Here is a 144,179-nt window from a genome sequence, read left to right on the forward strand (position 1 = left end):
TCTTCGCATATCTTTTATCTATTTTATTATCCAAGAACTCAACTACAAAAGCTTTCCTGCAAAAGCTTTCCTGCAACCCGCTTCACCAACTACAAAAAGTATTACTTACCTCAATCTGAAAATCCATCGTGGAAGCTAGCCAGGGGCTAATTCAGAAGCTAGCCTGAAAGCTTAACCAGAAGCTACTCCGATAGCTAGCCAGAAGCTAATCTGTAGCTGCCCCGAAATTAGCCGGTTTGCTGGCTAGCGTTGGTGTTTCAGCTGCCCACGTTTAGTGGTCATCAGCTATTCCTTTAGCTCGATAATCTACCGGCACTTTTGTGCAACGCGACTCGGACCGGAGCATTCCGGGACTCTTTTTTTATTTATTTTTTTATTTATTTTTATTTTATTTTTTTTATTTTTTTTTTCTCTCAGTTTCCCCGGATTCCAGCCGCAGGCTCTGGACACTTGTACCTTGATTTCGCAGCTAGCTAGCTGCAAACCGTGTGACTATTGGCTTACGTCGACCCCGGAGCAAACTCTAATCATTCTGGAGCTAGCCAGCTGAGGAGTTCCATCACCACCATCCGGACCCGTTTCTCCATCCTATGCTGCTACCGATAGCCATATACCCGGCCAGCTGTCTGGATCGCCACGACCCCAACCAACCTCTATTCACTGGACCCTTATTGATCACTCGATTAGCATGCCTCTCCTTAATGTAAATATGCCTTGTCCATTGCTGTTCTGGTTAGTGTTTATTGGCTTATTTCACTGTAGAGACTCTAGCCCTGCTCTCTATACCATATCCAACCTCTCAGTTCCACCACCCACATATGCGATGACATCACCTGGTTTCAATGATGTTTCTAGAGACAATATCTCTCTCATCATCACTCAATACCTAGGTTTACCTCCACTGTATTCACATCCTACCATACCTTTGTCTGTACATTATTCCTTTAAACTATTTTATCGCCCCCAGAAACCTCCTTTTACTCTCTGCTCTAGTAGCTCTAGGCGACCAATTCTCATAGCTTTTAGCCGTACCCTTATCCTACTCATCCTCTGTTCCTCTGGTGATGTAGAGGTGAATCCAGGCCCTGCAGTACCTGGCTCCACTCCTATTCCCCAGGCGCTCTCTTTTGATGACTTCTGTAACCGTAATAGCCTTGGCTTCATGCATGTTAACATTAGAAGCCTCCTCCCTAAGTTTGTTTTGTTCACTGCTTTAGCACACTCTGCCAACCCGGATGTTTTAGCCGTGTCTGAATCCTGGCTTAGAAAGACCACCAAAAATTCAGACATTTTCATCCCCAATTACAAGATTTTCAGACAAGATAGAACGGCCAAAGGGGGCGGTGTTGCAATCTACTGCAAAGACTGCCTGCAGAGTTCTGTTATACTATCCAGGTCTGTTCCCAAACAATTTGAACTTCTACTTTTAAAAATCCACCTCTCTAAAAACAAGTCTCTCACCGTTGCCGCCTGCTATAGACCACCCTCTGCCCCCAGCTGTGCTCTGGACACTATATGTGAACTGATTGCCCCCCATCTATCTTCAGAGCTCGTGCTGCTAGGCGACCTAAATTTGAACATGCTCAACACCCCAGCCACCCTACAATCTAAGCTTGATGCCCTCAATCTCACACAAATTATAAATGAACCTACCAGGTACCACCCCAATTCCGTAAACACGGGTACCCTCATAGATATCATCCTAACAAACTTGCCCTCCAAATACACCTCTGCTGTTTTCAACCAAGATCTCAGCGATCACTGCCTCATTGCCTGCATCCGTAATGGGTCAGCGGTCAAACGACCTCCACTCATCACTGTCAAACGCTCCCTGAAACACTTCAGCGAGCAGGCCTTTCTAATCGACCTGGCCGGGGTATCCTGGAAGGATATTGATCTCATCCCGTCAGTAGAGGATGCCTGGTCATTTTTTAAAAATGCCTTCCTCACCATCTTGAATAAGCATGCCCCATTCAAGAAATTTAGAACCAGGAACAGATATAGCCCTTGGTTCTCTCCTGACCTGACTGCCCTTAACCAACAGAAAAACATCCTATGGCGTTCTGCATTAGCATCGAACAGCCCCCGTGATATGCAACTTTTCAGGGAAGCCAGAAACCAATATACACAGGCAGTTAGAACAGCCAAGGCTAGCTATTTCAAGCAGAAATTTGCTTCCTGCAACACAAATTCAAAGAAGTTCTGGGACACCGTAAAGTCCATGGAGAATAAGAACACCTCCTCCCAGCTTCCAACCGCTCTGAAGATAGGAAACACTGTCACCACCGACAAATCCACTATAATTGAGAATTTCAATAAGCATTTTTCTACGGCTGGCCATGCTTTCCACCTGGCTACCCCCACCCCGGACAACAGCACTGCCCTCCCCTCTGCTACTCGCCCAAGCCTTCCCCATTTCTCTTTCTCCCAAATACAGTCAGCTGATGTTCTAAATGAGCTGCAAAATCTGGACCCTTACAAATCAGCCGGGCTAGATAATCTGGACCCTTTCTTTCTAAAACTATCTGCTGAAATTGTTGCCACCCCTATTACTAGCCTCTTCAACCTCTCTTTCGTGTCGTCTGAGATCCCCAAAGATTGGAAAGCAGCTGCGGTTATCCCCCTCTTCAAAGGGGGGGACACCCTTGACCCTAACTGCTACAGACCTATATCTATCCTACCCTGTCTTTCTAAGGTCTTCGAAAGCCAAGTCAACAAACAGATTACCGACCATTTCGAATCCCACCACACCTTCTCCGCAATGCAATCTGGTTTCAGAGCTGGTCATGGGTGCACCTCAGCCACGCTCAAGGTCATAAACGATATCGTAACCGCCATCGATAGGAAACAATACTGTGCAGCCGTATTCATTGACCTGGCCAAGGCCTTTGACTCTGTCAATCACCACATCCTCATTGGCAGACTCGACAGCCTTGGTTTCTCTAATGATTGCCTCGCCTGGTTCACCAACTACTTCTCTGATCGAGTTCAGTGTGTCAAATCGGAGGGTCTGTTGTCCGGGCCTCTGGCAGTCTCTATGGGGGTGCCACAGGGTTCAATTCTTGGACCGACTCTCTTCTCTGTTTACATCAATGATGTCGCTCTTGCTGCTGGTGATTCTCTGATCCACCTCTACGCAGACGACACTATTCTGTATACTTCTGGCCCTTCTTTTGACACTGTGTTAACAACCCTCCAGGCGAGCTTCAATGCCATACAACTCTCCTTCCGTGGCCTCCAACTGCTCTTAAATACAAGTAAAACCAAATGCATGCTCTTCAACCGATCGCTGCCTGCTCCTGCCCGCCTGTCCAACATCACTACTTTGGACGGCTCTGACTTAGAATATGTGGACACCTACAAATACCTAGGTGTCTGGTTAGACTGTAAACTCTCCTTCCAGACTCACATCAAACATCTCCAATCCAAAGTCAAATCTAGAATTGGCTTCCTATTCCGCAACAAAGCATCCTTTACTCATGCTGCCAAACATACCCTTGTAAAACTGACCATCCTACCAATCCTCGACTTCGGTGATGTCATTTACAAAATAGCCTCCAAAACCCTACTCAATAAATTGGATGCAGTCTATCACAGTGCCATCCGTTTTGTCACCAAAGCCCCATATACTACCCACCACTGCGACCTGTACACTCTCGTTGGCTGGCCCTCGCTTCATACTCGTCGCCAAACCCACTGGTTCCAGGTCATCTACAAGACCCTGCTAGGTAAAGTCCCCCCTTATCTCAGCTCGCTGGTCACCATAGCAGCACCTACCTGTAGCACGCGCTCCAGCAGGTATATCTCTCTAGTCACCCCCAAAACCAATTCTTCCTTTGGACGCCTCTCCTTCCAGTTCTCTGCTGCCAATGACTGGAACGAACTACAAAAATCTCTGAAACTGGAAACACCTATCTCCCTCACTAGCTTTAAGCACCAGCTGTCAGAGCAGCTCATAGATTACTGCACCTGTATATAACCCATCTACAATTTAGCCCAAACAACTACCTCTTTACCTACTGTATTTATTTATTAATTTATTTTGCTCCTTTGCACCCCATTATTTCTGTCTCTACTTTGCACTTTCTTCCACTGCAAACCAACCATTCCATTGTTTTTTTAGTTTTTATTTTACTTGCTGTGTTGTACTCACTTCGCCTCCATGGCCTTTTATATTTTTATTTATTTATACATATATTTGTTTGCCTTCACCTCCCTTATCTCACCTCACTTGCTCACATTGTATATAGACTTATTTTTTTTTCACTGTATTATTGACTATATGTTTGTTTTACTCCATGTGTAACTATGTGTTGTTGTATGTGTCGAACTGCTTTGCTTTATCTTGGCCAGGTCGCAATTGTAAATGAGAACGTGTTCTCAATTTGCCTACCTGGTTAAATAAAGGTTAAATAAAAATAAATAAAAAAATCTGCGTGAACATGCCTTAGGCATGCTGCAGAGAGACATGAGGACTGCAGATGTGGCCAGGGCAATAAATTGCAATGTCCGTACTATGAGACTCCTAAGACAGCGCCTAAGACAGGGAGACAGGACGGACAGCTGATCGTCCTCTTAGTGGCACCTGCACAGGATCGGTACATCTGAACATCACACCTGCGGGACAGGTACAGGATGGCAACCACAACTGCCCGAGTTACACCAGGAACGCACAATTCCTCCATCAGTGCTCAGACTGTCCGCAATAGGCTGAGAGAGGCTGGACTAAGGGCTTGTAGGCTTGTTGTAAGGCAGGTCCTCACCAGACATCACCGGCAACAACGTCGCCTATGGGCACAAACCCACCATCGCTGGACCATACAGGACTGGCAAAAAGTGCTCTTCACTGACGAGTTGCGGTTTTGTATCACCAGGGGTGATGGTCGGATTTGCGTTTATCGTCGAAGGAATGAGCGTTACACCGAGGCATGTACTCTGGAGCGGGATCGATTTGAAGGTGGAGGGTCCGTCATGGTCTGGGGCGGTGTGTCACAGCATCATCGGACTGAGCTTGTTGTCATTGCAGGCAATCTCAACGCTGTGCGTTACAGGGAAGACATTCTCTTCCCTGATGTGGTACCCTTCCTGCAGGCTCATCCTGACATGACCCTCCAGCATGACAAATGCAACCAGCCATACTGCTCGTTCTGTGCGTGATTTTCTGCAAGACAGGAATGTCAGTGTTCTGCCATGGCCAGCGAAGAGCCTGGATCTCAATCCCATTGAGCATGTCTGGGACCTGTTGGATCGAAGGGTGAGGGCTAGGGCCATTCTCCCCAGAAATGTCCGGGAAGGTGCAGGTGCCTTGGTGGAAGAGTGGGGTAACATCTCACAGCAAGAACTGGCAAATCTGGTGCAGTCCATGAGGAGAAGATGCACTGCAGTACTTAATGCAGCTGGTGGCCACACCAGATACTGACTGTTACTTTTGATTTTGACCCCCCCTTTGTTCAGGTACACATTATTCCATTTCTGTCTGTGGAACTTGTTCAGTTTATGTCTCAGTTATTGAATGTTATTATGTTCATACAAATATTTACACATGTTAAGTTTGCTGAAAATAAACGCAGTTGACAGTGACTGGATGTTTATTTTTTTGCTGAGTTTATATATATATCCGAACGAGCAATACCAAAGAGGTCGGGCCAGTAATTGAAAGGTCGCTGGTTCAAACCCTGATCTGACTAGGTAATACATCTGCCAATGTGCCCTTGAGCAAGACGTTCTGGATAAATTACTAAAATGTTAAATATATATATAATGGTGTGTATAGTCCAGTGCTGCCCAACCCTCTTCCTGGAGATCTACCATCCTGTATGTTTTCAGTCCAACCCTAAATTAAAACACCTGATTCTACTAATTAGCTGCTCAACAAGACCTTAACTAGCTGAATCAGATATGCTAAATTGGGGTTGGAGTGAAAACCTACAGGACAGTAGATACCAGGAAGAGGGTTGGGCAGCCCTGGTATAGACTATACCAGGGATGGGAAACTCCAGTCCTCGGGGCCTGATTGGTGTCACACCTTTTCCCTAGCCCCAGCTAACACACCTGACTCCAATAATCCCTGGTATTGATAGTATATGAATAAAAAAGGTGCGTAGGCTACAGCAGTAGTTATAGTGGTTACATTTCTCCAGCCCCTTCCCTCAGCGGTTTACCGAAACAATGGCAGGTACTTTTGTTATTGTTTCAACTACTGATTGTCCCATTACATTTCAATCACGTTATACTGCGGATCTTCCGCCATATAGATTGCATCGATATATTAATGCCTGCTGTTTCTTTTAAGACAATACTCGCTTTTTTGATAACCAATAAAAATAACCTCGCTCTCTCCTATTAGACCAGATTGTGGTAGGCTACATACGTTGATGTCTATGGGCTCTTTATCTTGCGATACAGTTTGACGTCACTAGACTGAATCCAAGCTAACTGCTTCATCTGGGGCCGGTAGCAAAAATGACACCAGCACAGAGAGGATAGCTGCGCGCACGTTATCAAATGGAAACTTGGAGGAGAAGAGAGGGGGAAAGGAAAGGAGGGGGAAGAGAGGGACCAGGGTGCGTCACTGGGCTCGCGCACGACCACCGGGTAGATTCTCTGGTAAATCCCCAGGGAGCTCGCACCTTCCATCACGCATCAGACCATCACAAGATTGGAAGATAAATGTTTTTAAGGTATGGCACATGTAAAAAGCGACGTTCACATGCGCGTTTCCATGATATCCTCCTGATACCCAGCCATTCATTTATTGATCCATATCTGAGGCCATACAAGCCACTGTATTAAGTCATGTTGTCCCTTTTTAATGATATGACGTGTAGGGATGTGACCTTGACAACGTTATCTTCCTGGTTCTTTAAAAAATGGCTGCCATAAAAAAAATGCCAGTGTTATGGACATGTGTGTAATTAATAATTATAATTTTTGTGAATTTGATATTGAAATTGTTTCTAGTAACTGAATATTTCAGGAATAGTTACGTGAGTTGTCAGGACTGTGTAATAATTATTTCACATTAAAGATGCACTATGCAGAAATCGCTCCGCCATTTTCTGGTTGCTAAAATTAGAAAAGTTTGCCTAGTTCCAGTTAATGTGACAAAACTATCAAGTATAGTTTAGAGAATCATTGTACCATCGAAACTGCTGTGAATTTCTTTTTCCATAACCAAAATTATTTTATTTTCAGCTGTTTGAAGCTGGTGTACAAAACCTGAAAGTAAAAGATGCAAAAACAAAATGTAAGAATGGGAAGCATAGAAATAACACACATAGAACATGGGGGGGTGCAACTCAACATTTCAAGGTCATTTTTCCCTCTATTCATATCTCTCTCCCCACTTCTTGTACCTCCCACCTCTCTCTATCCTCACCCTCTAGCCCTCCTCCATCTCTCTGGTGACGGTGATGGTAATTTCTCTCTCTGTCTCTCCCTTTTTAACCCCACCCTCTAGCTCTCCTCCATCTCTCTGGTGACTGTGATGGTAACCCCTCTATTTCTCTCCCTTTCTACCCCACCTCTCTCTCTCTCCCTCCCTTTCTACCCACCCCCTCCCTCTCTATCCCTCCATTTCTACCCCACCCCTCCCTCTTTACTGGTAGCTGAGCTGTTGCTCTGACGTCACACCACCACTCAGTGAATACAAAGGCACTTTACACATTTTCAGGTCTGACTCAAACTAACAACTATCTCTTTCATGTACAGTGCATTCAGAGTATTCAGCCTTATTCTAAAATGTATTTAATTTAAAGAATCCTCATCAATCTACACAAAATACCCCATAATGACAAAGTGAAAACTGGTTTTTAGGATTTTTTGCTAAATTATTAAAACAGAAATACCTTATTTACGTAGGTATTCAGACCCTTTGCTATGATACTTGAAATTGAGCTCAGGTGCATCCTGTTTCCATTGATCATCCTTGAGATTGGAGTCCACCTGTGGTCAATTAAATTGATTGAACATGATTTGGAAAGGCACACACCTGTCTATATAAGATCCCACAGTTGACAGTGCATGTCAGAGCAAAAACCAAGCCATGAGGTCAAAGGAATTGTCCGTAGAGCGCCGAGACAGGATTGTGTCGAAGCACAGATCTGGGGAAGGGTACTAAAAAATGTCTGCAGCATTGAAGGTCCAAGAACATAGTGGCCCTCCATCATTCTTAAATGGAAGAAGTTTGGAACCACCAAGACTCTTCCTAGAGCTGGCCGCCTGGTCAAACTGAGCAATCGTGTGAGAAGGGCCTTGGTCAGGGAGGTGACCAAGAACCTGATGGTCACTCTGACAGAGCTCCAGAGTTCCTCTGTGGATATGGGAACATCTTCCAGAAGGACAACCATCTCTGCAGCAGGTAGCACTCCACCAATCAGGCCTTTATGGTAGAGTGGTCTGATGGAAGCCACTCCTCAGTTAAAAGCACATGACAGCCCACTTGGAGTTTGCCAAAAGGCACCTAAAGGACTCTCAGACCATGAAAACAAATTTCTCTGGTCTGATGAAACCAAGATTGAACTCTTTGGCCTGAATGCCAATCGTCATGCCTGGAAGAAACCTGGCACCATCCCTACGGTGAAGCATCGTGGTGGCAGCATCATACTGTGGGGATGCTTTTCAGCGGCAGGGACTGGGAGACTAGTCAGGATCGAGGGAAAGATGAACGGCGCAAAGTACAGAGAGATCCTTGATGAAAACCTGCTCCAGAGCGCTCAGGACCTTAGACTGGGGCGAAGGTTCACCTTCCAACAGGACAACGACCCTAAGCACACATCCAAAACAAATCAGGAGTGGCTTCGGGACAAGTCTCTGAATGTCCTTGAGTGGCCCAGCCAGAGCCCGGACTTTAACCCGATCGAACATCTCTGGAGAGAACTGAAAAAAACAGTGCAGAGACGTTCCCTTCAAACCTGACAGAGCTTGAGGATCTGCAGAGAAGAATGGGAGAAGCTCCCCAAATACAGGTGAGCCAAGCTTGTAGCATCATACCCAATAAGACTCGAGGCTGTAATTGCTGCCAAAGGTGTTTCTACAAAGTACTGAGTAGAGGGTCTGAATACTACGTAAGTGATATTTCGGGGGGTTTTCATATAAATTTGCTAAAAAAATAAATAATCTGTTTTTGCTTTGTCTTTACAGGGTATTATGTGTAGATTAATGAGGATTTTTTTTTTTTACATTTAATCACTTTTAGAATAAGGCTGTAACGTAACAAAATGTGGAAAAAGTCAAAGGGTCTGAACACTCTCCGAAGGCACTGTAGTATCGCTAAAAAAAAAATCACTGGACCATGCGAAGTGGGTCATCTGTGTTTGCACAACCAGACAGAGGTTGGGCAGGGAAGTGGGTCAAGCGTGGGAGGGGCCAGGGTGGGGGCATCGAATGATCTGATTGGAGGAGAGGAAGATGTGGCCCTCTTGAATCTGGTGACATTAGCTGCCCCCCCCCCCTCCCCCTCTCTCTAAAAGTGACACACAGACACCACCAATATTAGAAAAGCACTCCAAAAAGGACTAAACACACTGTACAATATATATTTGTAATTTCAACTAAAGATTTTCTTCACTGCAGTAGCCAGTCAGCCTGTATCTTTAGTGAGGACTAAAATAGATATGAATGCCTGCAGGGCTGGAAGCAGGTAGACAGAGGATCACTGTGGAGTGGGAGAGCCCTTTCTCTCTCTGTGACGTGCAGGTCCTGACATCCACTGACGTAAAGCATGGTGGGTGGACAGGAGCTCCCAATATGGAATAACTGTCCACTCTGTCTGACTGGAAAAAAAATATGCACTTTACTCCATTAGCACATATAGTATAAACACACAGTACACACACACACACAGAGAAACTCTTCTAACCGTGTCTCCAGAGCACAAAGAGGTGGCCGGCCCAAATGTTTTCTCACACCTTCCTGACACTTTTCATCAGAAATTCTTCCCAAAGTGATCTAAAATCATCTTCTCCAATGCAAAAGACAACCATAAAGATTGTGCGGTAACACGCCAAACAGGCTCTTAATCAGAAGAGGTAAATGAGAGGCCTGGTAACGTCGTAAGTTAGTTAGTACACAGTACTAGGTTACACAGTACTATGGACCTTCTGGCCCTGATGGAGCCCTGCCTGCCTCTACGTCAGTGGAGGCTGGTGGCAGGTGCCATAGTAGGATGGGCTCATTGCACTGTCTGGAATGGAATAAATGGAACGGAGTCAAACATGTGGTTTCCATATGTTTTATGTGTTTGATACCGTTCCATTGATTCCATTCCAGCCATTACAATGAGCCCGTCCTTCTATAGCTCCTTCCACCAGCCTCCTCTGCTCTCCAGTGACAGCAGCCCACTTTACACCTGAGTGAAAGGAGACTTGCGTAACACTGGGGTATATATGCAAGGTCACAGATAGCAGAGGAACTAAGGTACACAGCATAGGCAGAGATCAAGCACCTATGATGTGTGTTAGACTTACACACAGGTTAGCATTGCTATGAGAGACCATATCTATAAGAGAATTCAATAATGTGAACATGAATCCATGAGTTGAATTTCAGTTCACTTCCTGAATTGATTGGGTTAAATGAGGTTGACAACAAGCGCTACAACCATGCAACAAAGCATTGGAGTCTAGGCAGTTGCCATTTATTCTAAGGCTTCACAATGTATTAAAGGGTTATTTTCTGTCTGAGAACAGAATGTGAACACAAAACACCTCTAGTGTTTATGGGAAAGGCCATCACTGCTACTTTAGATCTCATGGGCAGCATCTTATTATGAACTGAACTTTGATATTAACATTTGCATTAATTGCATGCCACTTTTAAACCCCGTAATAATCCTGTTTTGGGAAAGCAATTATTATGGTGATTGAATTATGATTGAGCATCAATGGAAGAGCTTGTCCTTCAATCAGAGGCATTGTGATGTAGAGAGATGATGCTACCCCTTAGAGAACAGAGTACAGTGTTTGTCTGAGCTGGCAGTACAACCAGTCTGACTCATGACAGATAGAACTAAACTCTCTCTAATCCACCACCTCTGCCTCTCACCCCTCATCAGCATCAAACTCTCCACGGAAGCAACTTTGTGTGTGTGTTTTGTGTGCCCCTACGTGCGCATTTGTGGGCCTGTGAGCCAGTTACTTTTGTTTCAACAGAGACAGAAAGTTCTCACTTTCTCTCTCTAACAAAGTTCTATCATGTTAACATAGATATCAGTGAACCATAATATTTCTGAACTAGGCAAACACATTGTGCAGTGCATCTTTTTACATTTGCACTTTCAATTAAATTTCATCTGAGCATCATGCTTCAACAAAGAGCATATTTTCGCCACCTCAGCTTCTATTGAACAGTGTGGGTCAGGGTCAAATCTTTCTCTAGATGCCCTCTGATGGTATGACCACATTTGGTCAAGGTCAATCTTCATGCGTCAGTGAGAATCCCTTTCAGAGGTTATTAACATGGCCACTTAGTGGTTTGTTCCGTTTTCCCCTGGTCACTCCACAGAGCAGACAGGTCACAGGCGGTGAGAGGGCCTTTGGGAAGACACACAGAATGGAGGTGGTGGGGAGGAGGTGTGTGTGCTAGTCGTGCTTTAGGTAACAGTATGCAGACTTGTAGTAGACATCCCTGCAGTAGCCAACCCACTCCCCACTGTAAGGTTCAGAGGTTAGCTATTAGCTATTTGTCTCTGCCCCAAGGGCCTGTGTTTGATACAAACATGCAAATGAGAGTAAACTAAAAACAGCTGTTTTCTCTTCTCGCTCTCTCTCTCTGTGGTAACTATCTCTTGCTCATCTTCGCTCGTTTAGCTTTTTCACTCACTCCCTCTCTCCCTCTGTCTTACAGAACCCTGTCAAACTCTGTACAGTTAGAGAAAACAGAGGTGAGGAGAAGGAAGACGAGGAGGAGGAGGAAGACGGGGAGGAGAAGGAGGACAGGAAGGAGGACAGGAAAGAGGGGGGAAGAAGAATGAGGAGGAGGAGGACAGGGAGGAGGAGAAGAATGAGGAGGTAGAAAAAGGAGAAGAATGAGGAGGTGGAGGGAGGAGAAGAATGCGAAAGGAGAAGGAGGTGGAGGGAGGATAAGGAGGAGGAAGTGAAGAAAGGAGGTGGAGAAGGGAGGGTGACGTTGCATGAGATGTGGCGTTTTGATTTATATGCTTTGACTGAGGGGGAATGACGCAAAAGGGGGGTGAAGAAAACCAAAGACATGCTCTCTTCCCCTGCTCTGCTTCCTGGTCTGTCCTTATAAAAATCCTGTGATTTCACACAACGCGCTCCATTGTGCCCTGTTCCTGCTGGCTAAAGAGCCATTTCCCGGTAGGGATTGGCCCCTGAAAATGGTGGACGTGATGTCTGAATGTTGAGCAAGGGAGGGAGGTGAGTGAAGGGAAAAGGTTACTCTGATGCTACCAGAGATTGACAGATAAGGACTGTAGCCTACAGTATGTATAAACTGGCCAGTGTCCATAGAGATAGACACACACAGGTGTGCACATGGCCGGGCGCACGCGCGCAAACAGACACACTTCTCACAAACAGAACAGAGGCATAAAAAAGAGGCAAACAGTCAGACCTCAACACACATACACACCCTCACACTCTAAATCAGAGTTTCCCAAACTCTGTCCTGGGGCCCTCCCTGGGTGCACGTTTTGGTTTTTGCCCTAGAACGACACAGCTGATTCAGATAACAAACTCATCATCAAGCGTTGATTATTTGAATCCGCTGTGTAGTGCTAGGTAACAAACTAAATGCGCACCCAGGGGGGTCCCGGGACCGAGTTTGGGAAACACTGGTCTACATCATGTATTACCCTGAGGCTGTTCCGTTTCCCTGAGGGTAGAATGGTGGGATGGAGGGGTGTTTGGGTGGCAGAAGGGGAGGTCCACTGACCCGTGACATTTTGTCCCATCATCATCTTGCCACTCTCCGTCTCCCTCTACACAAACACCCTGTCTCATCCTCTTATGCACAAACTGAATATTCTGATTCTATCAATGCCGTCTTTAAAGAACAGCATCACAAATATCAGAGTCTGTCCTCAGTGCATCATACATGACGTACGTCAGTTACAGCGTGTACATGACAATGACAGGCACAGTAACAGACGTTGGGGCATTGACATAACATTCAACGCATGGGTCCTGTGTTGTGACCCTGGTGGTAAGATCATGTGACTGTTCTGGCGTGAGCTAACGGCAGATCTGAGGCGGTGATCAGGTGTACCGGAGGGGTTGGCGCTCAGGGACAGGTAGCCTGCGTCTAACCGGGTGACATAACTGACGCCGAGGGCCCAGTTACGAGCACTCTTCGTCATCGCTTACGCCCCTTTGCCTGTGCTGAAACTGATAGCGCTCAATTAGTGCAACCAAGAGACACCACAGGGACATGTTATCCACACCACCTGTGTGTGTGTGTGCATCTCTCTCGCTCGCTCTGTTATACATTTACTGTTATGAATACAGTGTCTTGACTCTCTCCCTCAACACAGGTGTCAAATATATATATTTATCTCTCTCTAGTGTTTTGTCTTAATGCTGGGAGTTTGAATGAGTTATAGGCCCATGGTGTGAGCGTGAATGAGAGTCTGTATTTTAGGGTTATGTCTGTCTGTATAAAGAAGGTTGTGTACGTCCAGGCCTATGTGTATGTAGTGCATTTTTGTATAAGGCCCAGTGTGATTACGAGCTCTGCGAAAGATGGGGGAGATCAGGAAAGAGAGGAGGAAGAGGAGAAGGCACTCAAACAGAGAACAGGAAGATGTAGAGGAGTTGCTGACATGAATGATGTTGGTGGAGGAGAGGAAGTGGAGTTTTCCACAATAAGTCATTAAAGTAAAAGGGAGGGAAGAGGACAGATGTCCCAGCGACTCAAACTGAATTCTTCCCGCAGCTCGCTACACACCTCAGTCTGAGACTGTCATCGTTGAAGTCGTTTGTGGTGACATCAAAATTAGGGGTGTTTTCCAAAACAAAGTCATCAACAATTTACCCATGTGTGTTCTGGCTCTGGCCAAACCCATCAATTTATGGGACCAATCAGAATGGTTAGAATGTGTTTGCGTTCTAGAAAGCAACGGAGTTACTCAGATCCAGATTCATTGCGGAGACTAAACTAATGTCAGTGGACATGGTGTAGCATTTGGAGGGATTAGAGGAAATTAGTTTGGAGGGATTAGAGGAAAGGTTAGGGTTAGCGTCACACTTTACATTCAGTTGTACAGACACCAAGTGGTTAGTGGTGGGGAGCAAAACTTGTCTGCTACTTTCCATTCGTCACAACTCAGTCATTGTTTTATGTACATCCACATACTATGGCATGAATACTATCTTATTCACTGTAGTGTTTTTGCTGACTTTACTGTAGTCCGCAAAAACATTTACTAAGGTGTTGTGGACATGACTGTAGTATACTGTAGTATTTACAGTTTAGTATAAATACTGTAGTAACAAAATTGTAGTATATACTAGAGTAATTACTATAGTGTTTTTGCAGACTAGTAGTCTGACTGTAGTATTTACTGTATTGTTTTAGCAGACATTACTTTAGTATTTGTTTTATAATCTTTGACATAGAAGTCGAGGCTTTCGCCTTCAGGAAACCTACTGGACTAATACTAAAAGGGAAAATGTCAATAACCTGTAGTAGGTAGGTAGGTAAGTAGGACTGGGGTCTGAACAGATAGTTCAGAGCTTCTGCTCTTTTCTAGAACCTATTGGGAACATAATATTCACTGCATTCGGGAAGTATTCAGACCTCTTGACTTTTTCCACATTTTGTTACGTTACAGCCCTATTCTAAAATAGATTTTTTTCCTCATCAATCTACACACACTACTCCATAATGAAAAAGTTAAAAGGTTTTTAGAATTTTTGCATATGTATTATAAAAAATCCTTATTTACATAAGTATTCAGACCCTTTGCTATGAGACTCGAAATTGTGTTCAGGTGCATCCTGTTTCCATTGATCATCCTTGAGATGTTTCTACAACTTGGAGTCCACTTGTGGTAAATTCAATTGATTGGACATGATTTGGAAAGGCACACACCTGTCTACATAAAGGTCCCACAGTTGACAGTGCATTTCAAAGCAAAAACCAAGCCATGAGGTCGAAATAATTATCCGTAGAGCTCCGAGACAGGATTGTGTCGAGGCACAGATCTGGGGAAGGGTACCAAAACATTTCTGCAGTATTGAAGGTCCCCAAGAACACAGTGACCTCCATTTTTAAATTGAAGAAGTTTGGAATCCCCACCAAGACCACCGCCCGGCCAAACTGAGCAAATGGGGGAGAAGGGCCTTGGTCGGGGAGGTGACCAAGAACCTGATGGTCACTCTGACAGAGCTCCAGAGCGCCTCTGTGAAGATTGGGACACAACCTAACTACATGTCCTATGGACAACCTAACTACATGCCCTATGGACAACCTAACTACATGCCCTATGGACAACCTAACTACATGCCCTATGGACAACCTAACTACATGCCCTATGGACAACCTAACTACATGCCCTATGGACAACCTAACTACATGTCCTATGGACAACCTAACTACATGCCCTATGGACAACCTAACTACATGCCCCATGGACAACCTAACTACATGCCCTATGGACAACCTAACTACATGCCCTATGGACAACCTAACTACATGCCCTATGGACAACCTAACTACATGCCCTATGGACAACCTAACTACATGCCCTATGGACAACCTAACTACATGCCCTATGGACAACCTAACTACATGCCCTATGGACAACCTAACTACATGAAATAGGGGAAGCTTAGTGGGTCAGGGATCCAGACAATGTAATCTGTATACTGTATGTGGGGTCAGTAAGAGGACAAGCTTGAGTAAAGCAGCCTCTTAGCAGGAGGAGCAGAGCGTATCTGACTGACCGGAGAACATGCATACAGAGCAGATATGAGACGGATATTAAAGTGGCTTAAACACTGAATTACTCCAAGCCAATGTCACCCTCCCACTGAATCCTGGGTAAATAATCGATTACCCACAGGCCTGGAGAGGGGGAGAATGAAAGGAGGAGAGAAAAGGAGGGGAGAGGGATTAGCGATCATGTGGTTGTTCTGTCCTTTTGAGCAAAGATCAAATGAACATGCCCAAGACAAAACATTTATGGCCAAATAACATAAATGAAAATGTGCTTTTCTCTGTACACAAACCACTTAAAACTTCCTCTTGACGCATTGGATGTAATTAGTTGACCTGAACAAAACTCCCTGACCATCCATCCTCTTTAAGATTATTCTGTCAATAAGCAAAACAATTCACTTTTCAGGATATCGGGAGCTTAAAGTAATGCTTAAACAACAGATTTTAAAGAAAGTTGTCAGGGGCACAGTCAGTCGGTCACCCTTGAGTCTTCGTGCATGCTCCAGAGTAATTACAGGCAAAATAATGAGCTGAAAAAGAAGCCTACGTGAGATGTTTGTTTTTAATTCAGGGTTAGGGGTAAAGGTTAAACCAAGGGTTAGGGTTAAAATTGTTTTGTAGTTCCAAGTAGCATTCTAGACAGCAAGTCCACTGTAGCATGGAAAAATCGTAAGGGCCAGTCTTCAATGAGCACATCATGGAAGAGTGAACCCATGTGCTATTACTGCCCCCTTGTGTGGAAACTGCATACTGACTGTGCAACAGTCATTCACTGTAATTCTTTCACAAGCACGATGGGACGATTTAGACTTAGGAAATGAACGCCTTTCCTACGCACTCCTTTCCTACACACTTCTCAGTAGTTGGTATTCAGACTTACTTAATGCCGGTGCATAACAGGCGTTTGCAGGTGTGGTTCCCTTGCGCGCACTGAGTAAATGTAATTCAACAGCTGAAAACCCTCCCACTTGATGGCCAGCAGATTCCCTCACAAAGTTTTCATTTTGGGTTTTCAGTACATTTATCTAAAACCATCCCTTTAAATTAGGTGTACCTTTTAACTAGACACTTTGACAGACTCACTAGAATATATGGAGAAAATGGTTCAGAATATTAGGGATCAATGAAAGAAAGCCTTGTACAGCGCATTCGGAAAGTATTCAGACTTTTTTCACATTTTGTTACGTAACAGCCTTATTCTAAAATGTATTAAATAAATAAAAAATCCTCAGCCATCTACACACAATACCCATAAGGACAAAATTAAAACAGGTTTTTAGAAAATGTTGCATATTTTTTACAGAAATACCTTATTTACATAACTATTCAGACCCTTTGCTATGAGACTCGAAATTGAGCTCCGGTGCATCCTGTTTCCATTGATCATCCTTGAGATTGGAGTCCACCTGTGGTCAATTAAATTGATTGAACATGATTTGGAAAGGCACACACCTGTCTATATAAGATCCCACAGTTGACAGTGCATGTCAGAGCAAAAATAAAGCCATGAGAACTGAAAATGGCGCAGGAAGAAATGGCAGCGGTTTTACGGGCGCCCAACCAATTGTGCCGCCTGACTAACCGGTGTCTGTATGTAGCCTCGCTACATTTATAGGTCAAAGGAATTGAGGTCAAAGGAATTGTACGTAGAGCTCTGAGACAGGATTGTGTTGAGGCAGAGATCTTGGGAAGGGCACCAAAACATTTCTGTAGCATTGAAGGTCCCCAAGAACACAGTGGCCTCCATTATTCTTAAATGGAAGAAGTTTGGAACCCCCACCAAACCACTGCCCTGCCTAACTGAGCAAATGGGGGAGAAGGGCCTTGGTTGGGGAGGTGACCAACTACCTGATGGTCACTCTGACAGAGCTCCAGAGTTCCTCTGTGGAGATGGGAGAACCTTCCAGAAGGACAACCATCTCTGCAGCACTCCACCAATCAGGCCTTTATGGTAGAGTGACCAGACAGAAGTCACTCCTCAGTAAAAGGCACATGACAACTCGCTTGGAGTTTGCCAAAAGGCTCCTCAACAGCTTCTACCCTCAAGCCATTAGACTGCTGAACAATTCATAAAAATCACCACTGGACAATTTACATTAACACCCCCCACCCCCACCCCTTGTACACTGCTGCTACTCACTGTTTGTTTGTTACCTATGCGTAGTCACTTTGCCCCACCTACATGTACTGTACAGATTAACTAGCCTGTACCCCTGCACACTGACTCGGTACCGGCGCCCCCTGTATATAGCCTGGTTATTGTTATTCTTATTGTGTTACTTTTTATTTGAATCTACTTGGTAAATATTTTCTTCTTCTTGAACTGCACTGTTGGTTAAGGGCTTGTAAGTAAGCATTTCACGGTAAAGTCTACACTTGTTGAATTCGGTGCATGTGGCAAATAAAGTTTGATTTGATTTTGACATCTCTGGAGAGACCTGCAAATAGCTGTGCAGCAACACTCCCCATGTAGAAACACCTCCACTACACCTTCATTTCTTTGATCTCCACCCCAAAAGAATAGCGGGTGAATAGAATACCATTCTCATGCTTAAAGTTCAAGGTCAGAATACACATAGATAGAAAAGTAAATTAAAAAGGCAATTACGTTCCTTTTACGCTCACTTAACTCGGGTCGGAATTCCCACTATGACCATAATATATACATACACACCTCCTACGCACATGCAAAACTGTTATAAACAGGAAAACATGTCCACACATATGCACAATAGCTCTCTCGCTAACTCACTGCACCACCCTGGGCTCACTGCCATCCAGGAAGACTCTCATTGCTCTAGATGACCAGGTGCTTTCACTCTCTCCGAGGCTAACATGAGCAAAACTCTCAAAAGAGTGAATACTCACAAGCCGCCGGCCCAGATGGCATCCCTGGCTGCGTCCTCAGAGTGTGTGCTGACTAGCTGGTGGGCTTCTTCTCAGACATCTTCAAACTGTCCCTGTCCTAGGCTTCAAGGAGACCACCATCATCCCAGTGCCACCCTCTGCAACTGGATCCTGGACTTCCTGATGGGCAGACCACATTCTGTGAGAATTGGTAACAACACCTCATCCACACTGACTCTTAACATAGGCCCCCCCCCCCAGGGGTGTGTCATCAGCCCTCTGCTGTACTCCCTGTTCACCCACGACTGCGTAGCTTTGCAGGACCCCAACTCCGTCATCAAATTTGCTGACGACACCACGGTTGTAGGCCTGATAACTAACAACGATGAGTCAGCCTATAGGAAGGAGGTAAGTGAACTGGCATTATGGTGCCAGGAGAACAGCCTCTCAACAAAACAAAGGAGTTGACTTCAGAAAGCAGAGCAGGGAACATACACCGATCTACATCAACAGAACTGCAGTAGAGTTTTATGTTCCTCAGCGTCCACATCATGAGGACTTGACATGGACCAAAAACACCATTACTCTTGTCAATAGGGCGCAACAGCATCTCTACTTCCTATGGCCTCTGAAGAAATTCGGCATGCCACCCCTGGTCCTATCCAAATACTACCGCTGCACCATTGAGAGCGTCCTGACCAGTTGCATCACTGCCTGATACGGGAATTGCTCCATCCACAACCGCAAGGCCCTCCTCTAGTGGGTGGGAAAGATGCCCCAGTACATCACTGGGACCGTGGTCCCACCCATCCAGGACATCTATACTTGAAGCAGTGCCTGAGGAAGGCCTGCAGCATAATCAAGGACCCCACACACCCCAGACACAAGTTGTTCACTCCCTTACGGTCAGGCAGACTGTATTGGATGATGAGGTCTGATACCAACAAGCTCAGAGACAGTTTCTATCTACAAGCCATCAGACTGCTGAACACTTGAACTGGACTGACCCTCAAACCTTAGCACACACATACACCTCTGCTGGTACCAGACTCTTATGATTGCTAAATACTGTGCAATTTAAACAATTCCCCTTTACCCAAAACGTGTAAACATTGGACAATAAATTGTGCCTTCCTGTATTTTACTTATGCTAAAATGTTTATTCTATTCTACTGAGCCATTTACTTTTTGTTCGTATTCTTATCTTTTATTATTTCTTGTTACGTTGTCGAGAAGGAACCTGCAAGTAAGCGTTCCGTCGGACGGTGTATACCATGTGTATCCCGTACAGTGGCGTACAAATCTTGGTGGGGCAAGCCACTACACAACACTAACCAATACATTAATTGCACTATAACGGTGACAAACGGTGCTCAAAAACTGTTAGGACCTACATAAAGCTGTCCCAACAGCAGAGCCTTGGTTTCAGCACCATGGAGTGAATCTTTACCACCACTACACCTGGCTATTAGCAAAGCCTTTTCTGGCAGCGAAACAATTCATTCAGCCTCATTTACTGCCTTTTTACAAAACATAGCTGATATGGCTGACTTGTTTAAACAAATGTGGGTTCTACTGACAATTGAGATGTACAAACAATGGCATAAGGGAATGATGAGCGGATAAGAGGCAATCACTAATTTCGATGAAGATATGAATGAGCTAAGGCGGACATAGTCAAAACTATTTGTTCAGCACTTTTTAAATATACAGAGACAGAATATGGGCCGTTCTTACAGTATTCTCCCTGTACACCAAGTCAGAACCGTAGGATAAATAAAGGGGGCATATAAGCAGACAATGAAAGCTCTTACAATATTCAATGACATTTCTCTAGGCTACATGGGCACCACCAAGTCAGGAGAGTAGGCTAAGCTATGAAGAGGAAAGGGACCAAATTATTAGGGTGAGGAACATGGGCTACTTACAGCTTACTACACAACATACACTTAAAATGACTTTCTTAGCTACAGTATACATACTGTATCTCCCTGGCATAATACATCATTTATGCAGCATCATACAATATATTTTTGGACTCACCTTGTGCTGTGCTCACTTGAACAGGAAGGTGGCGCGGCAGTCCTTGTGGGGAAATTTTGTCATGAAACTGTCATCAAAGTCTGGCATTCTCTGGATTTATGGTGCTTTCAAGACAACTGGGAACTTGGGAAAAAAACAAGGTAGAAACATGACGTCAGTGATATTCAGGTCGGAGCTCTAGAAAGAGGCCCGAGTTCCTAACTTGGAATTCCGAGTTGGATGAACCCCCCCCCAGAGTTCCCAGTTGTCTTGAACTCACTGAAGTCTGAGATTTCCCAGTTTCCAGTTATTTTGAACGTGGCCAATGTATTCAACCTTTTCTGGCCCGTGGTGTTGCATGTGAATGTTTATCCTTTTAAACTTGGAAAAGAGAGCCTTAAACCCAGACTTGGACCACACACCCTTTCCAACGAATAGCAGGGGAAGCAAAATAGTGATTGCTTTGCAACGCTTGCAGTTAGCCACTGATTCTTTCCAAACCACTCATTGTTGAATTTGCAATTTACAACTTGTTGGGTAATGTTTATGTCCAATGGCCGATGAGCACCGATAAGTTTATCTATAATTTTTCATATGACAAGGATTGAAAAGGATTTTCCAGTAGATTGACGACGTGATTCATGAAGATGACTGCTTGTCTTGCTTGCTAGCTAAGATTTTGAAATTATGAGTCCAATCAAGGCTACGGTAGATATAACATGATTTGACGTCATTTTATCTGTGGCCAATAGCCTTGAGCCTTCTTGGATGTGCACTTCTAATGTAAATCTATGGCAGCACCCAAGGGGCTTGAACTTTCTAGCTCTCCCTCTAGATTTTGTGGTAACGTAGTGTCCCCATGAGTAAAAGAAAAGTGAGCCAATCACAGCGCAATTACCAACCCCTACGCTCTGTATTTTCCTCTGGCTGCCCCTCCAACACAGAAGGCACTGAGCTAGGCTGAAACACCTGCATTCTGGAGCTGCCTTACTCAAGAAAAAAAAGACCATGCTTGTAAGCAGCTTTATTAACTCAAAACATTTTGCCTGAATGACTGGTCACCACTGATCCCGTACATACAGTATGACTAATAAAACTTGAAACTTGCTCAAGAGAAAGGGCCTTTAATGGAAGCCAGTAATAATAGTTATCACAAAATAACCTGAAATCGACAAATCAAGAGATGAAATGAACAGCTGAACCCAGAGTGGAAATAATGACAGGGAATATTGTTCAAATATCACTTTCATAACCATAATTCTCCACCTCACGCAAATATGACACAAGTCATATTTACACCTCCATCCCTGCTAGTAGATGTAAGTTAATGAATAGATCATAACAGCTCTGGGTCCATTGTCATGCATAACACAGTCATGATTAAAACAGGAAGTCAAAAAGAACAGAAAAGTAGCAAAAAAAAGGTCAAACAACCCAACTTAGACAACCTGACACAGACAGGCCTATATAAAAGACCTGCACTGTTAGGCTACTTTAAATACTTTCAACCAGAGAACTATTCAAAGTCTTGTCAATACAAGAAACAAAATGACCCAACACAAGTCATACTGTTTGGGTTACAGTTTGGTTGTGCCAAACTCACCTATCCTTGGCCTGACCTACCCTGTGTGCTTGTTTACCCTTCAAGGCCAAACCCGTCAAACAAAAGAAGGTACCCTTCATTGACACCCTCTCTCTTTGAATGTTGTCAATGTGACACCTCTATTTTTTTTCCCATACTGAATAGGTATTCAATTCAGATCGATGAACCCAAATGACAATTTTAGGCACATACTATGTCTTTAGCTATCACTAGATGGCAATGTAACTCAGTTGGTATCAAAGAAAAACTATGATGTGCTTTTAAGTCTAAAAAGGGGAACAGCAAATTTCAGAAATGTTTTGTTGCTCCCCACTAAAATGGAAGTCACATTCACATATCAGTTACATAGGAATCTCAATGCAATACAAAATGGTAGGTAGATGACCATTTAGCTGAACGATTCAAATTTACTGAGTCGTTAGTCTAGCGAGCATATTCTAATGTTTTAGCATCCTCTGCAATAAAATCAAGTCAGGAACACTATTCTTTTTAAAGAGAAAAGTAAAAGTACTTTCAATAATGAAGAGGCAAGACAGATGGAAATGTATAGTTGCACACTTTGCAAAATGTAATTTATATACCTTTAAAGTTTAGTGGAAAACTACATATCTGAAACCAGCTAAATTACTTAAAATCGCAGCATAGGCTACAGTAAATTAGGATTCTAATCACAAAAACAACAAAACAGCTGTAGCCAAGAAGGTTGGAAAATAATAATTATTTTAAGACTAAACCACAACCTCCTAAAAGTCTACATCTTCTTCTTCATTGTCAATGTTTGGGGGGTGGGTCACTTCCCCCTACGCACAGGAAACAGAAAGTGGTTACAGCTCATCAGTCAGCGAGCACTCCGATGTCATGGAGCACTCCGACATCGTGCGCTCCCGTGCGCTTCCCCGCCTCTCATGCGTGGTGATGTAGTTGAGTAGGTCAATGGACGTCACCACCCCAAACACCATCTGTCTCAGACAGGAGGAGCCGTCCGCCATGACTACACAGAGAGAGAGAGACGGAGGAAGGGTGAGAGAGAGACACAGCGAGACAGAGGGGTAATAGTACTATTGAGATAAGACTTTAGGTGCAAGAGAACATGTGACAAATAGGAGAAGAGTTGTAGAACCACTGAAATTTGTCCTGCATTCAAGATACTACATAAATGATGTCAAAATACTTATCCAATTAAACATATTCTCCCTTTTTCATATGGGAATGTTTGCCACAAAGGAAGTTGAAACTTCCCAAGGTCTTTATCCAAGAATGAAGCAATGCATTATACAATAGCTGGCAATTATACTGAATCAAACCATATCGGTTTACAAGAAGTTATGCAACTAGCTTCCTGTGTTTGAGAGACAGGGTTAGGTCGTAATGAAAGTCAGGTTCCGAAGAGAAAGAGACCCCTGCTGTTAGATAAGGGACACTGAACATAGGATGAACATAGTAAACTATGATAGGGAGCATAGGGGTGCCTAGTCATAGCTGAGGGACAGAGTTTTTCCTGCTCAGGGCACATTGTCAGGAAAAACCACTTGCCCTTGGGATGTCTCAATAAATGATAGTTGATGAAAATAATGTAAAAAATTAATTTGTCCTCTGGTTAAGTTGTGATGGTGGGCTGACAAAAAGCATTATGGCATATTAAGCTAAATGCCCTCGTCTATCCTTACACAACAGTCTGGGTATTGCCCTATTCTACTGGTGGCCAGGCACTGCCAGGCACCAAAACACCACCGATGGACTTTGTCACCCAACACACACCTTGTTTGCCTACTGGACCACAAAACTGATGATTAGACAGCGTCATTACACCTTGTGTTCCCTAGGCTGTGAGAAAGCCAAATATGCTATGTAACGACTTGTGATTTTATTTTTTCAGGCTTATCTGATCAAACTGATGAACAGCCCCTAAAGTTAAGCTGATGCGAAACAGCAAGCTAGTCAGAGGGAAAACAACCGCCACATTGCCTCTGGCCGGGTGGGTGCTTGCTATGGCAGCGGACAGGTGACACGGTTACCTGGACAGGAACCAGGAATGACCCCTGACCCTGTAGGAGGGCCAGTTCAGGGTCAACCGAAGACAGCAGGTGTTGCTAGGAATGTTCTTCTCTACTGTCTGACAAAGGTAACTATCAGTGGTGGAAAAGAGACAGAAGGAGCAATACAAGATAGCGGGGAAATGGTGAGATAAGTAAGTGTGAGAGCGTAACAGGAAGCGAGAAAGACGGGAAGATTAAGGTTGATGGAAGAGAGGAAGGAGGGGTAAACTTACATTGGATCTGCTCATGCACCACCAAGGCAAAGTGATCTGTCTCCAGGATACGGGACAGCTTTCCCAGGTTATCGGTCAGTCGCACCTGAGGGGGGAGAGTGGGACAAATGAGAATTACAAAACTACAACAGGCGGACCACAGTCCGGATCCAGAACAGGGGGGGTTCCTCTGTCATTCACTGACAGACCTTAGAGCTACGTAAAACCGTCAGAAATGTCCAGTTGATCAACAATCCCATGTTACCTAGGTAGGTAAGTTAGGATAACCAGCAATCTAAATCTTGTAGTTATCATGGCCAGATTACATTCCCAGGGGCCTTGACCCCAAGGGGGGCACCCATGATTTTGTTGAGTCAGTCAGGTATCATATGAGCATGCCATAAGACATAGGAAAATGTGTAGAATTGCAGTATCCATCCGGACCTTTGCCACCTAGGAAATGTGTGTGACTGGACCTTCTCAAATAGTAGTACCCCTGCTCTCCTCAATGATAGCCTTCTGTTTGAGAACTTTATTTAAGAGCTTACAGTTGAGTTGAAGTGTTCTTGTGAGAGTGTGGCATGTTGTTGAGCATGTAGGTAAGGGAACTGACCTGTTTGAATTGTTTGTAGAGCACCTTGGAGACAGGGTCAGACACCTTGACCTTCCCAGCCAGCACAGAAGACAACATGTTGCCCAGGGTAACCATCCCTAGGATCATGCTACACAGACGAGAGAGAGAATATGGTAATTAGCATTATGACACCTGAATACAAGCAGAACTGCTTGTGAATGAAACTATCATGAACATATACACGCCGATTAATAAATGTCTGTATTGACGTCTTGTCAAGGGGACTAATGTTTTGTTAACAGTCACACTATAGGGTACATTGACACTGCCTGAATGACAAACAGGTGACCATGGTAACCAGGTAAAAGCGTACCCGGACTCGTCAACGACGGGTGCCTGGTCAAAAGCCTTCTCTTTGAGGATCTTGATGGTCTTCTTGATGTTGACGGAGGGCAGCACGGTGATGGGGGCACACAGGTTCAGACTCTGCAGAGTCAGGTTCCACCACCAGGATTTGGACACCATCAGGTCATTTGGGGTTAGGAAGCCCTTATCACACATCCAGTTGTCACTGAGGAACTTAGACCTGGGGGGGGGGTTACAACAGTCACACTCAAGGCTCACAACACTGGTACTACATACCCTGTTAAAAACACTTGGCATATTAATGCTCCTTCTCCACACATTTAACCCCCCATCCCCCTTTCCCGTTCAATCTCCCTCATCCCCCTCTTCTCTCCCTTACATGTAGTTGCGGATGGAGTCAGGCAGGATGACGACACAGCGTTGGCCCTCCTTCAGCTCTGTACTCATCTTCACTGCTGCAGCCATGGCCGTGCCTGAACTACCTCCTAGAAAGAGAGACAGTTAGACAGAGCAAGAGAACAAGAGAGAGACCCTTGCTCTTTGGGAGCACCAATCATTGTGTGTAATGTCAACCTACCGCAAAGAAGCCCCTCCTCCCTGATCAGCATGCGTGACATGGCAAAGGACTCCTCATCATTGGACTTATACCACGTGTCAATTACCTGAAACAGAGAGAAACATTTATATGCATTCTACTATAGCACCCATATACAATATTATCTTAGGAGTCATTTTCCTTCCACTTGTGTGTTGTGACTGTTACTGTATGCAGAGTAGAAAACACCACTCAATTCAGGAGATCACTGCCACACACTCACAGATCTGTCCAGCACGGTGGGGATGAAGTCATATCCGATGCCCTCCACCTCGTATTGGGTCTTGTCTGTTATGTTCAGCTCCTCTGGCTCAGCCAGGATAGAACCCTCAGGGTCCACGCCCACGATCTACACAACACAGAACACTTAACTAAACCATTACATCAATAAGCCAAAGTAACATGGTAATAAATACACCACACACAAAGGCAACTTAAGATCTGTATTAATCTTTATCATTGAGACACATTATATGGCTTTATTCATCAACGGCAGATGCAATATTACTTTATGACTCGGCCCAACAGGCCGTATAACTGTGGGCCTTGGGTTGAACTCTTGTTGTAACCTTTTAGCTAAATGACTTTGGAATTGGCTCTACAAGACTGAATGGAATTCAATTGACAAAGTACAGAGCGATAACATGCTAATCAGATAGATTGCCTTCTTATAGATCTGGGACGTTGTGTTAAGTGACTCGGTGCCTACCTTGATGTTGGGGCATCTCTCCTTCAGCTTGCGGGCGATGCCAGTGATGGTGCCACCTGTGCCAGCTCCTGCCACCAACATGTCCACCTTACCTACAAGGACATTGTGGCGCAGAGAGGTCTATTAGAAGAGGAGGAAGAAATGGGTATTCTTCACTCAATTTCTCCATCGCATTCACACGTACCATCGCACTGCTCCAGGATCTCCTCGGCAGTAGTGTCGTAGTGGGCCAGGGGGTTGCTAGCGTTACGGTACTGGTCAAGGATGTGAGAGTTGGGAATCTCGTTCTTCAGACGCCAGGCTACGCCCACGTGGGACTCTGGCGAATCAAAACGGGCGGCGGTGGGGGTACGCACGATCTCCGCCCCCAAGGCTCTCAGCACGTCCACCTGGGAACACAAGATTAGATTACAATTAGTTACATTCCAACGCCTACGCATGGATGCACTGATACACAAACACCAGCCTCACCTTCTCCATGCTCATCTTCTCAGGCATGACGATGATGCAGCGATAGCCTTTAACTGCAGAGGCCAGGGCCAGACCAATACCTGCACACACAGAGAGAGTGAGGCGTCAATACAACTGTGAATAACAGGTCATGTCAGCAGAACAAACCATACTGCAGAACACAGGGCTACAGTGACAAGATCCTAATGTCAAAGGTAAACTGGGAGGTCTCAGTGACTACTTGACATTACCAGGCAAAACTAAATGTTAAACTCTCTCTCTCACACACACACACACACACAGACACATTAACAACAACAAAAAAACATAACTCCTTTGACTTGGGTGTGTAATCTTTCTACTGTGAGTGACGTGTGTGTTGATACATGTAGTGGTGGAATATGTCCATAAGCGGCAGGAGTGTTTTCAGGCAGGTAGTTTGATCTCCCCCCCCCCCTCTCTCCATTGTCCAAAAATAAGCCTGTTTATAGCGCTCAGGGAATCCTAGAGACATGTACCGGTGTTGCCGGAGGTGGGCTCGATGATGGTGTCTCCAGGTTTGAGGATGCCAGCTCTCTCTGCATCCTCCACCATCCTCAGACTGATACGGTCCTTCACACTGCCCCCTGCATTGAAGAACTCACACTTGGCCACTACACAGAGAGAAAGAGAGAGGGTGCAAGGAAATGTTGAATCATCAATATGTACTGCAGCTGCTTATATTATGATGTTATTGTGTACTTTAGATATACCACAGAGAATATTTAAACAAAATCCCCATGTGTACAACTGTAAAGCCCCTTAGCAACGCCAGGAAGTACAGTAGAAGTTGCCACAGACAAGGAGGATCATGGGAAGAGACAGAGCTGGCATGAGCCGATTTGGAAAAATTCAGGTGGGGAGGTCATCCAAAGGTCCAGCGTTTCTCTCTCACACAATCACTCACACACAATCTCTCTCTCACACAATCTCTCTCTCACACAATCTCTCTCTCTCACACAATCTCTCTCTCTCACACAATCACACACACAATCTCTCTCACACACACACAATCTCTCTCACACACACACACAATCTCTCTCTCACACACACACAATCTCTCTCACACACACACAATCTCTCTCACACACACACAATCTCTCTCACACACACACAATCTCTCTCACACACACACAATCTCTCTCACTCACACACAATCTCTCTCACTCACACAATCTCTCTCACTCACACACAATCTCTCTCACACACACACACACAATCTCTCACACACAATCTCTCTCACACAATCTCTCTCACACACACACAATCTCTCTCACACACAATCTCTCTCACACACACACAATCTCTCTCACACACACACAATCTCTCTCACACACACACAATCTCTCTCACACACACACAATCTCTCTCACACACACAATCTCTCTCACACACACAATCTCTCACACGTACAATAGCCGATTGGCACAGATTCAAACGGCCCCAAATCCACTGTGGACTAGTCAGCCAAAGAGTAAATCCGAATCATGTGAAAATCCATGCAAGTGCCATGGAAACAGAACTTTTTGTCTCACTAAGCCATGGGAATCAACCAGAGATTGACTTTAAACAATTAAGCCCGTAAAAAATATATAAAATAACTCACTGGCGAGATATTTAGACTGAGGACCGTGACATGGTTCACATGCAGTGAACTCAAATAACACATGTGGATGGTGGTCCAAAACTGACCCACTATTAACCGTCTGGTATTACTGTACTTCACCAGTCATTGGCCAACTGTACCAATCAGAGAAATGTACTGCCTGTTCAATCGCTAGCGCCGGGCAGAATACCCAGTCGTGGTCTTTAAAATTACCTGATGCTATAACAACAATAATCAACGCCATACAACACTCCTTCCGTGGCCTCCAACTGCTTTTAAATGCTAGTAAAACTAAGTGCATGCTCCTCAACCGATTGCTGCCCGCACCCTCCCACCCAACTAGCATCACTACTCTGGACGGTTCTGACCTAGAATATGTGGACAACTATAAATACCTAGGTGTCTGGTTAGACTGTAAACTCTCCTTCTAGACTTACATTAAGCATCTCCACTCCAAAATTACATCTAGAATGGGCTTCCTATTTCGCAACAAAGCTTCCTTCACTCATGCCGCAAAACATATCCTCGTAAAACTGACTATCCTACCGATCCTTGACTTCGGCGATGTCATTTATAAAATAGCCCCAAACACTCTACTCCGCAAACTGGATGTAGTCTATCACAGTGTCATCCGTTTTATCACCAAAGCCTCATATACTACCCACCACTGCGACCTGTATGCTCTCGTTGGCTGGCCCGCACTACATATTCGTCACCAAACCCACTGGCTACAGGTCATCTATAAGTCCTTGCAAGGTAAAGCTCCGCCTTATCTCAGCTCACTGGTCACCATAGCAACACCCACCCGTAGCACGCGCTCCAGCAGGTATATTTCACTGGTCATCCCTAAAGCCAACTCTTCCTTTGGCTGCCTTTCCTTCCAGTTCTCTGCTGCCAATGACTGGAACAAATTGCAAAAATATCTGAAGCTGGAGTCTTATATCTCCCTCACTAACTTTAAGCATCAGCTGTCAGAGCAGCTTACCGATCACTGTACACAGCCAATCTGTAAATAGCACACCCAACTACCTCATCCCCATATTGTTATTTATCCTCTTGCTCTTTTGCACCCCAGTATCTCTACTTGCACATCATCATCATCATCTGCACATCTATCACACCAGTATTAATGCTAAATTGTAATTATTTTCACGTCTAGGGCCTATTTATTGCCTACCTTACTACTCTTTTACTTTTGCACACACTGTACATAGATTTTTCTATTTTTCTTTTCTTTTGTGTTATTGACTGTACGTTTGTTTATGTGCAACTCTGTTGTTTTTGTCGCACTGCTTTGCTTTATCTTGGCCAGGTCGCAGTTGTAAATGAGAACTTGTTCTCAACTGGCCTACCTGGTTAAATAAAAGGTGAAATAAATAAAAATAGATGACAAGAACATTTCCCCCAGAATCCACATCCGGACTTCCCAAAACATCCCAAAGCTGGTGACTGACAATTCAGCCTAGTGACACCTGATACAAGACCTTGTCCCTCTCCGGCCCCCCTCCCTCCCCACCTTGTAGCCCTCAGAAAGGTTACTTATTCCCTCAGAACAGAGGGACTTTCAGGTGGCCAAACCCGTTCCACCCAGAGTGATACCTGAGACAAGACCCCTACAATCATACAGTGGAGCCTAGCAGACTAATGAGGGGAAAGAAGGCTGTGAAACCTTAAATGTTGACTTTACAATAATAACAGTATTCATAGCAAGCTGGGCCTGTAGGAAACCAGTCCTACTGACTAACTGTACTACAGGAGGAGTCTAATAGAGACTAACTGTACTACAGGAGGAGTCTACTACAGACACTAACTGTACTACAGGAGGAGTCTACTACAGACACTAACTGTACTACAGGAGGAGTCTAATACAGACACTAACTGTACTACAGGAGGAGTCTAATACAGACACTAACTGTACTACAGGAGGAGTCTAATACAGACACTAACTGTACTACAGGAGGAGTCTAACTGTACTACAGGAGGAGTCTAATACAGAGACTAACTGTACTACAGGAGGAGTCTAATACAGAGACTAACTGTACTACAGGAGGAGTCTAATACAGAGACTAACTGTACTACAGGAGGAGTCTAATACAGAGACTAACTGTACTACAGGAGGAGTCTAATACAGAGACTAACTGTACTACAGGAGGAGTCTAATACAGAGACTAACTGTACTACAGGAGGAGTCTAATACAGACACTAACTGTACTACAGGAGGAGTCTAAAGAACTTCTCCCTCACTCTTCTATGGTCTATTTCATTCTCCCTCACTTCCAATTTAACCCTGCAATTTAACCCTGTCATCGCCACCTATCTGTTTCTTTCTCCTCCTCTTAATGTTTCCTTCCACCATCTCCCTTCTCCCTCATGTCCTCTACCACTGGATTTATGGATTTATGCTTTAAAAACAGAAATAGCTGTAGGGAAGACAGCTAATCACCAGTTTTGGGAGTAGTGAACTACATGTAGTTCAACTAGAAATTAAACTACATTTTGCAGTAGCTTGGTGGTAGTTCAACTAATCATTTAATTACATTTTGCGGTAGTTCAACTCATTTAAAAATCTAGATAGCGTAGAGTCTTTGTAGCAGTGTAGCCAACTTCTGGAACTACACAAAATATGGGTGAAGTAGGCAAGAATTTCCTTTCTTTTTCAGCATCAGTCCTGCCTAACTCTCGGTTGAAACATTGTTTTTGTGTTTAATAGGATACATTACATATTCTGTTAACAGCTGACCACAGAGTGATTTGTATTCTATGACATTTTAGATTTTATGATTTTTCACAAAGTAGTTTCGATGTAGTGAACTACTTTTTCAAAGTAACTTTCTTAAGGGTAGCTTTAGCGTAGCTTAACTTGTTCCAGTATGAAGTCATTGGTAAACTATATTTTCAGAGTAGCTTCCCCGACACCGCTGACTGCCCAACAACGTGTAAATCAAACACACACGTGCACACAGGTTTTGTTTTTGAGGAACAGAAAATGTGAGTTAAAAAGGACACAGACTGATAAGTTACTATATTTACATAGTGTTAACACAAACAAGGATATTCAAATACAGACTGCCTTTCTCTGGTTGTCTTTAGGCTCAGTGGGTGTCATGCCCTGTGACTGTGTGTCATATCATGACTGTATGTGCAAGTGTAAATACTCACAGAGTTCACACTTGAGGCCGAAGGCTTTGGGTATCTTGTTCATGCGGACCAAAGGTGTGTCTCCAATCCTCCTGAGGATGTTGGGTAGAATTCTGGGGGCTTCGGTCCTGAGAGGTGAGGATGGGATGGAGACTCAGTTAAGGAGAGCAATCTATTTAAACAATGATCATTCACAAATTAGAGAAAAAAAAGCTAACTCCTTTATATGGGTAAGTTCGCACCAAAGTATTGAAAGTTGTTTCATATGGAAGATGGAAACAGTATGATACTATCTTTGGGACATCGAGAGTTTATTTCGTAACACGGTAGCCTCTGGATTCGGTCTGGCAGTGAGACATAAACAAAGCCTTTGCCAAGCCGCACAGAGTTATTGATGCCATATAGAACTTATATAACAACTTAAATTGATCGAATGGAGAGATTACTGTGAAAACAGCAAGACTGTTCCAGATAAATGCCAGGCACTCAGCATGCACGTACCACACACCCTTATCCCCTAGGCCAAAATGGCAGTGTTCCTTTCAGTGTTCCTCAAAACAATCTGAAATTGCCAAGTTATGGTGAAACACCAAATCCCTTGCCCAACCCTTCCCGCTCACATGGGGTTCCTACAAAGGTTTCAGGTCAGAAAGACCAGCCCCACAGGTTTTGGTCCTCTTCGTGGTTCTGGCTGTCAGGTGTGTCATTATGCAGGAAAATGGAGCCTGGCTAAATGTCAAACCAACATCCTGCTTTTAGGTTGCTGCTCAACAAAAACAAATATATTGGTTCTTTGCTCTCCTTGCTAGTGAAGCAAGCAGGTGACTATATCTTAGCAACGCAAGGGGAATTAGTGGACTATGTAAACTAGAGGTGTTTGAAGAGGAGGGAGGATAAGCAGAGTGTGTAGAAATGCTGCGGTTCTATTTCCATCATGTTCCTGGGGTGGAGAAATGAATGACCACTGACCACAAATATCCATCAGCTCTCTCTACACTAAAAAGGCCGGGAAACATGCAAATCCTGTTTGTGATAAGTGTGTGTGCGACTCACTTTGCAGAGTGGTAGTGAGGGGACTCGGCAGAGGACACACCCAATTTCCAGGTGCATCTACTGGGCAGATCAGGACGGATCCACTGCCTCTCCTCAGTGCCCGTGGCTGTGTTCTCCAGGTCGTTCTCCCCCTCCTCCCCATTCACTTGGGCCGATCCATTCATGGAGAACTTGGGGTCGTTCAACATTGATTCTCCATTGACCTTGGACCCCCCATTCAAAATGGCGGCCTCTCCGTTGGCCTTGGTAGCGTTGTTGTGAAGCATAGCTGCGTGGGGGCAGACGGAGGACACAGGGCGCACAGAGTCTGTGCTGGAGGGAACCGAAGGCATGACTCACCTGAGAGAGAGGGTGAGATCGAGAATGAGTGAGTCCGACAAACAAACAGTAACTGACAGATACAAATTCCTCTAGTAAAATGTACCAGCGTAGGCTAGGGGATCCTTCTCAACTAATAACAGAACACATTCACATGCATATGGAGGTTACATTCAGTTGACTTATACATTATTACATTACGGTCAAACCAGGACACGTTCAGGTGAATACTGCCAGGGAGAACAGAATGCTCCCCCCACAGGCCTATACACTGCAACACAGATTCTCACACAGGTATCCTATATAGGTTACACAGTGTAGACACTAGAGTGTAAAGCACTCACCGCAAGATAAACGTCACATCAGTCTATGCAGTGTGATGTGTCTCCTTTTTAAAAAAAGGGACGTTCTAAGATGGCTAGGCCACCATTAGCCTGGCACACACACACGATTACTCTATTGGATAACTCTTCCTTTCTGTACCGTATGACCAGATAAGCAAAGTACTCTTTGAAATAGCAGTGTTCTCAGAGGTTGCAACCGGTGGCAACAATCGTGTAGGAAGGAGAAAGCCTAACAGGTCCAATTGAAAGCCTGTTCAGTTAGTTCTCTTTAGGCTACGTTGACTACGTTGACCCAACAAAGGTCCAATGGGGGAAACAGTGATGTTCTGTCCAGGGTTCATTTGTGAATTCTGTTCGTGCTCAGCTGGATTGACGGCCAGTATTCAAGCGCATTAAAACACATTTCAATCCTTCACTCAACTGTATCGTTGTAAGGCGCTTGCATTTTTTTACATTTCAAAACCCTTCACATCACCAAAATGGTTCAGGAAAGTAAGAAGTTCTTACTTGATTTATGAGTTCCCAACACACTTAACATTCTTTGCAAACACTCAAATCAGCTTACTGTAGCAACATAAGAAAAAAAACGCCAGAAATGGTCCACAGCTGACCCTAGCTCTGGGTGATGATGCAAGAGGAGCAAGGTCACTGTTACAGTGCAGATCATCCGGTCCTTCAGCTTGGGCCTACTATCTACTACCACCCAGCAGGCAAGAAAATGTTTGAGTCAGCATGGTTTCCTTGTTATTTCAGCATAACCTTTTAACATTGCATCAACGTGGCTATTAGACTGAATGTATATCCGAAACTACTAGAGAAGGATGATACCAGTATCACAATATCTTTTCCATGGCAAAAATGAAAACACAAAGCAGACCAATCTATGTGGTCCTTTAATATCCTGCTGTATGTAAACACCTCAATCAAATGTCAATTAGAACTGGACTATGGTCTGAGAGCTTTTCCTGTGAGGACAACAGTGGCACTAAAGGGGTTTGGTTTAAAAAGAAGAAGTAGCCTGCCAAAGCTGCTGAACGGTTGGGTTGTTAGCAAACAGAACACAGCTGCTTCTCCTCTACCTGGCTGAGCATAACCACTACTCTATGCCACATATTCCTTGCGAGCTCCTCACCAAGGCCACCAAAATATGGCGGTTACATGACATAGCCTAGTCAACCCTGGTGTGAGCCTACTATTTACACGTCCAGAAATGTCATCAGTAACGTAACTTTTGGATTACCCAAACTCCGTAACATAATTACGATTAATTTCTGTTACTTTTGTTCTACTTTCCCCTTAAGGAAGCTTTACAAGACAAAAAATATCCATCAAACGCATTTGGTGTTGTCAAAGAGGCCTCGGACTTGTGGCCAAACTGGGTCTGGCGGAAAAAAACTTAAACTTACGCCTATTTTCAATGCTGAATTGAATGCCATTGAGAAAACAGAAAGGTGTCATGATATATTTTTTCACAAACATTCATGATGAATGTAAAAGTAACTGATAAGCCTACATGTAATCAGTTACTCCCCAACCCTGGCTAACACACAGACTTCTGTATCCATTAACTCTAAAACCAGCTGTTAAGAGTGTTTAGGGAAAGGAACACAAAACACACGTGGCCGGCACACACGATTGGCTGGTTAGCCTACATGATGACGATGTAGACCAGCCCACAAAGACAACAACAGCAGAAGACGCAACAGTGTTAACCTCTTCCAAGACTGAGTACTTTAGAATGAGGCAGTAGTGAACATTCAGATAAAAACTAAACTTTGGTTACTTCAGTTACAGCCACTGATCATGGAGAAAACACAGCAACGCCACACAATCTCCTACTACAGATACTATTAATAGGTGCGCTCTTTTGACCACATCTATAACGCTGAGGTGTTTGACCCTGCAACACGACACCAGCAGCAGCTGTGGGGGGGGGGGGGGGGGGGGAGAGTAGGTTGGGCATCTGTGTGCTGTAACAGATACTGTCCATTCCAACGTGTGTGAGGTCATTTGAAAATGTTATGGAGTTTAGAGGGAATGCATGAGACTTAAACATTTGACGGATTTGCCTAAACAGCCAACCATTGTGTGCTGATGGAAGGGGTAGGCAAATGACCCATGTGTGCAAAAGGGTGCTCACTGATTAGACCTTTACATTTTTGGAAGAATGTTGAGCCTACTCAAGAGATTCTGTTATTTTTACCTTGTCCACATTCCACACTGCTCTGCAAAAAGTAAACATTGTGGTAAAACGTGATGTCAGACATGCCCCCAACGGGAGGGAGGGACACTGCCTGTTCACCTCGCTATCATCCAGAAGGCGAGGTCAGTACAGGTGCATCAAAGCAGGGACCAAGAGACTAAAAAACAGCTTCTAACTCAAGGCCATCAGACTGTTAAACAGCCATCACTAACATTGAGTGGCTGCTGCCAACATACTGACTCAACTCCAGCCACTTTAATATTGGAAAAATTGATGTAATAAATCTATCACTAGCCACTTTATATAATGTTTACATTACATTACTCATTTCATATGTATATACTGTACTCCATTACATCTACTGCATCTTGCCTATGCCGTTCTATACCATCACTCATTCATATATTTTTTTATGTACATATTCTTATTCATTCCTTTACACTTGTGTGTATAAGGTAATTGTTGTGAAATTGTTAGGTTACTCGTTGGATATTACTGCATTGTCGGAACTAGAAGCACAAGCATTTCGCTACACTCGCATTAACATCTGCTAACCATGTGTATGTGACAAATAAAATTTGATTTGATTTACACGCCTTCCAACCAAAACTTTGAAAGAGACGACCACCTCCAACGCCCAGCCTTTCATACCCAAAAGGCACTCCTTCAACCCGTTCTTCACAGGAAGGCGCCAAGATATCCATCCCACACTTCTATTGTGACTAAAAATCCTTTTGAGAGATTCAAAACGTTAACGATGTGTTGGGTTAGTAACACAGTGCCAAAGTAATGCATGACATTTGCCCACCAGCATCTTGGCTCCCAAAGCAAAGTAATAACACTGAACCAATGTTTTTTCCCCATCTTCAAATAAACAAAGTCAAATCAAACTAGGGAGAGGGTAAAACGCCTACTGTAGAAAGAGGAACACAAGGATGATGGGAGTGCAACGGGAATAGCTATGGACCTGTGCGTAATTGTTTAACACCTGAACTGGGCTAATCCATGTAACCCAGTGGTATATGAATATAAACCACTGCACATATTCAGCCATTATGCACAGCATTATTAGGTCTAATCTAAGTGGCCAGCTATGCTAAATTTCTCTGACCTGTACCACTTTAGAAGAGCCTATAGGTAAACTGATTAGGGCTTTATGAATGTTCAAGTAAGCCTATGTAGACCGACATCTTACACACTTGTCCAAGGATTATGTTAGTCTGTCAGCAGAAGAGAATCAGGCTTTTACCAAATGTTACATTTAGTCCATAGAAGGGACATTTATAGGAGAGGCAGCTATAACACTGAGGTGGACGGAGAAACACTGTCATTAAGGGGTACTGTGTGTAAAAGAAATATTTGATCCATTTTGAATTCAGGCTGCAACAACAAAATGTGGAATAAGTTAAGAGGTATGAATACTTTGAAGGCACTGTGTTATATATACATACACAAAAAGTTTTTTTATATATATTTTTTTAAACCTACACATTCAAAGGTTTTTTGTATTTTGGTGGCAGCATCATACGGTGGGGATGTTTTTTAGCGGCAGGGACTGGGAGACTAGTCAGGATCGAGGGAAAGACGAACAGATCAAAGTACAGAGAGGTCATTAATGAAGTCCTGAGTGCTCTGGAGCAGGTTCCCACACTGGGGTGAAGGTTCACCTTCCAACAGGACAACGACCCTAAGCACACAGCCAAGACAACGCAGGAGTCTTGGCTGTCTCTGAATGTCCTTGAGTAGCCCAGCCAGAGCCCGGACTTGAACCCGATCTAACATCTCTGGATGACCTGAAAATAGCTGTGCAGCAACGTTCCCCATCCAACCTGACAGAGCTTGAGAGGATCTGCTGGGAGGAATGAGAGAAACTCCCCAAATACTGGTGTGCCAAGCTTGTAGCATCATACCCAAGTAGACTCAAGGCTGTAATCTCTGCCAAATGTGTTTCAACAAAGTAAATGTGACATGTTTTTTATTTTTAATACATTTGCTAAAATTTCAAAACCTGTTATGCCATTGAGATGAAAATGCAAGTCTATGCATTTTGCCATGGTTATTGCGTTGATCCTCTGCTCAAACATGAACAAAATCCATGTGCACTGAATGCCCGTCTTTTGGAATTCAACTCTCAGACTGTCTAGCTTTCATTTAATTGTTAGTTCTCAAAGATAGTATTTAAAAAATATATAAGTCCAATATCTTTTTCTGCATGTTTTCTATCTGGTTTTGACCATTTAAGTTGAAACAGTCCCCCCCCCATCCCAAAATATATAGAAAAAGCCTTGAAATTCAAGATTGGGGTTAGTAGATATATACGGCTTCATTGCCATGGTCAGATGAACAGGAACTGCTAGCATGCTAACTGTTCCTGTAGACTTCCAGTCATTGCACTTACGTGAAACTACCTCTAACTTTCATCATACTGGATGAAGAGACATGAAATGGTATCCAATATTGTATTCTGAGGCAGCTAGCAATACTCATTAAATATTAATTTTCACATTAATTGAAAAAATATATATATAATTATGCATTTCTAGTGTACTACAAAAAAAAGATACAAAAACCAGACCCCCTTCAGTACCCCAGCTCCGGACCCCAGTTTGAAAACCCCAGAGCTTGATAAACTTAGCTAGCTAGTATCATCAGCCAGATTAGCGTCTGAATTTGAATTAAAATGCAGATGGTTGGTGACAATGGTAGGAACATATATTCAGCATCATATTCAAGCAAGCATTGTAATATGACTATAATCCAAAATACATTTAGAATGGCATGTATATTTAGACTGCAGAGTAAAGTGCAGTACAGTACTTTTCTTTACTGTATTGTACTGTGTTCTACTCATCGTACAGTACTCTACTCAGTACTGTGCTGTGCTGTACTGTCCAAAACTTGTGAAACATAGGTTCAGATTTGGTTCATTACGGTCCATCTGTTGGAGTTAACATCAACATCGACTGACCAAATTTCAAACACTATTCAACATCCATGGATGTCTGGTGTCGGTCAGTGAGGATGCTAGTTACAGTAAATGGAAAGAGGGGGCTCATGGGTAGATGTCAGTAAGAGCTGAGAGAGGTGATGTTAACTGGAGAGTGAGCGAGAGGTTGTCTAGACACAGACTGTTTTAAAACTCTTGGTTTGACCACCAGACAGAAAGACAAAGAATTGTCTAAGAATTGTCTAACCCTAACAAAATTGATATCAGTAAAATCACTATAACTAATTGGTAGCCCTACCATTAATTGTTACTTCTCTGAACTTTCATTATCCTGCCACCTCATGAGAGAAATTAGAAAATAAAGTTAATAGTAAAGGAATTACAAGGTAATATTTCTTAAACTTACAAAAGGTAAACAATTGATGCAAAACTAAATTTAAAAAAAGTTCATATTAGTTGGCAGGGGTCTTCAGAACAGCATTGTGTTTTGATGCATTTCTGATACCTCTTAAGATTCTGGTAGATGTTTTCTAAAACCTGTTTATCCAGAAATCAAAGCCTTTACTTATGCCACATTTTGAAGAAGTACTTTTTTTATGTTTCTATTTCTTAATTCTCCCAAAATATAGACTTAGCATTCATTTCACACCCAATTTGATATGCTCTTAAGAAATGTATGTTGGTGCTCATGGGTCCTTTTACATGGAAATGCCCTGAATGTAACTCAGTGCAAGATGCTGGATGTAAAACTGAGCCGATATAAATGAGCTGGATGCTATACTGGATGTAACATCCAGCTCAGTGTTACAGCCCCTACTGCAAAGAGGCTAAACCAGGACACACTGGTCTTACATCAGTCTACAGCAGTGGGAATTAAGCCACGTCATTTCCCCTCCCCCATCCAATATTAAACTCGCAAACTTAAAATGTTTTTCAATTACAGGCTACACTACCTAGTATTGATTGAATACTATACATATGTATGGTTCTAGTTATTGATTATATGGAGTCAATCTAGTCAAGTGTCAGTCATATATTCAGCATTAGTGGATAGAGTAGACTACACAGACAAGCCTGTGCTGCCAAATAAATAAACACACTTTAGGTAACAAGTTAATCACATTTTTTTGCTGCTATTATGATCTTTCAAAACGATTTTCCCATTCGGGGCTAGTTTTTTTCTTGAACGTACTGAAATCGGAGATCCCAATGCGGCATACTTGTCCGTGCAACACTCCGTGACGTAATTGGTATTTCATCATGCTTGTTCATGTCACTCACTAGCTTTACATGCTCTAGTCTCTTTACGCTAGTCGACACCACACATTCAACGACTACTAGTTTTAAAAATAACATAGTAATACATTTAAAAAAGCAGGAATGAGAGAACGCTAGAAGCGCCGCACGAGTGATGGAGGCTCTGGATCAGGACATGAAAACTAGGAATGATGACTAGGAATGATATCTATACTAATCTAGTTATTTTGAAGTAGTTAACATTGTTCACTTACCTTTGAGTTAATTAAGGTAGTGGTGATGGACCCGTGCGTGATCCAATTTCAAAGATGATCTTTCGTAGATTGCGACTATACTAGTTTCCCCAGCAGCTCACATGCTTTAAAGCACGACAACACAGCCCAATCTGATTCGAGTATCCTTGTTTGGTGTGTACGTTGATTGGCGACAGTGGGGGTGTTACTCTGTCTTGCTCCTCCAATCAGAGCTTACACATTTGTCGGGCCTTCGTTTCGAATGTCCTGCACATATGGAGACAAAAGGCCCAGAAAGTAGCCAGTCCCTTGTAGACATGCTTCCACAAGATAAACAATAATGATTTTGGTATTTAAACGTTTGGATATTTCCCCTGAGAAAAGTTTTGCTCAACCTTGAAAATGAGCACAACACGGTGTGCAAACAGAACTGTATAAAAGGTGTGCAGAACGATTGCTAATGAACAGGCCGATTTAAGTGAAAAAGCACAAAAAAAAACTTGAAACGTTATTTTTTTTTTAAAGCAGACTAGCACACCCTGTTCCAGTTCACCTTTCCAGTCTAGTAGTCTGGGAGGCCAATTTGAGGTATTTTTTACAGTGACTAACAACCACTCAATACCAGATGTAGCTGTTCCAACTTCTCAAACAGCTCTAACATTAAACCTGTGCTTATAAGATCCCTTCATCACATCCAGATTTCTCTATTCTTCCCACCTGTGCTCTGTTCTTTCAAAAGTGTTTGAAATGGCGCTATGGCGCTATGTAACACCATCTACTCATCAAGCTTTGATTATTTTAATGAGCTGTGTAGTGTTGAGGTTTGACACATCTGCATCTGGTGTAAAGAACGACTAGACCAGGGTTTGCCAAACCTTTTCCTGGAGAGCTATCCTCCTGTAGGTCCACTCCCCAGTTGTAACTTACTGTACCTGATTCAGCTCATCAGCTAAATATTAGAATCAGGGTTGGAGTGAAAACCTACAGGATGGTAGCTCTCCAGGAACAGGGTTGGAGTGAAAACCTACAGGATGGTAGCTCTCCAGGAACAGGGTTGGAGTGAAAACCTACAGGATGGTAGCTCTCCAGGAACAGGGTTGGAGTGAAAACCTACAGGATGATAGCTCTCCAGGAACAGGGTTGGAGTGAAAACCTACAGGATGGTAGCTCTCCAGGAACAGGGTTGGAGTGAAAACCTACAGGAGGGTAGCTCTCTAAGAACAGGGTTGGAGTGAAAACCTACAGGATGGTAGCTCTCCAGGAACAGGGTTGGAGTGAAAACCTACAGGAGGGTAGCTCTCCAGGAACAGGGTTGGAGTGAAACCCTACAGGAGGGTAGCTCTCCGGGAACAGGGTTGGAGTGAAAACCTACAGGAGGGTAGCTCTCCAGGAACAGGGTTGGAGTGAAAACCTACAGGAGGGTAGCTCTCCAGGAACAGGGTTGGAGTGAAAACCTACAGGAGGGTAGCTCTCCAGGAACAGGGTTGACATGAAAACCTACAGGAGGGTAGCTCTCCAGGAACAGGGTTGGAGTGAAAACCTACAGGAGGGTAGCTCTCCAGGAACAGGGTTGGAATGAAAACCTACAGGAGGGTAGCTCTCCAGGAACAGGGTTAGAGTGAAACCCTACAGGAGGGTAGCTCTCCGGGAACAGGGTTGGAGTGAAAACCTACAGGAGGGTAGCTCTCCAGGAACAGGGTTGGAGTGAAAACCTACAGGAGGGTAGCTCTCCAGGAACAGGGTTGGAGTGAAAACCTACAGGAGGGTAGCTCTCCAGGAACAGGGTTGGAGTGAAAACCTACAGGAGGGTAGCTTTCCGGGAACAGGGTTGGAGTGAAAACCTACAGGAGGGTAGCTCTCCAGGAACAGGGTTGGAAAGCCATATAATAGAACGTTTCTCAACAAGTTAATACATCAGTTCTTCAGCACAAAAAGACAAAAAACAAGTATCAGCCTAATAATGCACTTCTTTGCTCTTCCCTAAACTTGCAGGCCTATGTAGACATTCATGTCTGAACGCACAGATCAGATGGGTGAATAAAATTGTGGATATACATAGCCTATGCAGCGAAATGGAATAGACCATCTTGAAACACAATTGTGAAAACCAACCTTATAATCGTACCCTCTGAAGCTATTGCAATCTAAGTCAACAGGATTCTTTGGGAGTGTCAACTTTATTGGCAAAAGGAGTGATAATGAGTAAACTTGCAAACATGACCATTATGTAGGCCACAGGTGTCAACTCATTCCACGGAGGATCTTTGTCTCTGCGGGTTTTCACTCCCTTGTACTTGATTAAGGTCACTAATTAGTAAGGAATTCCCCACACCTGGTTGTCTAGGGCTTGACTGAAAGGAAAAACCAAAAACCTGCAGACACTAGGCCCTCCATGGAATGAGTTGGACACCCCTGATGTAGGCCTACCTGTTACCAAACTTGTCAAAACCACCATGTACAGTATCTGCTATTATATGGTTCTTTTTACAGAGGTGAAGAGACAGTGATAAATTGATGGGATGGTGTCATAAGTGCAGTCCTTTGTAAAGCCGAAAGCATGTAGTCCAACACACAGAATTTGCATCCACATCGTCACTTTCCATATGAAATACTGCATCTGGGACAGGTGATGCCATGCTATTATCATCTTTGGCACTGTGCTGGTGTCAATTCCGAATGGAAACAACTCATGTGCGAAGCTTTTTCACTCACTGAAAACAGTGGTTGTGAATGCAATCAATAACATGTACTTGCAGCCATAATCCAAACAGGCAAGTGTAGGCATGGGAAACTATAAATACTTTATATGGACCCATTCCAAATAGTCAGAACCACAGCTAATTGGTTTAAGAGATAATCCTTCAAATAAATCTATGCTAACTGTCTTTTTGAGCCAAGTGAACACAGCATGTCCTGAGTGAGAAATCAGCTGAGGTGTCAAGTTACTGGGAATCAGACAGGGAGCAGTCTACGGGAAATATTTCCCTTCCCTAAACCCAGCCTGAAGCAAAAGTAACAGTTACTAATTGCGAGACACTATAAAAATAAAAAAATTCTCCAGAGTAACCATTTAGAATAAATGGATACAGTTGGAAGAAATGTGTAGAAAACCGTGCTCTACACCAACACTGTTTACAAGGAGCACATTGGTACTAAGTTGCAAAAAAATGTAAGAGCACAAAGAAATTAAGGAACACAAAGAAAAATATAAAACATATTGATAAGAATTGCCTGCAATTAGATAAAATACAGGGTGAAGGAGCACCAGAAAATTGTATTTAAAAGATTGAAATGTAGCCACTTGTGAAGCTCATCTCCTGAAGAAGCCCTCCCTTTTCTATTCCATTAAATGTTATCTGGATTCATTTCTTCCTAGTGATACTGGTGCTCCCAAATAAAAATTCCAGGCAGCACAGTCAAATATTTGTATGCATATACAACCAAAATGGTAGCGCCCTGTAAATCATGTTTACATTTTTTTTTTATTGAGAAGGCAAGCTTTACATTTCTTGAATAAAAATTATAAAAAAGAATAACAAGTCCAACATTTTCCAAATTGTTGTATTCATTGGGACAATATAAAAGGGCCAACGGGGAATTGAAAGGCCGCAATGGAGGGAAAGATATAGGGATTTGAGGATGAATGGAGAGTGATAATGGAGATGGAAGGTGAGATGGACGTGAAGTGGTGGCTTGGTTTAGAACCTTACAGAGCGTTCTCTGGAACGCCTTCTCGCGGTCGCGTCCGCCTCCCCTGCCTCTATCCCTCGAGCGAGAACGGCGTTCCCTGGAACGGGTGCGAGAACGATGCCCCCCTCTGAGGAGGAAGAGAGAAAAAGTAGCTAGTTAAACTCAAAACTAGAACTTTCCCACTTAAAAAACCTTAGCGTGTCAGAAATGTGTATTTCGGAGAGCACTTGAACGCAGCATTAGTTCTGTGATTAGCGTTGAACGTCAGAGAGCCGGAGCATACCCCTTCTTCCTGCGGCGTCCGTACAGCTCCCTCAGCTCCCTGGAGATGGGTTTCAGGTACCATACATGCAGTTACAGAAGCGTCCTCGAGTGCACTCCCTGTAGAGAAAGTGGGAACTGCAGTTAGGTGATGAACTTTGTCATATGAAGAAATCTAATCTGAGCAACGGAGATAAAGGCGTGTGGATTTTGGTAGCAGTTAGCCTTGCTCTAGCATTTATTTAATTGAAATAACCTCAATGAATTACAAAGCATTTGTAATCACCACTAACGCCATCTTGAGCTGAAAATGGTGTGTGTGGTCCTGCGGTGGAGTACTGACCCCATCTCGTACTGGCGGCAGCAGGCTTCTCTGAAGTCGGTAACGGGAGAGAGCTCGGAGTGGATTGGTTGACCGTTGAACCAGCGGTTATTCAGATCCATCACTGCCTTCTCCGCGTTTTCCTCACGACGGAACTACACACAGAAACCATCACAGAGTTGGTGTGTGTGTGCGCGAAATGACGTTCTTAAGAGGCAGAGACAACGACAGAGTGTGATTAAATGGAAGGAGGAGAATGTGTGTTCAACAAACATGCACAAAACCCACCATCACAGACACAATTACATGGTCAGTGACACACCTTCACGTATACGTTTCCAACCAGATGGTCTCCCAAGTTGTCGCACATTCATCTCCTCCACCTCTCCATACTTCTCCATCTCTGTGAAGACCTCCTACAACAAGAGAAACAAAGGGAGAGGTGAATTGGCAGACAGAAAAGGGGAAAACACTAAGTCTCAAGTTTGCTTGAATTCAAAGCGCATTTCCCAAAAATTGTCAAAAAAAAAATATGTTTCAATATTTCTAGTCAGTTTCACTTGGTGTCAGTATTTTGTCATCGACTCTCACATGGGCTGTGTGGTGGGGGAAGAGATGCAAGGTAACCAAGAGTTGCATCATCCACTCCTTTCAAGTGGATTTATAGTGTGATAATACCAGTAGCTGACGTGTCACTGACTCACCTAGTGCCCCTGCATCTCCGCATCACTGACAGCACCTAGTGGTCACAGGAGAAACACTCAGGGACAAGTCAGTGATATCACCGTGGTTTCATTAACTAACATGCACAAGAGAAACATTGCTAAAAACATACGAGTCTGGACTGATTGGACAGGATTTTAATCTAAATATTACTGAATTACAAATGACTTGAATTGCCTAATAGCAGTACACATTAAATGGGTATTTCAGGAAATATCTTGTCCGGAGCCAAAGGGTCAGTGCCAAGAATCAGTTCATCGTGCCCCTGCACAACATGGATAGTAAGACTGGACATTTTCCCTTATGGAGGAGTCTTAAGAGACTAATTTAAAGTTAAAGCAAAATTCCATGCTAAGTAATAATAGCAAGGTTCTGGCACTGTCACAGACAGAATATAGCTGTCAATGAATACTAAGGAATGGGACTCACTGGGGACTCAACACTCTAGGGAAAATGTCAGTCATACTCATCTCCCCAAAATCACATTCCATGTATCACATTTTGTACAATAAAAACAAGACATTTCCATAAATGAGTTTGACCTGAGACTATGGGGCAGGGTTAACTTATTGAATAGGATTAGTGAAGTGTAAATGAGTGAGTACTTGAAACAATCATGAATAAACTATTTCCTAGAAAAAAGGTCTTAATTCAAAATCTAATAAAAATATATACTACTGTATGCATCAACCTTTATTTGGTTATTTCTGTAAGTGACTACATGGTACCTACCAGAAGAGAAGCCTACATGGATTGTTTTACTTAACACTAGTACCCGTTTTATTTCATGTCTAGTACAGCACCTTAAAGGGTCCAAACCTTATATCACTGATGATGATAAAAAAAATAAAAAAGGATCAATCTTAGAATGCGAAATCAAGAGGAAACATAGCAGCTGGTCCCTGTTAACGGGTCGGAAACTTACAGCGCAAACCATCGGCAGACTGGGCAGTGTTTTGAGGGTTACGGTAAATGTTCAAGAGGGCAATGGTCTGAAAATACAAAATGTACATTTTTGAGAGGCAGATTTCTTAACTGTTACTTAAAATAGGTGCATTTACTCCCATCCCCCACCCCCAAAACAGTGTAATTGTACCCAACCAGCCCCAGACCAGGGTAGGAAGGGATGACTGAAAGACGTTAAGATGATCCATGGGACTGGTCCACGCCGAAACAGAGGGAGCTGGAAGAAGCGACAATCTCAGAATGACAATATTTGACTACCGCAAATTATATATATTTTTTACAATATATTATACACACAGCATTCGGAAAGTATTCAGACCCCTTGACCTTGTCCATATTTTTTTTATTTTTTTTAACATTACAGCCATATTCTAAAATTGATCAAATGGTTTCCACACGACAAATCATGTCCAATCAATTGAATTGGTTGAACTCCAACCAAGTTGTAGAAACATCTCAAGGATGATCATTGGAAACAGGGTGCACCTTAGCTCAATTTCGAGTCTCATAGAAAAGCGTCTGAATACCTAGAAATGTACTTACATGTTTTATTATTTTTAATAATAATTAAAAAAAATTAAAAAAATGTTTTCTCTTTGCCATTATAGGGTATTGTGTGTAGATTGATGAGGAATAAATTACATACATTTTAGAATAACACCAAGGTAGCAAAATATGGATAAAAGGGGTCTGAATACTTCAAATGCACTACAAAACCGTTCAAAAGTTTGGGGTCATTTAGAAATAGCCTTGTTTTTGAAAAGAGAAGCACATTTTTAGTACATTAAAATTACAAAATGATCAGAAATACAGTGTAGACATTGTTAATGTTGCAAATTAATATTGTAGCTGGAAACAGCAATTTTTTTATGGAATATCTACTTAGGCGTACAGAGGCCCATTAACAGCAACCATCACTAGTGTTCCAATGGGTTGTGTTAGCTAATCCAAATGTATCATTTTAAAAGGCTAATTGACCATTAGAAAACCCTTTTTAATGAAGCTGCCAGTTGAGGAGTTCAAGACTTGAGACTTGAGGACTTCTCTTTCTCAAACTAGACACTAATGTACTTGTCCTCTTGCTCAATTGTGCACCGGAACCTCCCACTCCTTTCTATTCTGGTTAGAGACAGTTTGCACTGTTCTGTGAAGGGAGTAGTACGAGATCTTCAGTTTCTTGGCAATTTCTCACATGGAATAGCTTTCATTTCTCAGAACAAGAATAGACTGACCAGTTTCAGAAGTAAGTTCTTTGTTCCTGGCCATTTTGAGCCTGTAATCAAACCCACAAATGCTGATTCTCCAGATACTCACCTAGTCTAAAGAAGGCCAGTTTTATTGCTTCTTTAATCAGAACAACAGTTTTCAGCTGTGCTAACAATTGCAAAAGGGTTTTCTAATGGTCAATTAGTCTTCTAAAAAAAATCTACTTGGATTAGCTAACACAACGTACCATTGGAACACAGGAGTGATGGTTGATGAATATTAAATAAAATAACTAGATGCTCCATAAAATGTTTAAAAACAAATCTGTTTCTAGCTACAATAGTCATTTACAACATTAACAAATGTATACAATGCATTTCTAATAAATTTTATGTGATTTTATTGGACCAAAAATGTGCTTTTCTTTCAAAAACAAGGACATTTCTAAGTGACCCCAAACTTTTGAACGGTAGTGTAAATCTACACACAGTGCATTTTGGAAAGTATTTAGACCCCTTGACTTTTTCCACATTTTGTTACAGCCTTATTCTAAAATAGATTAAATAAAACATGTTCTTTGTTAACCTACACACAATGCCCAAAAAACAGGATTTTAGAAGTGTTTACACATAAGTAAGTATTCAGACCCTCTGCTATGACAACCGAAATGGAGCTCAGGTGCATCCTGTTTCCATTGATCATCCTTGAGATGTTTCTACAACTTGATTGGAATCCACATGTGGTAAATTCAATTGATTGGACATGATTTGGAAAGGCACACACACACACCTAAGATATGGTCCCACAGTAGATGGTGCATGTCAGAGCAAAAACCAAGCCATGAGGTTGAAGGAATTGTCCATAGAGCTATGAGACAGGACTGTGTCGAGGCACAGATCTGGGGAAGGGGCTAGCAAAACATTCCTGCAGCATTGAAAGTCCCCAATAACACAGTGGCCTCCATTCTTAAATGGAAGAAGTTCGGAACCACAAAGACTTCCTTAAAGCTGGTCACCTGGCCAAACTGAGTAATCGGGGGAGAAGTGCCTTGGTCAGGGAGGTGACCAAGAACCCGATGATCCCTCTGACAGAGCTCCTCTGTGGAGATGGGAGAACCTTCCAGTAGGACAACGATCTCTGCAGCACTCTACCAATCAGGCCTTTATGGTACAGTGGCCAGACAGCAGCCCCTCAGTAAAAAGGCACATGACAGCCCACTTGGAGTTTGACAAAAGGCACCTGAAGGACTCAGACCATGAGAAACAAGATTACTTTCCCCCCACCTGGGGGCGGCCCGTCGGGAAGTTTAGGATACAGTTGCAGAGGGAGGTGTTTAGTCCCAGGGTCCTTAGCTTATTGATGAGCTTTGAGGGCACTATGGTGTTGAATGCTGCACTCTAGTCAATGAATATCATTCTCACATAGGTGTTCCTTTTGTCCAAGTGGGAAAGGGCAGTTTGGAGTGCAATAGATTTCATCATCTGTGGATCTGTTGGGGAGGTATGCAAATTGGAGTGGGTCTAGGGTTTCTGGAATAATGGTGTTATGTGACCCATGACCAGCCTTTCAAAGCACTTCATGGCTACAGACGTGAGTGCTACGGATCTGTAGTCATTTAGGCAGGTTACCTTAGTGTTCTTGGGCACAGGAACTATGGTGGTCTGCTTGAAACATGTTGGTATTACAGACTCAGTCAGGGACAGGTTGAAAATGTCAGTGAAGACACTTGCCAGTTGGTCAGCGCATGCTCAGAGTACACGTCCTGGTAATCCGTCTGGCCCTGCGGGCCTTGTGAATGCTTACCTGTTTAAAGGTCTTACTCGCATCGGCTACGGAGAGCGTGATCACACTGTCGCCTGGAACAGCTGATGGTCTCATGCATGTTTCAGTGTTGCTTGCCTCAAAATGAGCATAGAAGTCATTTAACTCGTCTGATAGGCTTGCGTCACTGGGCAGCTCGCAGCTGTGCTTCCCTTTGTAGTCTGTCATAGTTTGCAAGCCCTGCCACATCCAACGAGCGTCGGAGCCGGTGTAGTACCATTCAATCTTACTCCTGTATTGACGCTTTGCCTGTTTGATGGTTCGTCTGAGGGCATAGTGGGATTTCTTATAAGCTTCCGGGTTAGAGTCCCGCTCCTTGAAAGCGGCAACTCTACCCTTTAGCTCAGTGCGGATGTTGCCTATAATCCATGGCTTCTAGTTGGGGTATGTACGGTCACTGTGAGGAAGACGTCATCGATGCAATTATTGATGAAGCCAGTGACTGATGTGGTGTACTCCTCCATGCCATCGGAAGAATCGCGGAACATATTGCAGTCTGTGCTAGCCAAAACAGTCCTGTAGCTTAGCATCTGCTTCATCTGACCACTTTTTTATTGACCGAGTCACTGATGCTTCCTGCTTTAGTTTTTGCTTGTAAGCAGGAATCAGGAGGATAGAATTATGGTTATATTTGCAAAATGGAGGGCGAGGAAGAGCTTTGTACGCGTCTGTGTGTGGATTAAAGGTGGTCTAGAGTTTTTTTCCCTCTGGTTGCACATTTAACATGCTGATAAAAATGAGGAAAAACAGATTTAAGCTTCCCTGCATTAAAGTCCCCGGCCACTAGGAGCGCCGCCTCTGGATGAGCGTTTTCCTGTTTGCTTATGGCTGTAATACAGCTCATTGAGTGCGGTCTTAGTGTCAGCATCGGTTTGTGGTGGTAAATAGACAGCTACGAAGAATATAGATTAAAACTCTATTTTTGGTAAATAGTGTGGTCTATAGCACCCACAGCATGATGCTGCCACCACCATGGCTCACCGTAAGGATGGTGCCAGGATTCCTCAAGACGTGACGCTTGGCATTCAGGCCAAAGAGCTCAATCTTGGTTTCATCAGATCAGAGAATCTTGTTCCTCATGGTCTGAGAGTCTTTAGGTGCCTTTTGGAAAACTCCAAGCGGGCTGTCATGTGCCTTTTACTGAGGAATGGCTTCAGTCTGGCCACTCTACGATAAAGGCTTGATTGGTGGAGTGCCACAGAGATAGATGTCCTTCTGGAAGGTTCTCCCATCTCCACAGAAGAACTCTGTCAGAGTGACCATCTGGTTCTTGGTCACCTCCCTGACCACGACCCTTCTCCCCCGATTGCTAAGGCGGACAGCTCTAGGAAGAGTCTTGGTGGTTCCAAACTTCTTCCATTTAAGAATGATGAGGCCACTGTGTTCTTGGGGACCTTCAATGCTGCAGACATTTGTTGGTACCCTTCCCCAGTTCTGTGCCTCAACATAATTCTGTCTCTGAGCTCTACGTACAATTCCTTCGACCCCATGGCTTGGTTTTTGCTCTGATATATACTGTCAACTTATATAGACAGGTGTGTGCCTTTCCAAATCATGTCCAATTACATTTACATTACATTTAAGTCATTTAGCAGACGCTCTTATCCAGAGCGACTTACAAATTGGTGCATTCACCTTATGATATCCAGTGGAACAACCACTTTACAATAGTGCATCTAACTCTTTTAAGGGGGGGGTTAGAAGGATTACTTTATCCTATCCTAGGTATCCAATCAATTGAATTTAGCACAGGTGGACTCCCATAAAGTTGTAGAAACATCTCAAGGAGGATCAATGGAAACAGGATGCACCTGAGCTCAATTTCGATCTGAATACTAACGTAAATAACGATTTCAGTTTTTTTTTCTAAAAACTTGTTTATGCTTTGTCATTATGGGATATTGTGTGTAGATTGCAGAATATATATATTTTTATTTAATCAATTTTAGAATAAGGCTGTAATGTGTGGAAAAAGTCAAGGGGTCTGAATACTTTCTAAAGGCATTGTATGTATTTATTATGAACAGGCACTGCAGCATAATGATACTATTAATATAATACTAGAAAATACTTGTAAATTAATTACACATCTTTCTGTAATAAGAATGAACTACACGTTTATTTATTGTGTTTTTGTTCTACCTTGTTATTTTTAGTACTACATTGATATTGATTACGGCATTGTTGGGTTTAGAGCTTGCAAGAAAGGCATTTCACCCTACTTGTGAACGTGACATTAACATTTGTTTGTTTACCTACCCTTAAAGATCGGGTTAATTTTTATAGCTTTGAGTATAAAATAATTCAGGACATCAGACGGACCAAATAAATACATAGTAAAACTTAGAACGTAATAGGATCGCTGTGGGACGGACATTGTGAAATAAGGAGTACTGATGGCTCAATTATTACACCACATAAGTTCATGCATACAGTGAGTGTTCTTATCTACAACAACCGTCTGGTAAAAGTGGGTTACAAGTCACATCAAATTGATGAAATGCACCGAATACAACAGGTGTAGACCTTAACGTGAAATGCTTACTTACGAGCCCTTAACCAACAATGCAGTTCAATAAATAGTTAAGAAAACATTTACTAAATAACCTAAAGTAAAAAATAAAATAAAAAGTAACAAAATAAAATAACGAGGATATATACAGGGGGTACCAGTACCGATTCAATGTGTGGGGGGTACAGGTTAGTCGAGGTAATGTGTATATGTAGGTAGGGGTAAAGTGACTATGCATAGATCATAAACAGAGTAGCAGCAGTGTAAAACCAAAGAGGGGAGGAGGGTCAATGTAAATAGTCCAGGTGGCTATTTGAATAATTGTTCAGCAGTCGTATGGCTTGGAGGTAGAAGCTGATAATTATAGTAAATAATTATGCGTGCTATCAAACATCACATAACACACACACAGAATGATATACACACAAATATCATGATGATTTCTTTGATACTAGAGTTAACTCGTATATGTCTAAAAAGCAAGCTAGTCCCCGCCCCCCTGTCTTGTTGTCCAAAAACTTGCATGAAATCGATTTGAGTGGAAAGGCTAGCTTGCTATTCTACATCGACTCATATATCAACTCCACAATCTTGGAGTGTACATTTTAAGAGGTATGTGTACGACCATAAACTACTTTTGATTTATATATGAAATCCATTACATTGTCTATCTGAACGGAATTGTATATTCTTTCACTAGCTATGCCTAATCGGTCTTCCCGCTTTTTGTATCAAACTGTTAGCTAGCTGAACGCTGGCTTCAAAGCTAGCTAGCTTGTTGATCCGCTATACCACATGCATTAGCCTAAAAACAATAATTACACTAACATCAAGTCTAAATAATGTACTGGATGGAGTGGTTTTCAAATTACTTCCCAACTACAAAATAGCTTTCCAAATGACTTGTCTACGATTTTCCTTCAAACGTGTCCATACAAAATCCAACTTTCGACACGTTAGCTAACTAAGCAGTGGTAGCTGCTAGCTAATATTGCTAACGCCAACGACAGCTTGTTCATTGTATTCCAGTTGTTCGCCCTGGTGATACGTTATACTTTTAGCCATATATAAATACGTTTTCCCAATGTTATAAATATCACGTTATTTTTCATTTAATCGAGCAAATTACTCCGGCATTTCCCCCTGACCGCTCTCGGAAGTCTGTAGACAACACTAAACTTAGCCAGGATTTCCGGCTCCTTTGCGATTGCCCCTCTGCTGTTTTGTTTCCGTTTCTTCCATTTCCGTTTTAAAGTTTTCCAGATTCTAAGTTTCAGAGTATATTTAAATCGACATTTAAATCAGTTATTCATTGAATTGTGTTTCTTACAGTCAGTATAAATTGTGTATTTCATGAGACCGACCCCCGTTTTGCGCGTGCCTCGCCCCTCACATAACATCGCAAAAAAAATATGCTGGATAGCTAGCATTGTATTGCTACAGTATTGTACAGCTATGCTACACGTATAATTAACATTATTACCGATATATCTTAGAAGTGTTTGCTTTCAGAGGAGTTAAAATTGATCAAATTTATGTAATGATTTATCAACTAATGGCCTACAGTAAGGCCTATGCTTTGGAGAGGCCTCGCCCTCGCGTTAGTACTTTAGCTCGCACATAACTCTCTGCCGCCCAATGAGAAACCGAGGCTCCCTCAACTGGGTGATTCTCATGAATCCAGTTTTAAAATGTTTAGGAAATTGAGTTACAAAACCATAATTCATCTTCAAAAATGAAGTTTCATTCTGAGGACTAGATGTTTAGATTTTGGAAAGTGTTTTATATTAAATAAATGTTACATTTGACCTGAATTTTGTAAAATTTCACCCCAAATTCTCATTGCTGAAATGCGTCTGGATTAAATTCTTTAGAAAAACCTAATTTATTTGAATAAACCCCAAAATATATTGCAGTAGTTTGTACATAAATCATAAAAATGTTACACTAGTTGAAGTTTACATGAAACTATAATATGTATTACATGCAAACAGTATTTGTGGACATGTCTCATTACATAACACTTTTTAAAGTAAAGCTTTATTCACCCATGATGCATCATCTAGAGGAGTAGTCCTTAGATGAGCACAAGTTTTAAGTGAATATATATGCCTTCAGAATGAGGTTATTATTCTCACCCCACTTGGCCTACTCATTACCGAAACAGCTAAAGAGCTAAAATGTCCAGTGTTATGCTTTACTCAGGCCTCATTAGGTGAGCAATGTTGAAAAATATTTGAATATTGATTTGTTTTTGTTAATTTTTTGGACTTCGACAAATGTTAGGGTAATGATCATTTTGCAATAATTTTTTTGTGTGAAATGCATAATATCTGACCAAAAATGTAATAATTCTGAAATAGATAAATACGGATCCTAATCTCAGTGTTTCAAGAGGAAATCTAGTGAAAAATGACACCTGAGATTTTTTTCCTTATACAGTTTCGAGACTATGACCCAACTTCATTCACATCAAGACCCACTAGCTAGATATTAACCTTTTAGATTTTATTTTAAACAACATTTTACTTGATATAATGCCACTGTTCAAAGAATGCGTTCATGATAATTTACTAAAGTCTCAATGATGGTGCCAATTTTGCTACTAGTCCTCAAAGTTATTTTTATTGTATATTTGATGGTATTGGATTTGAACCATTTGTAGCGATCTGAAAACATTTGATGTCACCCTAATGTTGATTGAAACCCCCCTGTCTGTCTGTATTTTCCTCAGAATAGGTTGAATCTTGGGGTACAGCAATGTCTAAAAGTGAGACAGAAGAGATGATAGAGATTGAGATCGACGGACAGGAGAAACAGGAGTGCCTGGAGGAGGGGTGAGTGATATATATTTTACAATGTGAACAGGCACCCATAAGCACATCAATTCAAATCCAGCTCCCTCCCTACTTCTGATGATTTAACATGACTATTTGTGTGTTTTTGTTTGTGTGGTCGTGCCATTTTCAGGGTTGAGGAGCAGACCATTACATCAGCCGATCTGATCCAACAGGACATCGACATCAATGAGCCAATCGGTAACCTGAAGAAGCTCCTGGAGCCCCGTATCCAGATGTCATTGGATGGATATGAAATCTGTCTACAGGACATCCAGGTACTGATGGAGGCCTGCATTTTAGGGGTTCAAATACCTGATCAAACCTGAAGCTGATGGAGGCCTGTATTTATGGAGTTGAAATACCTGATCAGACCTGATACTGATGGAGGCCTGTATTTATGGGGTTAAAATACCTCCTCTCTCTCTCTCGCCTGTCCTACGCTCCCTTTCTCACCTGTCCTCCGCTCTGTCCCTCGCCTGTCCTCCCCTGTTGCCCTCTCCTTTCTCTTTATTTCTGTCTCTCCAGCTGCATCCAGACCACAGCCTCTTTGATCAAGGAGTGAAGACAGACGGCACAGTGCAACTCAGTCTACAGATCATCACCAAGCCAGGTACACAAACAACAGTCTCAGCACCAAAATCAAAACCCAGGCACCCAATCTATAGATGCACACAAATGTGGCACCATACAAATGAGGCTGTTGATACTAACCACACTCTAACCTCCCATCAAATCCCTCCATCCAGGCGAGGAGAAGCTGAACATCCTGGAGATCGTGAAGCCGGTGGAGACGGTGGAGGTGGTGATCGACCCGGATGCAGCAGGGGAGGAGGGCACCCTGATGGAGGAGGGCCAGCTGATTGCTGTGGAGCACTCCTCCCTGTCAGATGACACCTCAGAGCAGGTGACACGCTGGGCCGCCGCCCTGGAGGGCTACCGCAAGGAACAGGTCCGTCTGGGGATACCCTACGGTGAGGAGGACACCAACACACACTTGCACTGAAACTCAAAAACAAGCAGGACACAGACAAATACAGATACACACACATACACATACACTGAAACACAAAACCACAATTACTCAGGCAGGTACACACCGTTGTACAAAGTGAGACCAGTTTGCTGCGATTGCCAAAGCTGTAGTCAGCATTTTCAGTCTTGGAATGTGTCTGTCTCCTCTCAGACCCAGAACAGTGGACGGCAGACCAGGTGATCCACTGGGCCGTGTGGGTGATGAAGGAGTTCAGCATTGACGAGATGGAGGTGGGAGGGATTCACATCCCGGGTCGTGACCTCTGCTCCTTCACCCAGGAAGAGTTCCTGCAGAGGGTCCCTAGTGGAGAGATCCTCTGGAGCCACTTGGAGCTGCTCCGCAAGTGTGAGTTTGTGTTGTAGCTTCTGTATGTTGAGTCACTGTGTTAGGGTTAACTTCTTATGGCTGCAATCCCGTTAACAGGATGAATTGACAACAGCCAGTGAAAGTGCAGGGCGCCAAATTCAAACAACAGAAATCTCTTAATTAAAATTCCTCAAACATACATGTATTTTATACCATTTTAAAGGTAATCTTGTTAATCCCACCAAAGTGTCCGATTTCAAATAGGCTTTTCAGCGAAAGCACCACAAACGATTATGTTAGGTCACCACCAACTCACATAAAAATTCAGCCATTTTTCCAGCCAAAGAGAGGAGTCACAAAAAGCACAAATAGAGATACAATTAATCACTAACCTTTGATGATCTTCATCAGATGACACTCATAGGACTTCATGTTACACAATACATATATGTCTTGTTCGATTAAGTTCATATTTATATCCAAAAACCTCAGTTTACATTGGCGCCATGTTCAGAAATGCCTCCAAAATATCAGGAGAAATTGCAGAGAGCCACGTCAAATAACAGAAATACTCATCATAAACTTTGATGAAAGATACATGTTTTACATAGAATTAAAGATACACTTGTTCTTAATGCAACCGCTGTGTCAGATTTAAAAAAGCTTTACGGCAAAACACAATATTCAATCATCTGAAAATAGCGTTCAGCCACAAAAGCAAGCCATACAGTTTCCTGCCAAATTGTGCAGTCAACAAAACTCATAAAAAGCATTATAAATCTTCCCTTACCTTTGCTGATCTTCGTCGGAATGCACTCCCAGGACTCCCACAAGAAATGTTTGTTTGGTTTGGTAATGTCCATCATTTATGTCCAAATAGCTATTTTCGTTAGCGTGTTTGGTAAACAAATCCAACGTCAGGAAGCTCGTTCACTAAATAATAAAAAATTGGATGTAATAAATGTATCACTAGTCACTTTAAACAATGTCACTTTATATAATGTTTACATACCCTACATTACTAATCTCATATGTATATACTGTACTCCATTACATCTACTGCATCTTGCCTATGCTGAACGGCCATCACTCATTCATATATTTATATGTACATATTCTTATTCAATCCTTTACACTTGTGTGTATAAGGTAGTTGTGAAATTGTTAGATTATTTGTTAGATATTACTGCATGGTCGGAACTAGAAGCACAAGCATTTCACTACATTCGCATTAACATCTGCTAACCATGTGTATGTGACCAATAAAATGTGATTTGATTTGAAGGGGATGGGAGTTGTTCTGAGCCTGGACAAGCATGTTTATTGAAGTTGGTTTTAGCTCACATACAGTATCTGTCCATGTTCTTTACAGATGTGTTGGCCAGTCAGGACCAGTCTGGCCAGGAGGCCACAGTCACCATTGACCAACGTAAGTTTATTTCCTGTCTCTCTCACTCATTGTCACCCTGCATTCATCTACCACACTATATTGTTCTCTGTGGGTGTTGTTGCCTATAGGCACAGATCTAGGATCAGCTTACTCACCCAAATCCTTACTTGTGGCAACATGGATAGAAACATCAAACTGACCATAGATCAGGTGGTAACTTCATCCTGTATATTTCTGTTTGAACCTTCTGACTCCACCCCCAGAAGTCCAGATCATCCCAGCTGCTGTGCAGACCACACCCACCACCATCAAGGTACTGAAGCAGAACCGCGGCCCCAGAACACCCCGCATCTCAGGAGGAGAGGAGCGCAGCTCACCTGGCAACCGCACAGGTAGCCATTTGTGTGTCTTGGGTGTTGTGTATGTACAGTTGAAGTCAGAAGTTTACATACACCTTAGCCAAATACATTTAAACTCAGTTTGCACAGTTCCTGACATTTATCCTATAAAAAATTCCCTGTCTTAGGTCAGTTAGGATCTCCACTTTATTTTAAGAATGTGAAATGTCAGAATAATAGAGAGAATTATTTATTTCAGCTTTTATTTCTTTCATCACATTCCCAGTGGGTCAGAAGTTTACATACACTCAATTAGTATTTGGTAGCATTGCCTTTAAATTGTTTAACTTGGGGCACACGTTTTCAGGTAGCCTTCCATAAGCTTCCCACAATAAGTTGGGTGAATTTTGGCCCATTCCTCCTGACAGAGCTGGTGTAACTGAGTCAGATTTGTAGGACTCCTTGCTCACACAGGCTTTTTCAGTTCTGCCCACAAATTCGCTATGGAATTGAGGTCAGGGCTTTGTGATGGCCACTCCAATACCTTGACTTTGTTATCCTTAAGCCATTTTGCCACAAATTTGGAAGTATATTTGGGGTCATTGTCCATTTGGAAGATCCATTTGCGACCAAGCTTTAACTTCCTGACTGATTCAATATTTGATTCAATATATCCACATAATTTTCCTCCCTCATGATGCCATCTATTTTGTGAAGTGCACCAGTCCCTCCTGCAGCAAAGCACCCCCACAACAAGATGCTGCCACCCCCGTTCTTCACGGTTGGGATGGTGTTCTTTGGCTTGCAAGACTCCCCCTTTTTCCTCCAAATATAATGACGGTCATTATGGCCAAACAGTTCTATTTTTTTTCATCAGACCAGAGATACATTTCTCCAAAAGGTATGATCTTTGTCCCCATGTGCAGTTGCAAACCGTAGTCTAGCTTTTTATGGAGGTTTTGGAGCAGTGGCTTCTTCCTTGTTGAGCGGCCTTTCAGGTTATGTCAATATAGGACTTGTTTTACTGTGGATATAGATACTTTTGTACCTGTCTCCTCCAGCATCTTCACAAGGTCCTTTTGCTGTTGTTTTGGGACTGATTTGCACTTTTCGCACCAAAGTACGTTCATCTCTAGGAGATAGAATGCGTCTCCTTCCTGAGCGGTATGACGGCTGTGTGGTCCCATGGTGTTTGTACAGATGAACGTGGTACCTTCGGGTGTTTGGAAATTGCTCCCAAGGATGAACTAGATTTGTGGAGCTATACATTATTTTTTCTTCTGAGGTCTTGGCTGATTTCTTTTGATTTTCCCACGATGTCAAGCAAACAGGCACTGATCTTGAAGGTAGGCCTTGAAATACACCCACAGGTACACCTCCAATTGACTCAAATTATGTCAATTAGCCTATCAGAAGCTTCTAAAGCCATGACATCATTTTCTGGAATTTTCCAAGCTGTTTAAAGGCACAGTCAACTTAGTGTGTTAACTTCTGACCCACTGGAATTGGGATACAGTGAATTATAAGTGAAATAATCTTTATGTAAACATGACTTGTCATGCACAAAGTATATGTCCTAACAGACTTGCCAAAACCATAGTTTGTTAACAAATTTGTGGAGTGGTTTTAATGACTCCAACCTAAATGTATGTAAACTTCCGACTTCAACTGTATGTGTACCTCAAGAGCTTGGTATGCTTTTTTATGGATGCCTTAAGTGTGCATGTATCTGATGTGAACACACACACGTCCTCTCACCTGTCCCTTTAGGTAACAACGGTCAGATCCAGCTGTGGCAGTTCCTGTTGGAGCTGTTGACGGATAAGGATGCTAGAGACTGTATCTCCTGGGTGGGAGAGGAGGGAGAGTTCAAACTCAACCAGCCTGAACTGGTGGCCCAAAAATGGGGCCAACGCAAGAACAAGCCCACCATGAACTATGAGAAACTCAGCCGAGCGCTCAGGTATGTCAATCTGCCAGTTTCTCTCCCCTTTCCTCTAACATTTTCGTTGTACAATTTCAGGCACTCTTATGACTTGTTCCCTTACCTTGAACTTTCTAGTCGTGTCATTTTAATTTCGGACAATTTTCTCAGGTATTACTACGACGGGGACATGATCAGCAAGGTGCAGGGCAAGCGCTTCGTCTACAAGTTTGTGTGCGACCTGAGGACTTTGATTGGCTACAGCGCTGCCGAGCTCAACAACCTGGTGATGGAGTGTGAGCAGAAGAAGCTGGCCCGCATTCAGCTGCACGGGATTGGCCAGCCCATCACCACAGTGACACTGGCCACCTCAGCACAGGACAGCTGAGGGGGGAGGGGCATGGGGCTCCCTGACTGCCCCAGGTAGAAGTTGCCCATTGGCACAAATCTAGGATCAGATTACTGTGACCAGCCCTAAGCTTTACCATTAATAGGTGGAAATGATGAACAGACTTTAGATCCATGTCTATGGGCAACTTCGTCCTTCTCCTTTTGGTTTGATTGGGGAGGTTGTTTTCTTATTTTAACCAGGAAAGAGATGCTTGTTGGAGGGAGAGAGTGTGTGTGTGTGTGTGTGTGAGAGAGTGTGAGATGGGGAGTGTGTGTGTGTGTGTGTGTGTGATGGGGAGTGTGTATGCTGGAAAATCAAATGAGCTTTGCATTTTTTGTTCCTTTATCTGTAGCTTAGTATAGTTTCCATTGTATATACCGGTACTCCATGTTTTTGATAGCCACAAGGGCAGTGTATTTTCATATTTTCCATTTATAAAAGGATCAGTTTTGTATTTTATTTTAAGCTTTTTTCCCCCTAATGAGTTGGACCTTTATTGTCCACCAGGGGAAATAAAGTGGCAGATGTTTTCCTAAGGACTGAGTCTGTCCTTGATCCAACAGCTCCAATGCAGAGCCACAAAATTGCATGTTGTGTATTCTACTATCCTCATTCAACCGAGACCCCGATGTAGTTCCTAAAAAACTGTTGGTGGGGGGGAACCCTACACGTAGTCTGTCTATAGGCAGAACTGCTCCAGTGTAATACGTATGCACACACACACACCACTCAGGTGGGTTCTAAATGTTTTTCCTATATGACCAGTACTCAATCACTCAGGATTCAAGCTCTGTCATGAACACACACAGATTCAACACCAGATATTTGTATGTACATTCAACATTTTATTGATGGGATAGTGTAGAAAGCTTTTTCTCAGTCTAAGCAAATGATTTGTATAGGTACACAGAAAAAGTCACAGAATGAAACCACTAACCCCTGGAGATACCCTGTACAAGTATCCTTGACAACACCAAAACATTTACCTGATTTAAGAGCTTCAGTTTGTGTGTAGGGAGGGAGTGTAGTAGTGTGTAGATCTGTGTCATAATTGCACAATATGAATGTCACATTCATGTCTATTGGAGGCTCCATTTTGGGTATGGGGAATGTCTCGTCTACTACGGCCTCAATACTGATCCCAGATCTGGGGTGAGTTCAGTTAGGTGAAACATTCAGAATGTTGCAGATGGAAATGTAACAAAACTACCTGACAGAATGACATCTGTTCCACATAACACATTTATATCTGAAAATTCGGTGCAGTTGTGCCTTTCTGAACAGGGTCCCTGTATTTAGCCTCACGCACATTGGCCTGAGATCAATATAACTAGTCTGAGATCAGTATTTCTTTAGCCTCTGCTTTTAAAGCCAGGATGTCTGAGACATGAGAGATTTGATGAAACAAGCAAGAGGGGGATATCCACCACAGAACACAAACTGTTTTTCTTGGTTGTTTGATACATGTACATCAATAAGGGATCATAGCTTTCACCTGGTCAGTCTATGTCATGGAAAAATAGGTTATGTTCTGTGTGAGACATTGTGGAGGGAATATGTGTTTGATGATCAGAAAGACGATAGATTAGAATGTACAAATCTGACACACCCAATCCCCCCCCTCTCTCTCTCTCTCAATTCAACATAATTCTCTCACACACCAAGCCAACAGCATGGACAGAGAGGGACAGAGGAGCAGGGCTGGTTGAGGTCTTTGGGATAGACAGAGGAAAGGAGAGATCGAAAGAGAGCCTGAGAAAGAAAAAACAACAATGATTTCTGTTTCCATTAATGATGTTCACAGACTATATAGGAATGATAGGGTGGAATGCTGAGATTTCTGGAATGATAAAATGATGAATGGAGCTGAAACAATTCCTAGTCGTGGAATATTTAAGGGACATAATACCAACAAACAGAGCAGTAACACCAGTAACAACCAGACTAAATGAAACAGAGTGCATAGAATGCAAACAGTAACACAACCGACTTCCTTTCAGATACTATTACACGTCATTATATTAGCTACATGTAGATAGAGATAATTGGGTCCATGTAGGTAACACAGAGCGAGGAAGGGGCTGGAAACAAAGGAGAGCACAGGCTCTGTTTAAAGATTGTCGCAGTGACAACAAAGCGGACCAGATTCTAAATACTTATTTTTTTTCCTCTCTTCTTCATATCACAAGATCACAAAGAAGACACAGAAAATGTACAATCCTGCTAAAAGTCTATATGAGAGGCCCAGTCCTGCGACAGGAGCCAGCTTCTCTACGTATATCTGGCATCAATATCACCATGCACTACATATAGTTACAGCTAGTTTTTTCTGCCTTATTTCAATACATTACGCACAAAATAAAAACATTCAATATTTCTTTGCCTTTTACATATTTCTGATGTATTAGTTATATATTTTTGTTTTTTTATACATTTTTCTGGAAAAAAACCCTGAAACGCTTGTGGTATAATCCTGCAGAGAGGAGCTCAGGGCAGACTGAGCCCCTCCTCCCTTCGCTAGTGTTAAGAGCTGTTATGTCATCACCAAACACAGCACAGCTGTCATCTGAGAGAGGGGGGGAGGGGAGAAGAGTGCGTGGGAGAGATGGAGGGGGAGGGGAGAGTGCGTCAGAGTGAGTGAGGAAGAGGCAGGAAGATTGCAGGGATATTTGGGGCCTCTGTTTCACCCTCTTAGACCTGCGAGTGCTATCCTGAGGGGGAGGGCTCACCCACAGATAGACGGACAGATGAATCAATCAATGAGCTTCTCTGTTCTGTACAAACACTATGGGATATTATAAAAAAATATGCAGGTGAATGAGGATATCCTTGTCTGACCAATAGCAGCTATGAATGTTGATGTGCTGCACTTTACGAGGAAAAGATGAAGGGTGAGTGTGGCTTGGTTGTATTTCAGCTCCTTGGCACTACCCCTGGAGAGCTGTAAGTAATATGACTACAAATATTTCTAACCCAATTCATTCTAGATTTTTCTGGCGCTTCAGTCATACTGGTTTCACCTACTCAGTCCATTCAGATCCATTGACAGCAATAGAGTACGAGTTAGAAGGGTTTATGGACCAAAATGGAACGGGCCCTAGGTGTGAGGGGTTTATGGACCAAAATGGAACAGGCCCTTGGTGTGAGGGGTTTATGTACCAAAATGGAACAGGCCCTAGGTGTGAGGGGTTTATGGACCAAAATGGAACAGGCCCTAGGTGTGAGGGGTTTATGGACCAAAATGGAACGAGCTCTAGGTGTGAGGGGTTAAAGGAAGTTCAGGGTCAGGGAGGGGTCAAAGGGTAGCTCCTTAGTTCTGCATCTGTTCGAAGAACTTGTAGGTGGGGTTCTCATAGCCATTCTGCTGCATCTTGGACAGGTGACGCTCCTCTGGGGTCACTGCAGCATCCACCTAGAACACACACACACACACCAGGTTAACACACAGGTACAGAACACCAACGTGCAGACACACAGAAAACACTCTCTCACCTCGATGATTCCGTGGTGGATGGAGGTATACTGCTTCTTCCTCAGCATAATCAGAGAGATGACGATGACTGTCGCTATGACAACCCCGCCCACCATCAGGCCGATGATGGCACCCTTGTTGGAGCCCACATCCTCAGCAAAGAACACCTGGTAATAATCAACACAACACCTGTCAATCAACCTGGAGGTGTTGAGTGTTTCTGCAGTTCTATATATTGTGAAGGCAACATTATTTACCAGTATCCAATGCAAATGTTCCCATCATAAACATGTGAACTTGGGCTACTGAGCCAGTTTGTGATACACATGTATGAATATGTACCAGTGTATACTGTATGTAATTTACTGTATGTTCCCGTACCAGTTTTTGATGATGCACTTCATAGCTGGCGCTTTGCCGCTCCTCCTTCTCCACCCGCACCTCAGGGAACTCCTCAGGCCTCAGAGCAGACACTGGACACACAGTGAGACAGCATCAGACATACACACATCATCAAAGAGACATACACAAGCATAACCCAAACCACAAACATGCCATTACAGTATAAACACAATCATAGACACACTTACCAGGCCGAGTGGGCAGACCTCTATCTGGAACTGGACGAGCGTCAACAGGCTCAACTGTTTTAACAGAGGAAGCAGTCACTGACTAAAAGCTTTAGACCAATTGAATGGATGTGTATTGCTGTGGTTTCGTTAGGCTGAGAGTGTGTGTTGTGTTACCGTGGTTGTCAGTGTTGGGCTGATTGAAGCTCTCTGGGTGGATGAAGCCCAGTCCATCCAGGCCCATCCCAGGGTCCAGAGGGGCAGAGCTGTAAGCCTGGTCGGGCATCAGGGCATCGTTTCCATAGCTCACCCTGCCATCAGTCTACAAACACAGGATACACATTACTGACTTTCTATCTGTGTGCGGGTTTGTGAGATAGGAGAGATTGTACTATTTTTATGAGCAAGAGTGTGCGTGCCTGTGTAAAACTCACCCTCCCATCGCTCTGCAGAGATGAGACTTGCTGAGACAGCTCTGACTGAACCCTCTGCATCAGGACAGCTACACACACACACACACACACAGAGAGGCAGAAAGGAAAAAGCATAATCTGTACAATATCTCAGTAATAACACAACCCAGTACTACACAGTGAATAATATATATATGGGAAGGAGTAGGGCGACACTCACAAACTTGGTCTTGGATTTCATTGGCCACGCTGGGCACCTTGTAGAGCAGCCCCAGGGATTGGTTCATCCTCTCGTCAATCACACGCAGGTGGGTCATCACCTAGAGGTCAGAAGGGCAAAGTTCAGAGGTCAAAGAAGTAACACAGGACACAGAGTGGCTGTAGGGGCTTGTGGGTAGTGTAGGGTGGTTGAACGGTGAGCTTAGGGGTTTGTGCGTAGTGTATTATAGTGGTTGTGGGTTGTTGGGGTACCTGGGGTCGGATCTGAGCAGCCTTTTTGGGGTCCACCATGCGGACGTGTTCGTAGTGTTTCAGCGTGTGTTGTCTGTCCTTCTGTTCTGCACGGACATACTTCTTCAACAGGCCAAGCACCTGACGAGGCTGAGAGACAGGGGGAAGAGGGACAGAGAGAGACAGGGGGAAGTGGGACAGAGTGAGGGAAAGGGACACAGAGATAGATGCAAAAATAGAGAAATAAGAGATATGATGTGGACAACGTGTGTGTGTGTGTACTAGTGAGAATGTGTTTAAGTATAGTGATAATGCACGTATACCTGTAAGTGTGTATCCACAGAGGGTGTACAGCAGGGGTGCCCAACCAGTCAGGAGATTATTATACATCTACTAAAAGTCAGCCACACAAATCAATGCTAATAATCTCTTTCTGTTTTAACATTGACAGTCCTCCATTCACAGCAATGTCTGAAAAGTCACGTGATTTACATAAAATATGACCAGTCCCTGCCCACTTGCCGCCTGCCAACTAGGCATACGTCATCTGACCGCGCTACTCCAAGTCGAGGTCACGGTGATGCCAGGCAGGTAGGTAGCAAGCTAACTTTGTAGCCAGATTCATTCTTGTTCTGTGGTCGACAGCAGCAATAATGAGTGAAGGGAAGGATACAAAAAAAACTGAAAACGTATCATTTCCACAAGGAATGAGAAGAGGATATTTTTTTTGTCATTTCAAACTCAAAATGCGTGTGCCTCATCTGCCATAATAGCATCGCTATCCCAAAGAAAGGTAACATAGAACGGCGTTTTAAAACCACACACAAAACCCAGGAAAGAGATTTTCCAGCAAAGACTGACTTACAAAGAAGAAATGTACAAGAACAAAAGCAGCAACTGGCAGCGCAGCAGTCAACTTCTACAAGGTCTGTGACCAAAGGGAGGCGGCAACCTCTTATCGTGTGAGTCGTGTTCTTGCTAAGCATAAAAAGTTGTTCAAAGATGGGGAGATGATCAAGGAAGCATTTATTGAAGCTGCAGACTCGCTGTTTGGGGATTTTAAGAATAAGGCTGAAATGATGGCTGCCATCAATTACATCAATTACATTCAGACAAGAAGATGTGAGGGAATAGCAGAGAACCTCGAGGATCAACTGAAGAAGGATACTGACAACTGCGAGTGTTATTCCCTCCAGTTTGACGAGTCCACAGATATGGTAGATGTGGCACAGTTATGCATTTCATCAGAATAGTAAACTCAGCAAAAAAATAAACGTCCTCTCACTGTCAGCTGCGTTTATTTTCAGCAAACTTAACATGTGTAAATGTTTGTATGAACATAACAAGATTCAACAACTGAGACATAAACTGAACAAGTTCCACAGACATGTGACTAACAGAAATGGAATAATGTGTCCCTGAACAAAGGGGGGGGGGGTCAAAATCAGAAGTAACAGTCAGTATCTGGTGTGGCCACCAGCTGCATTAAGTACTGCAGTGCATCTCCTCCTCATGGACTGCACCAGATTTGCCAGTTCTTGCTGTGAGATGTTACCCCACTCTTCCACCAAGGCACCTGCAAGTTCCCAGACATTTCTGGGGGGAATGGCCCTAGCCCTCACCCTCTGATCCAACAGGTCCCAGACGTGCTCAATGGGATTGAGATCCGGGCTCTTCGCTGGCCATGGCACAACACTGACATTCCTGTCTTGCAGGAAATCACACACAGAACGAGCAGTATGGCTGGTGGCATTGTCATGCTGGAGGGTCATGTCAGGGTGAGCCTGCAGGAAGGGTACCACATGAGGGAGGAGGATGTCTCTCATCAGTCCGATGATGCTGTGACACACCGCCCCAGACCATGACGGACCCTCCACCTCTAAATCGATCCCGCTCCAGAGTACAGGCCTCGGTGTAACGCTCATTCCTTCAACGATAAACGTGAATCTGACCATCACCCCTGGTGAGACAAAACCGCAACTCGTCAGTGAAGAGCACTTTTTGCCAGTCCTGTCTGGTCCAACGACGGTGGGATTGTGCCCATAGGCGACGTTGTTGCCAGTGATGTCTGGTGAGAACCTGCCTTACAACAGGCCTACAAGCCACCAGTCCAGCCTCTCTCAGCTTATTGCGGACAGTCTGAGCACTGATGGAGGGAGTTATGCGTTCCTGGTGTAACTCTGGCAGTTGTTGTTGTCATCCTGTACCTGTCCCGCAGGTGTGATGTTCGGATGTACCGATCCTGTTCAGGTGTTGTTACACGTGGTCTGCCACTGCGAGGACGATCAGCTGTCCATCCGGTCTCCCTGTAGCGCTGTCTTAGGCGTCTCAGTACGGACATTGCAATTTATTCCACAGGATTTTAACGAATTATCTTTGAAAGACAGGGTCCTGAAAAAGGGACGTTTCTTTTTTTGCTGAGTTTGTGACAACATGAGTACAAATGAGGAACTACTCACCATTTTGCCACTGGAAGGACATACAAGGGAGTTAGCAAACTTCATAAAAGCTTGAAAGATGTCTAACAAATTCCATCTGCCCTTTTGTAAGCTTGTCTCCATTACTACGGATGGGGCACCCGCTATGGTAGGCCACATTAGTGGGTTTGTTGCATTGTGCAAACGAGATGACTCTTTCCCGGACTTTCTTAGTTATCACTGCATAATTCATCAGCAAGCTTTGTGCGGGAAGATGTTAAACATGAAAGAGGTGATAGATGTTGCCATGAAGATTGTGTGTTCTATTCGAGCAAGAAGTCTACAGCGGAGGCTATTTCACGCTCACTTAGAAGAGACTGAAGAGGAGCACACAGACCTGCTGCTGCACACGGATGTGCGGTGGCTGAGCCAATGTACATTTTTAGGGAGATTCAGTGAGTTGTTGCCTGAAATCAAGGAGTTTCTCAAGGTCAAACATGCAGAATATGCACAGCTAGAGGACACACAGTGGCTCCTGGATTGAGCTTTTCTCACTGACCTAACTTACATGATTAATGAATTGAATGTAGCGCTGCAAAAAAAGGCAAATATGTAATTGACATGATCAGCTCTGTGAACACTTAAATGCAAACTACAACTGCTCACAAGAAAGCTGCAACGTAAAAAGCTGCATTCAGAACTTGAACGTCAGGGCAAGGATACAGCACAGCTTGACAGTGCACGTTACGTGGTGCAAGTCCAGAGCATCTCATCTGAGTTTGACAGTCATTTCACTGACTGCATCACTTGAGCCTATTGCCACTTATGTGCTTTCCGTTTGGCACAGACTTAAATGTGTCATTGCCTCCAAAATGGGATCACTTTTTCAGTTGGACACAATTATATGAGAAACTGAAATTCTCACCGTTCAAAATGACATTCAGCTGACATCCAGGGCAACCACTGAGATGAAGGAAGAGTTCTGGGAGCTGCTAGAGGAGAGGTATCCAAACATAAGAAGATGTGCTCTCAACTTATCAGCCCTTTGTGGATCAGCCTACCTCTGTGAGTCTGTATTTTCTCACATGAAGATAATAAAGTCCTAGTACAGATCTACTATGACGGATGACAACCATGTGGCCTGCATGAGACTGGCAACAAGCTGCTTACAGCCCTAACTATGAAAAACTACTGGCCTCCACCCAATGCCAAAAGTCACACGAAGGTAGGAAATGAAATTGGTTGCACTTGTGTGGAAAACGTGTTATTGGTCCACATTATATTTGGGTATCAAATAGGATTCATAGCAGCAGGTCCATACTCAGTGGTGTGCTGCATTTCATACATTTTGTTGGTTGGTTTAGAGACTGGTAGATCTCATCAGGCTGGCAAATGAAAAAGTAGATCACACGTCAAAGAAGGTAGGGCACACCTGGTGTACAGTGTGTACTGAGTGTAATATGTGCATTATGCATGGTGAGAGGGTGTATCTATCACAGCAGGTTGGTGGCACCTTAATTGGGGAGGACAGGCTCGCGGTAATGACTGGAGCAGAACGAATGGAATGGTATCAAATACATCAAATTGATACCATTCCATTTGCTCCATTCCAGCCATTATTATGAGCTGTCCTCCCCTCAGCAGCCTCCACTGGTGTACAGTGCATTGGGAAAGTATTCAGACCCATTGACTTTTTCCACATTTTATTACGTTACAGCCTTATTCTAAAATTGATTAAATATTTGTTTTCTTCTCATCAATCTACACGTAATACCCCATAATGACAAAGCGAAAAGTTTTTTTTTTTTTAATTAAAAATAAAAAACTTAAATACTTTATTTACATAAGTATTCAGACCCTTTAATATGAGACTTGAAATTGAGCTCAGGTGCATCCTGTTTCCATTGATCATTCTTGAGATGTTTCTACAACTTCATTGGAGTCCACCTGGGGTAAATTCAATTGATTGGACATGATTTGGAAAGGCACACACCTGTCTATATAAGTTGACAGGGCATGTTAGAGCAAAAACTAAGCCATGAGGTCGAAGGAATTGTCCGTAGAGCTCCGGGACAGGATTGTGAAGAGGCACAGATGGGGAAGGGTACCAAAAACTTGAAGGTCTCCAATAACACAGTGGCCTTCATCCTTCTTAAATGGAAGAAGAGTGGAACCACCAAGACTCTTCCTAGAGCTGGCTGGCCGCCCGGCCAGACTGAGCAATCAGGGGAGAAGGGCCTTGGTCAGAGAGGTGACCAAGAACTCAATGGTCACTCTGACAGAGCTCCAGAGTTCCTCTGTGGAGATGGGAGAACCTTCCAGAAGGACAAACATCTCTGCAGCCCTCCACAAATCAGGCCTTTATGGTAGTGGCCTGACGGAAGCCACTCCTCAGTAAAAGGCACATGACAGCCCGCTTGGAGTTTTCCGAAAGGCACCTAGGACTCTCAGACCATGAGAAACAAGATTCTCTGGTCTGATGAAACCAAGATAGAACTCATTGGCCTGAATACTGTGGTGGTTATTTTTCAAACAAGTCAGAGTTATACTTAATCTAAATCTTTATTCACTTAATAATAAGGAAAGCAGGTCACACCACACACAAGTGAATGATGTGAGTGCTCTGCAATAACGAGGCTGGTCCACCCAACACTCTTGACTGTTGGGTTGAGAGTCCTGACACAAAGAATACAAATATATTTTATAGCAAAGATACACCCCCTTAGTCTACATGACAAACAACAGATATGAGAAAGGAGTATCCCCCAGCCAGATAGCATTTCCCGTGAAGACTGTTCCTATTGTACAGAAACCAGAGTTTGGCCCGAGACAAGGTTCCTCTCATCATTATCCATACCTGAGCCATCTCTCCCTGGTACCTTACAGAACACAAACACCAACTCATTCTATGGAATGCATGCTGTAGGTTTTTATCACCAAACCATTCAGAAATCAATTGTCAGCGTTGAGCCTCAAAGGCTCCTCTCAGTTCACACAGACAAGCAAGTACTAATGGAACCCTATTCTATTGCATAAATGGTAGTATTATAACATCATCTTGTAATTTCTCCACCATAATGCCAAGCGCCACGTCTGGAGGAAACCTGGCACCATCCCTACGGTGAAGCATGGTGGTGGCAGCATCATGCTGTTTTTTTTTTCTTCAGCGGGAGGGACTGGGAGACTAGTCAGGATCGAGGGAAAGATGAACGACACAAAGTACTGAGAGATCCTTGATGAAAACCTGCTCCAGAGCAGCCAAGACCTCAGACTGGGGCGAAGGTTCACCTTCCAACAGGACAACGACCCTAACCACACAGCCAAGACAACGGAAGAGTGGCTTCGGGACAAGTCTCTGAATGTCCTTGAGTGGCCCAGGCAGAGCACAGACTTGAACCTGATCAAACATCTCTGGAGAGACTTGAAAATAGCTGTGCAGTGACGCTTCCCATCCAAGAGAATCTGCAGAGAAGAATGGGAGAAAAACTCCCCAAATACAGGTGTGCCAAGCTTGTAGCGTCATACCCAAGAAGACCCGAGGCTGTAATCGCTGCCAAAAGTGCTTCAACAAAGTACTGAGCAAAGGGTCTGAATAATTATGTAAATTTCTTTTTTTTCATTTTCTTAAAAAAAAAAAAATACATTTGCAAAAATGTCTAAAAACCAGTTTTTGCTTTGTCCTTATGTGGTATTGTGTGTAGATTGATGTGGGGGGGGGGGGGGGGGGGAACAATTCAATCCATTTTAGAATAAGGCTATAATGTAACAAAATGTGGAAAAAGTCAAGGGGTCTGAACACGCCGAATGCACTGTATATATGTACCCTGGGTGGGTTGGCCGGCAGGGAGCCGAGGTAGTTCTCCAGGGCCATGTGGCGGCGGCTGTTGAGCAGGGCCTCCACCCGGGCCATGTGGGTCTCCACCAGCTGCTGCCTCTCTCCTGCTGCCTCCTGCTCCAGGGCCTCCACCTTCTCCTGGAAGTGCTGCACACAAAAAAATTAACACACACTAGAATGCACGCACGCACACACATGCACACACGCACACACACACACACGCACGCACACACACAAGGTAGTGTACCTGGATGACTGCCTTCTTGTCAGCGCGAGGGAGACTCTTGGCTTGTCTCTCTGCTTCCTCCCACTCTCTCATCACCTGGCGAGACACATCAGAGGATTGTGGGTAGTGTAGTGAACTCCCTTATTGTCCTTAGTTCACCTCAGAGAAGTGACCCCTCTCCCCCATACGTTCTCCCTCTCACAAACACACAGGCTATCTTTCTCTCTCTCTCACAAACACACAGGCTATCTTTCTCTCTCACTCACAAACACACAGGCTATCTTTCTCTCTCTCGCACAAACACACAGGCTATCTTTCTCTCTCACAAACACACAGGTTATCTTTCTCTTTCACTCAAACACACAGGCTATCTTTCTCTCTCACTCACAAACACACAGGCTATCTTTCTCTTTCTCTCACAAACACACAGGCTATCTTTCTCTCTCTCTCACAAACACACAGGCTATCTTTCTCTCTCTCTCACAAACACACAGGCTATCTTTCTCTCCCTCTCAAACACACCTGGGACATCCTGTCGCGGTGCTTGGCCTCCAGACTCTCCTTGGCCTGCTGGAAGTTGGCGTGTTCGCTGTCGTCTCCAGGAGACTCCAGGTAACGGTCCACCGCGTCAGGGGGGGAGGGGGCCGTGGTAGGCACTGGGAGAGGAGGAAGAAAAAGCGATAGAGGGGAGAGGAGAAAGGGGATTTCCACAAAAGGGTCCAAAGACAGAAGGTAACTGTTACATACTGATCACTCAAAAGTTAAACAGCGGCATATCCTCCTCCCACATTTAAGACTTTCAGGGTCTGAACACAAAGACAGACAGGTAGACCGGGCAGTCAGGTAGAGAGACAGGTCAAACACACAGACAGATAGGTAGACCGGGCAGTCAGGTAGAGAGACAGGTCAAACACACAGACAGATAGGTAGACCTGGCAGTCAGGTAGAGAGACAGGTCAAACACACAGGCAGACAGGTAGACCTGGCAGTCAGGTAGAGAGACAGGTCAAACACACAGACAGATAGGTAGACCTGGCAGTCAGGTAGAGAGACAGGTCAAACACACAGACAGACAGGTAGACCTGGCAGTCAGGTAGAGAGACAGGTCAAACACACAGACAGATAGGTAGACCTGGCAGTCAGGTAGAGAGACAGGTCAAACACACAGGCAGACAGGTAGACCGGGCAGTCAGGTAGAGAGACAGGTCAAACACACAGACAGACAGGTAGACCTGGCAGTCAGGTAGAGAGACAGGTCAAACACACAGGCAGACAGGTAGACCTGGCAGTCAGGTAGAGAGACAGGTCAAACACACAGGCAGACAGGTAGACCTGGCAGTCAGGTAGAGAGACAGGTCAAACACACAGACAGATAGGTAGACCGGGCAGTCAGGTAGAGAGACAGGTCAAACACACAGACAGATAGGTAGACCGGGCAGTCAGGTAGAGAGACAGGTCAAACACACAGACAGATAGGTAGACCGGGCAGTCAGGTAGAGAGACAGGTCAAACACAGACAGATAGGTAGACCGGGCAGTCAGGTAGAGAGACAGGTCAAACACAGACAGATAGGTAGACCGGTCAAACACACAGACAGACAGGTAGACCTGGCAGTCAGGTAGAGAGACAGGTCAACCACACAAAGACAGGTACACCTGGCAGACAGGTGGCGAGACAGGTCAACCACATAAACAGACAGAGACAGGTCAACCACACAGACAGACAGGTCAACCACACAGACAGGTAGAGAGACAGACAGGTAGAGAGACAGGTCAACCACACAGAGAGACAGGTCAAACACACAAAGACAGGTAGACCTGGCAGACAGGTGGAGACAGGTGAACCACACAGACAGGTAGAGAGACCGGTCAACCACACAGACAGACAGATCAGACAGACAGACAGACAGAGAGACAGAGGTCGGCCACACAGACAGACAAGTCAACCACACACACAGACAGACAGAGAGACAGGTCAACCACACAGAAAGACAGACAGGTCAACCACACAGACAGAGGTAGGTAGAGAGACAGGTCAGCCACACAGAGACAGGTAGGTAGAGACACAGGTCAACCGCAGACAGACAGGTAGAGAGACAAGTCAACCACACAGACAGACAGGTAGAGAGACAGGTAAACCACACAGACAGACAGGTAGAGAGACAGGTCAAACACACAAAGACAGGTAGACCTGGCAGACAGGTGGAGAGACAGGTCAACTGCACAAAGACAGGTAGGTAGAGAGACAGGTCAGCCACACAGACAGGTAGGTAGAGAGACAGGTCAACAACACAGACAGACAAACAGGTAGAGAGACCGGTCAACCACACAGACAGACAGGTAGGTAGAGACAGGTCAGCCACAGACAGGTAGGTAGAGAGACAGGTCAACAACACAGACAGAAAGACAGGTTAACCACACAGACAGGTCAAACACACACAGACAGACAGACAGAGATAGACAGACAGGTCAATGACACAGACAGACAGGTCAGCCACACAAAGACAGGTAGACCTGGCAGACAGGTGGAGAGACAGGTGAACCACACAGACAGACAGGTAGAGAGACAGGTCAACAACACAGACAGACAAACAGGTAGAGAGACAGGTCAACCACACAGACAGACAGACAGGTGATATACCGGTCTGCCTTGAATTTTTTTGTGTGTCTGTGTGTGTGTATGCATGCGCGAGATACGGGAGACTGGAGATCAGATAAGTGAATTCTGCCCAGTCAGGATCAGGGTAGGCGCTGCATCATTCTCTCCCGCTGAGGAGCGTTGTGCTTAACTGCGCGGAAAGTGCCGGAAAAGAGTGGAACAGCCAGGCTGGGGCTGGGAAACAGACAGAGACTCAACCAACTGACATATGCATGAACACACACACACACACACACACACACACACACACACACACACACACATACATACACACAGTGATTTAAAGAGACACTGCTGCTGTTAGGTTAAACCGGTTAGAACATCAACTCATTAACCCACTGCCAGGTCAGGTCACCAGAAATCACCAGACAAACATTGTCTCACACACACAATGTTTTTGAGTTGGTTAGTGAGTGATAGAGTGAGTGAGAGAATCGTTGCAAAAGCAGAAGAGGGAGTGAGTGAGTTGGCTATTTTCCACCCGTGACATTCTCTGCTAATGTCGGCGCAGATACTTCCTAATATCTCGTCCGTTTTTTTAATTTTTTTATCAGAATGACCTAATTGAAAGGTCAACCTCTGTCTGTACCAAGCCATCTGTTCACCCACTAGAGCAGACTATTGATAGGAATACTCTGCACTTCCCCAAAACCTGAGATGGATCCAGGCCCTCAAGGTTTGTTGCAGTAAAACAGTCTTAGCTATCCAGAGTAATGGTTCATCTGTAATAACTACTATTGGAGGGAAATGAAAGATCAATAAATGTCTTAAAAGGCTGTGCTTTTTATTGACCTTCCACTTCCCTCTAAGAGTGGCAGAATATATTTTTTATGAAATTCAATGAAAACTTAAAGTATCCATCATTGACGAATATGATGCAAAATTTACACTGAACAAAAATATCAAAACAACATGTAAAGGTTGGTCACATGTTTCATGAAGTGAAATAAAAGATCCCAGAAGTGTTCCATAGGCACAAAAAGCTTATTTCTCTCACATTTTGTGCACAAATGTGTTTTACATCCCTCTTAGTGAGCATTTCTCCTTTGCCAAGATAATCCATCCACCTGACAGGTGTGGCATATCAAGAAGCGGATTAAACGGCATGATCATTACACAGGTGCACCTTGTGCTGGGGACAAATACCACTCAAATGTGAAGTTTTGTCACAACACAATGCCACAGATGTGTCAAGTTTTGAGGGAGCGGCCATTGAAGAGGAATGGGACAACATTCTGATCAACTCTATGCAAATAATATGTGTCGCTCTGCATGAGGCAAATGATGGTCACACCAGATACTGACTGCTTTTCTGATTCACGCATCAACATTTAGGTTTTTTTAAGTATCTGTGACCAATAAAATGGATATCTGTATTCCCAGTCATGTGAAATCCATAGATTAGGGCATAATGAATTTATTTAAATTGACTGAATTCCTTATATGAACTGTAACTCAGTAAAATCTTTGAAATTGTTGCATGTTGCTTTTATATTTTTGTTCAGTCTAGAACTGAAAAATCTTCCCTTTCAGAGTAGGTAGTACATCACTTGTGCTCCAAGTGTCTAAGAGCCATCAGACAGACGGTGTTAAACAGACAGACAGCTCAGAGAGGCAGACAGCAGGGGGGATAGTCCCCAAGTCAAGGGGTCTAGAGGTCCATATCGGGGGTCCAGTCCAGGGACTTACACACACTGTTGCTGCAGACAGACAGGCAGTACTCCTCTGAGTCAAAGTTATTCCGGTTGCCCCCACACCCTCCAAAGAGGAAGGGGGCACAGGTGCCCTTCTCTGGCACGAAGTACCAACGCTCCAGAATGGCATGGCACGGGCCCGACTCAGCACGCGCCCAACACACCTCTGAGAAAGACACACACTCTTAAAACACACACTCACACAGAGCAATCACACACACTGCTTGGGTGTGTTTACACAATATGTTCAAACATACACACATCTTCTCCATCTTTGAAACCTCCCCACAAATCCTTGGGGAAAAACAAACAAACAAGTAATCATCTCTTTCAATCCATGGCTTGTTCTTACCTCTGACGACTTCCTCAACCGACTCAGTGGTGGTCGTGGTGGTGGTTGTCATGGCGATGTTGGAGGTGCCTTCACCACTGTCCCGTTCATCGGTCACGTCATCCTCATCGTCGTCTTCATCATCATCATCATTATCATCCTCAAGACCATCTCCGTCCTCATCTCTGTCAAAGGCATCCTCTTCGTCATCCTCCTCAGTGGTGACAGCCCCCTGATCCGCCTGGCGAGGCATGCTGTAGGGAGAGAGGGTGGAACGTGAGTCTATCAGTGTGTGTAGTCTGGTTGTGCAGGTTATCTGTCAAAAGGATTTAACCACTGGTTTAGGAACTTGAGTAAGTATTTAAGATGATGTGTGTGTGCTGAAATGTATGGATGTTTGTGTCTGCCTGTATGCACCTGTGCTTGCACCTTTATGTGTGTATGCATTGTGTTTGTGCGTACCTGTTATCGGTATATTCAGTCTCGGCTCCACCCCACCACACATCAGACTCAGTCAGCTCCACACTGTCTGACTCGCGCTGTGTCTCCGCTGGGCAACACACAAACTCCACCCCTCGGAAACGGTCGATGCCGCATGGCAACAGCATCCCGTAGTCATGGAGATTCATGGTTCGGTCTCCGCAGGACTGATAATAATAGTAATTAGGAAAAAAGTGATGGGCAAATGAGATGTTAAGACACAGATCTTTACATATCACTAGTGTCAAGACAGTTTCCTGGTCAGGTACATGCTCAGGATAAAACTAAGCAAAAGACAAAAGGTGATACAAATAAACAATATGAAGCAAATCAATCATTGGTAGAATTCTAGCTTATAGAATCAGTCAAAAATAATAGGAGTACGTATGAGGTGAAGAGCAGAGAGCAGTCATGCCTGCATGGGAGGATGGACCGAGATAAAGGGCTGAGTCATCACAGCCCAGCACACACTCCCCCAGAAAATGAGAGAGAGAGAGAACACTCGATAGATCGAGAGAGCGAGAGAGGAGAGAATACTGATAGTGTGAATCATCCAGAGGTATGGGGGTCAATGGGAGTCAGAGGGGCAGGGGCCCTCAGGGAATCCCTGCTGACTTCACAGGATTCCCCAAACACACCCCTTATTACCAGTGCAAGTGAAGAAATGATGCACTAGGAAAAAAGAGAAGAAAGGAGAAGGGGGGGGTGAAATGAGGAGAACTATAGAACGAAGAAACAAGAAAAGGAAAGAACATTGAGAGACCAAGACAAAACGGATTAAAAGATGAATGTGCGTGAGTGATTCCCGTAGCTGCGAGCCAAAGCCAAGCTTAGTCACAAAAGAGATTATTTTGTTGATTATCGAAAGGATCTTTGGTTTGTAAGTGAAGTGCTCTGAACCAAACTAGGATTTTGTTTCCCTTTCTTGAACTGTCCGAGTGCCATTCTGTGAACATTAAATATTAAACATTAAATATAATATTTTTTTTTAGAGGAGAGAACACGAGACGGATCGATAGAGGAGAGAACACGAGACGGATCGATAGAGGAGAGAACACGAGACGGATCGATAGAGGAGAGAACACGAGACGGATCGATAGAGGAGAGAACACGAGACGGATCGATAGAGGAGAGAACACGAGACGGATCGATAGAGGAGAGAACACGAGACGGATCGATAGAGGGGAGAACACGAGACGGATCGATAGAGGGGAGAACACGAGACGGATCGATAGAGGGGAGAACACGAGACGGATCGATAGAGGGGAGAACACGAGACGGATCGATAGAGAGAACACGAGACGGATCGATAGAGGAGAGAACACGAGACGGATCGATAGAGGAGAGAACACGAGACGGATCGATAGAGGGGAGAACACGAGATGGATCGGTAGATGGGTAGATGGATAGATGAGAGAATACTAGATAGAGGAGAGAATACAAGATGGACAGAAGAGGTCTGGCCACCCATCATAGCCTGGTTCCTCTCTAGGTTTATTCCTAGGTTCCGGCCTTTCTAGTGAGTTATTCCTAACATGCTTCTACATCTGCATTGTTGCTGTTTGGGGTTTCAGGCTGGGTTTCTGTACAGCATGTTGTGACATCAGCTGATGTAAGAAGGGCTCTATAAATACATTTGATTGATTGATAGATAGAGGTGAGACAACATCAACAATATAAAAAGCAAGAGCAGGAAAAGAACAGTGCACTAGAGGAGAGGATCAGACTGCTGGAGGAGATGGTGAGAGGGATGGCGTGTGACAGAACAACCCATTAGAGAGGTGGCCACCCCTGCAGAGAAGCCAGCAGACCAGCCCACCTCAGCACCCGACAAAAGTCTCGACACCACAGCAGAACAGTCCACACCAGACCCTGACCATAGTGTTGACATCACAGCAGACAACTGAAGAACCCCAAGCCCAGGGGATCTCACCCCCTCTGAGCACCCCCCCTGTTAGCCACCCTGATAGCCCTCCTGACAACCCCCCCCCCCCACACCCACTGAGGAAATACACAAGACACAGATTGTACTCCTTATGGACTCAAATGGGAAACATATATTATATATATTTTTTTTTTCTTTTCTTCTCCCAAACACAGTGTCCAAACATCCAGCGCGCCCTAGACCTTCTGTCTGAGGACCAACTAGGTTCACCTAGCCACATAATATTACACACAGGCACAAACAACCTGAGAACACAGCAGGAAGTGGTGGCCACAGCACTGAAGGGAGTGATTGAAAAAGCTTCTACTTTCCCCCAATGCACAAGTGGTTATCTCAACCCTGCTAGATGATCGTGGACTTCAGGAAACAGCAGAGGGAGCAGCCCCCTATCCACATCGACGAGACAGTAGTGGAGAAGGTGGGAAGTTAAGTTCCTCGGCGTACACATCACGAACAAACTGAAATGGTCCACCCACACAGACAGCGTGGTGAATAAGGCGCAGCAGCGCCTCTTCAACCTCAGGAGGCTGAAGAAATTTGGCTTGTCACCAAAAACACTCAAACTTTTACAGATGCACAATCGAGAGCATCCTATCGGGCTGTATCACCGCCTGGTACGGCAACTGCTCCGCCCACAACCGTAAGGCTCTCCAGAGGGTAGTGAGGTCTGCACAACGCATCACCGGGGGCAAACTACCTGCCCTCCAGGACACCTACACCACCCGATGTCACAGGAAGGCCAAAAAGATCATCAAGGACAACAACCACCCGAGCCACTGCCTGTTCACCCCGCTATCATCCAGAAGGCGAGGTCAGTACAGGTGCATCAAAGCAGGGACCAAGAGACTAAAAAACAGCTTCTATCTCAAGGCCATCAGACTGTTAAACAGCCATCACTAACATTGAGTGGCTGCTGCCAACATACTAACTCAGCTCCAGCCACTTTAATAATGGAAAAATTGATGTAATAAATCTATCACTAGCCACTTTATATAATGTTTACATTACATTACTCATCTCACATGTATATACTGTACTTTATATAATCTACTGCATCTTGCCTATGCCGTTCAGCCATCGCTCATCCATATATTTATATGTACATATTCTTATTCATTCCTTTACACTTGTGTGTATAAGGTAGTTGTTGTGAAACTGTTAGGTTAAGATTACTTGTTAGACTGCATGGTCGGAACTAGAAGCACAAGCATTTCGCTACACTCGCATTAACATCTGCTAACCATGTGTATGTGACAAATAAAATTTGATTTGATTTTCTACCACGAAAGACTTCCACCCTGCTACCATACAGCGGGTAAACGCAAGTATTTCCTGTGACTGTGCCTCAAAACCAAATGTTTTCCTGGCCCACCACTCCACCCTGGACTTGAACAGCCTCTATGACCAGGTCCACCTATACAAGGCAGCAGTGCCCACCTTCGCCCGGACTCTAAAGGACATCGCTCTCAAACGCAGCCCCAACACTTCACACAGGAGCAACAAATCAATAGACACCCCGCCCAGACCAGCGAGACACGATCCCAGACCTGCGGGACCGCCCCTGGACCTACACATAGAGGACCCATGCCGAGAAGACCTACATCCAGACCACAACAACACCAGCCACATACACACCCCCACCCCAACCAATCAACACCCCCCCAAGTCAACCATGCCCACACCCCATTTAGGCCCCCTCAGATCAGACCTATGCCCCTCCTTCCCACCCCATCCCCGCAAAGAGGGCCTCAACGTGGAAGTCACACATACGCCCAAACAGACCCAACCCTGAATATTACACTAGCCCTAGCCAATGGCATGTACCAGATGCTCAGCAGGCTCTGCTCACACTTACTGGCCTGAGGCCAAACCACACGACCAACAACATTGGACACTTTATGGAACACAAAGCCTTCACCATCTCATCCTGGAATATCCAAGGCCTGAGGTCATCTGCCTTTGGCCTAAAGAGCAGAAACCTGGACTTCATCAAAGAAATCGGAAATACAGACATTGTCATCCTACAAGAAACCTGGTATAGAGGAAACGGACCCACTGGTTTCCCTCTTGGTTACAGAGAGCTGGTAGTCCCATCCACTAAACTACCAGGTGTGAAACAGGGAAGGGACTCAGGGGGTATGCTAATTTGATATAGAGCAGACCTAACTCACTCCATTAAATTAATCAAAACAGGAACATTTCACATTTGGCTAGAAATTCAAAAGGAAATGATCTCAACAGAGAAAAATGTCCTCCTGTGTGCTACCTATATCCCCCCACTAGAATCCCCATACTTTAATGAAGACAGCTTCTCCATCCTGGAGGGGGAAATCAATCATTTCCAGGGAGAGAATGTACTAGTCTGTGGCGACCTAAATGCCAGAACCGGACAAGAACCTGACACCCTCAGCACACAAGGGGACAAACACCTGCCTGAGGTGTCAACATTCCCTCCCCCATATAACCCCCTAGGCACAACTATGACATCATAACCAACAAAAACAAGTCACAACTCCTGCAGCTCTGTCGCGTGCTGGGTATGTACAAAGTTAATGGTAGGCTTCGAGGGCACTCCTATGGTAGGTACACCTATAGCTCATCTCTTGGCAGTAGTACTGTAGACTACTTTATCACTGACCTCAACCCAGAGTCTCTCAGAGCGTTCACAGTCAGCTCACTTACCTCCCTATCAGACCACAGCTAAATCACAGTCTACTTGAACAGAGCAATACTCAATCATGAGGCATCAAAGCCTAAGGAAGTGAGTAATATTAAGAAATGCTATAGATGGAAGGAATGCAGTTTGGAAATCTCCCAAAAAAACTATTAGGCAACAAATTCAATCCCTTTTAGACAACTTCCTGGATAAAACATTCCACTGTAATAGTGAAGGCATAACCTTGGCAGTAGAAACTCTTAACAGTATATTTGATAGGCTTCCCTATTAAATCCAAAAATGTCAAATAGAAAACCGAAAAAAATCAACCACAATGACAAATGGTTTGATGAAGAATGCAAAAATCTAAGAAGGAAATTGAGAAACCTGTCCAACCAAAAACATAGAGACCCGGAAAACCTGAATCTACGCCTTCACTGTGGTGAATCACTAAACAATACAGAAATACACTATGGAAAAAGAGGGAACAGCACGTCAGAGATCAGCTCAATGTAATTGAAGAATCCATAGGCTCTAACCACTTCTGTGAAAATTGGAAAACACTAAACAAACAACACAAATAATTATCAATCCAAAATGGAGATGTATGGGTAAACCACTTCTCCAATCTTTTTGGCTCTATAACAAAGAACAAACAGCAAAAACATATTCTTGGTCAAATTCAAATATTAGAATCAACTATTAAAGACTACCAGAACCCACTGGATTCTCCAATTACATTGAATGAACTACAGGACAAAATACAAACCCTCCAACCCAAAAAGGCCTGTGGTGTTGATGGTGTCCTCAATGAAATGATCAAATATAGACAACAAATTCCAATTGGCTATACTAAAACTCTTTAACATCATCCTTCGCTCTGGCATCTTCCCCAATATTTGGAACCAAGGACTGATCACCCCAATCCACAAAAGTGGAGACAAATTTGACCCCAAAAACTACCGTGGGATATGCGTCAACAGTAACCTTTGGAAAATCCTCTGCATTATCATTAACAGCAGACTAGTTCATTTCCTCAGGGTAAACAATGTACTGAGCAAATGTCAAATTGGCTTCTTACCAAATTATCGCATGACAGACCACGTATTCACCCTGCACACCCTAATTGACAAACAAACAAACCAAAACAAAGGCAAAGTCTTTTCATGCTTTGTTGATTTCAAAAATGCCTTCGACTCAATTTGGCATGAGGGTCTGCTATACAAATTGATGGAAAGTGGTGTTGGGGGAAAAACATACGACATTATAAAATCTATGTACACACACAACAAGTGTGCGGTTAAAATAGGCAAAAAGCACACACATTTCATCCCACAGGGCTGTGGGGGGGAGACAGGGATGCAGCTTAAGCCCCACCCTCTTCAACATATATATCAACGAATTGGCGAGGGCACTAGAACAGTCTGCAGCACCCGGCCTCACCCTACTAGAATCTGAAGTCAAATGTCTACTGTTTGCTGATAATCTGGTGCTTCTGTCACCAACCAATGAGGGCCTACAGCACCACCTAGATATTCTGCACAGATTCTGCCAGACCAGGGCCCTGACAGTAAATCTCAGTAAAACCAAAATAATGGTGTTCAAAAAAGGTCCAGTCACCAGGACCACAAATACAAATTTCATCTAGACACCGTTGCCCCAGAGCACACAAAAAACTATACATACCCGTTATGGGAATTTTATGAATAATGACTAAAGGATTTATACATTTAATGTAGAATTATAACTAACAGAATTATATCCTGTCTGATGAAGAATGTTTGTCCATAAGAAAGAGGGACTGTTAGCAGGCAAGGAACTGTGGCAGACAACTTGTGACCACTGTGGAACTGATAACTGTGGTCCCGTGTGGCTCAGTTGGTAGAGCATGGCGCTTGCAACGCCAGGGTTGTGGGTTCATTCCCCACGGGGGGACCAGGATGAATATGTATGAACTTTCCAATTTGTAAGTCGCTCTGGATAAGAGCGTCTGCTAAATGACTTAAATGTAAATGTAAATAACAGGGATGGAAGTCTCCCCACCCAGGGAGGGGAGAAACCTTGGGCTTGTAGTAGATTGTATAACAGGTGGCGGACAATGTATGAGAAGAAGACTTGTGAACTATGTTGCCATTGTATCTGAGAGAAGGAGGGACATTTATGACGAAATGTGAGGTATATAGACCAATGTACAGGAAATGATAGGCAGAACGTTCCGTAACTAAACATTTGACTATTGTAGACTGGGCCTCTGTCTGTTTTTATTTCTATCAGTATCCTACAAATCCTGATATAGCAGACTGAGTAATTTAATTGAATTGGTTAAAGAACATGAGAACTGAATTCTCTTAACAATACCTTGGCCTAAACATCAGCGCCACAGGTAACTTCCACAAAGCTGTGAACGATCTGAGAGACAAGGCAAGAAGGGCATTCTATGCCATCAAAAGAAACATAAAATTCGACATACCAATTAGGATCTGGCTAAAAATACTTGAATAAGTTATAGAACGCATTGCCCTTTATGGTTGTGAGGTCTGGGGTCCGCTCACCAAGAATTCATAAAATGGGACAAACACCAAATTGAGACTCTGCATGCAGAATTCTGCAAAAATATCCTCCGTGTACAACGTAGAACACCAAATAATGCATGAAGAGCAGAATTAGGCCGATACCCACTAATTATCCAAATCCAGAAAAGCGCCGTTAAATTCTACAACCACCTAAAAAGGAAGCGATTCCCAAACCTTCCATAACAAAGTCATCACCTACAGAGAGATGAACCTGGAGAAGAGTTGGACTTGGGGCTCTGTTCACAAACACACACACCACAGAGCCCCAGGTCAGAAACACAATTAGACCCAACCAAATCATGAGAAAACAAAAGGATAATTCCTTGACACATTGGAAAGAATTTAAAAAACAGAGCAAACTAGAATGCTATTTGGCCCTAAACAGAGAGTACACAGTGGCAGAATACCTGACCACTGTGACTGACCCAAACTCAAAGAAAGCTTTGACTATGTACAGACTCTGTGAGCATAGCCTTGCTATTGAGAAAGGCCGCCGTAGGCAGACCTGGCTCTCAAGAGAAGACAGGCTATGTGCACACTGCCCACAAAATGAGGTGGAAACTGAGCTGCACTTCATTACCTCCTGCCAAATGTATGACCATATTAGAGACACATATTTCCCTCAGATTACACAGATCCACCAAGAATTCGAAAACAAACCCGATTTTGATAAACTCCCATATCTACTGGGTGAAATATCACAGTGTGCAATCACAGCAGCAATATTTGTGACCTGTAGACACAAGAAAAGGTCAACCAGTGAAGAACAAACACCATTTTAAATACAACCCATATTTATGCTTATATATTTTCCCTTTTGTACTTCGTTACAACACTGTATATATACATAATATGACATTTGTAATGTCTTTATTCTTTTGGAACTTCTGTGAGTGTAATTTTTATTGTTTATTTCACTTCTGTATATTATCTACTTCACTTGCTTTGGCAATGTTAACATATGTTTCCCATGACAATTAAGCCCCTTGACCTGAATAGAGGAGAGAACACTAGCTAGATAGACAGAGAGAGAACACTAGCTAGATAGACAGAGAGAGAACACTAGCTAGATAGACAGAGAGAGAACACTAGCTAGATAGAGAGAGAGAGAACACTAGCTAGATAGAGAGAGAGAGAACACTAGCTAGATAGAGAGAGAGAGAACACTAGCTAGATAGAGAGAGAGAGAACACTAGCTAGATAGAGAGAGAGAGAACACTAGCTAGATAGAGAGAGAGAGAACACTAGCTAGATAGAGGAGAGAGAGAACACTAGCTAGATAGAGGAGAGAGAGAACACTAGCTAGATAGAGGAGAGAGAGAACACTAGCTAGATAGAGGAGAGAGAGAACACTAGCTAGATAGAGGAGAGAGAGAACACTAGCTAGATAGAGGAGAGAGAGAACACTAGCTAGATAGAGGAGAGAGAGAACACTAGCTAGATAGAGGAGAGAGAGAACACTAGCTAGATAGAGGAGAGAGAGAACACTAGCTAGATAGAGGAGAGAGAGAACACTAGCTAGATAGAGGAGAGAGAGAACACTAGCTAGATAGAGGAGAGAGAACACTAGCTAGATAGAGGAGAGAGAACACTAGCTAGATACAGAGAGAGAACACTAGCTAGATACAGAAAGAGAACACTAGCTAGATACAGAGAGAGAACACTAGCTAGATAGAGGAGAGAGAACACTAGCTAGATAGAGGAGAGAGAACACTAGCTAGATAGAGGAGAGAGAGAACACTAGCTAGATAGAGGAGAGAGAACACTAGATAGATAGAGGAGAGAGAACACTAGATAGATAGACAGAGAGAGAACACTAGCTAGATAGAGGAGAGAGAACACTAGATAGATAGAGGAGAGAGAACACTAGATAGATAGAGGAGAGAGAACACTAGATAGATAGACAGAGAGAGAACACTAGCTAGATAGAGGAGAGAGAACACTAGATAGATAGAGGAGAGAGAACACTAGCTAGATAGAGGAGAGAGAACACTAGATAGATAGAGAGAGAGAGAACACTAGCTAGATAGAGGAGAGAGAACACTAGATAGATAGAGGAGAGAGAACACTAGATAGATAGAGGAGAGAGAACACTAGCTAGATAGAGGAGAGAGAACACTAGATAGATAGACAGAGAGAGAACACTAGATAGATAGAGGAGAGAGAACACTAGCTAGATAGAGGAGAGAGAACACTAGATAGATAGAGGAGAGAGAACACTAGCTAGATAGAGGAGAGAGAACACTAGATAGATAGACAGAGAGAGAACACTAGATAGATAGAGGAGAGAGAACACTAGATAGATAGAGGAGAGAGAACACTAGCTAGATAGAGGAGAGAGAACACTAGATAGATAGACAGAGAGAGAACACTAGATAGATAGAGGAGAGAGAACACTAGATAGAGAGGTGAGAATACTAGCTAGATAGAGGAGAGAGAACACTAGATAGATAGACAGAGAGAGAACACTAGATAGATAGAGGAGAGAGAACACTAGATAGAGGGGTGAGAATACTAGCTAGATAGAGGAGAGAGAACACTAGATAGATAGAGAATACTAGATAGAGGTGTGAATACTGGCAGAATACCTGACCACTGTGACTGACCCAAAATTAAGGAAAGCTTTGACTATGTACAGACTCAGTGAACATAGCCTTACTATTGAAAGGCTGCCATAGGCAGACCTGCCTCTCAAGTGACAGGCTATGTGCACACTGCCCACAAAAGTAGGTGGAAACTGAGCTGCACTTCCTAACCTCCTGCCAAATGTATGACCATAGAGACATATTTCCCTCAGATTACACAGATCCTCAAAGTATTTGAAAACAAATCCAATTTTGATGAATTCCTATATCTGTTGGGTGTAATACTAGTGGGCCATCACAGCAGCAAGATTTGTGACCTGTTGCCACAAGAAAAAGGGCAACTAGTGAAGAACAAACACCATTGTAAATACAACCCATATTTATGTTAATTTATTTTCCCTTTTGTACTTTCACATCATTACAACACCGTATATATACACATAATGACATTTGTAATGTCCTTATTCTTTTGTGTGTAATGTTAAGAGAGAATATAACATTTGACTGAACCAAAATATAAATACAACATGTAAAGTGTTGGTCCCATGTTTCATGACCTGAAATAAAAGATCCCAGAAATGTTCCATACACAAAACATTCTGCACAAATGTGTTTACATCCCTGTTAGTGAGCATTTCTACTTTGACAAGATAATCCATCCACCTGACAGGTGTGGCTTATCAATAAGCTGATTAAATAGCCTGATCATTTCACAGGTGCACCTTGCGCTGGGGACAATAAAAGGCAACGACAATGTGCAGTTTTGTCACACAACACAATGCCACAGATGTCTCAAGTTTTGAGGGAGCGTGCAATTGGCATGCTGACTGCAGGAATGTCCAACAGAGCTGTTGTCAGAGAACGTGTAACCACGCCAGCCCAGGACCTCCACATCCAGTTTCTTCACCTGCAGGACCGTCTGAGGAGGGGGTGGTGCTGACGAGTAATTCTGGCTGTAATAAAGCCCTTTTGTGGGGAAAAACTCATTCTGATTGGCTGGGCCTGGCTCCCAAGTGGGTGGGCCTATGCCATCCCAGGCCCCCCCAGGCCCAATAATGTGAAATCCATACATTTGGGTCTAATGGATTAATTTCAATTGACTGACTTCCTTCGATGAACTCAAACTCAGTAAAACCTTAGAAATTGTTCATATTTTTTTTCAGTAGACAGATAGAGAGGAGAGAGAGTACTAGATAGATAGAGGAGAGACCAGAGAGCAGAGACCTGAACAGAACTGTGTGATAAGCCATGAAAGTGTCCTGACCTCTTTAGCCACGGTGTGCCAGTGCAGGTGGCTCTCACACATGTCCATTCTCTCCTGGTGCAGGAACTTGCACTTATCAGGAACCAGCAGGGCATCACTCACAAACTCCCCAACTGCAAAACACAGATTAATGATTCTCACACACACAAGGAAATTGTGCAATATGTATAATGTATGTGGTTACATGAGAAGCGTACAATGTGTATGACAGAGGTAACGTGCAATGTAAAGTGCATTCGGAAAGTATTCAGACCCCTAGACTTTTCCACATTTTGTTACTTTACAGCCTTATTCTAAAATTGATTAAATAGTTTTCCCCCCTCATCAATCTACACAAAATACACCATAATGACAAAGCAAAAACAGATTTTTAGATTTTTTTTGTGCAAATATGATTTTTTTTTACTGAAATGTCACATTTACATAAGTATTCAGACCCTTTACTCAGCACGTTGTTGAAGCACCGTCGGCAGCGATTACGGCCTTGAGTCTTCTTGGGTATGACGCTACAAGCATGGCACACCTACAGAACCAGTCAAAAGTTTGGACACCTACTCATTCAAGGGTTTTTCTTTGTTTTTTTACTATTTCCTACATTGTAGAATAATAGTGAAAACATAAAAACTATGAAATCATCATAACCAAAGAAGTGTTAAATATATCAAAATCTATTTAATGATGACAGCTTTGCACACTTGGCATTCTCTCAACCAGCTTCATGAGGTAGTCACCTGGAATGCATTTCAAATCAACAGGAGTGCCTTGTTAAAAGTTAATTTGTGAAATTTCTTTCCTTCTTAATGCTTTTGAGCCAATCAGTTGGTTGTGTTGTGACATGGTAGGGTGGGTATACAGAAGATAGCCCTATTTGGTAAAAGACCAAGTCCATATTATGGCAAGAACAGCTCAAATAAGCAAAGAGAAACGACCGTCCATCATTACTTTAAGACATGAAGGTCAGTCAATGTGGAAAATGTCAAGAACTTTGAAAGTTTCTTCAAGTACAGTCGCAAAAACCATCAAGCGCTATGATGAAACTGGCTCTCATGAGGACCGCCACAGGAAAGGAAGACCCAGAGTTACTTCTGCTGCAGAGGATAAGTTCATTAGAGTTACCAGGCTCAGAAATTGCATCCCAAATAAATGCTTCATAGAGTTCAAGTAACAGACACATCTCAACATCAACTGTTCAGAGGAGACTGCGTGCATCAGGCCTTCATGGTCGAATTGATGGAAAGAAACCACTACTAAAGGACACCAATAAGAAGAAGTGACTTGATTGGGCCAAGAAACACGAGCCATGGACATTAGATTTTTGGTTCCAACCGCAGTGTCTTTGTGAGACGCAAAGGTGAACAGATGATCTCCGCATGTGTGGTTCCTACCGTGAAGCATGGAGGAGGAAGTGTGATGGTGCTTTGCTGGTGACACGGTCTGTGATTTATTTAGAATTCAAGGCACACTTAACCAGCATGGCTACCACAGCATTCTGCAGCAATGGTACCCTTCCCCAGATCTGTGCCTTGACACAATCCTGTCTCAGAGCTCTACGGACAATTTCTTTGGCTTGGTTTTTGCTCTGACATGCACTGTCAACTGTCGGACCTAATATAAACAGGTGTGTGCATTTCCTAATCATGTCCAATCAATTGAATTTACCACAGGTGGACTCCAATCAAGTTGTAGAAACATCTCAAGGATGATCAATGGAAACAGGATGCACATTAGCTTTATTTGGAGTCTCATAGCAAACGGTCTGAATACTTATGTAAATAAGGTACCTGTTTTTTTAATACATTTGCAAAAAAATTCAAACAACCTGTTTTCGCTTTGTCATTGTGGGGTATTATGTGTCGATTCATGAGGATTTGAATTTATTTAATCCATTTTAGACTAAGGCTGTAACGTAACAAAATGTGGAAAAAGTCAAGGGGTCTGAATACTTTCCGAAGACACTGTATGTATTATGTTGTGTGTAATGAACAGTAATTACTATTTTGTATACAGCGTTACTGTTGGTCTAAGCCAGTTTTCCCCTCAAGGACATTAAACTTTATGCTATCCTATACACACATACAACTTACCCAGGCAGCGGTAGGGCACCACGATGTGTGTGTGACTGCTACACTCCTTGCGTCCCTTCTTGCGTCCCTTCTTGCACCAGCTCTGAATGCTGACTGGCTGGTTGGCCTCCACCACGTTAGTGATCTGGAGCTCAGGGTACACCTGGGGGAAGGAGCAGGCTTTAATGAATGTACTTCTCACAGTTGTTTTCTATGGGTTTAATATTCCAGACATTTACCTCAGACCTCCCCCTTTCCTATCGCTTCCCTTGTTCCTTTTTCTCTCCCTAATCTCATTCTGTTCCCACCCCTCCATCATCCCACTCCTTTCCCCCCTCTCTCCTACCACTCGCTTTTTTCTCTCTCCCAACTCTCCCTCCCTCCCACCTATCCCTCCCCCTCCTCAACGCCCCTCCCTCCCTCGCCTCCCACCTCTCCCTCTGTCTCTCACCTACCCCTCTCCCACATCTCCATCCCTCCCACCTCTCCAACCTCTCCTGCCCTCCCATCTACCCCTTTCCTTCCTTCCCTCCCCATCTCCTTCCTCTCCTTCCCTCCCACCTCTCCCTCTAACCGACCTCTCCCTCCGCCCACCTACCCCTCCCTCCCATGTCCCTCCACCTCTTTGCCTCCCTTCCAACCCTCCCTCTCACCCAACCCTCCCTCTCTCACCTAATCCACCCTTTCCCACCTAATCCACCCTCATCTGATGCCTCTTCCACCTATCCCTCCCTCTCATCCCCCCCTCTCCTCCTACCTCCTGGCAGTACTGCAGGATGCCCTCCTTGGTTCCGATGCAGCTCTTGGTGCCGAAGGGATCCGACTCCCACTTGCCACTCTGAACATTGACATGCATGTTGAATTTCCCACAGAACATGGCTACCTGGGGCTCTGCCAGCAGACCCACCGAGTCATCAGAAGGCACCTGCAGTGAAGGAGGAGTGCAGAGGGAGTCAAATTACTGTAAATAAATGTTTTAAAACGTTATTTGCAGTTGAAGTGCACTCAAAATCTAAACCAGCGGTCAAAATACACATCTACTCCCCCGCTCGCCTTCACTCTTTCCAACAAAGTTGAACGCAAAACATTCTGGGGTCATTGTTTTTCCCCACTCTTTTTGTTCCGTGATACAATGGGAGGAAGTTTCATTGTAGCTGGCCGTCTGGCGCACGTCGGAAAAGAAGGATGCCGCAAACTAACAAAACAGAAGCCTGCTGCCATTCTGCTGGTAAATGGCCTGTGAAAAGGAAAACACAACGATCCATTCCCTAGATTGATGATACTCATTAAAAAAACTAGACCCTAGTTATTTCTGCAGCCTGTAGTGTAGCAGTTAATGATAAATTACCACACAAACTTGGACGTATGTGCTATATCTTTTCTCCCCATATTCATCGTTTCCATTTTGTATGCAATACATGTGTTATAGATGGACACATACAGTGCCTTCAGGAAAGTTCAGACCCCTTGACTTTTTCCACATTTTGTTAGGTTACAACCTTTTTCTAATATTGATTAAACATTTTTTTTTTTTTTTTTAAGTTAACAGATATTAAATTTACATAACTATTCCGACCCTTTACTCAGTACTTGGTTGAAGCACCTTTGGCAACAATTACAGATTGAGTCTTCTTGGGTATGACGCTACAAGCTTAGTACACCTGTATTTGGGGATTCTCCCATTCTTCTCTGCAGATCCTCTTTAAGACCGGGCTCTGCATGGGCCACTCAAGGACATTCAGAGGCTTGTCCTGAAGCCACTTCTGTGCTGTCTTGGCTGTGTGCTTAGGATCATTGTCCTGTTGGAAGGTGAACCTTCGCCCCCAGTCGGAGGTCCTGAGAGCTCTGGAGCAGGTTTTCCATCAAGGATCTCTGTACTTTTCTCCGTTCATCTTTGCCTTGATCTTGACTAGTCTCCCAGTCCCTGATGCTGCCACCACCATGCCTCACCGTAAGGATGGTGCCAGGATTCCTCAAGACGTGACGCTTGGCATTCAGGCCAAAGAGCTCAATCTTGGTTTCATCAGACCAGAGACTCTTGTTTATCATGGTCTGAGAGTCTTTAGGTGCCTTTTGGAAAACTCCAAGCGGGCTGTCATGTGCCTTTTACTGAGGAATGGCTTCAGTCTGGCCACTCTACGATAAAGGCTTGATTGGTGGAGTGCCACAGAGATTGATGTCCTTCTCGAAGGTTCTCCCATCTCCACAGAGGAACTCTGGAGCTCTGTCAGAGTGACCATCTGGTTCTTGGTCACCTCCCTGACCAAGGCCCTTCTCCCCCGATTGCTAAGGCGGACAGCTCTAGGAAGAGTCTTGGTGGTTCCAAACTTCTTCCATTTAAGAATGATGAGGCCACTGTGTTCTTGGGGACCTTCAATGCTGCAGAAATGTTGGTACCCTTCCCCAGATCTGTGCCTCGACACAATCCTGTCTCTGAGCTCTACGGACAATTCCTTCGACCTAATGGCTTGGTTTTTGCTCTGACATGCACTGTCAATTGTGGGACCTTATATAGACAGGTGTGTGCCTTTCCAAATCATGTCCAATCAATTGAATTTACCACATGTGGATTCCAATCAAGTTGTAGAAACATCTCAAGGATGATCAATGGATACAGGATGCACCTGAGCTCAATTTCAAGTCTCATAGCAAACGGTCTGAATACTTATGTCAATAAGGTATATGTTTTTATTTAGAATAAATTAGCAAATATTTCTAAAAACCTGTTTTCGCTTAGTCATTATGGGGTATTGTGTGTAGATTGCAGTTTTATTTATTTAATCCATTTTAGAATAAGGCTGTAACGTAACATGTGGAAAAAGTGTGGGAAAAGTCAAGGGATCTGAATACTTTCCGAAGGCACTGTATGTTGCCCTTTAATTTCTTATAGCAGCAGTGAAGAAACAAGCATTTTTCAATAGATGCTATAAATGTGTCTGACCCAACACCCTGTGGAATTCAGGGAGTCTGGTTTGCGCTCACAAGGTGCTTGTTTTGTTATAGCCTACCTTAGGGCTGACCCCATTTAGTCAACTGGTCGATTGTTTGGTCAACCAAGATTTTTTCAGTCGAGTAGTGGCAAATATATATTTTAATTATGGAACACAAGACACCTGTCTGATTCACACCTGTCTGAGTGGACTAATCTATTGTGGAGGTTGTGAAGATGGCACACCTGTTAAGGGTTTGTACTGGAGGTGAAGTCACGTGCAGGAGAGCAGAGTGAAGTGAACAGGCACACTTTTTATTCCGGTCCAACGAAAGCACAAAGTACATAAATGTGCCCAAACACGGACCATAGACAAAAAGTATGGAGCGTAACAATACCCACATAACATAAATACAATTTCACATAAAGATATGGAGGGGAACAGAGGACTAAATACATGCAGTGTGATTAGGGAATGAAACCCAGGTGTGTATGGAACAAGACAAAACAAATGGAAATATGAAAAATGGAGCGTCGATGGCTAGAAAGCAGGTGACGTTGATCGCCGATCGCCGCCCGAACAAGGAGAGGAGCCGACTTCGGCAGAAGTCGTGACAACACCAGTAACACATTTACCGTTAATTACCATTTCTCATCTACAATGTTGGTTTGGTTACGGTCATTTCTGTTAATGCATTCAATATATTATTACAGTCTTCCCTATGTCATTGTAGGAGTGGACATGTTTGCAGAGCGCACAACCTAGGTGACACTTCAGGAAAGAGTTTTGGTTTATTTCATTCCATGTTTATTTTTGCTTTATTTCATTCCAATTTATTCATTGTCTTTTGTTTAGAGCGCTCCTGTCAATCTTGAGTAAGGACACGCACCTGATTACACATAGAACTAGGCCTAGGCTTCTGAAAGTAAGTAAAATAAGTCTATTTAAAAACAATGACAATAGTTCTTTAACGTAGCCTATTTGAAAAATCTTTCCAGCACTCTCTCTTTCCATAACCACTCAGTATGTAAGGGGAAAACATGTATTGTTCTGATCAGGTGGAAATGTCATAAAAAAGGCATACCTGATTACTTACTATCACTTGCGCAAATAGCCTACAGGTGTGTCTGTCTGTCCGGAGCTCACAGGCCCAGGGAACTCTGGGGCCTAGAATATTTTATACAATGTTGCAAGTTTGCTAGCACCAGCTTCAAGCTGGACCCAAGTTAAAAGTTATTATTTGTAGGCTTTATGTAGGCAAATGTTTCACATATTGGCAATGGCAATAGATGTTACTTTTAGATTTATATCATTTTAACTTAGATAGAATTTTGATGAATCATATGACATTGATTTTGAGATATGAAGACTTTATTATAAATGAAATGAAGCTGTTCTAAGAAAAGGTGCATATGAAAATCAGAACTGGCACGCAGATCAGTAGAAATGGTACCATAACTTGGCACTCCAAATGGAAAAGGTTGTCGACCGCTGGTGTAGCCTATTACCGGCAACTTCAGGAGATTCCCGCTCAGCCCAGTCAAAACTGTTCGCTGCTCTGGCACCCCAATGGTGGAACAAACTCCCTCACGACGCCAGGACAGCGGAGTCAATCACCACCTTCCGGAGACACCTGAAACCCCACCTCTTCAAGGAATACCTAGGATAGGATAAAGTAATCCTTCTGACCCCCCCCCCCCCCTTAAAAGATTTAGATGCACTATTGTAAAGTGGTTGTTCCACTGGATGTCATAAGGTGAATGCACCAATTTGTAAGTCGCTCTGGATAAGAGCGTCTGCTAAATGACTTAAATGTAATGTAAATGAGATTAAAGGCAGAATCTGTGAAGACTAGCAGCATCGGGCAGGCTATATTCTGGTTAGCCTATATTGATCTCTGGCTCCCTCTTTAGTAATTTGTGTCTCTTAATTTGTAATTGCAGTGCTTAAAGCTTCAGGCAAAGTAGCCGACATATAGTTGATTTTATTCAAACACAGGGCGTGTCTATATTTGGAAAAATACACATTTGAAAATATGGACCAATCGATTGTTCAAAAGAACCACCGACTCTCGATCAAACAATATTACGTTTTTTTGTCAGGGACAGTCCTTGCCTACCTGCAGGGAAGCTCTTTGACACTGCTGGTTAATTAAGTCTTTGTCTAGTTTATTTGTGTTTAATTGTAAGGGGCCCTCGAGGAACATGGCTGACATGAAGAACACAAACATGAACCATAGTTATCATCCATTAAGGAGCCTGAATGGATGTTGATATTATGAGGTGGTAGTGGGATGCACATAGCAGAGTAAATACCACCTTCCCTGAGAGGAAATGACGTGGCATGTGATGGCGTGGTGGGCACGACTCGTCCAATGAATCTTAAAATCTGCGAAATTAGCCTATAACTACAGTGGGGAGAACAAGTATTTGATACACTGCCAATTTTGCAGGTTTTCCTACTTACAAAGCATGTAGAGGTCTGTAATTTTTATCATAGGTACACTTCAACTGTGAGAGACGGAATCTAAAACAAAAATCCAGAAAATCACATTGTATGATTTTTAAGTAATTAATTTGCATTTTATGGCATGACATAAGTATTTGATACATCAGAAAAGCAGAACTTAATATTTGGTACAGAAACATTTGTTTGCAATTAACAGAGATCATACGTTTCCTGTAGTTCTTGACCAGGTTTGCACACACTGCAGCAGGGATTTTGGCCCACTCCTCCATACAGACCTTCTCCAGATCCTTCAGGTTTCGGGGCTGTCGCTGTGCAATACGGACTTTCAGCTCCCTCCAAAGATGTTCTATTGGGTTCAGGTCTGGAGACTGGCTAGGCCACTCCAGGACCTTTAGATGCTTCTTACGGAGCCACTCCTTAGTTGCCCTGGCTGTGTGTTTCGGGTCATTGTCATGCTGGAAGACCCAGCCACGACCCATCTTCAATGCTCTTACTGAGGGAAGGAGGTTGTTGGCCAATATCTCACGATACATGGCCCCATCCATCCTCCCCTCAATACGGTGCAGTCGTCCTGTCCCCTTTGCAGAAAAGCATCCCCAAAGAATGATGTTTCCACCTCCATGCTTCACGGTTGGGATGGTGTTCTTGGGGTTGTACTCATCCTTCTTCTTCCTCCAAACACGGCGAGTGGAGTTTAGACCAAAAAGCTCTATTTTTGTCTCATCAGACCACATGACCTTCTCCCATTCCTCCTCTGGATCATCCAGATGGTCATTGGCAAACTTCAGACGGGCCTGGACATGCGCTGGCTTGAGCAGGGGGACCTTGCGTGCGCTGCAGGATTTTAATCTATGACGGCGTAGTGTGTTACTAATGGTTTTCTTTGAGACTGTGGTCCCAGCTCTCTTCAGGTCATTGACCAGGTCCTGCCGTGTAGTTCTGGGCTGATCCCTCACCTTCCTCATGATCATTGATGCCCCACGAGGTGAGATCTTGCATGGAGCCCCAGACCGAGGGTGATTGACCGTCATCTTGAACATCTTCCATTTTCTAATAATTGCGCCAACAGTTGTTGCCTTCTCACCAAGCTGCTTGCCTATTGTCCTGTAGCCCATCCCAGCCTTGTGCAGGTCTACAATTTTATCCCTGATGTCCTTACACAGCTCTCTGGTCTTGGCCATTGTGGAGAGGTTGGAGTCTGTTTGATTGAGTGTGTGGACAGGTGTCTTTTATACAGGTAACAAGTTCAAACAGGTGCAGTTAATACAGGTAATGAGTGGAGAACAGGAGGGCTTCTTAAAGAAAAACTAACAGGTCTGTGAGAGCCGGAATTCTTACTGGTTGGTAGGTGATCAAATACTTATGTCATGCAATAAAATGCAAATTAATTACTTAAAAATCATTCAATGTGATTTTATGGATTTTTGTTTTAGATTCCGTCTCTCACAGTTGAAGTGTACCTATGATAAAAATTACAGACCTCTACATGCTTTGTAAGTAGGAGAACCTGCAAAATCAGCAGTGTATCAAATACTTGTTCTCCCCACTGTAATTACACTACGGATAACAGAAAACGTTGAACTTTTTATAGATTGTCAATTCGATATGCTTGAACAGCAAATCAAAGTGACCAAGAGAGATTATTTATCCTTCCAAACAATCAAACATAACAATGGAAGAGGATGCGGCTACAACAATGTCCAAAAAGGACAGTGCATTGACGGCAAGCATGTACATACAGCCTCAACAGCTTGATCTATTGCCCGGAGTAATGGAGGACATCGAGGCCCTCAAGGTAGGAATGGATAACAGCAACAAATGAATGGGAGAAATAAGGACTGAAAACAAAAGTTTGAAAGCGACGAAACTCCTGAGTGATAACACTAAAATGAAAGTGGAGCTACTTGACCTAAAAATGCAGATGCATGACAAATAGTCATAAAGGGAGTGAAAGAGAATGCAAATGAAGAAAAGGTGAAGGATTTTACTAAACAATCTTAAAAATGGCCAACAAACAGGTGGATAAGATTGATTTCCAAAGGGTGCATCGTTTAGGCCAAAGGGTTCCCCAGAAACCCTGACCCATTCTTGCTAGACAAGGTGGCCGTGTTGGAAAGGGGTAGGAAGTTGAAGGGCACACCATTCTCTATCAACGAAAAACTCCCCCATGAAATAATAAAGAGACAACGCATCCTTTATCCCATTTTCAAAAGACAGAGCAGAGAGACAGAATGTGCACTTAGTATTGGATAAGCTGTACATGAACAACCAGCTCTTCAGGGAATCAAAGGTTACAATGTGTCGACCTCTAGTAAAAACGGTTGTTTTTTGTCTCCATCAGGCTACTAGGCCACAAACAATCCGTAAAGGGCAAGGTGCCATTACAGTAGGGCTGTCCCTGACAACAACAAAAAATCTTGATCGACCTAGAGTCGTCTGTTCTTTTGACCAATCGATTGGTCAACATTTTTAAAAATTTGTATTTTTCCATATATAGACACCCTATGCTCGAATAAAATCAACTATACTGAACAAAAATAAAACTCAACATGCAACAGTTTCAAAGATTTTACTGAGTTACAGTTCATAGAAGGAAATCAGTACATTTAAATAAATTCATTAGGCCTTAATTAATCTATGGATTTCACATGACTGGGTTGGCATAGGTCTACCCACTTGGGAGCCAGGCCCACCCACTGGGGAACCAGGCCCAGCCAATCAGAATAATTTTTTCCCCACAAAAAGGGCTTTATTACAGACAGAAATACTCCTCAGAAATAGGGCACAAATAGACACATTTATAGGTCTACATTTGCACTCAGGCCAGGTAGCCTAGGCCTAGTTCTATGCGTAATCAGGTGCGTTTCCTTACTTAAGATTGACAGGAGCGCTCCAAACAAAAGACAATGAATAAATTGACAACTCGTAAATGGAATTAAATAAATCTAAACTTTTCTCACAAGTGTCACCTAGGTTGTACGCTCTGCAAACAACATGTCAACTCCTACAATGAACAGTAAGACTGTAATAATAATAATACATTGAATGCATTAACAAAATTACAGTAACCAAACAAACGTAGATTAGAAATGATCGGAATGAATGGTAAAATGTACTCCTGGTGATACTGCTATGCCATACCCGCTGCCTCCGCAATGGATTAGTCCACTAACACAGGTGTCTCGTGTGCCATCATTTTCCCATGGTGCTGGACAATTTTGATCTTATTTGTTTTGTCTACGCTCTAGTTCTCCCTCCACACCTTTTCCACGTTTTGTAAAACAGCATTGGAACAGTGACCCTGGTGCAAAAGGGGATGTCCTGGAATCACACTTTATAAAGATCTAAAGTTACAATATACAACAAATCACTATAATTACAATTTCTACATATTATGTTTTATTAATATTATTCCCTATTTGTCCTTTAGTGTCAAGGGCAATTATACATTAGGATTATGTATTATTTTCAAGGGTGTTGGGATGTATAAATCAGATACCCATCAGTTATTGCAGGTTCCTCAAATTATATTTTCAATGCTAGAATATCAACAACGATGAAAATTGACAACATCTTTTCAATTTATTAATCTCTTTTTACTGACATTCTGATCTAATGAAATGAAGGAATGTCTTTCCTCTATTGTGATTGTAGGGATGTGAATTAGTGAGTCTATAATTTTCAGCAGAATTTGGCTTTCCTTTGTTGTATTTGACAACTGCCAACTTGCAAAGTGAGCCAATAATGAGCAGCTGTATATGGATATTTGTGCATCACTGTTTTTATGACAGTAATGAGGATATAATTATTTATTAGTACACTGCTCAAAAAAATAAAGGGAACACTTAAACAACACAATGTAACTCCAAATCAATCACACTTCTGTGAAATCAAACTGTCCACTTAGGAAGCAACACTGATTGACAATAAATGTCACATGCTGTTGTGCAAATGGAATAGACAACAGGTGGAAATTATAGGCAATTAGCAAGACACCCCCAATAAAGGAGTGGTTCTGCAGGTGGTGACCACAGACCACTTCTCAGTTCCTATGCTTCCTGGCTGATGTTTTGGGCACTTTTGAATGCTGGCGGTGCTTTCACTCTAGTGGTAGCATGAGACGGAGTCTACAACCCACACAAGTGGTTCAGGTAGTGCAGCTCATCCAGGATGGCACATCAATGCGAGCATCATGGACCATGCCAATCGGCGGTTGAAGGTGTGTTTTAGGATGCTAAAGGTGTGTTATGGGTACGGGGGTGGTATGACAGTATCAGGGACAACACCCCCGTCTGGGATGGGGGAAGCTTTCGCAAAACAATTGGAGGTTTACTTCGAGTCAGTTGCAGCTGCAGTATGTTTAGCAGTGCATATATTATGGTACAGCTACATGGGTAGATGTCAGACATTGATACTGGTAGTATTGGTAAGTATGCATCAATTCTACTACTTTTTGGTAGTACGTTTACAGGCATATATTATGGTAAGTAATATTGAAACTTGTATCTCATCATGGTAAGTGGTGAAATAAGTATACCTATCTATAATTGTAATGGCTTAGCAGATTGTAAAAAAGACCATCAGTCTTTACCTGGCTCAAAGAGAAGGAATACAATATCTATTGTTTACAGGAAACTCACTCTCCAATTACAGATGAGGTTATATGGAAAAAGGACTAGGAGGAATAAATATATTTCTGTCATGGGCAAAGAAACTCAAAAGGGGTGATCATATTAATTAATAACAATTTTGATCGGAATGTGCAAACTGTCCAAACAGATCCGAAAATAAGGTGGATAATTTTAAAACATTCAATTGAACGATAAACAGATGTTGCTAATTCATCTATATGGTCCAAATAATGATGATCCACACTTCTTCTAAATGATATATACTAATCTCTTGAGCTCACAAGCAACAAATTACTATTATTATGGTGGGAGATTAGAATACAGTTTTAAGTACCCCAATTGATCATAAATGAAAACACCTTCAAGCAATTTGGGAAATTACGAATATCATCGACACATTAGAACCATTGCATATATGGAGGCTTAAAAATCCAGACTTAGTGAGATATACAGTTGAAGTCGGAAGTTTATACATACACTTAGGTTGGAGTCATTAAAACTTGTTTTCAACCACTCCACAAATTTCATGTAAAATAAACTATAGTTTTGGCAAGTCGGTTAGGACATCTATTTGTGCATGACACAAGTCATTTTTCCAACAATTGTTTACAGACAGATTATTTCACTGTATCACAATTCCAGTGGGTCAGAGGTTTGCATACACTAAGTTGACTGTGCCTTTAAACAGCTTGGAAAATTTCAGAAAATTATATCATGGCTTTAGAAGCTCTGATAGGCTAATTGACATCATTTGAGTCAATTGGAGGTGTACCTGTGGATGTATTTCAAGGCCTACCTTCAAATTCAGTGCCTCTTTGCTTGACATCATGGGAAAATCAAAAGGAATGAGCCAAGACATCAGAAAGAAAATTGTAGACGTCCACAAGTCTGCTTCATCCTTGGGAGCAATTTCCAAACGCCTGAAGGTACCACGTTCATCTGTACAAACAATAGTATGCATGTATAAACACCATGGGACCACGCAGCCGTCATACCGCTCAGGAAGGAGACGCGTTCTGTCTCCTAGAGATGAACGTACTTTGGTGTGAAAAGTGCAAATCAATCCCAGAACAACAGCAAAGGACCTTACGAAGATGCTGGAGGAAACAGTTACAAAAGTATCTATATCCACAGTAAAACAAGTCCTATGTTGATATAACCTGAAAGGCCGCTCAGCAAGGAAGAAGCCACTGCTCCAAAACCGCCATAAAAAGCCAGACTACGCTTTGCAACTGCACATGGGGACAAAGATCATACTTTCTGGAGAAATGTCCTCTGGTCTGATGAAACAAAAATAGAACTGTTTGACCATAATGACCATCATTATGTTTGGTGGAAAAAGGGGGAGGCTTGCAAGCCAGAGAACACCATCACAACCGTGAAGCACGGGGGTGGCAGCATCATGTTGTGGGGGTGCTTTGCTGAAGGAGGGACTGATGCACTTCACAAAATAGATGTCATCATGACAAAGGAAAATTATGTGGATATATTGAAGAAACATCAGGAAAGCTTGGTTGCAAATGGGTCTTCCAAAAATGGACAATGACCCCAGGCATACTTCCAAAGTTGTGGTAAAATGGCTTAAGGATAACAAAGTCAAGGTATTTGAGTGGCCATCACAAAGCTCTGACCTCAATCCTATAGAACATTTGTGGGCAGAACTGAAGAAGTGTTTGCGAGCAAGGAAGCCTACAAACCTGACTCAGTTACACCAGCTCTGTCAGGAGGAATGGGCCAAAATTCACCCAACTTATTGTGGGAAGCTTGTGGAAGGCTACCAGAAACGTTTGACCCAAGTTAAACAATTTAAAAGGCAATGCTACCAAATAATAATTGAGTGTATGTAAACTTCTGAACCACTGGGAATGTGACGAAAGAAATACAAGCAGAACTAAATCACTCTATTATTATTCTGACATTTCACATTCTAAAAATAAAGTGGTGCTCCTAACTGACCCAAAACAGGGAATTTTTACTGGGATTAAATCAGGAATTGTGAAAAACTGAGTTTAAATGTATTTGGCTACGGTGTATGTAAACTTCCGACATCAACTGTACATTGAGGAGGCTTAATCAAGCGAGTCGTCTAGCCTTCGCGCTGACACCAAAAGTAAAAAAATAAAAAAATAAAACTTTTGAAAGGGGGCAGAACACAGTCGAACCATCAACTAATTGGCATCCACATTAATTTCCATGTGGGCGAGGATATTGGAAATGTAATCAAAGCCTACTAGATGACGACCTGTTTTTAACCTAGACAAAAGATTCTAAATAACTTTTTCCTGCATAACATACAGTGCATTCAGAATGTATTCAGACCTTGACTTTTTCCACAGTTACGTAACAGTCTTATTCTAAAATTGATTAAATAGTTTTTCCCCCCTCATCAATCTACACACCATGCCCAATAATGACAAAGCAAAAACAAGTTTTTAGAAATTCTGCAAATGTATTAAAAATAAAACTGAACAATCACATTTACATAGGTATTCAGACACTTTACTCAGTACTTTGTTGAAGCACCTTTGGCAGCAATTATAGCCTTGAGTAGTCTTGGGTATAACACTACAAGCTTGGCACACCTGTATTTGGGGAGTTTCTCAGATTGTTCTCTGTAGCTCCTCTCAAGCTTTATCTGGTTGGATGGAGTGTCGCTGCACAGCTATTTTCAGGTCTCTCCAGAGATGTTTGATCGGGTTTAAGTCCAGGCTCTGGCTGGGCCACTCCTGCGTTGTCCAGAAGCCACTCCTGCGTTGTCTTGGCTGTGTGCTTAGGGTCATTGTCCTGTTGGAAGGTGAACCGTCACCCCAGTCTGGAGGTTCTGAGCGCTCTGGAGCAGGTTTTCATCAAGGATCTCGCTGTACTTGGCTCCGGTCATATTTCACCCGATCCTGACTAGTCTCCCAGTCCCTGATGCTGAAAAACATTCCCACAGCATGATGCTGCTACCACCATGCTTCACCGTAGGAATGGTGCCAGGTTTCCTCAAGACGTGGTGCTTGGCATTCAGGCCAAAGAGTTCAATCTTGGTTTCATCAGACCAGAGAATCTTGTTTCTCATGGTCTGAAAGTCCTTTAGGCAAACTCCAAGCGAGCTGTCATGTGCCTTTTACTGAGGAGTGGATTCATCTGGCCACCCTACTATAAAGGCCTGATTGGTGGAGTGCTGCAGAGATGGTTGTCCTTCTGGAAGGTTCTCCAATCTCCACAGAGGAACTCTGGAGCTCTGTCGAAGTGACCATCAGGTTCTTGGTCACCTCCCTGACCAATTCCTTCGACCTCATGGCTTGGTTTTTACTCTGACATGCAATGTCAACTGTAGACCTTAAATACACAGGTGTGTGCCTTTCCAAATCATGTCCAATCAATTGAATTTACCACAGGTGGACTCCAATCAAGTTGTAGAAACATCAAGGATGATCAATGGAAACAAGATGCACCTGACCTCAATTTCGAGTCTCATAGCAAAGGGTCTGAATTGTTATGTAAATAAGGTATCTATTTATATAGAATAAAATGTGCAAAAATGTTGCTTAGTCATTATGGGGTATCTGAGAACGGTCCCGAAGGAGATCGCTGCCGTTTTACAATCCCGTAACCAATTGTGCATGTTTTTTTGCGTTATTTGTAACTTATTTTGTACATAATGTTTCTGCCACCGTGTCTTATGAACGAAAAGAGCTTATAGATATCAAGACAACGATTACTCACCCCGTACTGGAGGAATACTTGTTCTTCAATGAGTCGGACGGGAAGGATTTACTTCAGACGCCCGACAACGCCCTCATCCCCATAATTCAAATGAGAAAGAGACGGAGATATCGAGGACGAAGGTCCGGGTGCCTTGTAAGTATCCGTTGCCGAGAGGGTAATCTACCATCGGTCCTACTAGCCAACGTACAATCAATCGATAATAAAATAGACGAACTACAATCACATATATCCTACCAACGGGACATTCAAAACTGTAATATCTTATGTTTCACCGAGTCGTGGCTGAACGACGACTAACATACAGCTGGCGGGTTTTAAGCTTTTTCGGCAGGATAGAACAGCGGCCTCTGGTAAGACAAGGGGTGGCGGTCTATGTATATTTGTAAACAACAGCTTGTGCATGAAATCTAAGAAAGTCTCAAGTTTTGCTCGCCTGAGGTAGAGTATCTCATGATAAGCTGTAGACCACACTATTTACCAAGAGAGTTTGTATCTGTATTTTTCATAGCTGCCTATATACCACCACAAACCAATGCTGGCACTAAGACCACACTCAATGAACTGTATACGGCCATAAGCAAACAGGAAAACACTCATCCAAAGGCGGCGCTCCTAGTGGCCGGGGACTTTAATGCAAGGAAACTGAAATCCATTTTTACCACCTTTACTCCACACACAGAGACATGTACAAAGCTCTCCCTCGCCCTTTATTTGGCAAATCTGACCATAATTCTATCCTCCTGATTCCTGCTTACAAGCTAAAACTAAAGCAGGAAGCACCAGTGACTCAGACAATAAGAAAGTGGTCAGATTTTTCTTTTTCTTCATAAAAATAATATAATAATTCACCTTTATTTAACAAGGTTGGCCAGTTGAGAAAAAGTTCTCATTTACAACTGCGACCTGGCCAAGATAAAGCAAAGCAGTGCGACAAAAACAGAGTTACACATGGGATAAACAAACGTACAGTCAATAACACAATAGAAAAATCTATGTACAGTGTGTGCAATGTAGCAAAATTAGGGAGGTAAGGCAATAAATAGGCCATAGTGGCGAAACAATTACAATTTAGCATTAACACTGGAGTGATAAATGTGCAGATGATGATGTGCAAGTAGAGATACTGGGGTGCAAAATTGCAACAACAAAAAATAATACGGGGATGAGGTAGTTGGGTGTGCTATTTACAGATGGGCTGTGTACAGGTACAGTGATCGGTAAGCTGCTCTGACAGCTGATGCTTAAAGTTAGAAAGGGAGATATAGGTCTCCAGCTTCAGTGATTTTTGCAATTCGTTCCAGTCATTGGCAGCAGAGAACTGGAAGGAAAGACGGCTAAAGGAAGTGTTGGCTTTGGGGATGACCAGTGAAATATACCTGCTGGAGCACATGCTACAGGTGGGTGTTGCTATGGTGACCAGTGAGCTGAGGTAAGGCGGGGCTTTACCTAGCAAAGACTTATAGATGACCTGGAGCCAGTGGGTTTGGTGACGAATATATAGCGAGAGCCAGCCAATGTTAAACAAGGTTGGAATGTAAATCAATGAAATGGGGTATCAGTCTACTCTGTGACACCCACAGAACACAACTGTGAAGAGTTTACGCAAATATTAGCGTTGTAGCTGTTATCGCGAGACTGTGACATCACCTCCCCAGTCAACCTATTGTGTGTATTGACATTCATATTGCACTGTACAGTTTTACCTAAGGATTGAGGATCAATGAAATGGGGTAACAGTCTACTCAAAACCCAATATATTTTTTCCCAACGTCCTTCTCAGAGTTTTCTGACTCCAAAACATCCGCTCAGTATTGATTTTCCTCAGGAATAGTGTCAATACACACAGGTTGACAATAAATGTGGCTCAATTCACAGTTGTTTCAGAGTCCCGCAATAAGAGCTACGATGCTAATCTTCTCTGGGTGTCACTGTGTAGACTGATACCCCATGTCATTGATCCACAGGTAAGGCTGTACAGTGAAATAAGTATGCCCCCAACGCAATTCTAAAGTATTATACATCCAGTGTGATTTCAACAGATTTGTCAAATTAACAAATTATTGTCTTTAGTTGATTTTATATAACATTACAACCTCATTTAGCATGATCTATTCAATTATAGCATAATGCTACTATTTGTATTAATTTGCTTCACTGTCAAAGACATACTTTTATTTTGAAGGCTAACCGCAAAGTCCACTACTGTGGCTAATCCTTATTGTGGCTAGCTTCACATAGATGGGTCCGACCACCATTAATCAAATAAGAACTGTCTTATGAATTCGGGTTATTTTAGATGATGACATCTAGCTAACTATAGCTACTGAAACAGATTGTCGTTTTGCTATGTTTTTGGGGAAGAACATTGTTTGCATCCATGAGCTAGCTAGCTCTTTTTATGACCAGCACTGTAGGTGTGCGAGACAACTACAGTCCCTGGTAATGGGGATGTATGTAAATGCCAACAAAATAACTTTGTGGTCAGTGTGTGTTTGTGTAACCTTTACGTAATTAGGCAAGTCAGAACAAATTCTTATTTAGAATGACGGCCAAACCCGGACAACGCTGGGCCAATTGTGCGCCGTCATATGGGACTTCCGGTCACGGCCGGTTGTGACACAGCCTGGGATCGAACCGCAGGCTGTAGTGATGCAGTGCCTTAGACCGCTGCGCCACTCGGGAGGCCAGATTGGGTTTTTATTTGTGATGTTGCTAATGATTAGGCTACTTGGTGTGGCCAAGTAAAATGTGCCTACAGTTGTGCTTTTCTTTCTCTATCAGTTACAGGTACACAAAACAAACAGACATATGTACGAACACACACATACACACTGCAACCAAAGTAGACCATTATTTCCCTAAACACCTTCAAAATGATATAAAGATGATAAGAAAAAATAATAAGTTTAAAGTTATGTTCCTAATAGAGCAGCTGTCAAACAGAGACTTGCCCATGTCTATTAGCATGTCGGGGTTGACCGACTGTTCTGGTATGCACACTTTGTTTACTAGTTTACAGTGCAATTATCCGGTTGGTTTTATGCTTACAGTCAAGGCACCAAGGAATGGCGTAAAACAGTCTAGATGCAACATAAGCTACTATTATCGACCCAGGCCCATTTTGAGGCTTTACTCACGAACATAGACAATTTGATGCTGTGTCATAACTCTTAAATGGAATAATGCACTGTTAAAAACAGCAACCTCCTCAGTGCCGTCTAGCCACCGTGTATCTCAGCACTGCAGCACTGACGCCATCTTGCTTGTGTCAAGCTTCACTCTTTTCCATCATAACCCACCAGCATCCACTGGCCGGTTATGTGGCAAATGCAACATTGGATCATGTTAATGTGTTCAATAACTATCCATATGCACAGCAGTTCCATATTTCCTTGTATCAGAAAAGCAACAATGTATCCTCACTCTCAAAAGGAGTAGGCTAACACAAACTGATTTATAGACTAAATTAAACCCTGCTATGTGAATCTAACATAGAGATTTGAAAGTGGGTCACAGCATTTATAGTAACCCAGTGAGCAAAATTATGTTGAAAAGACGTTGAAATCCAATCCAACATACAAAGATTATAAACGGGTGGATTAACGAAAGATGAAACAACGTCGTTTCTGGACGTTGAAAATACGCATTTACTGTACTCTACTGAACTATTACTCTGCTATGCTCTACTGTACTGTGCTGTCCAAACTTGTGAAACAAATCTATTGTTGTCAGAACCAAATCATAAATGTCTATGTTTGGGACAAATCGAAGCCGGTCTGGGCCGGACGTCTGTGGACATTGAACACATTTTTACAACTTTTCAATGTCCATGGACATCAGGTGTCGGACGTGCTCACTGGGAGGCCCTACGCTAGTTAAGGCTAAAGTGTAAATGCCCAAAGGATGTAACCTGTAGGTCCTTCATTTGATGTTGACAAGCAGATAGCCTATCATTGCAATAGAATGGCATTTTCATGGTTCATTGCGACTTTAACGGTAGGTTAATTTTAGGCACCGATTTTTTGGGGGGATAATGATATCCCCATTGATAAGCCATGGGTTGCAGCGTCGCTTGCAGTTGAACCGGTTGACCACCTTAAAATGATAGACTGCTTTATGGTCCTTAGGCCTAATTATGTCGTTTATCAGGTCTAAATGCGTGTCTAGCCTAATCTGTTCAATATTCCTGAAAAGGATCACACACCCTTGAAAAATACAAAATGCGGGGTGTATTCATTAGTCAGATTCCGTTGCAAAACATTTTGCAAAGGAAATTGTTTACTCCAAACGGAAAACGTTTTGCAACGGAAGCTATACTTTCTATTGGACAAAATCTGGTATGTCCCTCCCCGTTTTTTTTGCTCTGTTTGCTTCCGTTTGGTTCCTAGAGTAAATGGTAAATTGTTTCCGTTGCAAAACGTTTTGTAACAGACGAAACGTTTTGCAACGGAATCAAACTAATTAATACACGCCAGCATACGTTTACCACCATTGAAACAACGCAATCCCACAATATAGCTAGGCCCTAACATTTTCGCATATAGGCTAAATGAGTAGTTTGTCTGTAGAGAAACAGACCAATACTTTAGTTTGTCATTCCAGGTCCCTGTAATCTAGTGCCAAACTGTCAAGCCAGTGTCGTTGACAACGGTAGGCCAATTATAGGCCTAAAAATAAATATTGAATGTTTTTGCTTTACGCATTTGGATATTCCACTCCATAGCTAGTTAAGGCTACGAGAGTGATAAAAACAAGCTATTCTCGACACTACTACGCAGGCTGCAATTAGCAGAAAGATGGAGTGGTTGGAACAAGATGAGAAATGTAGCCTAGTAATCGCATTAAAACCTATGGTGTTTAACGTATAGTGTCTTAAAAACTGTCGAATTTTGTAATTTAGTAACATTTCTTTCTGCCTCCAAATGCAATCTTGATTCACCGTGGGTCTGAATTCCGTTATTTTCACTCCTCCTGCCTTCAGTTCACCCATATCCTCCGCTGCTACAGGGACGGGAACTAGCTTATGGAGGTTCGTGCTTTTCCCGATACACGAAGAACGCTGACCTGTTCTCCCCTTTTCTTACCTCAGATGCCAGCGTCAAGGTCGCAACCCATAACAGCAGAAATGCCGTTCGCTCGCCCATGCCGTTGACCCTAAATCAGTTTTGTCCAATATCTGAAAAATATTCCGATAAATCCGATGCTCTATCCCGTTCCCGTGCACTCCCGGTTGGCGATGGCGTGTTTAATGATGGAAAGCGAGAACGAGGCTGGCCAGCTTCCCCAAAGCCTGTCACCTGACCGGGCCAATAGTGTGTGATTGCGGCCCGAGAGAATAGGCTAGCCTATGGGAAGAAACTTGAGGGAGACAGGACTGCAGCCAGCTCCGATTGTGGGATATAGGCCGAAAGGTGAGCAGATGTTTAACACACCTAGTCATACACTTTATAGAGAAAGATCTCTTTCCCCCCCTCTGTCTCCTACAAACATGAAGGTTTCCTCATGTTTAATCTGCTCTCATTCATTCTTTGTTTATGAAATGTCCCTATAGGCTAGTTCTGATGATACACACACACACAAAGACATACATACCACTAAAACCTAATTTCACAATCCTAAAAGAATTAGGCAATCCCAAAATGCAGCAGTTTTTAACGCAATATCAAATCATTATATATATTTTTTCATTGTTTAATTTAACCTTTATTTAACTAGGCAAGTCAGTTAAGGACAAATTATAATTTACAATGACAGCCTATTTCTGGGTAACATTTAATATTAAGTACCTTACTGTTATTTTTTTTCAATTAAAATTGTCAAAAATGAACAGAGATACACTATATACACAAAAGTATGTGGACACCACTTCAAATTAGTGGATTTAGCTATTTCAGCCATACCCTTTGCTGAGAGGTGTATAAAATTGAGCGCACAACCATGCCGTTTCCATAGACAAACATTGGCAGGAGAATGGCCTTACTGAAGAGCTCAGGGACTTTCAACGTGGCACCGTCATAGGATGACACCTTTCTAACAAGTCAGTTAGTCAAATATCTGCCCTGCTAGAGCTGCCCTGGTCTAATGAAAGTGCTGTTATTGTTAAGTGGAGTCTAGCAGCAACAACGGCTCAGCCACAAAGTGGTAGGCCACACAAGCTCACAGAACGGGACCACCGAGTGCTGAAGCGCGTAGTGCATAAAAACATCTGTCCTCGGTTGCAACACTCACTACCGAGTTCCAAACTGCCTCTGGAAGCAACGTCGGAACAAGAACTGTTCGTCGTGAGCTTCATGAAATGGGTTTCCATGGCCGAGCAGGCGCACACAAGCCTATCATCACCATGCGCGTGCAATGCCACGTGTCAGCTGGAGTGGTGTAAAGCACAACACCATTGGATTCTGGAGCAGTGGAAACGCATTCTCTGGAGTGATTAATCACGCTTCATCATCTGGCAGTCCGAAAGACAAATCTGGGTTTGGCTGATGCAGGAGAACGCTACCTGCCCCAATGCTTAGTGCCAACTGTAAAGTTTGGTGGAGGAGGAATAATGGTCTGGGGCTATTTTTCATGGTTCGGGCTAGGCCCCTTATTTCCAATGAAGGGAAATATTAAAGCTATAGCATACAATGACATTCTACGATTCTGTGCTTCCAAACTTTGTGGCAACAGTTTGGGGAAGGCCCTTTCCTGTTTCAGCATGACAATGCCCCCGTGCACAAAGCACGGTATGGAATAACTTGACTGGCCTGCACAGTGCCATGACCTCAACCCTATCAGACACTTTTGGGATGAATTGGAACGCCGACTGCGAGCCAGGCCTAATCGCCCAACATCAACGCCCGACCTCACTAATGCTCGTGGCTGAATGGAAGCAAGTCCCCGCAGCAATGTTCCAACATCTAGTGGAAAGCCCCCCTTTTCTGCCATCTGGGAAGGACCAACTCCATATTAATGCCCATGATTTTGGAATGAGATATTCAACAAGCAGGTGACCAAATACCTTTAGTCATATAGTGTAGCTTCTTAGCAAAGAGCAATTTCGCAAGCAAGAACTTTGCTAGGACTGTCTATAAGTGGTCTGAGTAAGGGGCCTAATTGGATGAGCCTAATGGGAGAGATATATAATGTGAAAACTAGCTGTTATTGGCAGAGAAGTTTGAAACTATTTTTGTTATTGGTCTATTAATTTATACCGCCAGGTGATGTCGCCAGGCAGGCCAAAACTCCATCCCACCAAAACAGGCTGAAATTTGACAGTCTATTCAAACAGTTCTTGCACGAAAACAGCATTATCGTCATTTTCACAATTACACAGTATTATTCCAACCTCAGTCTGAAAATATATAACACAGGAAAATCACTTTTTGACGTAATGTACTTTATTATTCCAGAGAAAAATGTGAATCTGAAAATAACTGATCTGAAACTGTTTGTTTACCTTACTTTTTAGCCTCACAGTGGCCAGATGGACAGAGGAGAGGTTCCTTCTGCCAAAGAAATCACATTTTATTTGTCACATGTGCCAAATACCGTGAAATGCTTACTTACAGTAGCTTGCAAAAGTATTCACTCCCCTTGGCATTTTTCCTATTTTGTTGCCTTATAACCTGGAATTAAAATAGATTTGGGGGGTTTTGTATCATTTGATTTATACAACATGCCTACCACTTTGAAGATGCAAAATATTTTTGGGAGTGAAACAAACAAGAAATAACACAAAAAACAGAACTTGAGCTTGCATAACTATTCACCCCCCAAAGTCAATACTTTGTAGAGCCACCTTTTGTAGCAATTACAGCTGGAAGTCTCTTGGGGTATGTCTCTATAAGCTTGGCACATCTAGCCACTGGGATTTTTGCCCATTCTTCAAGGCAAAACTGATCTAGCTCCTTCAAGTTGGATGGGTTCCGCTGGTGTACAGCAATCTTTAAGTCATACCACAGATTCTCAATTGGATTGAGGTCTGGGCTTTGACTAGGCCATTCCAAGACATTTAAATGTTTCCCCTTAAACCACTCGAGTGTTGCTTTATCAGTGTGCTTAGGGTCATTGTCCTGCTGGAAGGTGAATCTCTGTCCCAGTCTCAAATCTCTGGAAGACTGAAACAGGTTCCCTCAAGAATTTCCCTGTATTTAGCGCCATCCATCATTCCTTCAATTCTGACCAGTTTCCCAGTCCCTGCCGATGAAAAACATCCCCACAGCATGATGCTGTCACTGTGGGGATGGTGTTCTCGGGGTGATGAGAGGTGTTGGTTTTGCGCTAGACATAGCGTTTTCCTTGATGGCCAAAAAGCTACATTTTAGTCTCATCTGACCAGAGTACCTCCTTCCATATGTTTGGGGAGTCTCCCACATGCCTTTTGGCGAACACCAAACGTGTTGGCTTATTTTTTTCTGGCCACTCTTCCGTAAACCCCAGCTCTGTGGAGTGTACGGCTTAAAGTGGTCCTATGGACAGATACTCCAATCTCTGCTGTGGAGCTTTGCAGCTCCTTCAGGGTTATCTTTGTTCTCTTTGTTGCATGTCTGATTAATGCCCTCCTTGCCTGGTCTGTGTGTTTTGGTGGGCATGCCTCTCTTGGCACGTTTGTTGTGGTGTCATATTCTTTCAATTTTTTTGTAATAGATTTAATGGTGCTCCATGGGATGTTCAAAGTTTCTGATATTTTTTTATAACCCAACCCTGATCTGTACTTCTCCACAACTTTGTCCCTGACCTGTTTGGAGAGCTCCTTGGTCTTCATGTTGCCCCTTGCTTAGTGGTGTTGCAGACTCTGGGGCCTTTCGGAACAGGTGTATATATACTGAGATCATGTGACACTTAGATTGCACACAGGTGGAATTTATTTAACAAATTATGTGACTTCTGAAGGCAATTGGTTGCACCAGATCTTATTTAGGGGCTTCATAGCAAAGAGGGTGAATACATATGCATGCACCACTTTCACATTTGAATTTCTTTTGAATTTTTTGAAACAAGTTGTTTTTTTCATTTCACTTCACCAATTTGGACTATTTTGTGTTAGTACATTACATGAAATCCAAATAAAATTCAATTTAAATTACAGGTTGTAATGCAACAAAATAGGAAAAACGCCAAGGGGGATGAATACTTTTGCAAGGCACTGTACAAGTCCTTAATCAACAATGTAGTTAAGAAGAATAAGAGATAAGAAAATATTGATTAAATAAACAAAACATTTTTTTTTAAGTAACAATAAAATTAAAATAACAAGGCAATATACAGGGAGTACCGGTACCGAGTCAATGTGTGGGGGTACAGGTTAGTCGAGGTAATTGAGGTAATATGTACATGTAGGTAGGGGTAAAGTGACTATGCATAGATAATAAACAGCAAGTAGCAGCAGTGTAAAAAAAAAAAAGGGGGGTCAAGGCAAATAGTCTGGGTAGCCATTTGATTAATTGTTCAGCAGTCTTATAGTTTGGGGGTAGAAGCTGTTAAGGAGCCTTTTGGACCTAGATTTGGCGCTCCGGTACCGCTTGCCTTGCAGTAGCAGAGAGAACATACTATGACTAGGGTGGCAGGGGTCTTTGACAATTTTTTGGGCCTTCCTCTAACACCGCCTGGTATTGAGGTCCTAAATGGCAGGAAGTGATGTACTCTGTAGTGCTCTTCAGTCAGAAAGTTAACAAGAATATGTGATCCACTTGACAGGAGGAATATAATGGTCAATATCAACTTAATTAGGTATAATACAACTTTATGTGTCATTTAATTTAAATGTGTTGTTCAGATTTTAAAGGAAAATATAGTGTTTTGTTTGAACACTGTCCCAAGCAATGGTTCTATAATCCTGAGTTTTGGTTCTGGGTTGAGGCAATGTTGACCTTTCTGATGTAGATGTACTGCCCTCTGGTGGCATGTGCTTTAAGGCTCATTTCTGCCAGTGCAAGTATTACTGTACCAATTTATTAGGCTCATGAGCAAAAGACAAGGATGTCTGGGTGGCCGATGGAGTTGATGTAGGCTATTCCATCAGATTCCACGGTTATACTGCCAGAGACATTTGAAAACGAAGAGATTAACACCTGCAGCATCTCTAGCTATAGCCAACGAAAACGATATGAGGGGAAAACGTCGGTCACTCACCCACTCCTCCATTGACATTACATCCTTCCAGCAGCTAGCTAGCTAGCTAATGGTTATACTGTGTGTCTTTAGCTTGCTAAATAAATAGCTAGTTACATAAATTGATAGGCTAGCCCAGGGTGTCAAACTCTATCAGAAAAACAATGAAATTGCGGCTATTTGTTTTGACAATAAACTGTCCAACTACGACCCAAACTGGACATATTTTTTCAAATAAAACAATGTCCCTTTATAACGTTCACTTACACTGAACAAACACATATAAACGCAACATGTAGTGTTGGTCCCTTTTTTCATGAGCTGAAATAAAAGATCCCAGAAATGTTTAATATGGACTAAAAGCTTATTTCTCTCAAATGTTGTACACACATTTGTTTACATCCCTGTTAGTGAGCATTTCTCCTTTGCCAAGATATTAAATCCACCTGACAGGTGTGGCATATCAAGAAGCTGATTAAACACCATGATCATTACACAGACTCAAATCACTGGCCACTTTAAAAATTGATTTAATAATGGTATCACAAGTCACTTTAAGTAATGCCACTTCAATAATGTTTACATATTCTACATTACTCATCTCATATGTATATACTGTATTTTATACCATCTATTGCATCTTGCCTATGCCGCACGGCCATCACACATCCATATATTTATATGTACATATTCTTATTCCATCCCCTTACATTGTGTGTATGAGGTAGTCGATATTACTGCACTGTCAGAACTAGAAGCACAAGCATTTCGCTACACTCACATTAACATCTGCTAACCATGTCTATGTGACCAATAAGATTTGATTTGACAGGTGCACCTTGTGCTGGGGACAACAAAAGTGTGCCGTTTTGTCATACAACACAATGCCACAGATGTCTCAAGTTTTGAGGGAGTGTGTAATTGGCATGCTGACTGTAGGAATGTCCACCAGAGCTGTTGCCAGAAAATGTAATGTTCATTTCTCTACCATAAAATGTCGTTTTAGAGAATTTGGCAGTACCTCCAACAGCCTCACAACCGCAGACCACGTGTAACTACGACAGCCCAGGACCTCCACATCCGGCTTTTTCACCTGCAGGATCATCTGAGACCAGCCAACTGCACAGCTGATGAAACTGTTGTTTTGCCCAACTGAATCATTTCTGTACAAAATGTCAGAAGCCGTTTTAGGGAAGCTCATCTGCATTCTCGTCGTCCTCACCAGGGTCTTGACCCGACTTCAGGTGTCAAAAGCTCACTTTTGCCAGTTTCAACTGTACCTGGTAGATGGCAGACAGCGTGTATGGCACCGTGTGGGTGAGCGGTTTGCTGATGTCAATTTTGTGAACAGAACCGAGGTAAAGACAGTTTCAGGTTGGATATTCAACGGATATTCGCGCTTTCAAACCTCAATAGCTTTCAAACTACTTGAGCAACAGACTCCAAATAAGTGTCATGATGTTGGAAACATTGTGCACAACATTGCACAGTCTTAATTTCACGATTTGGATATTAATTTGTTTTGTAAAACTAATAAATGTGGAAATGTGCGCAGCATTGTGTATTCCTAGTTGAATAAGTTTGGGAGAGTAAACAAAGTACAAACTTTTTTTACATTTGAATTTCAATAGCTCCTTGGTCATGTGACCTACTGACTTCAAACACGGTTCAGAATGTACACTCAATGGGCCTACACATTGCACACCCTTTAGTTTGTTCATTTATCTCACAATTTTACATTAAATTATGTTTTTCAATGTTTCTAATTTCAATAGCTCCTTGGTTGTGTGACCTACTGGACTCAAACAAGGTTCAGAATGTCCACTGACTAAACTTGCACACCCTTTAGTTTGTCCCTTTTCATCTCACACGATTTTACATTAATTTTTCAAAATTTCAATAGCTCCTTGATCATGTGATCTACTGACAAGGTTCAGAATGTGCACTGAGTAGGCCTACACATTGCACACCTTTTAGTTTGTCCATTTTCATCTCACACGTTTTTACATACATTTTTCAAACTTTCTAATTTCAATAGCTCCTTGGTCATGTGACCTACTGGACTCAAACAAGGTTCAGAATGTCCACTGACTACCACTGAGTGCCCCATGGTGGCAGTGGGGTTTTGGTATGGGCAGGCATACGCTACGGACAACAGCACAATTGCATTTTATCGATGGCAATTTGAATGCTCAGAGATACCGTGACGACATCCTGAGGCCCATTGTATTGCCATTCGCTCCCCTCACCTCATGTTTCCGCATGATAATGCATGGCCCCATCGCAAGGATCTGTACACAATTTCTGGAAGCTGAAAATGTCCCAGTTCTTCCATGGCCTGCATACCCACCAGACATATCACCCATTGAGCATGTTTGGGATGCTCTTGATCGATGTGTACGACAGCGTGTTCCAGTTCCCGCCAATATCCAGCATCTTCGCACAGCCATTGAAGAGGAGTCGGACAACATTCCACAGTCAACAGCCTGATCAACTATGAGAAGGAGATGTGTCCTGCTGCATGAGGCAAATGGTGGGCCCACCAGATACTGACATTTGTTTTTAAGGTAACTGTGACCAACATATGCATATCTGAATTCCTAATCATGTGATACTCAGATTGTGGCCGTACTTATTTAAATTGACTGATTTCCTAAACTGTAACTCAATAAAATATTTTAAATTGTTGCGTTTATATTGTTCTGCGTATGTACGTAGGATGCTGTATATAGCATTTTCATATATTAAAACAAAATAATATTTGTCCATCCTTTGCTGCTATGTATTGTAGTTGAGTAGCCAAGGCTACTTGTAACGATGTGCGCTCAGAGTCAGGAAGCAAGTTCAGGGAGTGAGTGTTTTAATAAATGAAACATAATACAAAACAAGAAACACGAACAATGCACAGACAGGAAACTGAAACAATGACGCATGGGGAAGTAACCAAAGGGAGTGACATATATAAGGCAGGTAATCAAGGAGTTGATGGAGTCCAGGTGAGTGTCATTATGCGCTGATGTGCGTAATGATGGTGACAGGTGTGCGCCATAACGAGCAGCCTGGTGACCTAGAGGCCAGAGAGGGAGCACACGTGACACTACTGCTCAAATGTTGCTGTAATAGGCCAACATGTTTGTCTTTTGCATGGTGTTTTGTTGCAGGTTTTGTTGTTCGGTTATTCATTGTCAAGCTTTAAAACCCGAAGCCAGACTGCAACATTTAGTAGCCTAGCTATGACGGTGGCATTTGTACACTTTCTCTCTGCTGCTTGCTGTAAATGCCAGCGCATCAGGCTGTAGTTTCACAAAGTAGATGACTCAACTGTTGACTAGTTTATACTAGTTTGTGTGTCCTATTCGGCATGCGGGCCTTGTTTGACACGTGCGCTAGGCTATTGGACACGTTATGACTGACTTGTGATCTTTGCCCTTGCTTGTTTGCTTCTATTGACATTCCCCAGCCTTAATTACCTTCTCAGAGTTACCATCTCAGTTTTTGTTCAAAATATTGAGTCATTACTGAAACGGTGCATCCCGAATGGATGGGGGCAGCAAATGTAACAGTATAACTTCCGTCCCTCTCCTCGCCCCTACCAGGGCTCGAACCAGGGACCCTCTGCACACATCGACAACATCTACCCTCGAAGCATCGTTACCCATCGCTCCACAAAAGCCGTGGCCTTTGCAGAGCAAGGGGAACAACTACTTCAAGGTCTCAGAGCTAGTAACGTCACAGATTGAAACTTTAGCCATTTCACATCACAAACAATGTACCAGGCAGCTGTGATTTACAACCTGATAGCAATCTTTTTTGGGACTACCAAGAAATGTATTAGTGAATCATGGATTGAACTGCATCCATCTATTCTGCCAACAATGCCTTACTGTATGTCATGGAATTATGTGTAAAATATAACCTATTTTTAAAACCTCGTGTAAAGGTGTGTTCTTTAAGAGCAATCGCTCTGGGCGTTCGTTAATTCAGAGCGTTATCAGATTGTCCGGTCATAAATTCTGAGCGTTTCGCTCTTGGAGCATTCAGTGAGCGCACACTGGAAACTAGCTGAGGAGTAGGATTGATCCGAGCGTTCTGATCTTAACGGCAGTCAAATACACAAGCTAATTGCCCAATTTCTGGAACCGTGACGTCAAAGGAAAAAAAATCGACAGTTGACACTGCTGACTCACTCTTTCCACGTTTGCCGTCCATCGCGGATTCACGCCAAACTTTGATCTCCTGCTTACATTCATTATAATTTCTGCAGAAAATGGAAAACTATAGGTAAGTTAATGATAATATGTTCATGCAATATACTTTGACTAGAACGGTAGTAAGAAATGGAAGTGAATTTAATGTATTATGTGTGGGCGGAGGGAATTAAGCTATGATTCATATTTCACATCACAAAACATGATTCACTTCATTTTAAGGGGTCTTTATTACAGTGTGAATACACGTCTTGTAGTTAATTGTCATTACAACATGTAACTAACTGGTGTTAATTGCAGTGTTTAATTACAGGGGTTTTAACAACAAATGTTTGTTACCATACTTGTCACAAATTCACCCATGTAGTGTTTAGTTTCATAACTGCATAGAATTAATTAATAACTGTCACAAGCTTTTAATATCATGTGGACAGATACACTGGGTGTCCAATATTACAAGGGTTGGGGTGTCAATAGGCTCTAATTACCTACCAGTGAAAGTGCACTCTTCAAAGTCGTTGCTAGCACATGCCCCCAAAAAGTGTACCATGTGGGTTAACTTGGTTGTTACATTACAACCTTATTATGAATTGGATTTTTTTTTAAATCCCCCTCAATCTACACACAATACCCCATAATGACAAAGCAAAAACAGGTTTTTAGACATTTTTGAAGAAGAAAAACAAAACTATGAAATATCACATTTACATAAGTATTCAGACCATTTACTCAGTACTTTGAAGCACCTTTGTTGCACAGCTTTTTTCAAGTCTCTCCAGAGATGTTCAATTGGGTTCATGTCCGGGCTCTGACTGGGCCACGAGAGAGAGAGAGAGAGAGAGAGAGAGAGACTTGTCCCGAAGCCACTCCTGAGTTGTCTTAGATGTGTGCTTAGGGTTGTTGTCCTAATGGAAGGTGAACCTTTGCCCCAGTCTGAGGTCCTCAAAGCAGGTTTTCATCAAGGATCTCTCTGTACTTTGCTCCGTTTATCTTTCCTTCGATCCTGACTTGTCTCCCAGTCCCTGCCAATGAAAAACATCCTTCACCATAGGGATGGTGCCAGGTTTCCTCCAGATGTGACGCTTGGCATTCAGGCCAAAGAGTTCAATCTTGGTTTCATCAGACCATAGAATGTTGTTTAGGTGCCTTATAGGAAACCAAATGGGCTGTCATGTGCCTTTTACTGAGGAGTGGCTTCCGTCTGGCTACTCTACCATAATGGCTTGATTGGTGGAGTGCTGCACAGATGGTTGTCCTTCTGTAAGATTCTTCATCTTCACAGAGGAACTCAGGAGCTCTGTCAGAGTGGCCATCTGGTTCTTGGTCACTTCCCTGACCAAGGCCCTTCTCCCCAGATTGCTCAGTTTGGCCGGGCGGCCAGCCAGTTCTAGGAAGACTCTTGGTGGTTCCAAACTTCTTCCATTTAAGAATGATGGAGGCCACTGTGTTCTTGAGGACCTTCAATGCTTCAGACATTTTTTGGTAACCTTCCCCAGATCTGTGCCTCAACACAGTCCTGTCTCGTAGCTCTATGGACAATTCCTTCGACCTCATGGCTTGGTTTTTGCTCTGACATGCCCTGTCAACTGTGGGACCTTATGGTGTGTGTGCCTTTCCAAATCATGTCCAATCAATTGAATTTACCCCAGGTAGACTCCAATGAAGTTGAAGAAACATCTCAAGGATGATTGATGGAAACAGGATGCACCTGAGCTCAATTTTGAGTCTCATAGCAAAGGTTTGGAATATTTATGAAAATAATGTATATTTTCTATAAATTTGCTAAAATCTCTAAAAACCTGTTTTCGCTTTGTCGTTATGTGTGTAGCTTGATGAGGAAAACAATTAATTTAAGAATTTAAAATAAGGCTGTAACGTAACAAAATGTGGAAAAAGGGAAGGGGTCTGTAGACTTTCCGATTGCACTGTAGATGCCCTCACCCACTAGTGACATAATGCTGACTTTACTTTGGTCTGACCTCGCTACAGGCTTTCCAGCAAGAACCAGGCAGATGTGTCCATATTCAGAGTTTTATTCTCTAGTTCACCACCACACATTAGCACACACACATAGAAGTGATTTTTGTGTGGTTCTAAGGAAAGGCAGAATAAACTATCATTAGGATCCATATACAAGAGGCTAATGAAATATACATACAATAGTAAAGAGATGACGTGATATATATGGCATGCTGTTCTAACAATGGATGCTATAGTATAACATGCAAACACTTGGATATTCACACAGCATGAATATATACAGTATGTAGCCAGAGAGAGAAATAGAAGGCCTAGGCACTTAAGATGTATGGCCTTCAAGCCTCCCGAGTGGCGCTGCGGTCTAAGGCACTGTGTCACTACAGATCCTGGTTCAATCCCAGGCTGTGTTGTAGCCGGCCGCGACCGGGAGACACATGAGGCGTCGCACAATTGGCCCAGCGTCGTCCGGGTTAGGGGAGGGTTTCGCCGGCTGGATTGTCCTTGTCCCATCACGATCTAGCGCCTCCTGTGGTGGGCCGGGCGCAATGCACGCTGACACTGTCGCCAGGTGTACGGTGTTTCCTCCGACACATTGGTGCGGCTGGCTTCCGGGTTAAGCGAGCATTGTGTCAAGAAGCAGTGCGGTTTGGCGGCGTCGTGTTTTGGAGGACGCACGGCTCTGTTTTGGAGGACGCATGGGACAAGAATGTAACTACCAATTGGGGAGAAAAAGGGGTACAACTAAAATTTAAATAAATAATATACTCAAATTAAAAATAACAACAAAAAAAAGAAATATTTATGGCCCTCTCTTAGGCCTGACTACAGATCTTATCCGATCTAAAAAGGCACTGTTACTAGGCTCCTAGGCCGTAAATCAAAGTGCACATGCAGATAGGATTTGGCCATTCCCTCACCTCTAGAAACTCTGCAATGTTGCCCTTTAATACAGCAGTATCATCTAAGGCTATACATTGCAGCGGTAACATACAAACAATATAAACCGGCTAACCACACTAACCCGAGGTAGCATGCATGCCAATGGACGCACACAACACTTTAGTAAGGAAACAGCATGTCACCTGCCATCTTTCTCAAGACGGCAGGTGAACACGCTCTAACTTGGTGTATGAACAGAGGTGTGAAGTGTCTGAAGGCCAATCGGATTGAGAGGGCTGGCGTTTTTTACAATACCCGCACTGTATCTGCGAGCTGTTGGCTAGAACGCACGTGCGATGGAAACCCAATTAACTTTTATTTTCTATTCGGTACCTGGGAATTTAACTACAGAAGTAATTTTTATATGCACTACTATAGGTAATCACGCACAGCATTTTACCAGCAACAAGGCAATTTGATGGAAAATGCGCAAGAACATTTGCATATTGTTGTTATGCAGATTTTAGAATATTTGTGTGAAAATCTGTCGCCAATTGGATGGAAACCTAGCTAGTGTCTCCTTTTTACATTTATGTTCTAAACAATATCCTAAATCTAAAGCAATCCACCAATCAGACAATATTAACCCACCACCTATCCTGCAATGCAATTTGTGATTCTATTATGGTTCTTCATGTTAATCAGCAAGCCTCTGACATATGTATCCATTTTCACCTTCAGAACACACATTGTCATGTGGACTGTCCTGTGGTTAGTAGCAGTCTTCCTGTGTGCCTCAGGTAAGTTATTCTCATTGCCTCAATAGAGACATGGTGTAGATGCAAAGTTTAGGAGGGGTAGTAATGGTCAGCAATACATCTCAATTGCTTATAGTGTTATGTTGTCTTAAACTCATGTCTCTTGTTGCAACACATCCTCAACCTCTGTGGATATTCAGTATATCTTCAACTGAGACATGGTTCTGAGGTGAAGGTTGTTGTTTCTGGTTCCCTCAATGAAGACTGTTTATCAAGCAGAATCTTCATAATTGCAGTTCCTCAAACCTTTTAGTCACACCCACACATTCTCCCACACATCCTCAGTTCTGCTTTCTACTCCCCCTCGTGTGTGTGTGTGTGTGTGTGTGTGTGTGTGTGTGTGTGTGTGTGTTTAAAGTAACATCCCATTCATCCATCTATGTGTATGTCAAATCAAATCCAATCTTGTCACATGCTCCAAATATCCTTCCACATGTCACACATCCTCAGTTCTCCTTTCTACTTCCCCTCCTGTGTGTATTTACAGTAACATCCCATTCATCCATCTGAGTGTGTCAAATCAAATCCAATCTAATGTTATTTGTCACATGCGCCGAATACAACAGCTGTAGACCTTACTGTGAAATGCTTACTTACCAGCCCTAAACCAACAATGCAGTTTAAAAAAAATGTAGTTAACTAAATATTTAGTAAATAAAATAAACGTCACCAAACGTCACTTGCTCTGAGACTTGAAGTAGGGTTTCCCCTTGCTCTGCAAGGGCCGCGGCTCTTGTGGAGCGATGGGTAACGACGCTTGGTGGGTGTCAGTTGTTGATGTGTGCAGAGGGTCCCTGGTTCGCGCCCGAGGTCGGGGCGAGGGGACGGTCTAAAGTTATACTGTTACATTGATGCTGTTGACCCGGATCACTGGTTGCTGCGGAAAAGGAGGAGGTCGGAAGTGTAACGGATGTGAAATGGCTAGCTAGTTAGCGGGTACGCGCTAATAGCGTTTCAATCGGTTACGTCACTTGCTCTGAGACTTGAAGTAGGGTTTCCCCTTGCTCTGCAAGGGCCGCGGCTTTTGTGGAGCGATGGGTAACGACGCTTCGTGGGTGTCAGTTGTTGATGTGTGCAGAGGGTCCCTGGTTCGCGCCCGAGGTCGGGGCGAGGGGACGTACTAAAGTTATACTGTTACATTTACAGTAAAATCCCAGTCATCCATCTACAATACTATTATTATTTTCACATGCACGTATACACTTCTCTTTGTATATCAAGCAGGCCCACACACATTGTCCTTTGAGAGAGGAAGATATCACTTTTGCTATTGCTGCTTGACAGCTTCAGGACAAGAAGAGACTTGATCAGCAGAAAGTTGTTTACTCCGAATGGGAAACATTTTTTTAAATATTTTTTTTATATGTTTATATTGGACAAATTCAGCCTGGGTCTTGCCAGGACACACAGCCAGCCCTGCCACAGGCATCCTGTGTAACACAGCTGAAGTCAAGCCTGGGTGGGGGGGCTTGACTTACTACAAGTTTAGATAGCTGTCCTCTAGACAAACTTACCAATCTAAAAACATTTAGCTGACAGGGGCTAATTGAGTGACTGTTGATGCACAACCAAATTCCGAAATTGCACCTTGTATATTCTATTATTCTAACTTTCAACAGTAAGTTGAGACCCCAACTGAGTTCCTGTGTGTGAAACTGGTCCGCGGGCCTACAGAAGGGGGGCCGCATGCCAGTTGCCCATCCCTGCTCTAGGCCATTGTCATAGTCCTGGAGGGCCGATGCCGCTCGTTTTATAGTCAATAAATCCATGAATTCCCTTAACCAAATGTCCATGCTAAGCACTGAGGTTTACACTCTTTCCAATTCATAAGTATTGTCCGTTTGACTCTTAGGAAGGCCAATGCAATGATACGTTGCGTGGTTCTAGGTTGGATATTGTCCACCCTACTTCCTAACAGGCACACCACAAGACAAAGTGGGATACATACACTCAACATATAATCTACATCAGGCAAATCTTTTAACGACTGGACATTTCCAAAACAGATTCATTGGTGTACCAACCTCACCGCAGCCATGCCAACACACATCTGAAAGGCTTTGATCCATGTTTTTCAACCTGTGAAGTGTGATATAATCCCTGTGCAAGTCCTTCATTTTAATAATTGTATACCTTAGACAGTTGGATATGGATGTTGTGTTTTTCCATATTGCATCCCACTGTGCTGCGGTGAGAGATATACCCAAGTCCTGTTCCTAGTGTATCGGAGTAAGGATGTTGCTGTTAAGGGAGGAGTGGCCAATGGGCTTGTATAAGGCGGAAACCATTCCTTTCCCATTAGCAGCATCCCTCAGTTTGTTGTCCATCACACTTTTAGATCCCACATCAATACCCTTTGAGGAAATACATTTTATTATTGACTTGAGCTGTAAATAGGGTGGAAATGCTATATCATTCAGGCCAAACTCTGCAATCAACTTTTTAAATGGTATGATATCACCATCCCTTACGACCTGCCCCACCTGACTGATGTTTTGGCATTGCCAGGTAATATTTACCAATGTCTGTTTCCCAGCAGTAAACAAGGGGTTGTTCCCTATTGGACATGAAGGGAGGGATGCTCCATTGATAGATAACCTTTTATGAAGCATCTTAGCCACTGCACATGGAAACTCCAGTAGTAGGTTATTTATCTTACAGTGGATCTTGGGGTAATACCGTAGTGATAAGGAGATTGACTTATGTTCTGTCACAGTTTTCTCCTCTAGCCACTCCCAGCTGCCTGCTATTGTCCCATTTCTATTCCCCCATGACAATAGGTATATTGCATTACAAAACAAGTAATACTAATAAACATCAGGAACACCTAATCCACCCTTGCTTCTTGACATGGACAGTTTTTATGGTTAATTCTTGGTTTCTTCTCTTTCCACAACAAGCCAGAAAATAAACTACCTATCTCTTTAAACCAGTACTGAGGGAACTGAAGTGGTATAGCTGACTTAAGGAACGATAGTCTAGGGAGTATGTTCATCTTTATCACTGCTCTACCCCATAGTGATGAAGGTAAAACTGTCCATCTCTTAATCTCAACCATAATGGTTTTTAGGAAACCTGGTCCATATAGATCAAATATCTTACTGATCGGTGACCTGATATTTATCCCTAGGTATTTCATACCTTGTGATTTCCATATGAAGGGAGGTGTGGTTCAGAGGAATATCCTCACTCTTACTCTAATTCACTTTATATCCAGAAAATTGGTCAAATCCTCTTATAAGCTGTAGCACCTCGGTAAGGAACAGCTGGGATTTGAAGGTGTTATTAAGATATCATCAGTGTATAGGTTGGTTTTCAAGTCATGACCATGTTATGTGTGATGATTGTGAGGTGCTATACAAATTTGACAGACACAAGATGGGGACTTCAAATAGGCCTATTGCACGTCAAGAGAACTGTAGCCTACAGATGGGTTTAATGGAAACTGAAATCTGGACACTGACTGTAGGTCTATAACCTCTCATATAGCCTTAATTTTAACTCCTGCAGAATTAAGCATTTATTGCAGTAAAATTTTACACCAAATGTAGGCAAATATTTGACTTGGCAACAGGAGAGGAAAAATATGATTTATTTCCTTCAGCATCTTGAGAGAATGCAAATGCACCTATACAGACGTTATGTAGGTGTCACCTATACAGACGTTATGTAGGTGTCACCTATACAGACGTTATGTAGGTGTCACCTATACAGACGTTATGTAGGTGTCACCTATACAGACGTTATGTAGGTGTCACCTATACTCCCTCTCCGGCACCAAAGGGGAGCATCAGGGAGTGTGTTTTTGTGTGTGTTGGAAGGTGACGTCGGATCAGAGTTTACACACCAATCTTTTTTTTTACCACTACATCACTGTCTAGCGGTAGACCTATTTGAAGTTCATGGTAAGGGTGACCATCCCGTTTTCCCCGGGACAATTTCAGCCCTATTTCAGGTGTCCCGACTTTTCAGGTTACAAAAAAGGTAAATTTGTCAGTTTGACGCATCAATTAATATAGGCCTAATCAATGGCAATCGCCGAATGTCATTAGGCACACATTTTGGTGTTTTGTAAACACCCAATAGAGACGCCCCCCTAATTGAAATCCTATGCAGTCTTGTCTGTTGTTTTGTAGTTTGATAATGAGCTTTGTAATTTATGCTTTGGTGTAATTGTTATGTATTGAAATCTCAACACTAATATTCAACCTTAAATTTTGGGTAAAGTTTTTTTTGGAGGGGAGGATGGTTGAGGTGAGGAGGAGGATTATTTAAGATACTGTTTGAAGAGGTAAGGTTTCAAATAAAATCTCATTTTATTTGTCACATGCGCCGAATACAACAGGTACAATACAAATACAACAACCTTACTGTGAAATGCTTAGTTACAAGCACTTAACTCTTATTTTTGGCTAAGAAAATATTTACGAAATAACGAGGCTATATACAGGGGGTACCAGTACCGATTTCAATGTATGGGGGTAGAGGTTTGTCACGATCCTCTTCCTGGAAATGATTGGACCAAAGCGCAGCGTGGTACGTGTTCATGATATTTTATTAAATCAGAACAATTGAACAAAAATAACAAAGAGAAAAATGAACAGTTCTGTAAGGTAACTAAACTATACAGAAAACAACTACCCACAAAACACAGGTGGGAAAAGGCTGCCTAAGTATGATTCCCAATCAGAGACAACGATAGACAGCTGCCTCTGATTGAGAACCACACCCGGCCAAACACAAAGAAATAGAAAATATAGAAATAAAGAAACTAGAATGCCCAACCTAGTCACAAGGGCGTGACAAGGTTAGTGGAGTTAATTTAGGCAATATGTACAATAAGGTAGGTGTAAAATGACTATGCATAGAGAATAAACAGCGAGTAGCAGCAGCGTTTTAAAAATAAATAAATACATACATTTAAAAAGGGGGGGCAATCCAAATAGTCCAGGTAGCCATTTGATTAGCTGTTCAGCAGTCTTTTGGCTTGGGGGTAGAAGCTGTTAAGAAGCCTTTTGGACCTAGACCTGGCGCTCTGGTACCGCTTGCCGTGTGGTAGCAGAGAGAACAGTCTATGACTATGGCTGGAGTCTTTGACAATTTTTAGAGCCTTCCTCTGACACCACCTGGTATAGAGTTTGTTTTTGGAAGATGGGAAGGGACTCTGCAGTCCTAGCTTCAAGGGGAAGCTGGTTCCACCCTTGGGGTGCTTGGACTAAGCTGAGCGGGAGCGGGGTGACATGAGAGAACTTGGGAAGGTTGAAAACCAGGCAGGCTGCAGCATTTTGGATAAGTTGCTGGGGGTTTGATGGCATAAGAGGAGCCCAGCCAACAGCGAGTTGCAGTAATCCAGACGGGAGAGGACAACTGCCTGGATTAGGACCTGCGCCACTTCCTGTGTGAGAGGGTCGTACTCTACGGATGTTGTAGAGCATGAACCTGGAGGAGCGGGTCACTGCTTTGATGTTTACAGAGAACGACAGGGTGTTGTCCAGGGTCACGCCAAGGTTCTTTGCACTCTGGGAGGGTCGACACTGTGGAGTTGTCAACCTTGATGGAGAGGTCTCTGAGTGCGCAGGCCCTCCCCGGGAGGAAGAGCACTTCAAGGTTGCGCTTAAGGCGGTGAGCCAACATCCAAGTTAAGATATCTGCCAGGCCTTCAGAGATGTGTGTCGCCACCTGGGTGTCAGAAGGGGGGAAGGGGGGAAATGCGTGTTATCCACATAGCAATGATAGGAGAGACCATGTGAGGATATGACGGAGCCGTGTGACTTATAGAGAAAAGAGGAGAGGGCCTAGAACCGAGCCCTGGGGGACACCAGTGGTGAGAGAGAGAAAGGGAAACAAAGTAGTGATCAGAGACCTGGAGGGGGGTTGCAGTGAGATTAGTAGGTGAGTAGCCTCTAGTAAAGATGAGGTCAAGCATATTGCCTGCCTTGTGAGTTGGAGGGGATTGGGGAAATGTGAGGTCAAAAGAGGCAAGGAGGGGAAATAGTTGGAAAGAAATGAATCCAAGGCCGACGTCATGAGGTTATGTGTTTAAAGTAATAACCTGTCATCATTTCTAATCTCTCAAAACATGATGTCAAATATGATCTCATACATCACCTGCACCGCCAGCTAAGAGAAACAAGAGTCTCTGGTCGGATTAAACCAAGATTGAAATCTTTGGCCTGAATGCCAAGTGTCACGTCTGGAGGAAACCTTGCACCATCCCTATGGTGAAGCATAGTGGTGGCAGCATCATGCTGTGGGGGTGTTTTTCAATGGCAGGGACTGGGACACAGTCAGGATCGAGGCAAAGCTGAATGGAGCAAAGTACAGAGAGATCCTTGATGAAAACCTGCTCCAGAGCGCTCAGGACCTCAGACTGGGGTGAAGGTTCACCTTCCAACAGGACAACAACCCTAAGCACACAGCCAAGACAACGCAGTAGTGGCTTCGGGACAAGTCTTTGACTGTCTTTGAGTGGCCCAGCCAGAGCCCGGACTTGAACCGGATCAAACATATCTGGTGAGATCTGAAAATAGCTGTGCAGTAACACTCCCCATCCAACCTGACAGAGCTTGAGAGGATCTGCAGAGAAGAATGGGAGAAACTCCCCAAATACAGGTGTGCCAAGCTTGTAGCGTCATACCCAAGAAGACTCGAGGCTGTAATCGCTGCCAAAGGTGCTTCAACAAAGTACTGAGTAAAGGGTCTGAATACTTATGTAAATGTAATATTATGTATTTTTTTAAACCTGTTTTTGCTTTGTCATTATGGGGTATTGTGTGTAGATTGATAACATTTTACATTTTAGTCATTTAGCAGACGCTCTTATCCAGAGCGACTTACAGTAGAGTGCATACATTTTATAACATTTTTTTTACATACTGAGACAAGGATATCCCTACCGGCCAAACACTCCCTACCGGCCAAACCCTCCCTAACCCGGACGACGCTATGCCAATTGTGCGTCGCCCCACGGATCTCCCGGTTGCGGCCGGCTGCGACAGAGCCTGGGAGCGAACCCAGCCCAGCCTGGGCGCGAACCCAGAGACTCTGGTGGCGCAGCTAGCACTGCGATGCAGTGCCCTAGACCACTGCGCCACCCGGGAGATCGGGTAAGGGGGGGAAAAACGATTTAATCAATTTTAGAATAAAAATACCTAACAAAATGTGGGAAAAGTAATGGGGTCTGAATACTTTCCGAAGTCACGGTAAACATTCAAAATCCTATTTTCCCTAAACCTGACCGTAACTTTAACCCCAAAATCTAATCTTAACCCTAACTCCTAAACCTAATTCTATCCCTAACACTAATTCTACCTTAACCCACTAGAAATAGCATTTGAGCTTGTGGGGACTAACAAAATGTGTTTGTGTTAGTTTACTATTCGTGTGTGGCATATACCCACAAGTATAGTTAAACACGTCCATAGATGTATGACTGGGATTTCACTGTAAACACACACACACTCAGTTCTCCTTTCTACTCTTCCTGTATGTGTGTGTGTTTACAGTGAAATCCCAGTCATCCATCTATGGACGTGTTTAACTATACTTGTGGGAGGAGTAGAAAGGTGAACTGAGGAAGTGTGGACGTTTGTGTGGGTGTGATAAAAATGTATAGATACAATTGACTAAGTCAGATTTAAGATTCTGCTTGATAAACAGTCTTCATTGAGATATAAAGTGTGTGCGCTTGTGTGTGTGTGTGTGTGTGGTTCCAATAATGTGCGGTATCATGTTCATTGGCAAACAATGTGTTGTGATATTGCACAATAACCGTTATGAGAGAAACCACATACCTCCTTTTTAAAGTTTGGTTCTTCTTGTTTACTGTGCTCCTCTGTACCAAGGGGAGATTTTGTTGTTGTTGCCATTTCTCAATGTTTTTTCTTATCTTGTTAAAGACCAATGCAACTTCCCTAAAACATTATTGAAATTAACCTTGAACCTGCTCAACTGGGCTTTAAAAAAATATTCTAGCCCATTTGGAGCCGCTCCAAGCTATTGTGGGACAAAACGTCCTCCTGCAATGCCCCTGCAAGAAGAGAAACGAGAGAATGGACATTAAATGGCAGTTAGAAGACCATACCACCGTGCTTCACCACAGTGGAAGACATAACACCACAAACATCGGGGAGGGATATCAAAACAGGGTCAGTCTCTTTCAGAATGAAGATAAGGACAACTGTTCCCTGCTCCTCTCAGGCATCACTGTCGCAGACAATGGGATGTACAAATGCTTCTTTCAAACCGAGACTTTGGTCTACATTCACATCACTCTGCATGTGATTGGTAAGACATTTGTTTTGCTTGTTTGTTTTTTTGTTGTTGTTCATTGTCATTCTGCTAATGGTTGATTTATTTGTGTTCTCCCGCCCCCTTTTCTACTTCATAAATGACTCCATTTCAGGCATGCTGTAGTTGATTTATCTCCTCTCTCCTCTCCAGCCAACTACAGTGTCTGTATGTACCAGGTACTAGACCAGGCTTCGGGGGGTTCCGGATGGGGAGAGGGGTTCGTGGTGTACCAGTGTAAAGCCAACGGGGGATACCCAAAGGGCCAGATTCACTGGAAGATGGATGGACATCCTCTCGTGAACACCTCCAGGAGGGATGAGACCCACCTGGATAACTCTACAGGACTCTACAGTCTGACCAGCAACCTGACCATGGATCGGAGTCAGGGTGAAAAACTGCAGTGTATGGTGGAGAACACAGACCAGGCTTCTAAACTCAACTCCACCTGCAAGGAAAAGCCTGGTGAGTACAGGAGACTAGTGACACCAGTAGCCATAACACTGTAGCAGTAAATCATGGTACTGTAGTCAGGGTCAGGAGTTTCAGTCCCATAGTGATTTCATTGAAGAATGTTGGTTAGTCTCAGCTTGTACCCAAAAATCCCAAAACATCTGCATAGGAATGCATGAGAATGAAAAGCTAGGAGTGGGTGCATGCGTATGTGTGTGAAAGTGCATGAGGGTGGGGCAATCTAGGGGCATGCACAGGCATAAATACAGAAAAGGAAAAACAAACTCTAAGCTAGAGTGAAACTACAGAGAAACAACAGCGTTATCTTTGGGACTAAACTATTAGTATTACCAATGTGTAGATAATAGTGTTTCCTCTGACTGAACACAAATGTTTGGATAAAAATGAAGAAGCTGGAATACACAGTGATGTGTTGAAGAGTAGTAGACAAAGAAAGTTACACTGCTGTGACAAATAGGGAGGAAGTTAAGAGTTTCATTTGGAAAACCTTCTCACCACTTGGTCAAGTTACACTAAGAGGTCTGCCTTTTCAAATTCCTCAGCTTTTTGGCCTCTCCGTCTCTCATCTAAAACACGTTTTTGGAGCATTTCATAGTTTGTATTAACTATTTCTAAGTTTTCTGTTTCCTCTCTGCTTTCCAGTGCACAATAGAGAGAGTCTATTTGAGAGTCCTGATAAAGTAGCAGTAGCAGCAGGTGTGTCTGTCAGCATGGTTGTGATGCTGGTTGCGGGAGTCCTGCTGGTGATCTTCTTACTGGCTAGATGTCACCGGCGTGAAACGTCAACGGTGAGCCCTTGTCCTTATTATACCACTGTGATATGTGTCCAAGTGTTAATGCTGCTTGGATCTAGAAAAAATGCCAGTATCTGGGCACAAATCAGAGCGCATACTGCAAAGGTGTTCGAATTACAAATAAAAAAAGACTAATAAGACTAACAAACCTCATACCGTACTTGCACATTCAATTTGATATTGATGCACCTAAATAGTGATTGAATAGATCAGTTTCAGTCCTTGTGTGTGATTCATGTTTTGTTTTCCCTGGAAGAAGCAGAGAGACACGGAGGAAAGAAGCGTGACCCAGCAGTTGAACATGTATGAACACTGAGTGTGTGGAGCATCTTCTCCCTCTGATACAACAATCTCTCCTCAACTGACGGACGACAAAATGGAGGGATGGTGACTTGCAACAAGACAAACTTAAACTTAAAATAATGCCTGTGTTCAAAGTAGCAGCATTGAGCAATGTATTGTACTGTCATGTCTGAACTATATTCTGTGGCCGTTATGAAACGAGGCAGGAAGTGAAAGAAGTGGAGAACAGCATGATGGGAGAAATGACTGGTCAATGGACTGAACATGAGCTGAACTCAGTAAATGAAGTCCAGAGAAATCCCAAGAAATAAAGTAGACCTAAGGCAGCCTGTATATTGCAATTATAGAGTTTACTAACTACAGGTGCATTCACATTTCTAAGAAGAGAAGCAGATGATACAGGACTACTATAATTAACAGCCATCATGGAAACTCTTGTTACATACATCTACTGCATGTTCCTGCTGTTACCCATTTGAATCATGTTGATAATTCAGGTTGATAATTCGTTTATGTACAGCAGTCATTTCACCATTTAAATGTGAATTTAATTATCTGAATATGTGAAGAATTTGACATGATCAATGTTTTCATTGCTGCTTATTATTATGAAGCTTGCTGTGAAACAAGCATGCCATGGAATGACTAAATCAAAAGATTAGTAACACTTTGGTCCAGGGTCCGTTTTGTTGTATTATTAACCATATTGGTTAAGCTTACAACACAGGAAGAGCTGATCGGAAATCAGGGAAATAAAATGACTTTTTATAGGTCTTGTCCCGAGGGACTAGAGGGACCAGTACAAGTTTCACATCTGTGTTCATATTTATTTTGTGAGAAGACAAAAAAAACTACAGACATTATACAAATACACATATATACTATATCCTCCCACCCCTTTCCACTCACATGACCTGCTTATTTGAGTACAAATATCAAAGTAGTGTTTGATATTTGTTGATACTTGGTTGCCTGGGTGTTAGGTACAGTGTAGTTAGTCATCATTAAGCAGTAAGAGATTGGCAAGACAAGGGATTGGTTTAGATAAAATGCTTGATAGTGATGAAGCCACAGATTGCCAAAAGGAGAACATCTGTTTTAATACTTTTATACCACTTGTATTTTATGCTGTAAGTGACAATACTGGCTGTTTTTCTGTGTGTGAAAGTATTGTTTAATCGTTTTTATGTGTTTGTAGTGTTGGAAAGTAGCTGAAATTCTCTGCCCTCTTCCCTCTTAGTGTTTCTTTTTCAAATAAACTGTATGCACTGTGAATATGAAATGAGATATTAAATGCCATAATAAACCCTATATTAAAGCACAGCATTGATTGTCACTGCTACACAGATGATACCCAACCTCCCATTTCTGTGTCACCAGAGGACTCTAGCTCCACGGATACATTATTAGACTGTTTTAGTGAGTTAAATACTTGGACGGCTCACAACTTCCTCCAGCTAAATCAAGACAAGACCGAGGTACTTATTGTTGGAGCCAGAGCACAGCGAGAGAATCTAGCAGCATATTTTAATTCACAGGCAATAAAGATAAAACACCAGGTAAAAAACCTAAGTGTTATTTTTACATTCTGAAGTAAATTTTTAATCACACATTAGGAATGCGACCAAAATTGTTTTTTACCACCTGAGGAACATTTCGAAGGTGTGGACGTTTCTCTCAGGCTGATACAGAGAGACTCATCCATGCTTTAATTACATTCAGGTTTGACTACTGTAATGCTCTCCTGTCTGGTCTACCAAAGAAAGCCATTGGTCAACTGCAGAACATACAGAATGCTGCAGCATGGGTACTGACCAAGACCAGACGGAGAGCACACATTACACCGGTTTTAAGGTCTCTACTGGCTGCCTGTGAGTTCTGTAAAGCACATTGCGTTGCAGTCCATGTCTGAAATGTTCTGTATAAAAAAAGCTTGATTTGATTAAATGTCAAAATAAACGCAATATCAAATGCTACATTCTAATTGTCCCTCTGTCTGAGATTCCCTCTGCCACATTGACTTTAAGGATTTGCTCTTTGCAAGAGTCAATTCAGTTTCAACACTATATTTCCGAGACCAATTAATACCTCATTAAATTGTTGACTTAACTATGGCATGCCATCAGGTAAGGTAAGTCAAGTAAGTCAACAATTGAATGCGATATCTCAGCTTACTCATCATCATAAATCAACCTTGGCCTGATTTCTACTAGAGCGGACGGGTATATTGTAGTCTTGTTCATGTAAACAATAAAGGTTTCACGTTAAGCTATACTAGACCTCAGCTAAAAGCTGCAAAAGAAGGAGTTATCTTACTATAACATTAATCACAAGTTTTAGATAGTTTTATCTATAGTTTTATAATATTAAACGATGTAGCTATATAGTTTACACAGGGCACACCCATACTCATAATAGTTTATACGTGTGTTACAGTAACCACAGGAGTATGTCAACCTCCACCTTCACTGGTTTCTCTTCTAATACTACTAACAGATGGTATTACCTACTATCCATCTACTATGTACTTTGAATGTCAATATTTGACTAATAATAACTTCAAATATATACATCCTTGACAGATGTCTTTGTACGTGTCCTGGAAGTTTCATGATCAAGATAATGTTCTCTCGAGATACAATGATCTTTGTTCAAGATAATATCAAAGAATAAAATCTGAAAGGTCAAGAGCACAGGAGGTTGGTGGCACCTTAATTGGGGAGAGCAGGCTAGTGGTAATGGCTGGAGAGGAATAGTATCAAATACATCACACACATGATGCCATTCCATTTGCTCTGTTCCAGGCATTATTATGAGCCGTTCTCCTCTAGTTCCTGTGGTGAAGAGTGGATATGAGAGGGTTAGCTACTTCCTGGTTTGCCTAGTTTGATCATAGTCTGTTGTGGCAGTGGGAACTCCCTCTGCCTCTGTCTAGAAAAGCCTGTTTGTATAATCCTCAGAGGACAACTTCGGCTTAACATTTAGTAATCAAGGGTAATCAATGCTTCCCACTGTCGTGTCAAGTTGGCTGGTAAACCATTCTTGATACGCTCGGGAAACTGTTGAGCATGAAAAATCCTGTAGCGTTGCACTTCTCTACACAAACCGGTACGCCTGGCACCTACTACCATACCTTGTTCAAAAGCATTTAAATCTTTTGTCTTGCACATTCACCCTCTGAATGGCACACATACACAATCCGTGTCTCAACTGTCACAAGACTTAAAAATCTTTCTTTAACCTGTCTCCTCCTGTTCATCTACACTGATTGAAGTGGATTTAACAAGTGACATCAATAAGGGATTATAGCTTTCATCTGGTCAGTCTATGTCATGGAAAGAGCAGGTGTCCTTAAATGTTTTGTACAATCAGTGTATATACAGTATACAGTTGAAGTCGGAAGTTCACATACACTTAGGTTGGAGTCATTTAACTCGTTTTTCAACCACTCCACAAATTTCTTGTTAACAAACAATGGTTTTGGTAAATCGGTTAGGACATCTACTTGCTGCATGACACAAGTAATTTTTCCAACAATTGTTTACAGACAGATTATTTAACTTATAATTCACTGAAGTTTACATACACTAAGTTGACTGTGCCTTTAAACAGCTTGGAAAATTCCAGAAAAATATTTCATGGCTTTAGAAGCTTCTGATAGGCTAATTGACAATATTTGAGTCAATTGGAGGTGTACCTGTGGATGTCTTTCAAGGCCTACCTTCAAACTCAGTGCCTCTTTTCTTGACATCATGGGAAAATCAAAAGAAATCAGCCAAGACCTCAGAATTTTTTTTTTTAGATCTCCACAAGTCTGGTTCATTCTTGGGAGCAATTTCCAAATGACTGAAGGAACCACCTTCATCTGGTCAGTTAGGATCACCACTTTATTTTAAGAATGTGAAATGTCAGATTAATAGTAGAGAGAATGATTTATTTCAGATTTTATTTATTTCATCGCATTCCCAGTTGGTCAGAAGTTTACATACACTCAATTAGTATTTGGTAGATTTGCCTTTAAATTGTTTAACTTGGGTCAAACGTTTCGTGTAGCCTTACACAAGCTTCCCACAATAAGTTGGGTGAATTTTGGCCCATTCCTCCTGACAGAGCTGGTGTAACGGAGTCAGGTTGTAGGCCTCCTTTCTCGCACACGCTTTTTCAGTTCTGCACATAAATGTTCTATAGGGTTGAGGTCAGAGCTTTGTGATGGCCACTCAAATACCTTGACTTTGTTGTCCTTAACCCATTTTGCCACAACTTTGGAAGTATGCTTGGGGTCATTGTCCATTTGGAAGACCCATTTGCGACCAAGCTGTAACTTCCTGACTGATGTCTTGAGATGTTGCTTCAATATATCCACATAATCTTCCTTCCACATGATGCCATCTATTTTGTGAAGTGCACCAGTCCCTCCTGCAGCAAAGCACCTCCACAACATGATGCTGCCACCCCCGTGCTTCACGGTTGGGATGGTGTTCTTCGGCTTGCAAGCCTCCCCCTTTTTCCTCCAAACATAACGATGGTCATTATGGCCAAACAGTTCTATTTTTGTTTCATCAGACCAGAGGACATTTCTCCAAAAAAGTACGATCTTTGTCCCCATGTGCAGTTGCAAACCGTAGTCTGGCTTTTTATGGCAGTTTTGGAGCAGTGGCTTCTTCCTTGCTGAGCGGCCTTTCAGGTTATGTCGATATAGGACTCGTTTTACTGTGGATATAGATACTTTTGTACCTGTTTCCTCCAGCATCTTCACAGGGTCCTTTGCTGTTGTTCTGGGATTGATTTGCACTTTTCACACCAAAGTACGTTCATCTCTAGGAGACAGAACGCGTCTCTTTCCTGAGCAGTATGACGGCTGCATGGTCCCATGGTGTTTATACTTGCGTACTATTGTTTGGACAGATGAACGTGGTACCTTCAGGCGTTTGTACCCCCTGTATATAGCCTTGCTATTGTTATTTACTGCTGCTCTTATCTCTTACTTTTGTAATGTATTTTCTTAACACTGCATTGTTGGTTAAGGCCTTGTAAGTAAGCATTTCACTGTAAGGTCTACACCTGTTGTATTCGGTGCATGTGACAAGTAACTTTTTTTTTTTTGATTTGTATTCCTGCAGTTGTGTAATCTCAGATGAAATGTTTTTGTGGTTTTGATTGCATGGGGTTGATCAGCTTTAATATTGTGTTTTTTATAAATGTAATTATCTGCATTATTTCCAATCCCCCATATATTTTGGGGTAAATATATATATTTATATTTTTCTCCTTTATTTTCCCCTAACGCTACCACCCCCCACCCCCACCCCCCTAATTGGAGTGAACTGATGGACAAAATACAAAAGGCTTCAACTTCAAATCAAATCAAATGTATTTATATAGCCCTTCTTACATCAGCTGATATCTCAAAGTGCTGTAAAGAAACCCAGCCTAAAACCCCAAACAGCAAGCAATGCAGGTGTAGAAGCACGGTGGCTAAAAACTCCCTAGAAAGGCCAAAACCTAGGAAGAAACATAGAGAGGAACCAGGCTATGAGGGGTGGCCAGTCCTCTTCTGGCTGTGCCGGGTGGAGATTATAACAGAACATGGCGAAGGTGTTCAAATGTTCATAGATGACCAGCAGGGTCAAATAATAATAATCACAGTGGTTGTCGAGGGTGCAACAGGTCAGCACCACAGGAGTAAATGTCAGTTGGCTTTTCATAGCAGATCATTCAGAGTATCTCTACCGCTCCTGCTGTCTCTAGAGAGTTGAAAACAGCAGGTCTGGGACAGGTTGCACGTCCGTGGAACAGGTCAGGGTTCCATAGCCGCAGGCAGAACAGTTGAAACTGGAGCAGGTCAGGTGGACTGGGGACAGCAAGGAGTCATCAGGCCAGGTAGTCCTGAAGCATGGTCCTAGGGCTCAGGTTCTCTGAGAGAGAGAGAGAAAGAAAGAAAGCTGTCCTTGAAACAGTCTTGATATGTTCGTCAAAAGAGAGATCAGGGTCCAGAGTAACGCCGAGGTCCTTCACAGTTTTATTTGAGACGACTGTACAACCATCAAGATGAATTGTCAGATTCAACAGAAGATCTTTGTTTATTGGGACCTAGAAGAAGCATCTCTATTTTGTCCGAGTTTAAAAGTAGAACATTTGCAGCCATCCACTTCCTTATGTCTGAAACACAGGCTTTCAGGGAGGGAAATTTTGGGGCTTCACCATGTTTCATCGAAATGTACAGTGTCATCCGCATAGCAGTGAAAGTTAACATTATGTTTCCGAATGACATCACCAAGAGGTCAAATATAGTGAAAACAATAGTGGTCCTAAAACGGAACCTTGAGGAACACCGAAATTTACAGTTGATTTGTCAGAGGACAAATCCATCCACAGAGACAAACTGATATCTTTCCGACAGATAAGATCTAAACCAGGCCAGAACGTGTCTGTGTAGACCAATTGGGGTTTCCAATCTCTCCAAAAGAATGTGGTGATCGATGGTATCAAAAGCAGCACTAAGGTCTAGGAGCACGAGGACAGATGCAGAGCCATGGTCTGACGCCATTAAAATGTAATTTACCACCTTCACAAGTGCAGTTTCAGTGCTATGATGGGGTCTAAAACCAGACTGAAGCGTTTTGTATACATTGTTTGTCTTCAGGAAGGCAGGGAGTTGCTGCGCAACAGCTTTTTCAATTTCTTTTGAGAGGAATGGGAGATTCGATATAGGATGATATTTTTTTATATTTTCTGCGTCAAGGTTTGGATTTTTCAAGAGAGGCTTTATTACTGCCACTTTTAGTGAGTTTGGTACACATCCGGTGGATAGAGAGCCATTTATTATGTTCAACATAGGAGGGCCAAGCACAGGAAGTAGCTCTTTCAGTAGTTTAGTTGGAATAGGGTCCAGTATAAAGTTTGAAGGTTTAGAGGCCATGATTATTTTCATCATTATGTCAAGAGATATAGTACTAAAACACTTGAGTGTCTCCCTTGATCCTAGGTCCTGGCAGAGTTGTGCAGACTCAGGACAACTGAGCTTTGGAGGAATACGCAGATTTAAAGAGGAGTCTGTAATTTGCTTTCTAATGATCATGATCTTTTCCTCAAAGAAGTTCATGAATTTATCACTGCTGAAGTGAAAGCCATTCTCTCTTGGATAATGCTGCTTTTTAGTTAGCTTTGCAACAGTATCAAAAATACATTTTGGATTGTTCTTATTTTCCTCAATTAAGTTGGAAAAAAATAGGATGATCGAGCAGCAGTGAGGGCTCTTCGATACTGCACAGTACTGTACGGTACTGTCTTTCCAAGCTAGTCGGAAGACTTCCAGTTTGGTATGGTGCCATTTCCGTTCCAATTTTCTGGAAGCTTGCTTCAGAGCTCGGGTATTTTCTGTACACCAGGGAGCTAGTTTCTTATGACAAATGTTTTTTGTTTTTAGGGGTGCGACTGCATCTAGGGTATTGCGCAAGGTTAAATTGAGTTCATCAGTTAGGTGGTTAACTGATTTTTGTACTCTAACGTCCTTGGGTAGGCGGAGGGAGTCTGGAAGGGCATCTAGGAATCTTTGGGTTGTCCAAGAATTTATAGCACAACTTTTGATGATCCTTGGTTGGGGTCTGAGCAGATTATTTGTTGCGATTGCAAACGTAATAAAATGGTGGTTCGATAATCCTGGACTATGAGGAAAAACATTAAGATCCACAACATTTATTCCACGGGACAAAACTAGGTCCAGATTATGACTGTAGCAGTGAGTAGGTCCGGAGACATGTTGGACAAAACCTACTGAGTCGATGATGGCTCTGAAAGCCTTTTGGAGTGGGTCTGTGGACTTTTCCATGTGAATATTAAAATCACCAAAAATGTGAATACTATCTGCCATGACTACAGAGTCCGATAGGAATTCAGGGAACTCAGTGAGGAACGCTGTATATGGCCCAGGAGGCCTGTAAACAGTAGCTATAAAAAGTGATTGAGTAGGCTGCATAGATTTCATGACTAGAAGCTCAAAAGACGAAAACGTCTGGGGGTTTTTGTAAATTGAAATTTGTTATCGTAAATGTTAGCAACACCTCCACCTTTGCGGGATGCGCGAGGGATATGGTCACTAGCGTAACCAGGAGGTGAGGCCTCATTTAACACAGTAAATTCATCAGGCTTAAGCCATGTTTCAGTCAGGCCAATCACATCAAGATTATGATCCGTGATTAGTTCATTGACTATAACTGCCTTTGAAGTGAGGGATCTAACATTAAGTAGCCCTATTTTAAGATGTGAGGTATCACGATCTCTTTCAATAATGGCAGGAATGGAGGTCTTTATTCCAGTGAGATTGCTAAGGCGAACATTGCCATGCTTAGTTTTGCCCAACCTAGGTCGAGGCACAGACACGGTCTGAATGGGGATAGCTGAGCTGACTACACTGACCGTGCTAGTGGCAGACTCCCCTAAGCTGGCAGGCTGGCTAACAGCCTGCTGCCTGGCCTGCACTCTATCTCATTGTGGAGCTAGGGGAGTTAGAGCCCTGTCTATGTTCGTAGATAAGATGAGAGTTGTGAGACTCTGCTGTAGAGCTCATCACTTCCCCTAACTGGGAGGGGGCCAGAGAATTACTCGATGCCGACATCTTTCTAGCTGATTTACACGCTGAAGCTATGTTGCGCTTGGTGACCTCTGACTGTTTCGTCCTAACATCGTTGGTTCCGACGTGGATAACAATATCCCTATACTCTCTACACTCGCCAGTTTTAGCCTTAGCAAGCACCATCTTCAGATTAGCCTTAACGTTGGTAGCCCTGCCCCCTGGTAAACAGTGTATGATCGCTGGATGATTCGTTTTAAGTCTAGTACTGCGGGTAATGGAGTCGCCAATGACTAGGGTTTTCTATTTGTCAGAGCTAATGGTGGGAGGCTTCGGCGGCTCAGACCCCGTAACGGGAGGAGTAGAGACCAGAGAATGCTCGGCCTCAGACTCCGACCGGTTTCTGTTTCTGTCAGCTGAATGAGCGACACCGGTTGAGCATTGCTACAGCATTTTCTCCCAGAAGCCATGAGAAAGTTGTCCAGCTGCGGGGACTGTGCGAGGGGATTTATACTACTATCTGTACTTACTGGTGACTCAGACGCTGTTTCATCCTTTCCTACACTTAAATTACCCTTGCCTAACGATAGCTGCAGCACAGCTATCCTCGACGTAAGGCGATCGTTCTCCTGTATATTATGAGTGCAGTGACTGCAATTAGAAGGCATCATGTTAATGTTACTACTTAACTTCGGCTGGTGGAGGTCCTGACAAACCACGTCCAGATAAAACGTCCGGAGTGAAAAAGTTGAATGAAAAAAAGTTGAGCGAGGGAAACACTAAATATATAAACAGTAATTAAAAAGTAAAAACATTAAAGTTGGCAGGTAGCAAAGTAAGGTTAGCAACAAAACGCACATCAGCACGTAAACAAGTCTACAAGTTGTGTCACTACAAGAGTGTCATAAAGTAAAGTATTTAAAATATGATGGCAAATAGTTAATTACAACAAAGGATTTAAGAAACAAACTTACAAACGAAAGGAAACTTCTTGGCAGAGAAAAAAGACATTTGAATAAATGTGGGTTTTGACACTCATGTAGGTGTCATAACCAGCCATAAAATAACTCAATATATGTCACAACAGGTGTAAATATGTGTTTGACAGTGTTCTGACAATATTATGACAGGTTATGACAAGTTATGTCAGCTTTTATGACATGGTTATGACCGTGTCATAATGTGTTATGACGCTAGGTGTCAAGTGTTAACAAACATGCTAATAACGGTCCTCTTAGTACATCAGGAAAAAGGTTTGATATACCTCAACTGGTATGCCATCCAGCCCAGGAATTTTCATGGACTTCAAGGCTTTAATTGCATCAAGACGTTCCTCCTCCGTAATTTGGCCTTCACAATTAACTTTGGTTAGTGGAAATTGAAACTAAAACATATTAAAGTACTTTACTTCCTCTTTCAAAATATTGTTTGCTGAATCATGGGTGACAAGTTGCAGTAAATTATTTTTGGTAGCATTTATATGTTGAAGATTAATAAAGAATTTGGTGCATTTTTCTGCATATTCCATCCAGTTGCTGCAAACTTAGCTATACTTGAGTGTCTGAATAGGGGAGGAACTGAAGTGGAAACAGGAAGAGCAGATGAGAGGGAGCAAAGATGAGCAGTGAAGCTTAACAAGACACATAGTTTTGTGTAAGATATCAAACATATCCATGACGGCCCTCTTAATCCTCCCAGCTGTGTTTGTTTTTGCACTGGAGAGGTAAAGTACACTGTAGCCTACACATCACACATACCATTGTCTCATTCATCTCCCAGGGCTGAGTATTTCAGTGAATCCTATTTCTATGGACTTATGATAACCCTTTCCTCATTGTCATTTAATGTAATGTATCCTGATATGGCCCAAGCCATGTGTATAAGGAGGCTAAATGGTTCAGTTTGGTAAAGCCACAGATGATCCATTATATTGACCAGATCAGTGGCATAGCCAGAAATTTGTTGGTGGGTGGAACAGGCACAACTGCGATATACCAGGATGTCACCTGTCCTATATATCAGTACCCTCGTAAGAACCTAAGCATTACGAAAGTTCTATTCGATCAAATAAGCCACACGTAGAAAATAAGCCATTCAATTTGACCCTCTCTCATTGACCTCCATACAAAAACTCCTCTCTTGGTGAGTGAAAAAAACTAAAAGATGCCCGGGTGGCGCAGTGGTCTAGGGCACTGCATCGCAGTGCTAGCTGCGCCACCAGGCGCCCAGGCTGGGCTGGGTTCGCGCCCAGGCTCTGTCGCAGCCGGCCGCAACCGGGAGATCCGTGGGGCGACGCACAATTGGCATAGCATCGTCCGGGTTAGGGAGGGTTTGGCCGGTAGGGATATCCTTGTTTCAGTATGTAAAAAAAAAAATGTAATAAAATGTATGCACTCTACTGTAAGTCGCTCTGGATAAGAGCGTCTGCTCTTGGCCGGTAGGGATATCCTTGTCTCAGTATGTAAAAATGTAATAAAATGTATGCCCTCTACTGTAAGTCGCTCTGGATAAGAGAGTCTGCTCTTGGCCGGTAGGGATATCCTTGTCTCAGTATGTAAAAAATGTAATAAAATGTATGCACTCTACTGTAAGTCGCTCTGGATAAGAGCGTCTGCTAAATGACTAAAATGTAAAATGTAAATGTAAGATGCCACCTGCTGGAGAAGACAGATTGTGGGCCCAGTTATCCCTCTCCCTTGGGAAAGACTATGGACATGCCTGGTACCCAAATTTACAGCCTGGACAGCTTCTCATAGACTAGACGTAACATATTAAAGGTAAATCCGGGACACTGAAATTATTCTGATAATTATTTAGTTAGATAAGACAAAAATTAAATGAGGGTGGATGGATGGGTATATAACGCAAACATCTAGCAACCCAGATATTGCGTGTTAAATCTCATCATGGACAATTTTAGCTACTTTGCAACTACTACTTTTTGGCTACTTTGCACTTACTTAGCATGTTAGCTAACCCTTCCCCTAACCTTAACCCTTTTAACTAAGCCTTCCCTAACCCTTTAGCCTAACTCCTAACCTTAACCCTAACCCCTAGGGCTAGCTAACATTAGCGTTAGCCACCTTGCTAATGTGAGCCACAACAAATTGGAATTCATAACATACACTATAAATACTGAAGTATGTGGACACCCCTTCAAATGAGTAGATTGGGCTATTTCAGCGGCACCCATTGCTGACCGGCATATAAAATCGAGCACACAACCATGCACTCTCCATAGACAAACATTGGCAGTGAAATGGCATTACTGAAGAGCTCAGTGACTTTCAATGGAGCTCTGTCATAGGATGCCACCTGTCCAAGAAGTCAGTTTGTCAAATTTCTGCCTTGCTAGAGCAACAACGGCTCAGCCGCAAAGCTCACCGAATGGGACCACCGAGTGCTGAAGCGTGTAGCGCGTAAAAATCTCGCTGTCATTAGACTCTGGAGCAGTGGAAACGCTATCTCTGGAGTGATGAATCACGCTTCACCATCTGGGAGTCCAATGGACGAATATGTAGGCAGTATAAGCCATCTGCTGCTGAAGTGGCTCACATTTTCAGAAAGAAGATGGGCCTGCAATGGGGAGACATGGAGGGCGACTTTGACCTCAACCTCCAATGGGACGCAGGAGGAGCCTACCAGACCCAGTTGACAAGCCTTAGGGATAGGCTGAAATTGTTAAATCCTGCCAGGACTGACTGGCCAGCAAAAAAACAATTGCACTCAGAAGAAATATCACTGCCTGGGGGACTATCAAAAACGCCTGGAGACGTGCTTCAGACTGAACAGTGGCATGGTCTCTGGCACAGATGCATACAGACATTTGATGAAAGACTTCTTAGTCCGAGGACTGAAGGAGGAGATCCAGAAAATGGTCAGAACCACCTGCACCAGTTGGGAGACGGAGCCAATCGACACTGTGGTCCAGCACTGCAAGCATGCAGAACGCCAGGTGGGTGAGAGGCAGGAGGAGAAAAAGAAGGAGAGGGAGGTGAAAGGCCAGAAGTTACAGGCTGCCCAGCTGACATTCTATCAAGGGCAGGCTGAGAAGGGACATGGTGGTCAGCAGAGAGGTGCCCATAGAGGAAGAGGGGGTGCCAAGAATGACAGAGTCTGCTTCACATGCGGAAAACTGGGACATTATGCAAACAACTGGGATCAGGGCACTGCTCAACAAGGCACGGGCTAACCATGGAGAGGCGAGGCAGGGGAGGACAGAG

General features: G+C 43.0%; 4 protein-coding genes and 1 long non-coding RNA gene across 12 annotated transcripts; 2 read left to right on the forward strand and 3 right to left on the reverse strand.

The window, feature by feature from the left end:
- Positions 1 to 21,778: 21,778 nt before the first annotated feature.
- On the reverse strand, positions 21,779 to 40,606 carry LOC139546401 (cystathionine beta-synthase-like). The gene is made up of 14 exons (XM_071354747.1): positions 40,474 to 40,606; positions 33,151 to 33,489; positions 32,119 to 32,225; positions 27,833 to 27,967; positions 27,336 to 27,415; positions 27,049 to 27,253; positions 26,865 to 26,956; positions 26,379 to 26,504; positions 26,138 to 26,222; positions 25,940 to 26,045; positions 25,568 to 25,780; positions 25,234 to 25,342; positions 24,642 to 24,726; positions 21,779 to 23,363 (listed from the first exon to the last, which is right to left on the reverse strand). The coding sequence occupies exons 2-14, from the start codon at positions 33,480 to 33,482 to the stop codon at positions 23,197 to 23,199; spliced, it is 1,842 nt and encodes a 613-aa protein (XP_071210848.1). The 5' UTR covers positions 33,483 to 33,489; positions 40,474 to 40,606; the 3' UTR covers positions 21,779 to 23,196.
- Positions 40,607 to 43,915: 3,309 nt separating this feature from the next.
- LOC139546404 (uncharacterized) lies at positions 43,916 to 46,513 on the reverse strand. Its single transcript, XR_011669218.1, has 6 exons — positions 46,374 to 46,513; positions 45,430 to 45,464; positions 45,048 to 45,141; positions 44,747 to 44,880; positions 44,426 to 44,523; positions 43,916 to 44,269 (listed from the first exon to the last, which is right to left on the reverse strand). It is a non-coding gene; the product is annotated as an uncharacterized lncRNA (long non-coding RNA).
- Positions 46,514 to 52,425: 5,912 nt separating this feature from the next.
- Positions 52,426 to 60,711, forward strand: LOC139546403 (GA-binding protein alpha chain-like). Of its 3 annotated transcripts, none has more exons than XM_071354751.1 (10): positions 52,426 to 52,565; positions 54,688 to 54,790; positions 54,924 to 55,068; positions 55,319 to 55,403; positions 55,540 to 55,764; positions 55,977 to 56,171; positions 57,505 to 57,561; positions 57,786 to 57,914; positions 59,631 to 59,823; positions 59,956 to 60,711. In XM_071354751.1, exons 2-10 carry the CDS (start codon positions 54,714 to 54,716, stop codon positions 60,170 to 60,172), a joined length of 1,323 nt encoding a protein of 440 aa, XP_071210852.1. In that variant the 5' UTR covers positions 52,426 to 52,565; positions 54,688 to 54,713; the 3' UTR covers positions 60,173 to 60,711. The 3 variants fall into 3 exon arrangements, with proteins under 3 accessions (XP_071210852.1, XP_071210854.1, XP_071210853.1); XM_071354753.1 differs by having other exon boundaries at positions 57,789 to 57,914; XM_071354752.1 differs by having other exon boundaries at positions 52,457 to 52,565; positions 54,693 to 54,790.
- Positions 60,712 to 60,999: 288 nt separating this feature from the next.
- Positions 61,000 to 108,995, reverse strand: LOC139546402 (amyloid-beta A4 protein-like). 2 transcript variants are annotated; one of them, XM_071354748.1, is made up of 18 exons: positions 108,635 to 108,995; positions 90,564 to 90,731; positions 89,828 to 89,969; positions 87,744 to 87,856; positions 76,703 to 76,887; positions 76,262 to 76,494; positions 75,905 to 76,075; positions 72,080 to 72,213; positions 71,579 to 71,653; positions 71,320 to 71,478; positions 65,101 to 65,229; positions 64,850 to 64,949; positions 64,651 to 64,718; positions 64,394 to 64,538; positions 64,238 to 64,291; positions 64,029 to 64,120; positions 63,668 to 63,814; positions 61,000 to 63,587 (listed from the first exon to the last, which is right to left on the reverse strand). In XM_071354748.1, the coding sequence occupies exons 1-18, from the start codon at positions 108,692 to 108,694 to the stop codon at positions 63,486 to 63,488; spliced, it is 2,277 nt and encodes a 758-aa protein (XP_071210849.1). In that variant the 5' UTR covers positions 108,695 to 108,995; the 3' UTR covers positions 61,000 to 63,485. The 2 variants fall into 2 exon arrangements, with proteins under 2 accessions (XP_071210849.1, XP_071210850.1); XM_071354749.1 differs by lacking the exon at positions 75,905 to 76,075.
- An 8,774-nt stretch (positions 108,996 to 117,769) lies between these two features.
- LOC139546405 (butyrophilin subfamily 2 member A1-like) lies at positions 117,770 to 132,710 on the forward strand. 5 transcript variants are annotated; one of them, XM_071354754.1, is made up of 6 exons: positions 117,770 to 117,923; positions 121,451 to 121,509; positions 129,502 to 129,813; positions 129,970 to 130,281; positions 130,933 to 131,078; positions 131,341 to 132,710. In XM_071354754.1, exons 1-6 carry the CDS (start codon positions 117,910 to 117,912, stop codon positions 131,398 to 131,400), a joined length of 903 nt encoding a protein of 300 aa, XP_071210855.1. In that variant the 5' UTR covers positions 117,770 to 117,909; the 3' UTR covers positions 131,401 to 132,710. The 5 variants fall into 5 exon arrangements, with proteins under 5 accessions (XP_071210855.1, XP_071210857.1, XP_071210858.1 ...); XM_071354756.1 differs by having other exon boundaries at positions 131,344 to 132,710; XM_071354757.1 differs by having other exon boundaries at positions 131,347 to 132,710.
- The last annotated feature ends 11,469 nt before the right edge of the window (positions 132,711 to 144,179 follow it).

This window comes from Salvelinus alpinus, chromosome 20 (genome assembly GCF_045679555.1).
Source record: "Salvelinus alpinus chromosome 20, SLU_Salpinus.1, whole genome shotgun sequence".
Taxonomy (NCBI): Eukaryota; Metazoa; Chordata; class Actinopteri; order Salmoniformes; family Salmonidae; genus Salvelinus; species Salvelinus alpinus.

What these genes read in the sequence shown, in the direction of transcription:
- LOC139546401 (XM_071354747.1), bottom strand. Translation starts at nt 33,482, where the DNA reads ATGCCTTCGGTTCCCTCCAGCACAGACTCTGTGCGCCCTGTGTCCTCC. An exon ending in GACTCCATCCGCAACTACAT is followed by an intron (nt 25,781 to 25,939) that starts GTAAGGGAGAGA and finishes CCCCCCCCCCAG; the next exon opens with GTCTAAGTTCCTCAGTGACA. An exon ending in TCTACAAACAATTCAAACAG is followed by an intron (nt 24,727 to 25,233) that starts GTCAGTTCCCTT and finishes CTCCCCCCTCAG; the next exon opens with GTGCGACTGACCGATAACCT.
- LOC139546403 (XM_071354751.1), top strand. Translation starts at nt 54,714, where the DNA reads ATGTCTAAAAGTGAGACAGAAGAGATGATAGAGATTGAGATCGACGGA. An exon ending in CAGGAGTGCCTGGAGGAGGG is followed by an intron (nt 54,791 to 54,923) that starts GTGAGTGATATA and finishes TGCCATTTTCAG; the next exon opens with GGTTGAGGAGCAGACCATTA. An exon ending in ACAGATCATCACCAAGCCAG is followed by an intron (nt 55,404 to 55,539) that starts GTACACAAACAA and finishes CCCTCCATCCAG; the next exon opens with GCGAGGAGAAGCTGAACATC.
- LOC139546402 (XM_071354748.1), bottom strand. Translation starts at nt 108,694, where the DNA reads ATGGGCGAGCGAACGGCATTTCTGCTGTTATGGGTTGCGACCTTGACG. An exon ending in ACAAGAAGGCAGTCATCCAG is followed by an intron (nt 71,479 to 71,578) that starts GTACACTACCTT and finishes TTTTGTGTGCAG; the next exon opens with CACTTCCAGGAGAAGGTGGA. An exon ending in TGCCGGCCAACCCACCCAGG is followed by an intron (nt 65,230 to 71,319) that starts GTACATATATAC and finishes CCTGTCTCTCAG; the next exon opens with CCTCGTCAGGTGCTTGGCCT.
- LOC139546405 (XM_071354754.1), top strand. An exon ending in CACCTGCAAGGAAAAGCCTG is followed by an intron (nt 130,282 to 130,932) that starts GTGAGTACAGGA and finishes TCTGCTTTCCAG; the next exon opens with TGCACAATAGAGAGAGTCTA. An exon ending in ACCGGCGTGAAACGTCAACG is followed by an intron (nt 131,079 to 131,340) that starts GTGAGCCCTTGT and finishes TTTCCCTGGAAG; the next exon opens with AAGCAGAGAGACACGGAGGA.